General features: G+C 41.0%; 2 protein-coding genes and 1 long non-coding RNA gene across 3 annotated transcripts; 2 read left to right on the forward strand and 1 right to left on the reverse strand.

Annotated features, from left to right (window-relative positions):
* Window positions 1–7,533: 7,533 nt before the first annotated feature.
* LOC124171781 lies at window positions 7,534–12,090 on the reverse strand. The gene is made up of 3 exons (XR_006867957.1): window positions 11,998–12,090; window positions 10,315–10,485; window positions 7,534–7,643 (listed from the first exon to the last, which is right to left on the reverse strand). It is a non-coding gene; the product is annotated as an uncharacterized LOC124171781 (long non-coding RNA).
* A 9,579-nt stretch (window positions 12,091–21,669) lies between these two features.
* On the forward strand, window positions 21,670–41,063 carry LOC124171641. The gene is made up of 2 exons (XM_046550852.1): window positions 21,670–22,182; window positions 40,648–41,063. The coding sequence occupies exons 1-2, from the start codon at window positions 21,892–21,894 to the stop codon at window positions 40,957–40,959; spliced, it is 603 nt and encodes a 200-aa protein (XP_046406808.1). The 5' UTR covers window positions 21,670–21,891; the 3' UTR covers window positions 40,960–41,063.
* Window positions 41,064–89,201: 48,138 nt separating this feature from the next.
* On the forward strand, window positions 89,202–90,524 carry LOC124171820. Its single transcript, XM_046551161.1, has 4 exons — window positions 89,202–89,282; window positions 89,378–89,598; window positions 90,117–90,276; window positions 90,403–90,524. Exons 1-4 carry the CDS (start codon window positions 89,204–89,206, stop codon window positions 90,504–90,506), a joined length of 564 nt encoding a protein of 187 aa, XP_046407117.1. The 5' UTR covers window positions 89,202–89,203; the 3' UTR covers window positions 90,507–90,524.
* The last annotated feature ends 53,655 nt before the right edge of the window (window positions 90,525–144,179 follow it).

Consider the following 144,179-nt stretch of genomic DNA (forward strand, 5'->3'; position numbering starts at 1 on the left):
ATACTAAAACATCAGAATCTGAAATACAGCCAAGCTTATGGAACATGGCCAATGGCACAACACCAAAGGCCATACAAAATCAAGCAAAAATTGCAAATGTCTTAAGGAAAATAAATTTTTTTCAAGCAAATAATTTTGAAAACAACTCATAATTAAGAGCCATTACAGTTTCCTTAAAATGTTTAGTTTGACCAAATGGCTGGAGGTGGCCCAGTTAAAGAATAAGAGAACTGGGAAATTGTAAATTATTTACAAGGAATGTTTTCAACACAAGGGCTAATGGGACAGATTGTCAGAGACAATGGTTCACCATTTACTTCAACAGCAGTTATATTAACCAAATGGAATTTTTCATAAATTCTATCCTCCCATCCACCCACCAACCAACAAGTGGGGCTGCAGAAAATCTAGAGAAGAGATTTAAAATAAAATAATGACCTTATTACATTCAGGAGTTCTATTACATATTGTCTTGTCTCAATACCTGTTAAATTAATTAATAAGATAAGCCCTCACAGTGCCATCGGAGAAGTGCTTAGCAAACTAATAATTGGTTGCTCACTTAGGTCTCCGTCAGCCCTCCTACTTCGGTTACACATATCTTGGTTGAAACCTTCTATGTACTTCTTCATCTTCATATTCTTATACAGGCAATTGAACCTGCACCGCAGCAGTAGCTACGGGTATAGTTTCTATCTTCACCATTATAATCCTTTCATTAAACTACAGGTAGCTTTTAACATGCATCCCAGCACTCTTTCTAAGCATTATCCCTACTCCAGCATTACCATTTAGCTATCCCATGTGTATCCTCTTGTTGCCTCAAAAAAAGGCTACCTGGTGTACTATATAGAGTTTGAATCTGCAGCGGCATATTTTCCACCGTATCCTTAGGTGGGATTTCAAAAGTCATGCATGCTAATGATGAACTCCAGCTGTTTCTGATCAAACTCCGACAGGGGTTAACAAATATAAGCTTTATGAATTTGGTTTGGGGTTACATTGGAAACACTGAAGTTAGCGTTCAACTAATGGTTACTAATTGTATACTTTTGCCAGGGATGCCTAAACATTTTCCCACATAGGAATGTTATACGTATCAAGATTCACTCCTCCTGAATTAAAAAATAATCCTGACCACCATAATTACTCTTGATACAACGAAGGTGAAGATAGAAATACTGTCTTCGTTATTGTTACAGCAGCAATTATTTTCTACTAACAAATCTGCCAACATCTTAAAAGGGCTGGTTGACTGTGATCCAAGGGATGGAATTATTCATTTCATTCATTCATTCTTTTTTTTTAATCAAAGGTCCTGAGTTTATTCCTACGATATGACCTCGATTGCATTTATAGTTCCTCCTTTTGCAGTATGCATTTAAATTCGGGAAATACTAAACAGATAAATACTGTGGTGGTACAGGTTTCCACGTCTAAGAAGGCGATAAGGATCAACCCTTTTAACGGCCAAGGGACATACATGTCCCAAATATTCTAAATTCTTTCAAAATTAAATGTAAGGGTCAATGATTGTAACAATAGGTTCTACTGAAGAATAGGCTATTTGCTCCTAGTTTTAAATTCTGTTTATGATATCCTTTACATATTGTTGTTTCCACATTGCTAACAACTTTCACTTGAAATGCTGTTTACGAAGCGGGAATTTGATATTTTATAACAAATCAATGACAAGGTCAACTATAACAGAACTTTCAGTTTAGACTTTATGTGCACCTAGCCTATGGAGTTAGTACAACATAATTTGCAGCTGTGCTTTAGTTTTGACAAAATTAGTGTTTATATTCCATGGGTCACATATGTCCCTATGGACCATAAGGGAGCGAGAATTGGTATTATTTCACGTAAATTGATTGGTAATTGAATGGCTAATGATAATAGTACCACGTAAACAGTAACTGAGGCTGAATGCAATAGCTACCCAACATGGAGATGGGTTTAAATTTTTGCTTTGTGACTGTTCTGGAAATGGAAGGCTAGAGGTAGTATGTTGCTTGCTGTGTCCCAATTTGGAGGTATTGTTTCCAGTATTCCGGCTGATGCTTGCATGCAGTATTATAACCTGCTCTCGGCGTCATGTTCCCTGGCAGAAGGGAAACTGCCTTTACATTTTGTATGCCATGTGTTATCTCTTGATGTAGATAGATTTACTAGACACTGATCGTAGAGAAAATTTACACATGCTATACTGACTGGACGCCACTGATCCCAACTATCCTCCGTGGTACAACCCTTCTGCAAAACTGCAGCCCTACAAGTATTTCTTTATTATTTTTAAAACACAAAGTGTTCCTAATGATCTCGAAGGGACTTGCATGCCAGGATCAGAGGACCAATAGTCCCTAAAACTCGGCACCACATGATAACTCATCCCAAATTCATCACCAAACATGCTAATCTCTGCGACAGTATTTTGGAAAGAAGGAATGGAAGATGCCCCCATTTGTTTCCTTTTCAGTTCAATTTGTAGAACGATAAGAGTGACCAGTTAATCAAAACTGCATGCTTTTCTACACACATCCCTAAATAAATTTTCTTATTTGAGGGGGATATAGACCCTCGAGGTTGTGGCTGTGGTCTACATCTAGAAGGCAGGCAATGAATGACATGCTTCTTCCTCACTTTTGATGTGCTGTGTCGTAGTTTGGAAAAAATATGTATGACCAAAAATGTAATAGGTTTGGTATGAGGAGCAAGAAAAAGGGGGGCAAGATAGGTACAAAGTAAAAAGGGGCCCTGGGGTCCTCTGAAGAAAAGGCAAAACATATTGCTTTGGCGCTGACGACCACCCCTTCCTTCCATGGTAAGAACTCTCCTTCCACTTGTGTGGGGTGTTCAGGCTCTGCGACTCTTATTCATCCGCTTGTTGTGTTTTGATTCAGTTCTGTGCAGACCGCCACGCAACGCAATTGCCTCTGCTGGTTGAGAGATTCTCCTGTTTTTTCTGTGGTTAAGTACAGAGAGCAGCAAGATGAATGAATTCCCTTTACTTCAAAAGAAGTTCATGCAATTTAGAATTAGTGTTGGTGCTAACACTTCTCAACTGCTTTGTTATAATGGTTAACCAACTGAAAAGAATGCCAATAATAGAACCCTTTTTTGTGTTTATTTGGGGAAGAATTTTGTGATGAGTTATCCACTCATTTCATTTCAAGTTTTAGGGACTATTGGTCTTCTGATCCTGACATGCAAGTGCTGGACATTGCCAATATAATAACTGGATGGCATTTTGAATTCATCAGGAACACTTTGCGTTTTGAAAATAATAAAAAAAATTCTTCCCAGAAGTTTAGTCGATTAAGATCAAGAACCTCATCATTGGTAGGTTGTGGTGGCCATTTCCATGAGGATGTACGCGATTATATCGACACATGGGATAATTTTCTGACATCTTTGGCACTCCATGCTCAGAACTAACCAGGAAAGCAGCAAAAATAATACATCCATGCAGAAATCAACAAGCCCACAGTTTGCTCTTGTCACGATTGCTAACTGAAAACAGGATGATGACTCCGCACATTTTTATACAAAGTAAATTCAGAAGTCTATAACAAACTATCTGTATTTAGGCACATCTTTAACGTAATTTAGCATTAATTTTTGTGACACCTGCCCGCACCCTAGGAAGGCTTATCATTTGGGGCGCAGAGTTTTTTCTCTTTTCAGCACCTCTGCAAAAGAGTATGGCAATAGCTGCTAAACTGTTAAAATACTCGTCTTTGTAAATTTCAGGGCATGAGAGGTAGCTCTGATGATGATACAATTTCTCATCTTTTCATGTCTTTTTGACTATTCCTTTTGTTAGCTGTCTGCTCGTTCGAATATACCACATACCATGGCCTACTTTAATATAAGTATTAAAGAATCAGTGGCACTGACCTCATGACGATGCGGTAGTGTTGTACAGTGAAAATTTTAATTTCATGAATATGATAATGACTATTATTCATATAATATCACATAAGGGAGGTATTGATATTTACCAAGAGAATTGAAAACTCGTAAAATTATAATTATCCTCTTTTTTAATGTGAAATGGAAAGAACCACATAAACAAGATGTATTCGTCACATGGGTTAATAGGTGGATTTAGGGGGACATGTACACGCCCCAACCCAGTAGGCGCTGAAAAATTAGACAAGATTTTTAACACGGCTAAGTCTTGGTTCGTTTTTTTTGCATTGCAGAACCTTTTTATTTTTAACCTTAGCCCCAGTCAAGAAGAGAGTGTTGCCGAATGTTGGTCTTTCGCTAGTCAGCTCTCAAAAAAAATTATCACCCGAGTGGGAAAAGGGCTCGAAAAATATTAATGCCACTATCCATATATGTTATTAAGTTGTATTTTCATATTAAAAATAATGAGAATACTTTGCATAGTAATTTTTATATGTTGTTATTAATATCAAATATGGGATAATGGTTTGCCTTTCGACTCTTGTGCCCCAGAAAAATCTAGGATCTGCCCTTGCCTGAGATCCCCCCCACAGAGCAGAGTCGCCCTTAAGTTGCAACTTATGATATCATTGGGGCAAACATTCCACCAGCATGTGTATAATTTCCATCCTGCCGCGTTAATGGCAGTGAAAATCACATAATAGTCATGAGAAAGTAATCCACTAGACCGGGTATCGAACTAAGGTCCTCAGGCTTTCCTGACCATCGCGCACACTACTACACTATCTACATTCATGAATTAGGTACCAAAGAATTGTACCAAGGCTCAAGGTACCAAGCGGGCGACATTTCCATGTGGATTTGGTCTTTTTGGGGAGTCCTGACCCCTGTCACCACTCCCCACCACTACACATATGATCCAGGAACATTCATTTTTGAATGAGAAATGGATTTTAAAATTAGACTTTGATTACAATAGTTGTATCTGAACTAAGCTTGAAATGTCCTTAAGGTTCTACGACCTTGCATTAAATGAGAATCAGATGTATTAACTATGATATATATCAATGGTACTTCAAATATTACCGAAATTAAAGCATCACATTGTTATGGAAAGTACCTAACTTGGTGGATATTGATACTATGATTGAGTAAATCAGAGAAGATTTATTTTATTTATAGTATTATTTCCATGGTTATTGAAATATATCTAATATTTTGCCTAGCTACACTTCGATAAATCTTGTGAGAGGATATGTTCCCCGTATGAACAGTAGCCATTAGCTATTGATTCTTGGACCAATTGACCGAAATGTTTTATAGATCAAATCCGATCTTTGATGACAGCTTTCTTTTACAAACCCGGTGTCATCCCTGTCTCTTCTCTAAAGCACATACATATGCTTTACCCCCTTATCATATACATGTCTTCTCTTTTTTTGTGCCGGAATATTTTCCTGCAAAGCATTTTCTTCATTCAATTCTACTAATTTACTTTTATATCCTTTCTACGTAGTCTGCTCCACCTATCCACTTTCAATGTACATTTCAGCTAAGCATCAATCACCTATGTAAATGGCTCAAAAGAGAGACTGAAGGAAAAATATTCTGCTATACATGTTGCGATTGAAAAACAATACATTCAGCATCTAACGGGAAACATTCCAAAGATAATAGCAGGAATCGACCGGATAATGAACATGAGCAAGTCAAACTCTACTTCACCTCTTTATTGGATGGGGAACATTGGATATTCACCTAGGGAAAAAATAAATTATCCCAAATTAAGGTCTTTAAGCGAATCAGAAGTATAAATTATCTTAATAAATAGGTAAAGTTACTGAGTACCTCATATTATGTTTACAACATTTCGGTTGGTAACTAAGTCCTTTAAACTTAAAACGTCACAAAATCTCTATTAGATTAGTAGATGTGATGAATTTGTAAGCTATTCAACATAATTGTATCGTTACCGCATTTCTGATGCGAAATGCCCACGCATAAAATAAGTGAAGTGTATCAAGTCATTTCAATCTCAAAGCTGGGAGTCATTTCAAGTGAGGTAAATAGGAGCGACCTAGTTAATACCACACAAAGCAGTATCAACAGCATGTCAGAATGGTGTCATGATAACGCCCTTCAAGTCAACATTGACAAAACAGTTTTTCTTCAGTTCCATGGCAACCGGTCTCCATGTACCTCAAGTATGATCTTAAATATTGGTCCTCACGTGATTTCCCGGGCACATTCAACAAAATTATTAGGTGTTATCCTCACTGACAACCTTGACTGGTCATCACATATTGATTATATAATGAATAAACTATCCACTGGCATATTTATTATAAGAAAGCTGGCTGAAGTAACTACCATTGATACTCTGAAGATGATATATTATGCCAAAATATATCCTCACCTAACTTATGGCATCATCTTTTGGGGTAATGCTAGATGCTGCCACAAAGTTTTCTCTATGCAGAAACGTGCAGTGAAAGCCATGGCCAGAGTTTCTATGCGATCACCTGGCTCACCTCTTTACAATGATCTGAAAATACTAACATTCCCATCACTGTACATACTCAACTGTGCCTCTTTTGTTAAGAATAACCCTGAATACTTTCCAAAAAATAGTTCTCTCCATAATCACGCTACCAGAACCACCAATGACATTCACCTCAAAGACTACCATAGCACTTTCTGCCAAAAAGGACCCCTTTTCTCCCTAACAAAAATATACAACAGTCTACCATATGATATTAAATGTCTTCCGCCTACACCATTCAAGAATGCTTTGAAGAAATATTTAATGGAAAATAACTATTATAGCCTGAAGGATTTTATGTTGGGCTCGGAGTAATCTTTGCCCATCAACCACTAAAATTGTAACTTTTTTTCTTTTATCTGTAAAAATTGTAAATGTTATATCACTTCATTTATTTGTAACTATTACTTTAATTATTTACTTTATTTTGACGACTTCCAATGTCACCAGAACATGTGATCTCTAGGAGCAATAAAAATTATTATTATTGTTATTATTATTATTAAGAGTGTGGGTGACAAATGGGGAACAGGGATTGGGAATGTGCAACCCTCCATCATTTCACCTCTTTCCTTCTGTCAAGTCACTGGACAACTCCAACAGGCTGGAATGTTTGTGCATAAATTATCTGAGAAGGTGAAAGCCTTGTAGCAGGTAGAAAAGAAGGAGAGATTTAGTCAACGTTCAGGGAAGATACTCCTAAAAGCATCAAACACATTAGCTTACATGACACTTTGAGTTGATATTAAATTTAAAAAAAAATGAAATTGTTGCACAAAATTTCCGTAGAAACAGATAATAGCTGAAACATTTAAGTAAAACAAATGGATGGTTTGATTACTGCTTGAGTAGGTAAATATAATGTTTCTACTAAATGACTACTCGACAGTCTAATCCAGTTCCCAGCAGCAAAAGAACATTTACATGACATTGTAATTTATATTAAGTAAAAACAGAACTAAAAAACGATAACATAAGATTCTTTTTTTTAATCGCTCAACCAAGGGTATATCATTCACATATTACCAAATTTTAATCTCAGGGTCAGGATCTAGGAAAAATACATGAAACGCCAATAAAGGAATCAAATCTTTGATTATTTATTGTTCATAGCTGTAGGGTACACCCAATTTACATTTTTATACTCTTCATTTTTACTTCTGCTCTTTCTCCCCTATTCCTGCATCTGCAAAAAAGTTATATTATCAAAAATTAGTGAAATTTTAATTTTAAAAACCAACAAAATTTTCAAGTTCACTACATTTTGCAAAATAATGAGTTTCATTTATTTAAAACTATTAACCAAAACTTTCAGCGATGACAGCAATTGATTCTGAATGCAGCTTTCAATATCGGAGGCAACCTCTGTAATGACTGTCTTGTTTCCATTGAGCAGTCAGAAACTTACAATTTCCCATGATTATTTGTGTTTGAGAATTTTTAATTTTTCACAAATCTATTTCTTCAGCAGTTACACATACATCAAATTTACTTTAATGAATATTACATCTTTCAAGTTTGTTCTCATTGACATTTTCTGACTGTTCATTGCTTTTTTAACACTTGATTTTTCATAATTGGGCATTTATTTTTTCAGAATATCAACTTTTTTAGGATAAATATAAAATTTTAGTTAAATTATTCTGGACCCTAAAGGTTTTTTTAAATGCACCTTTTCAGAACCAAAGAATGTAGCTGATTGGAAGCAAAAAGGATTACATTGAAAAAGTGTCCTTTAGCTGGTGCCACATAAATAAATCTAATGTAGAGAGCGAAATCGAGGTTAAGACCCTAAGCGGTCATCCGATAAATTTGTGTGTGTGAGAAAGGTATAAATTGCCTTATTGGATTCGAAGAGAGAGCTTCTCTGGGGAGTGGAGTGGTCATTTACAGAGGAAACACAATTGGGAAGGGTGTCAATAGGAGGTGATTCTCCTGAGAAGCATCACTCCTGCATGAGAGTTTCTAAAACTAAGTGATAATAATTTTGCAATAATATAATGGTAAAAATCAGTGTTTAAAAATACAATGTTTCTTGGTCCTGTACGTAACATAAAATAGATAAATTTCTCTTTTCTCTAAGTTTCTCGACAGACAACAACCAAAAATATGATTTTCTATACAGGTTTTTTGTCAAACTAAATGATGATAATGTTGTAAAAAAATAATTGTATTTAAACATACCCTTATGTTCAATTTCTTTCTGTCCCATATGTAACGTTACGTACGGGACATTTCACAAAATAATGTACAATACACATAAAATGAATTCACTGGGTCATATCATTACTATATGTTGAAAATATTTCACAATAAAACAGATTATGAAACCATATTTACATTTACGCCAGAAAAGTCTATGGTAATAAAAACTTAAAATTGTGCTCTGGGCAATCTAAGGTTGGGGAGTTTGGCATCAGTTAATAGAAGGGCCATGAATAGAAGTATTATGTTTCATGTCATGAAATTACAAAGTGGCAGAGAAGTAGGGGCTGTGGTTGAAAGTTTGCATTTTAGTAAACAGAAGAACAGGTGAAATTTTAGGTGCATAGAGGATAGAGAGGGTTACAAGAGGTGAATGAAATGGTAAAACATGGTTGTTTAACACCCATATTTTATTTGATTTTGTCACCTCAATAATCTCCAGTTCTTCTAAAAAGGAAGAAGGAACTTTGTTTCTTTTGTCTCAGTGTGTGGTAGACCTCAGATGTGAAATCACTGAGATAGTTGTTCTCGATCAGGTGTTTGGTGATACTAGAATCTACAGTCACCTTTAGCCAGCACGTCATACATGTTTCATTGTGCGAGTGATTATAACACGCTATTTTTGTGACTGATTACTACCAGGGGATCAAGGTCAGAAAATGATCTATGTGGACTACATGAAGTATTTTTATTTAAATAAGATTACATAAGCACCACAGAGTAATGCCTGAAACTTTTAAGATTAGAAATTTAATGCTTTTTCAGAATTTAAATGGTGGTGGAAAAACCTAAGTCAACTGCTGCTGCTATAGTAAAGAAAATGCATGGTACACACAAAGCTAGTGATCATGATGGGTTCTTAAAAAAACAAAGGAAGAGGATAAATTTATTAAGAAAAAAAAGCAGAGAGAAAATATTACTGACAAAGAAAAGGTATGAAAGGGACAAAACGACAATGAAAAACAGGCAATCTCAGGCTGAAAAATTCAGCTCACATCAGTTCCACTTAATGCAATTCTGGAGAACTGACTGAATGTCAAGAGACTAGTGAGGATCAAAATGATATCTGCCAAGGATTTTGCAGTAGTCGCTTCAGAAGTTTGTACAAAGATAAGTCTTGTATTGTTGTACAATATTTGTTTGTTCAAGGTATACTATGCTGGTGAAGATTATATAAATAATACCATCATCAAATTAAAGCCGTGTGACAAAATTCAAGCAGCACCAGATATCCTTAGCATTTGCGTGATATGCAACACGAATTAAAGTTTTTCAGGACAGAAACATACTAAAGAAAACAACTTGAATTTAGACATATTTGTTGAAGTGAAGACAGAATTTATAGGTCAGTGGGTTCTAGTGCAATACAATGGCGATTTATTTCGAGGCAAAATCACAGTAATTGTCTCAGAGAAGCAATGTAAGTCAAAGTCATGGTACCCAGAGGCTAAGCCAGAGGGGGAAGGGTTTGGGGGATAAATCCTCCCCCCCTCCCCCCACAAGAGCTAAGATAAATGTTTAAGTTTAATCTAATTTAAATGATTGGATCAATATTTAATCTAACAATTTATAGCTGTTTCAATGAAATACAAAAAATATAAGGAGCAGAAATAATATTTTAAAGTTGTAAAAATTAGTACAATTGTCCATACTTAACGGGCCTGAGATATATCCCGTATGGGCCGTATATCAATTCGTCGAACTTGGCCATCCTGCGATAAGAGGGTGATCACGACTACGCGGCACCTTTCGGCAACCCGGGTGTTTGTTTCGGTTGGTCCCTCAGACACCTCCATCTCCATCCTTTTCCGTTTTCCTCCCATCTGTTCAAAGAAAAATATTCAATGTAATATAAGATAACTCACAGTATGAAATGCAACATGTGGGTTAAGCGACATCTGCTTGAAGCTAAATTTTTAGTGCCAAAATTATATAAAATGTATTTATAAGCATGTCCTTTTTCAAAAATTTTTCCAGATTTCGCCTGGGGGAGAGGGGTCACCATTCCATCCCCCCAGATGCATATTCCTGGTTACACCACGGGGTAGGTAAGATATTTTTCCCTGTCAATGTCGTGTTTGAAAAAGTGAATCCCAATGCATGCTTATTATTATCTTGCCATTCTAAGGTAGTTCAGGCACGTGACCAGAGGGTTCGGGTGCTTCATTCCCCCTGAAATCTTTCCCCTCGCAATGACTATACATGATACATCTGCTGAGGAGACTTCCAGCCCACGGGCATCTATCCTATGATAGTCCATCTTTCGATTACGGTCGCATTTCATGATTTCTGCCAATTGCAAACTGTGAATTTAGCTTACAGCATTTTGAGTAAGAAATATCTAACTGAACTATTGAAATTTATGGTTTTCCGATGCGTGAGAGTTGGCATCCGAATGCACATGCAACCAACATTCTCCTCAAGCACTCCCTGGAGTAAATTTCAGATCACGTGATTAATGTTGTCGAATTTAATTGAGCTTTCTTTTAATAAGCGCAAAATTCGCATGCTCCTAGATAAACCCATAATGTAGATTACAGCACAGTCTCCTACTAAGTGCGATGGCAAATGCAGGCTTACTTTAGCATAACCTAAAAGCCAGAAATTGCATGCTACTTTAGTCCCCTATTTTCAAGAGCTGATATTACCACATTTTTATTTAGCCCCTTCTTTGCAGGGGGCAGCTAGGAATTAAGGCTGGGGGGGTTTAGGTGCAACTAATACCTTAGTGTGTGGGGGTATGGAATACCCACCAATATAAGCGGTAGGTGCGAGATCAGTAAATTGCGGAATTTTAAGATAAATGGTTCAAAGTGGTGAATTTGACGGCTTTCGGAGGGATATTTTATAAATTCTTACACTCGTCTATAAGTAATATTATTCCAATTAAGTAAAATAGATTATCCTTCAATAAAAAACCTATAAGCATAGGTATTCAATTATAAAATACAAGAATACAGTTTGGTGTTTTGAAAATTCTGAATGAACGCCGATTTCACGACTGCGACGTGGAGACACTAGTCACGCCAACGAGAAATCTTTTACGATTAGGCTTAAGAATATACACCTTTACCTAATGTCTTCAAATAGTACACATCTTCTGAGGACATAAATATCGAATCCGAGAGCACTGTATATCACAAATGAATTCCCTATTTTAACTATAAGTTGACAAAACGGCGACTTTGCCGCTTTTGCTGCGCAAGACAAACGTCCCCGTCCACAACGTTTTCTTAAGGTAAATGTGGGAAATTTAGCGAGCTTATTAGCTTTTAGTAGGTAGGCATATACCTTACAAATAATCTTAAAAGTTGAAATTTATTTAATTTACTCACCTTCTTTGGCTTTTCGTTGATTCAGGAGATATATTTGTTTGGCCTGGTGATTATGTCGACGAACAAAGACGGCACTGGTACTTTCTTGGTTCAGGTTCGCCGATGTATGGATATTCTTATTTTCTCACGTGGTCTCAGGAATGTATAAATACTGATATTCTTTCCGTGAATGGAAGATATTTCCTATTTGTTGAATATAATTCAATATCTTTTCAGCCAGTTATTCTAACGTCAAATATTTTTTACATCAAGAGTTTATTATTTGGCACTATTTTGTCAGCGCGGAACAAGTTCGCGCAAAAATATCTGGTAGGGTTTACATATTTTGGCGCGAACTTTTCCCGCCTTGTTTGTTAAATATTCTTTACACATTTTTTCTGCCAGGTTTTCGGAAGTAAAATATTTTTCTGCATCGAGATTATTTTTTTGGAACGTTTTTTACACGGTACATGTTCACGCCAAAAGATGTTACCCAACAATATATTTTGGCGCGAACTTGTCCCGCGAAGACAAAATAGTACTAAATAATGTACCCTTGACGCAGAAAAATATTCTACCCCGGAAAAACTCCCTAAAAATATGTATGAATTTAATTTATAGAAAAGGAAATATATTTAATTACTTCAAAAACACTCACGGAAAGAATAACATTATTTATGCATTCCCGCCACCGCGTGACGCAATACCCAATTTCATACATCGACTGACAAGAGCCAACATGTCCCTGTCCTTCGGCAACGAAATCAGCTGATTTTCAGACTTAAGGTGAGTAAATTAAAGAAATAACCACTAACAATAATAATTTAAATGTATATGTTAACCTACTGCAAACCAATACTCACGCTAAATTAACCGCAGTTATTCGAGCATAACTTTTGGACGGGCACGTTTGTCTTACGCAGCAATTACAGCTACGTCGCCATTTGGTAAACGTATAGTTACAATAGAGGAGGGTGGCACTGCCTTCAATCTGAAGTCAAGGTAACAACGATTTTGTATGTCCATGCTTTTTATATTCGTTCACACCTATGTACACCGCTATATTTTTGTTATTCTACAATTATAGTTTCGGTAGATTTGTTAACGTTAATTTCTGGAGAAAAGGCTGGGACTGATGATTACCCACTCAAAAGTGTTCTCTTGAGGACCAGTGGTGTCACAAAGGGTTGAGATGTGCGCTAGTAGCCAAAAGGTCACGGGATTTAATCCTAGTGATGCCTTTGTAAACCATCATACAATGTCGCAGGATAAAAGGAATCAGGCAAGGGCCTACCCAGCGAGGGGCAGAGGGGGGCAGCTTCCCCCTCAAGAAGCAAAAATGAAAAAGTCTTCAAGCAAAATCAGTACATACTGAAATGAAACTAAAGCATTCAACAAATTTTCTTTTAACCCACAAATAATGGCATATGTTACTTTAAGATACGTAACATAAATACAACTATTTTTAAGGAAAAAATCTCATTAACTAATAAAGCGCTGTTATAATTTTCTTAAAATGGTACTTTCAGTCACCTTTATCCATGCTAAACTGTCACCACTGGGCTTGCCCCCCCCCCCCCCCCCCCCCCCAGTTATGATCCCTAACGAAATAATTCTTTTTTTTTTCTTTTTCAAAGCAATTTCAAAGCAATCACCCGCTCTTGAATAATGTGCAATATTAGGTAGTACCGTTACGTCGATGATATTTTGTGTTTATGGAGCGGAACCAAGCGCCAAGTGAGAAATTTCGTGAAAATTTTAAATACGCTAAATGAAAGCATTAAGTTTACAGTGGAAGTCCAGGACAGTGACAAAATAAATTTTCTTGATTTAACTATATCCTTTCAGAATGGTAAACACATGTTTGGTATTTATCGCAAACCAACATGCACTGATCATGTGATCCATGCAAATTCAAAACATCCTCCTAGTCAGAAGCTAGCAGCCTTCCGCAATATGGTCCACAGAGCTATTGTCATTCCCCTAACAAATGAGGAATACTATAAGGAGTTAACAATCGTTAAAGCTATAGCTACAGCTAATGGTTTCACGGCTGCTATGATAGACAACATGATAGCGAAAAAGAAAAAAGAAATTTCCCTTAGGCAGATATATTCGTTGGAACCTAGGGAAGCTCAACGCTGGAGAAAAATAAATTATATTGGTAGTGCTTCCCTAAGAGTAGATAAATTTCTTAATCACCTTGGCATCAAACCAGCCTTCCACAATAGAAAAAACCTAAAATATTTGCTTCCCAGTGTAAAAGACCGTGTGGATATCAGGGACCAAAGTGGAATTTATAGGCTAAAGTGTGGGGATTGTATGGCGCCATACATTGGACAGACGCACAGTGGGCTGAAATCGAAAAAAGTTGGACAAAACCTCGAAAATGGTTTTTTTGAGTATGGAAGTTGAAACTTTGCACATTTGTTGCCAACACATTAGTGCATTTTTTTGACGCAAAATGTTTTTCATAGGTTGATTTTTTGCATAAAATACATAGCCTCAAAGTTGAACAAATTTGGCGCAAATTGCCCGCTTTGAATTATTTTCGAAATTCAGCATGTTTAAACTAATGTCACACCTTTAGTAGTAATTCAATAGCAACAAAAATTTATAAAATTGTTAAGCGGTTTGTTAACATTGATTACCATCAACTTTCACGGCTTAGTTGTTGTATTTGTGACCAATAGGATACAAAATGGCGGAACCTGTTTTTCGTCGAAGTTTTGGGTTTATGTAGGATTTTAAAAAAAGGATCACCGAGTTACCTCGAGATATTTACACCACATATTCAACAAAGTATATAGATTACGATAATCGGAAGTGCAGCTGCGACCACCTGCGACGCCGAAATTAAGATCGATTTTTCGAACGTGCGACACCGCCCGGAGCTTGCTGCTGGCCACGGGAATTGCCGTACTCGACGGATGTTGGATAGTGAATCATTTTAAGCAAATTTATTGTATAAAAGCTATGATATATTATTACTACATTTATTTTCCTTTTGTTATAACCTGATTTCTTTACTCTCTTGTAATATTTATAGTCGATGCAGTACAAAATGGCGGACGCTAATTTCAGTAACATTTTTGCCCGTGTGTGGCTATACAAAAAGAAGGACACCGAGTTGCTCTCAGATATTTACATCGTAATTGCATCAAGCCTTTTAGAGTCTCCATCCACAGAAATAATCTGCGACCGTTCGCAGCAAACAAAATAAAAATCGATGTTTCTACCGTGCCGCGCAGTCCGCGGCTGCTCCCTGGGCGGATGGAATGTCGTGACGCAGCGTACATAATAAAGCGCTATGAAGTCTTTTCTGTGGTTATGTTTGATTCCAACATAATTATTACTATTTCATTTCAAGTTGGCTTGTTGTCACTTTAGGTAAATGAATTCGCTCCTCTATCAATTTTTACTGACTAGTGACTATTTACCAAATTCCCGAATGCAAACTAGCTGACTTGAAACTCTGACAATTCCGCACGTGAATTGTACCCCTTGGATGGGTAAAACGGCTTTATTACCTTGCTTCCAACCTCAAAGACGAAATAGATTTTACAACCAGCCGACCAGCCCACAGCCGGTTGGTATTTGCCCGTCCACCTCCTACGGTAGTCGCGAAAATGGTCTTTTTATGACCCCACGTTACTCGTGTGCGGTCCCTTTTACCTTTTTCGGAAATTCCGTTTCCAGAAAGAAATGCATAAGTATATGAATTTAGTTTTGAACATACAGTCAAAGAGATTTGTTGTGATGTGGTGATTTTGGATGCACTCGGATACACGCGCTTTGGATATTGAGAACTCCGGGGAACCTCATCGGTTTTCTGCTTTAACTCCATTGGCGGTGTCAATCACTCATTCGCCAGGCATCTATCACCCAAACGTGTAAGAGATTTTCATTTGTAGTTCTTTATATTTTGCCTCGTGCTATAAGCAATTTCCCTTTTTTTATTTACCATGAACGCCTCTAGGATTGACCCTTTCTTTAGTTTTCATGTATGTTACTTGTTATTGGTAACTCGTAGAGCTGAAATAGAACCAGTGTCGTATTGTCAAATCCGGACGTAAATCCTTTGTTGAGAGATATGAATTTTTAATGAAATATCTGACGAAAAAATTTCACGTGCAAGGTAATATTGAAGCTACGAAGGGCCTTAGTGACTGTCTTAAACGATATTTTTTGATTCGCTACCAAAGGAATGGGAATCATGCAGTAGAAATAATGAAAGATTTTTGAGGAGAAATATTAAGTGGCTGAAAGCACCTATATATGTACCAGAAAACGTTCTAGAATTGCCAAGAGCTTCTAATTCTTCGGGTAAGTATATTCCATAATACATTACAACGACCACTCCAACCAGAGCAAAAATAAACAAAGGAAATAGCCAAGGCAGAAGAGATGCACCTTAAGAAGCAAATAAAAAAATCGAGGCCGATTCATGTGGGAGATTACACCATCGGGTTCTCCATGCTTCTCACAATGGTTAATGGAGAGGTGAGCATAACTGCCATATAACTGAAACGAACTACTCTTTCATTCTTGATAGCATGAATTAATTACTTTAGGTCTGCAATGCATTGACTGAGACGGGAAGCATGACATGCTTTGTTTGGGGTGCAAAAATTTCGGAAATGCATCGAATTCAAGAATTGAAAAGCCAACCTGTAAAAAGGAAAAATCTGAAATTTGGCATTTCCACATTGCACTGCTACATAAGATTTTTTTAATGTCTTCTACATATTTCATACATATTGGATTTTAAGCAGTGGTGGGTAGGTTGTAATTTCACTGAAAGAGAACTTTTTCTTTTACCCTATGAAAATTACTTATCATATCATTCAATATAACGTTCTCAATCAGTCCCGCGGAGACCAAAGCAACTGCTATTAAACCGAAGAGGATTAATACAATATAAGTTTAAAGAAGAAATAGGTTTGATTGTTGATGTGACGAAACAGGGTGCTGAACAACAAACGACGGCTCGCCGTTTCTTTGAAAATCCCACTCTGTCATCTGAAATATTAGGTAAAAACATTTTAATTCATATTATGATGAAAAAGCAGGTCTGACTTTAAAACCTCGATTGGCATTTCTGTCAACAGCTGCCTAATAATTTTAGCTAAATCTCTCGTGCTTAATTTGCAGAAATTGATGAAGAGCTTATCAAAAGATTTTCAACGATTTTGAAGGCTATTTCCAGCGATAAACCCATAAAAGAATATCAATTCAAAGATTATTGTTTGGAAACCGCTGTGCTCTTCGTCACTCAGTACCCATGGTTTTACATTCCTCCGACCGTTCATAAGGTCCTAATACACAGAGCATATATAGCTTCAGAGATGATTCTTCCTTTAGGGCAATTATCTAAAGAAGAAATTGAAGCACGCAATAAAGATACCAGAAAATATCGAGAAAGCTTCAGCAGAAAGCACTCAAGAATATCTACCAACAATGACTTATTTCGCCGGCTCCTCCTGACCTCGGATACAGTAATATCCAACGACGCACCCCTAATTACGAAGATATCCCGAAGAATACCGATAGAAGTGAGGAATTTACTGTTACTAAATGACGATGAGCCAGAAATCCTGTAGCCTGGAAGTGAAACCGACAGTTCTTCAACCGACTCGGAGTGATACTATTGCACGTACATGGGGAAAGTTCAACAGTTATTTAGATATTCATTGATAACCTTTTATCAAAATGAAAGGACTGAGAAAAAAGCCTAAAAGCCTATACTGTTAATAATAACATTAAATACATACTCAACAAAGACTATGCATTCATAGCGTTTTATAATGTACGCTGCGTCACGACATTCCATCCGCCCAGGGAGCAGCCGCGGACTGCGCGGCACGGTAGAAACATCGATTTTAATTTTGTTTGTTGCGAACGGTCGCAGATTATTTCTGTGGATGGAGACTCTAAAAGGCTTGATGCAATTACGATGTAAATATCTGAGAGCAACTCGGTGTCCTTCTTTTTGTATAGCCACACACGGGCAAAAATGTTACTGAAATTAGCGTCCGCCATTTTGTACTGCATCGACTATAAATATTACAAGAGAGTAAAGAAATCAGGTTATAACAAAAGGAAAATAAATGTAGTAATAATATATCATAGCTTTTATACAATAAATTTGCTTAAAATGATTCACTATCCAACATCCGTCGAGTACGGCAATTCCCGTGGCCAGCAGCAAGCTCCGGGCGGTGCCGCACGTTCGAAAAATCGATCTTAATTTCGGCGTCGCAGGTGGTCGCAGCTGCACTTCCGATTATCGTAATCTATATACTTTGTTGAATATGTGGTGTAAATAACTCGAGGTAACTCGGTGATCCTTTTTTTAAAATCCTACATAAACCCAAAACTTCGACGAAAAACAGGTTCCGCCATTTTGTATCCTATTGGTCACAAATACAACAACTAAGCCGTAAAAGATGATGGTAATCACTGTTAACAAACCGCTTAACAATTTTATAAATTTTTGTTGCTATTGAATTACTACTAAAGGTGTGACATTAGTTTAAACATGCTGAATTTCGAAAATAATTCAAAGCGGGCAATTTGCGCCAAATTTGTTTAACTTTGAGGCTATGTATTTTATACAAAAAATCAACCTATGAAAAACATTTTGCGTCAAAAAAATGCACTAATGTGTTGGCAACAAATGTGCAAAGTTTCAACTTCCATACTCAAAAAACCATTTTCGAGGTTTTGTCCGGCTTTTTTCGATTTCAGCCCACTGTGAGACGGGGAGAAGTCTGAAGGTCAGAGCAGAAGAGCATAAGAGGGACTTTGAAAACAGGGAAGGAAAATCCCAGTTCGCGGCTCACCTCCTAGAAGATGGACACCGGGCTGACTTCATCCCAGAAATGCTGCAACGGGTTAATAAAGGGAAAAAAATGGATATTTGGGAACAGTTGTACATCGTTTCTGCCATTAGTAGGAAAGATGTTATTACTAATGACCATGCTTTTCCTTTCCATTCTCCGATCCTTGACCTCCCTCAGCTAATCGGGGAAAAAACCCTCCGAGCACCTGAAAACAGTCACCTTCCCCCCCTCCCCTACCTCACCCCAGACCAACGGTCAGTTTAAAATTCCCGACCCTCCTTTCCACCCCACCTTCCACCCCCATTTCTCAAATGTTGCTAGTGTGCAATTTGTGTTTACATTGGTATGGTTAATTTCTTGGTTTAGCCTTGATAATGCTGAAGTGCAGCGAAACATGCCGACTCTAGTGTAATAAAATTTTTTATGTGGAAAGTGCAAAGTGTTTCACTTCATATCTCATAATGCATCTCCACAAAGTATCCGCCTCATCCATTCAATTCCTTTACATCTACATAATACCCTGCGAGCCACCTCTAGGGTGTTTGGCAGGGGGTGACCAATCACCAGCATGCAGCATGCATTTGGACTCCCACATGCACACCACACCATAGGCGGATCCAGGGGGGGGGGGGCACTGGGGCACGTGCCCCCCCAGACCCTCAAAAATATGCAAGATTTTTAATACGGTCCCATTATCATTGCGTTCGTTTTGTATTACGAGGTATCCTTGTGCCCCACCCAGAACCAAATCCTGGATACGGCCTTGCTTGTGCCCCTCCCAGAAAAAAATCCTGGATCCGCCCCTGCACCACTCCGTCCAAAAAACGTCCCGTATAATAACAAACTATACTACTATATGCTGTTAGAAATAATAATTGAATTAAGAAACATGCATTAAGTTTTACATAGGTTAGTAGGCTACACTACAAGTCATGCAATCTATTTACGAGTTCTATTGCTGCCGTTATAATCTCTTATTGATCGTGGAAAAAATGACATTCGGAATCTGTCTGTTCTACAATCTATCTCTCTTATTTTATTTATATGATCTGATCTTCCGTAGTACGTTGGCGTCCGCAAGATATGGTTAACTTCGTCAGAAAAGACACTGCTCTTGAATTTATCTTAAAGGTTTAGTCTATTTTTCAATCTACGGTCCGACAGAGATTCCCATCCGAGTTTATCTAAGAGGTCAGTTACACTAACAAGACTATCGTAACGACCTTTCACATACCTCTGGCAGATCTTCTTTGCACGCGTTCTAACTCTGTTATTAAGCCTTTTTCATGAGGGTCCCAAACACTGGCAGCGTATTCCAGATGTGATCTAACGAGGGAAAAGTAGCTAATTTCTCTCACTTTGTCGTCGCACTTTCCTAATATTCTTTTAACAAAACCCATTTTACGATTAGCTTGACCGGTTATTTCTCGAATATGTTTATTCCACGATAGATCATTATTGAGTCTAACCCCTAGATATTTCACGGATTCAACTGCCTTTAGGTGGGTGCCCCAAATGATATAGTTACGCTGTAGGGAGTTATTCTTCTTCCAGAAATTCATTACGACGCATTTTTCCAAATTTAATTCTAACTGCCAAGCATCGCACCAAGCTTGGATAGCAGCAAGGTCATTCGTTAGTTCATCTATATCTTTGCTGGAACGGATTTCTCGGTAAACTACAGCGTCGTCTGCAAATAATCGTAACTTACTCTGCACTACTTCGCCAATGTCGTTTATATAAAGAAGGAATAGGAGTGGGCCAATGACACTACCCTGAGGAACGCCAGAAGTGACTCTAACCTCATTGGAGACTGCACCGTCTAATACTACTCTTTGGACGCGGTCACTCAAAAATTCTCTAATCCAGGAAATGACATCTTCGTCTAGACCATAAGATTTCAGTTTTATTATTAACTTTCCGTGGGGTACTTTATCAAATGCCTTTTTGAAATCAAGAAAAATCGCGTCTACTGGAATGTTGTCTTCCCCGGAGACTAAAATATCGTGGGCGAAAAGCGCTAACTGAGTTTCGCACGATCTGCTTTTCCTGAATCCATGTTGAGTTCCCATTAATAAGTTTTGCGCGTTTAGGTGTTTCATTACCGAACTGACTACGATGTGTTCAAGGACTTTGCAAGAGATGGACGTTTAAGATATCGGCCTGTAATTAGATGGCTGTTCCTTGTCTCCACTTTTAAATATTGTCGTTACATTAGCGATTTTCCAGTCATTAGGTACTTCGTGTTGCTTGATGGATTTACTGAATATTAACTGCAAGTAATGGGCAATTTCTGAGGCTAGTTCTTTATATACGCGAGAAGGGATTGATGAAAAACATATTGAAATATAAGGAATACAAGACACCATGAAATTTTGAAAACATGAGAAAAGGTTAACTAATCACAGGTTGAAATCAAAATGAAATAATGAAGGAAACAGAATTACTCACATATTCATCACCAAATGCATTTCATAGCCATGCAGTTTAGCAATAACCAAGATCATTGACACTCGTATCCTTCATCGAGCACATTCCAAAATCGTAAGGGACCTTGTAAGCAATAAAAAAGTCTGCAGTTAACACTAATAACTATCAATAAGCCTCAATATCACCTTTGTTTACAACGAGATTCAATATGGCAGCCCCCAGTTTATTACTGCCCAGCAGACTGCCCGGGAAAACAGGCTACACCAGCGCCTCTATGTTGGGTAGGCCGTTGGACCACTGGGGCTCCAGAAAAATCAAAACAAAAGAGGTTTTCCATAAGATATATCGCAGTTTTGTCACCCCCTTGCCTCAACAGGCCAGCCAGCCCAGCTCGCCAACGGCCACACCTGTCAGACGTGTGTGCGGATCGCTCCGTTGAATTGTAATTCGGCCGAGTTTACCGAAGGCGAGAGTTTTCCTGCCCGGCGTTTGCCTCGGCATTTGCCTGGGCTCGATCTCGGGAGGAACCGATTGTGTTCTGTTTTTTTTTTCTCGCGATCGCGAAGCGCTGAATAACGCTAAGTTTTCGAAGTGAAAAGCATCTGTACGAGCGCGGAAACGCGAACGACAACTTATCACGATGCCGAGGGAAAGAATTAATACTATTAAGATTAACTTTAACGCGACAACGGACATCACCAGTTACGAGGTGATGACGTTCATGTCCGAAGAGCTACAGGTACAGGAGGAAGACGTCATAGGTCTTCAATTTGGCCCATTCAGGAGGACAGCCTTCCTGAAAGTCCGAAGTGAGGAGATTTTGCAGAGGATCCTGATGGACAACCCGGGAGAGCTGCCCTTCCCCTCGAAGAGGCAGAAAAGAGGAGTGGCAACGATGGAGCCTGCAGCCAAGAGTGCAACGTATGTTCGGGTATGTATGCTCCCCTTTGAAGTTACAGAGCGCGAGGTGTGTGAGGTGATGAAGGATTACGGGAAAATCTTATCGTATTTGGAGGCGAAATGGGGGGGGGGGAACATAAGTTTAAATTAAAAAACGGCAATCGAACCGTTAAGATGATAGTGGAAAAGAATATTCCCAGCTACCTCAACATAGCAGGTGAGCGGGCGATTATCCACTACGAAGGGCAGATAATTACCTGTTCCAGGTGCGGGGGTACAGATCACCTTAGGGTTAACTGTCCCAACCTAATTAATCCGATAAAACGGGGATATAGTGAAGCAGTTAAAGCCAGTGGCGCCGACTCCATGGGGCTTGAGGGGGCCCGAGCCCCCTCAATAATTCGTTATGGGTGTGAGGAAAAAAGTGTCAGGCTTGTCGATTTTCCCCGGAGTGTCCAGATATCGAGATTAGAGTTCTCAGTGTTCTAATGTTGATCATATGACTCTTCTAAAATGCTTAAAAAAACTTAAAACTCACTACTTATAAATTTCCCGGGGAAAGATCCCCGGTTTGGGCCCCCCCAATATTTTTGCTAAGTCGGCGTCCCTGGTTAAAGCGATAACAGAACAGGATTTAATGGACATAGAGGGGAGCCACGCGCAGTTAAAGGAATTAGGGGGAAAGGAAGGTGACGACCTAGAGACGAATGACTCTGTAGTGGCTGAAACTGGGTCAAGGGAGGGGAGGACTGATGAACAAAGTGGAAATAAGGGAGGGAGTGAAAGAAAAAAGAAGAATAGACGAGGTGTGCGCGGTGCGAGGGAAGGAAGGGAAAGGTCGTCCACGGGCAACAGTGAATCAGCTGAGAGCTCAGACGATGAACGTGTGCGGGATAGTGAAAAAGCCCAAACTGTGAAAAAATTCAAAGCGGAGAATAAGCAAATAATACTCAAATCGAACAACAGTGAAAAGCAGGTCCCTGTTTAACCGCGTGGCAGATAAACAAAGTGAGGGGGAGGAGTTAGTAGTGTTGAGTGAAGCGGAAGAAAGGCCCAAAAAAATAGACTGGGGGTTAAGTGAGGGAAACAACAAGGGAATGGATGCGGAAGTCCTTGCTGGGCCGCCCGCAGCCGATGACCCGGCGGATAAGCCAAGGACGGTCGATTTCAGTCAAGGAGAGCGACCCGAAAGTATGAGTGAGGAAATAGGGGAGGAAAGTAAAAGCGAGGACGATCGGGGTAAGGCAACGGGAACAAAGAAGAGGGCTAGGCGGAAGGGGAGGGACAATGCTTCTACGTCTTTTACGAAAGAATATTTTAGGAAAGACTACAGCGCAAAAGTCACGGGAGTGAAAAAAAACGTCACTACTAAATAAAAAACTTAAAAATGACATGTAAAATAGCAACTCTAAATGTATGCGGAATAACATCGAAAAGAAAAATCGAACAAGTTTTTCTATGTTTACAACAAAACCATATCGATGTCCTATTGTTACAGGAGGTGATACCATCAGAATATTGGTTGAGAAAGGACATTAAGGTGCTAATAAACTCGCAAGGTAAACGCGGCACAAGCCTAATGTTTATAAAGAATCTGTGTTTAAAAAATGATATTTATAGCCCTGATGGCCGCATTCTAATAGCTGATTTTTACATGTTTAAGATTATAAATGTCTATGCCCCATCTGGGAGTAAGCTGGCGGCAGAAAGGAGAGTATTCTATAATGAAATATTATGTCATTATATGTATCATTTTCAGGAAAAGTGTATATTAGGTGGTGACTTCAATGCTATAGTAGATGTTAAAGATACCCTGAACAACCTGGATAGAGTTATCTACCCAGTGAATACGGACTTGAAAAAAATGTTAAGTGTCTTCGATGCTCTAGATGTAAATGACCTAGTTTTAGAGGAATATAGAGTCAAGTATACACTAATAACTAACAACTACGCGACGAGAATAGATCGATTCTATATAAAAAGCAAAACGGACATCACAATAACAGGTCAGGAGTCATTCCCAGTCTCTTGTAGTGATCACAATATTTTAATATTATCTCTGAACAGTAATAATAGAACGAACACCAGAAAGGGGAAACATAAATCTAGGGTTAATGTAAATCTATTTAGTGATGAGGAAGTACTATGGGGGAAAAAAGTATCCCAACAAAGTTTGTGCCGCCACCATCGCTTCGCAGGAGAATGGGTTCCCTTTCTAACAGTATATAATCCTTGGAAAGAGACGAGGGAAATTCAAATACGGTCTTTTTTTCAGCCACCAAGGTCGTGACGGTGAATTTGCCTGCCTCGAACCGAGTCTCGAACGTATTTCGTACTCCTCTCTACAATGATGGCGCATTTGATATCCCTAGGAATAGTGCCTTACTTTTACCCGCTATCTCACTCTAACCCTCATTTCCTTTCCTTCTTCGCTCCTACTCCGGCACTCGTAATAAAATTCACTGAAAGCCCATCTCCACATCCTCATTTTCTCGTCTCTGAAAATTTACGGGATAAATATTCGCTAGACGTAATCTGCAAGGCAGCAAGGGCGAGGAGCGATTTTGAGCATCAGGAATTACCCTAAATACACTGGTCAACAAAAAACTTTTTTCTAACCTAGAGATGTTGTTGGATGATCCTTGAGGTGCTTTTCGTCCTGTTTCCAAATCTCGGCTCAGATATTTTCTATCATGTCTACTTTCTTTAGGACAACCGAACTAAATAAGGATTCAAGAATATTTAAGCAAATAAATCGTGATTTTAAAAATGTGAAAAATAGGTACTTTCGTAGGATTTTCTTATATATTTAGCATCTGGTAAGTTCCTTTTCAGTGTCAATCAGTAATCTGATAACATGTTGCTGAAATTTCCTTGGTTCTATTTTTCCAAATGTAAAATATCTTGTTCGAAACCCTCTCTTTGTTCATCTCTAAAAGCGCTTAGGTTTGGTGGAAAAAGGCAGGGTTTGAGTCGAGAAAATAGATTTTAAAATTCATATTGCAGCCCATATTTTGGTACGATTTAATTTTATTAACATAGCCACCAGGTCATGATAATTTTCTGCCATGATATTTCCTAAAAAATGTCCCGATACATTTTTAAATGCGTTCCACGCGCTTTTCTCCATTGATCTCACTTGCTATTGAAATTCTGTAACCTTCAATTCCTAATCTGTGGCCCAATACATATTCCTTATTTGATCTCACTTAATTGAACGACTTTTTGTTTCAAGTAAGTAAAACCAGCACCATATTTGTCCATGGCTTCAACAAAATTGAAAAAAGTCCATATTTAATAGGAGGAGGAAAAAGAATATTTTTTTGGATCAGCCAAAGGTTGAAAAAGGACATTTTTGGATCCAGGGACGAGTTCTTTACGTTCCGGACGCATTGTTTTCAAGCAACATTTTTTTCTATCCCTGATATCCCATTCGCAGATGAAGCAAAACATTTCGTAGAGCCAAGCTGTAATCCTAGTAACATTGCAATTACTTTAAGTGGCCACAAATTTTCCATGTATATTTTGGTAGTGATTTTTTTCTAAAAGTAACTGCATATTCTCGTAAGATTCTTTCATTTCAGTTTCATGAGTTAACAGTATTGATGGGAGCTCATTGCCATTAGGTAAGAGATTAGCCTTTAAAATAACTTAGGAGGAATAAATGAGCAAACGCTAATCATCTGTGATTAATTCGAAATTAAGAGTATCCATAACAGAGAGAACATCATTGCAAAAAGCAAATCTGTTTTGGTGAAGAAACCAAATCAAATTCGTCATGGCGAGAGCGGGACATCAAAAGTTTCGAATTTGGATCCAACAATTTTCAACCCTTAAATCGTGATCCTAATATTTTACCATGCTTTCAGGATAAAATTTAAATCGTGAAGTAGATCATTTAAATCCTCTTGCGTCATAAAATGAGGTCCAGCAGATTTACTCTGTCCAAAATTTGGGTCCTTCGAGTTTCCGAATCCTTCATTATCATGTTCTTGATAACTTTCTGAATATTTTCTAGGATTAACATTAGGGATGAGTCGATTCCAAATGTCGATTCTCGATTCCACCGATTCTCGGGCACGGAATCGGAATCGAGAATCGATCGCCTAAAGTCGATTCCGATTCCATCGATTCCAGGAAGATAAATGTTTTGAGCATAGACTATAAGTTTGTCAGTGTCAGCCTTGCCCGCGCGGAGGATACGCCCGGCACGCGGGTGCTGCGACTAACATACCTAAGCGGCCTCGGAAACATGAAAATGTCGGCAAGAGCGACAAACCGACGAACCCTGAAATGGCGCGTGATCATGGGCAACTCTAAGAGAAAAAAAAATTGGAAACCTCGGGATCGGGAAGCAATGCATGCGTTTTCCGTTCTTTTATTAGCCGCTGGTCACGGCAAATCAAAGTATTGCGATTATGAATCACATTCGGAGAATTCATCTCGACCACCAATTTTGAAGTATAATAGATCGAAATATATTTTTTTTATTTTCGAATGATATTTGAAGTCTGATGATAATAAAAACGTGCAGAGAGCGAGTTTTCCTGTGAAAAAAGTTTCTTATAAATACGCGCTGAGAGCGGGTTTTTTTATATACGTAACTTTTTTAGACTAACACGCGTCTGCGTCAATAATAAAAAAAATTAGACACATTCGCGTTTGTATAGCCCAGTTTCATCAATGCAACCCTTGAGGAAGTTGATACTTGCTTGGCATAAGCCGCCGCGGCCTCCGGGCGGACTCGACAGGTTGCGTTCGGCCGCCACCGCGCACCCGCCAGGCTGCTCTAGTGTGTATGGACGCAATGAACGCTACATTCTTGTTTAGCCACCGCGGCCAAACGAGAATGTAGCCACCGCGGCTATTGTTATTTTTAGGGATGGTCGGATCGGATACCTCGGATCCAAATATCCGCGGATATTGCCCTTCATCGGATACATCGGATCCAAAGTCGCGGAAGACATCGGATCTGGATCCGAAATTTTAAATAATAGATTCAGTGAATGCAACGCCCCATCAGGGTGGAAAGAGTTCCGATTCTCTCTTCGAATGCGTCGTCGCATGCGATTCTTGTCCTACTCATGAACCGTTTTGTTTGAAAGCTCTCGCAGAGGTTGCGAGTAGAATTTCAGCCGTGGCCAGGATTTTCAGCCAGAAAATAAAAAAGGCAAAATACGACTGGCACATAGTGTGACTCTTCCCAAGAGATTGAACAATCATAGGAGGAATTTCAGCGCCGTAGGATAATAACCACGTCAAAAGTAACTACGTCGCAGATTTCAGAAAACCACCCTCGGCCGTCCACCAGCCCGTGCCTTTGTTGTTTTTTTTTGTATCCGAAATCACATGGACCAAAAATCATTGTCTTCTAAGGAAAATATCAAATCACATAAAAACAATTGAAGCGTGTTTCATCCCTAACTCGCCTCACCAACTGACCTTTTTTGGCCTACCTGCTTCAATTCTCTGTTTCTAGACTACAAATACTAGGAGAGTGACTTTTTGGGCCCGAAAATATCTTGATAGCTTCGACAATTAGATGATATGCACGGGATTTAAAAAAGAATTAGACCAAACGAGACGCATTCCTGACGATATTTCTGTTTATTTTTCAGCTCTAATTGATTGCCACTCAGTTTTCTATCTACAATTCTAAAATTACACTTTACTGATTGTCCAAACAGCATAATTTTCAAAGAAACAAGCGCAGCATTAACCCCTCAAACAATTAGAGACGGTGTTCGGGCCGGAACAGCCTTATGCCTTCTTTTCTTCCATTTGAATTTCCCTCTTTTCTTCTTTTTCCCGCCTGCCTTGGTTTTTTTGTTTTGTGCCGTACTTTTTTGCCTAAAGAGGGCTTGAGCAGCACCGGAAGAACGGTGCTGGCCTGCGGCACCGGTATTCATTCATTCGCTTGGGTCCGGGCGAAGACGACAGCTTTCGTTCGCCTGAGTTCAAGGCGAAGAGCGTTTATCTCGTCGAAGCTCTGACGAGAATCAAGTGGTGGACGGACGCATGGGGTGGAGAGTTCGGGCGGAAGCCAAGGTAAGGCGGGATTCCCTTCCTTATTTTCTTCCACCCCCGTCATTTCTTCCTTTCACTGTATTTAAATTTTGGTTTCCAGTCCCTCATTTCTCTTTTCTTATTATTTTCGTCGTAAATGTAAGGCTAGTTCCGGCCCTGCATGCATTGCATAATCGGGCGGAGCACAACGGCCCCGTGACGCGACATTTTTTGGTGCCGAAACCCGGGACAGATTTGGAAATCATTAGGCTTTATTTTATTTTAATTTATTTAGTGCGTTTAGTGCAATCATGCCAGAAAGTGAAATAACCACGAGACAGAATTTCGAATCGCGTCTATCCCTTCTGCGATTCAAACGGGACCAGTTCAAAGCCACTCTTTCGGTCGCGTATGATTTGGCACGTCAGTTGAGTGAATACCAGGGGCGAGTCAGGGAGCATCCTAATTTTGGCGTATTTTCTGCCAGGTGTTCTAGTCTAAAGGAAGTTTATCGTGGTTTTTTAGATGAAAATTTGGCAATTTTTGAGCACTGCAATAATTGCAATCGCGCGGACGTGTATAAGATAGATTCCGTTTTGGCAAAGGAGTTCGAGGAGAAGTATTATTTTATTTTGTCTGTTTCTGATGGATTGAGGGCGTCCACGAGCGATGTGGACGGGGAAGCCCCTGTGCAATCTCAAAAATGTAAACTCCCAGCCATTGATGTTCCGAAGTTTTCGGGGTTGTTTTCTGAATGGCCCGCTTTTCGCGATATATTTAAATCGGTGGTGCATTACCGGAATGATATATCCGCCATTGAAAAATTTTCCTATCTTAAATCTTCTCTCCAAGGTAAGGCATTGGCAATAATTGCCTCTGTACCTTTTGGCGAAGCTCATTATCCATCCGCCTGGAGAGAATTAAACGATTTTTATGATAATCCTCGCATTCTTGGATTTTCATTTTTGGACAAAATGTTGTCGTTTCCAGAAATTTCTAATAATCAAGCAGAGTTACAACAATTCGTGACAACATTTGCAGAAATGTATGCGGCCTTAGGGACCCTGAATATTCCAGATTTGGGAGAATTTATTTTATTCCGCTTAGCCGCTCGAGTTTTGAATTCTGAGATATTATCCCAGTTTGAAGGATCGCTGAGTGGAAACATGTTCCCTTCTGTAACAAATCTAATTGATTTTGTAAAGAAAAGAATTAAAATTCTGCAAACATCAAGTGGATCGGTTTCTAAATTTACCTCCACGAATTCTCGAGGTAGATTTAAATTTTCTCTGCCAGTTTCAGCCAACGAAGCCTCTTCAAGGATGTCTAATTATTCAGAGAAACGTGATAATTGCCCATTGTGTTCTTCTTTGCATCCTTTATTTAAATGTCCACGTTTCATTGAAATGAGTTGTAATCAACGTTCAACCTTTGTGCGTTCAAAAGGGCTGTGTCTCAATTGCCTAAGGCCGGGTCATTGGGCTCCCAAGTGTCAAGCAAGAGGTATGCGCTGTCAAAGATGTAAACGCTATCACCACACGTCTTTACATAATTCTGCCGAAGATGGGAACTCAGTCGGCGCGAATGACGCAGGAAAGGTTTCCACCGGATTGCGTGACGATAGTCAAGAGGGTATTTCCTTGTCAAAAACATCTACCACCTCATCCATACCCCCTGCTATCATATCGTCATGCACTCGGAGTGATCGGCAGCATTCGACTATTCTAGGCACAGCGGTTGCCTTGATTCAGGCTAGTAATGGGGCGTGGGAGCGTATCAGAGTTCTAATAGATCCGGGCTCGCAGTTATCCATTATTTCGTCCTCGGCGGTAAGGCGATTATCTTTGCCCATCTCCGCTTACGAGGGCGAGCTATTTGGCTTAGCGCATGTTCCCCTGCAGCAACCCAACGGTCAGGTTTTATGCTCTTTATCTCCAAGGCATACGTCAACCCCCGTACTGACCACGAGGTCAGTTGTAGTATCGGAGGTCTTAAATGAACTTCCAACAACTCCTATCCCGCTCTATCTTTTCAAAAAATTTGCACATTTGCGTCTCGCAGATCCCGAGTTCGATAGACCGGCCCCTGTAGAAATGTTATTGGGCATGGATTTATTTCCTAGGATTCTTCTTGGTGGGCGGAAATCATTGTCTTACGCAAATGTGATAGCTATGAATTCTGTGTTCGGTTGGGTTATAATGGGAAGTTATCCAACCATTGCCCCCCAGAATCCTTCTCAGGTACTTTCGCTGGCTATTGGTAAGAGGGAGACACTTCTTCTTAATCAACTGAAAAGGTTTTGGGAAGTGGAAGAAGTGGAGGTCGAAATTCTACCGAGACCTGAAGACGTGCAATGCGAAGTAGGGTTTCAAAATACGCATCGTCGTATGTCTGACGGTAGATATCAAGTTATGTTGCCATTTAAGGCATGTCCTCCCACTCTGGGAGATTCTCATGGATATGCTATCACGCGCTGGATGAACACGGAGCGCAGATTGTCAAGGAACTCGCGTTTAAAAGGCGAGTACCATAAATTCATGAGCGAGTACGAGTCGCTGGGACATATGTCCAGGTCTACGAGTCCCGGATCGTATTATCTGCCCCATCATGCCGTGTTTAAGGATGCTTCTCAGTGCGGTCAAATACGTGTTGTTTTCGATGCCTCGGCGAAGACATCACTCGGTAATTCACTAAATGACGTCTTAGAAACTGGTCCCAAACTTCAAAAGGACATTTTTGACCTTTTAATTGGATTTAGGACGCATAAGGTCGCGTTTATTACCGACATTGTGAAAATGTATTGACAAATATCGTTACATCCCGACCATCGCACCTATCAACACGTTGTCTTCCGAGAGGATCCATCGTCCTCATTATTGGATTATGAATTGAATACGGTGACCTACGGAGTTGTTTCTTCACCTTTTCTAGCGATCAGAACTCTACATCAGCTCGCCAGTGATGAAGGACAAAATTTCCCGTTAGCCTCAAAGGTGCTTCTTCATGACACATATGTTGATGATATCGTCACGGGAGCGAGCTCGATTGCAGAGGCACTAAATTTGCAAAAGCAATTAATTTCCTTGCTTTTATCAGGAGGCTTTTCTCTTGGAAAATGGGCAAGCAATGCTCCGGAATTGTTAAGTCATATTCCCGAGGAGAAACAGGTATCAATTTTAAATTTTGATTCGAGCGATGTTTGCCTTTTAAAAGTTTTGGGAATGTACTGGTCACCAAAATCCGATACTTTTTCCTATCATGTCAATTTTGATACGGTGGTCAATTCAAAAAGAAAGCTGCTTTCGAACATTGCCAGAATTTTTGACCCGATTGGGGCTTTGTCTCCCGTAACTTTATGGGCTAAAGTTTTGATGCAATCCCTGTGGAATGAAAAATTATCTTGGGATGATTCCCTTCCAGAAGTCATTAAGAATCAATGGGATAATTTTGTCTCGCAGAGTCAGTTGTTGCAGCAGATAAAGTTTCCTCGATATATATTTCCACGGTCTTCTTCTGAGGCGCAACTGATCGGATTCTGTGATGCATCGGAGCGCGGCTACGGTGCGGTGGTGTATATAAGAACGATCGCAGAATCAGAAATTAATGTTCATCTAGTTGCAGCTAAAAGTAAAGTTGCTCCCTTGAAAACTTTATCTATTCCAAGGCTTGAGTTAATGGGAGCGTATTTATTATCTAAGCTTCTATCCCGTTTGTCATCTTTTTTGGACAAAAGACTTCAGATCCTCAAAATATATGCCTGGACCGATTCTCAGATTGTGTTGGCGTGGTTGCGAATGTCACCTCATTTATTAAAGACCTTTGTTGCTAACAGAATCACTAAAATTACGGCTTCAATTCCCAGTTCTTCGTGGAGACATATTGAATCATCCAACAATCCAGCGGATTGTGTTTCGAGGGGAATGATGCCAAATCAGTTGCTGCTATGTGACTTATATTGGTCAGGTCCGGAATTTCTAAGGGAGGATGAATCAAAGTGGCCATCTATACCTTCGGAAAGTAAATATGCAAATGATCTACCGGAGGTTAAGATTCAAGTGCAATGGGCAGGGGCCATCCAAGATGAAAAGGGATGTTCATGTCATTGGATGAAGGCGTACTCCTGCTACTTGAAATTAATACGAACAGTTGTATTTGTGCGTAGATTTATCTCTGGTTGTAAGGGAGTGCAGCGACCATCCAATCTTCTTATTTTGGAATCTGAATGGACCGAATCTCTTAACCTCATCATAAAACTGGTTCAGAAATGTCATTTCAAGAATGTCCTCCATTCTATCTCTAGAAACAAGTGTCTTCATTCTACTTTTGCTCGTTTATCTCCTATTATTGATGATCAAGGAATCCTCAGGGTGGGCGGCAGGCTCATTAATTCCGCATTGCCTCAATCACAAAAACAACCTGTTTTGTTGCCTAAAGAGAGTCATCTCTCTAGATTGATTGTGCGACATTATCACTTTGCATCTCTGCACGGGGGACCTCGAATGGTAGAGGCATTAATCGTCAGAAAATTTTGGATTATATCTGGTAGAGCACTTGTGAGATCGGATATAAGATTTTTTTTTCTCGCTAGTTGCGCGTTAGTTTCGTTTTTAACATTCTTATTCCTTCTAATTCCCTATCCACGGCCTAACCTGAGTCCTGTAGTAAGTCTTCCAGATGGGCCTCTGGAAGTGAAGCTATAGTATCCCAAACCCAACTCTTAGGATAGGACTAAGAACGCAGCTTATTTCAGTTTTCGTTATAAAGAGGTGAATTTTTGCTAAATTCAGGTGGGCGGTATGTTCGGGCCGGAACAGCCTTATGCCTTCTTTTCTTCCATTTGAATTTCCCTCTTTTCTTCTTTTTCCCGCCTGCCTTGGTTTTTTTGTTTTGTGCCGTACTTTTTTGCCTAAAGAGGGCTTGAGCAGCACCGGAAGAACGGTGCTGGCCTGCGGCACCGGTATTCATTCATTCGCTTGGGTCCGGGCGAAGACGACAGCTTTCGTTCGCCTGAGTTCAAGGCGAAGAGCGTTTATCTCGTCGAAGCTCTGACGAGAATCAAGTGGTGGACGGACGCATGGGGTGGAGAGTTCGGGCGGAAGCCAAGGTAAGGCGGGATTCCCTTCCTTATTTTCTTCCACCCCCGTCATTTCTTCCTTTCACTGTATTTAAATTTTGGTTTCCAGTCCCTCATTTCTCTTTTCTTATTATTTTCGTCGTAAATGTAAGGCTAGTTCCGGCCCTGCATGCATTGCATAATCGGGCGGAGCACAACGGCCCCGTGACGCGACAGACGGATTGGAAACGCGAACTACATATATCACGTAGCGCACCCGGCTTCGCTTTGAAGGCAACGACGCGTCGCGACGCCACTGAAGCAAGATCTGATTTCTTCGCCCGACTCCCTCATTTGTAGCCTTGTTGTTTGAAATACGGAGGGAGCGGGCTCCTTCCTCTCCACCTCTCCTTCACGTGCTCCTTCCCAGTGGCGTAGCCATGGGGATGGTCCGGACCTCACCCCCCGAAATATAAAAACACAGTTATTGTCCTTCACAAAAGAAAACAAAATATTGAAAAATCAGGAATTTACAAAATTTTTCTTTAACAAATTAAGTTTTTCGATTATAAAAAGTGTTTAAATTAGTTTAAAACCCATTATTTAGTGCCCGGTTTTTTAAAAAATTTCCCCCCTGGTTTTGAATCCCCCCGAACGAAATTCCTGGCTACGCCACCCCTCCACCTCTCCTTTACGTGCTTCTGCTGCCCACTTCTTCCTCATGCTAAGCGGTTGAGCACCTCGTCACACATGACGTTAATGCCGTTTTAAATACTGTTACTTGTGTTGCTAATTGCACAGTTGCAATTCAATTTAATGATACGCCGATAAAAATGTCTTGCGTGTAAACATTTCCACTGAGATAAGGAGAACCAATGAATGCCATGTGCGTGCACTGTGGCGTAAGTTATCCTGAGGATGTGCTAAATCCACCTCACCATACTGAAGCATTTTCGGATGAAACACAAGTCCGTAAGTGATGAGAAAGTAAAATTCGGGGGAAACGTGCGTGAGGAATATTGGAATTCAGTCGATGGCAGGGGGGTACCCAGGAATTTTGTTAAGGGGGGATCCAAAACCAGGGGGAAAATTTTTAAACAACAGGGTTCCAAGGAGAGGGTTTCAAACTAATTTTAACGCCCTTCATAATAGAAAAACTTCATTTTTCAAAGATTCATTTTTTTCATTTTTGTAAATTCATGATTTTTAAATATTTTGTTTCCTTTTATGAAGGAAAGTAATTGTGTTTTTTATATTTATATTCCTCTCGCTACGCCACTGGTCAGTGGTTCATCCTAAGATTTTTCCTATTTTCATTTCCAAACCCAAGCGTAACAGTTTAGGCCCTGTGTATGTAAAGTTGTTTTTAAAAAACAACTTGAAAGCCCATAAAATAATTTTTAATTTATAAAAATATTAAAATGTGTATGAAAATCTTAAAAGCATTCCATTGATTGTATGTACCCACAATAAAATTGAATAATGACTTTGTGAAATCGCAGGAATTTGAAAATGCATTTGGATTAAAAAATATCCGATTCGAAAGATCTGGCTCCAAAAATCCTGGATCTGTCCATCCCTAGTTATTTTATTCCATTCAATTCTTAAATTTTAATGACAGCAATACCACAGATAAATCAAAATCCCACCTGCTAAAAGAGTAAGAATCGATGGAATCGGAATCGAGAATCGGGAATCGATTTGAAGGAATCGAAATTGGAATCGGAATCGAAAAAAAGTGGAATCGACTCATCCCTAATTAACATACTCCATTGGTTTCGGCACTTGTAAATTTTCGGAGTGAGGGAACGGTAGTATCGCTGGTTCAAAGTTGTCTGGATTTTTTACAGTGTGTTTTGACTTCGTTGTAATTCCTTTCATTTTTTCAACAAAAATAACAGTCTGAACAATGATCTGCCAAATTATGGGGACGGCAAATTCCTTATGACGTTTTCCCTTTGACCAACCAGTAAGAAGCTCTACATTGGTGCCACAAAACACATGGGGATCCCATTCTTTATCTTGGCCACCCAACAGGCAGTCAAAATAAAGTTTATAGCCCTGTCTGAAAAAGGGAGTAATTTTCCACCTTTGAGCCTTAAAAGTAATTTCACCGTATACGTAATAAAAGTCATTAGGATGGTTCACACACTATCTATGCCTAAATTCTGATTAAAGCTAAGCCACTTCTCAGCGATTACGTTGTAAGAAGCTGTAATTTCTTGCGAGCAACAAAAGTCTATCTTCTACTATCTTCAGAGAAATCAAACATCTTCTCACTCCTACAGCTGGTCACATGCTGATTTGGAGCTGCAGCTGAGGCAGCATTGCTTTGAACAAAACGATAAGATAGTACAATTTTAAACATAGCTTGACAGAATAGGAACGCATGGCATCGTAGGACAACATGTTTTGGCAGGAAAGTTTTATTTACACTATCTCATACACACTCACTTTCTCACGATGCATAAATGAATTAAATTACTACTTTCGTAAAAGCAAAAATATACATTAAGCTGTCCTAAAGAAACTAAATGTGATAGAAAGAATCTAAGCACAGATTCGGAATCAGCGCGAAAAATACGCCTTAGACAATTATCACTTTAAAAGGTTTTAGTGTGTCAATTGCGATTGAAAATTTCCTCAATGATATGCACATGATTGCTACAAATTTAATAGACACACAATTTTTCGAGTTGAATTCCATAAATCGCAAAACAAAATTAACATATTTTTTCCTAGCCAGTGGCAAAAAAACTTTATTTTCTGCAATTTGATACCTCACTTTCTTTTTAATGTATTGGGAAACCAATTTTGTAAAATTAAAACTGCATGCTATTTTGGTGTCAAATTACTTTTGACAATAGATAAGGGTCAAATAAAATATCTAAATTAATGTGGACGAAAAATATACTCCAATGAATTCACACTTCACTTGGGACAATGTCTCTCCTTTTATTAAATTCGAAATCTCAGCAGCAGTTTGATGTATTATTGTCAGCATCAACATCTCCGGTTGTAAACCTAGGAACTAGCCGGTCTTTTCGCAGGTGGAGGTCTTCTCCGACGCGTTCTGGCAATGTGCACGGCAGTCCTTCCGGAAAAGCTAAAACTTCTTCAAAACCAACTGCATTCAAATGCGTGGCCCATCGAATATTCTCGTTGACTGCCTTGTTTACGTTAAGGGAAAGCTTGCTATGGCCCATAGTGATTTTTGTCGTTTCGATGAGATATGCGAAGGAAAATTCAGAGGAGCGTTTCCAATGCGCGCACATGATGCCGTCGAATGCACCTCAAATTCTACGGAGTTCATCGCCAGTCATGCTCTGGGTTGCGGGAGACTCGGTAGTCGGTCGCGTATTTGGACGACGAAGATAAGAAATGGTTTGCCTTGTTTGAATTTCCCTCACTGACCAAAGAATGACATCCCACTGGAAAGGAACCCATTATCCCGCGGAGCGATAGTGGCGGCACAAACTTTGTCGGGATACTTTTTCCCCCATAGTAGGTCTTGAATTAAAAAAAAATGGACCGAATGGAGAAATAGATTTAAAAACTTCAATCCTGAAAAAAAATGGGAAGTAATGAAAATTAAGGCAAAAGAATATTTTATAGCTAAGGAAAAAAAGATATTAAGGGAATTAAATAAAAAAATAAAATTCTATAGGGAGGTTTTAAGGGACTGTCTGATGTCTTCCACTGACCTTGGTGAAATCTACGAAATAAAAAAAATCCATAATTTAGAAAAGGAGAAAACAGAGTTTAAGACTTTAAAAAATTGTAACGATTATGTGGAAGGGGAAATAACATCGCTTTACCATTTGGTGAATGGAAAAAAAAAGCAAAGGAAACCAGAATAAACTGCATCGAAAGCGAAGACGGAACACGGGTGATGACAGAAGGAAATGAAATAAAACAATTTATTTACAAATATTTTAAAGACAATCTGGAACCGGCACAGACAGTCAAACACGGGGACTTTAGAACTAAACTGCAGCTAACAGAGGAAGGGAAAGAAAAACTAAGTGAAAACTTTGGGATTGAGGAAATAAGTAGGGCAATTAGGGAATTAAAAAAAGGAAAGGCTGCAGGAAATGACGAACTGGGTTCAGAATTCTATTTAGGCTTCAGTGATTCGATTTGCACGGATTTGTTTGACTGTTTTTTGTTTTGTGTGGCACAGGGAAAGCTATCAAGATCGCAAAGGGAAGGAAAGATCATACTTATTCCAAAAATTGAAGTGCCAAAAAAAAATAACTGACTACCGTCCAATTACTATACTAAACACAGATTACAAAATTTTCGCGAAAATGATTAAGAATAAAATAATGAACGTAGTACATGAGATAATACACCCATTGCAATACGCAATAAGTAAAAAAGGAGAGAATATAAACACGGCAACTAGAGTAATAAGGGACATAATAATTGCAAAGGACAGTTTAGGTGTGCCAAATCTACAACTCCTGGCAGTAGATTTTGAGAAGGCGTTTGACAAAGTCAACCTTTTGTTTTTAAATACAGTAATGAGGAAAATAGGTTTCCCAAAAGGGATAATAGACACAATAAACACCCTATATTATGACCCATATATCACAATAGAAGTGAGTAAATGAGCACACGGAATGGATCCCAATGGGAAAGTCCTTAAGACAGGGATGTTCCCTCTCGATGATCCTTTTCTGTCTACAATTGAACCCCCTTCTAGACCTGTTAGAGGACAGAAATATTGGACTAACAATTGATTCCTTTAAGATCCCATGCGTAGCATACGCGGATGATGTAACGATAATTCTCAAAGACGCAAAAGAACATAAATTGGTCCACAGTATACTGACATGTTATTCCAACATTAGTGGCATGTCTATAAAAAGTAAAAAAACCTGCTATCTAAATTTAATCAGTGAGGAAAGTTTTAAAACGGACTTGTGGGAAAGCAAGGAAACTGTAAAAGGGGATACATTGGGAAAAAAATATAGTTAGAACTGTGGAATATAATTGGGAGAAAATAAAAAACAGGATGGTGGGAGCTTGTATCAAATCGCATGAGCGACAGCTAAACTTAATCCAAAGAGTGCTCATTTTAAATAACAGTTTTTTAAGTAAAATGTGGTATGTGTGCCACGTCCTGCCACCGCCAAATCACATAGCTGCTAAAATTGTTAAGTCCTCAAACATTTTCGTATTCAAACTAGCTAGTCATCAAACTGTACTTAAATGGGGAGAAGGCGGTATTGGCCAAACTGACTTTTACAGCAAGGCAGCAGCTCTGTTTTATAATGGCATGTTTAAATCTTTAGAATTTGCAAGTTCATGGGAAAAAGCCCTATCAAAAATGGCAATTAACATCCTAGGGAACACACCTATTTTTAAGAAATATATTAAAGATGCCATGAAATTTCTCGAAAAGGTAGACATGGAAAAACTAAAAAATGTAAAATCAATATATACCAACTTACTGGAAGGGATTGTTAATACACAATCATTGAGCCTCCATCCCACCAAAGGTACACTCAACTGTAAGAGAGTGTGGAAAAACATCAAAAAGGTACATGTCAGTGTGAAAAATAAATTATTAATTTTTAACGTGGTGAATAATTTCAGTATAACAAAAGAAAAACTCAAAAAAATTGGTATGGTCACTTCAGAATTATGTGAATATTTAAGGTCACAGAAGATTTACAGCACAATTTTTTTACATGTATAAAAGTGAGAAAGAAATAGTGTGGTGTAAAAGCTATGTTTAGAAAGCTGAATGTCTTTGGAGAAAAATATACTAGCGATTTAAAAATTTTATGTCTTGACTATACCCTTTTTCCCAGCCACAAGATGGACGCTATGGGTTTAATAACGGCATCCTATATTCAACAGATTGTTAAAAACGAGGGTACCTTTGTTAAAAATTTTGAAAACATGGATTTAAATTTGTTAGGTCAAGAGGCAAGAAATATTCTCAAAGAGTATTCAAATCTCTAAAGTGTATTTTAGACATTAATGTCTTCTCTGTAACCTAACACTAAAAGCAAGAAAGAAAAATATATATTTTAACTATGTGACCTAAATGTTTAATACAATTGTAAAAAGTATTTGATGCATATCTACAGGTAATATAATCAATATGTGTGTGTGGAAGTGGTTGGTATATGTATACTTCAGTTTTGTTGGTTGTTATCGGGATGTAAGTGCGAAGAAAGTTTCGCTAATGAAAAGAAAGATGAAATGGACAAAGAGACCTTTGTAACGAGTGGATTCAAGTGCTAAACATAACGACCGCGGTGGCCTGGTGGATAGGCGCCCGTCCAGTGAGAAGGAGAGTAGTGTGGTAGGTGCCCACCTACTCTTCTGCTCGGGCCCTGGTCGTGGACGCATGGCTAGTGGGACATGACCAATTTAGAAAAATTGACTGCTGGTATTTAGTTGGTAATGTTTCCTATGGGATCATTAATTATCTTCATTGTTTTCTGTAATACTTCTGATTTTGAATACTCTACTTGGAATAGATATTGAACGAAAATACTCGTAAATTATTTTTGGCATTTTTTTTCTTGTGAGCTGATTTCTTGTTTGTGGAGTCTTTTCCCTGATCCAGCTTGTGACCGACGTTGGAGTTTTCCCTATTTCTGGGCTCACCTGAACAATCAACCAGATTTAACGACGTAATGCCACAATTTGCCCAGGGCCCGAGCGTAACGTAATGCCCAGGGCCCGAGCAGTAGGTGGGCTGTCGCCCACCTGATTAACATAGGCGATCAAAACAGGTTATATAGCGTACCTTCATTTTTTACGATTTTTAATTGCTTTTTTCTCGGAATTTTACGAGAAGTGCGTCGTCTCGCTTCGGCATATTACATTTGTATCCATAAACTACCGAATCGCAAAATTTGAGCTCGATCGTCGACGCGAAGGTCGTGTATTCCCCTTGTTTGATGCTGATAATTAACTTATGATTCTATTGTCAATATTCATTTTATTTTAGCATTAACTATTTTCTTTAAATTAACTCATATTACAAGAAATTCATCAAAAAATATAATAGAAAAGTGAAACCACATATAATAAAGATTTCCAAAATTTTTTCAATATATACCTTCACTTGTTTTTGAGACCTAATTCTTTTTTCTAACCTACTGCAAAATCAGCAAAAATGCCTCGGCAGTTATGGCATAGTGCCTAGAAAATCGGTTGGCACTCAAAGGGTTAAGGAAACAAATTGACCCTGGTGCAATTTCAGTGTTAACATAATTTCACAGCATTCTCATGTACTGCCCTGATAATTAAACAGCTCTTGGTGGGTTAACATGAAGGTCAATTTTTGGATCCTGTCATATAGGGCAAAAAATATTTTATTACTTGAAGATTCATTTGTTGAAATATCCATGAGTGATCAATATCTCTATAGGATTAGCTGGCTAAGATTTCATTCTCACTGCCTTTCAGATGTCCGATAGGAATCACCCCCCACGCAGGACTTTGAGAGCACCACCACCATCGAGGGTTGAAACAGAACAGAGTCGTAGGGTGAGAGAAGAAAGGGCAGACGCTGCCGCTATCCAACTGGCGCTTCAGCGTCAGCAGCGGCAAAATATCTCCAACCCGCCAACACCAGGCCCGCACGGTGATGCCGCTGCCACTCCTGGAGGAGGAGATGCCCCTGGGGGAAACAGGGCCCAAATTCCTCAACAAGGGGCCAACCAAGGCATGCCCCACCACCATCACACAGTCAGCCGAAGAGGCGATGTGCCTCCTTGAATTCTTAAATTTAAAGATCTTACTCATTGTAAAATGTTAGATTTTAAATGCCCAGCTTTAGAAAATGTATGTTTGATTACATTAAAGGACATGAATGCGATATAGGTACAATGGTTTTGCTAAAAAAACTCCAAATCTTTCATCAATCTCCAGACATGGTCTTACATCGATATTTTAAGATTTCATCCACCCAAGAACCACTTACTTTCTACATGGAACACAGAAATAACCAATGGCCTGAGTTGATTCTGGAACAGAGAATTATTTTTTCCCCAAAAACAAATCGACCTGCAAAATAGGCATGCCGGCATCAACTGACCTTTCCATGCACGGAGAAAGATATCCTACCTTTAAATCTCCCACCATTCCCCCCATCCTAACCTCCCCCGACACCCTCATGACAACACCAGTCTTCTGCTGTACCAACTGAAACTTTCACTGCACAACACTAGTTTATCAGCTTGAACTTGTTGAACATTAGAAAAATTTATTTTGTTGTTACATATCTATTATTTTCTTATCCCTGGGTACTTCCTAGGGCTGCAAGGAATGGCAATGGGAAAGACCACATAACAGATATTACTCATAAAATAACATACATCATTAGAGTCCCAATTCCCGAGTGCCTTCCACATAAAAGATCCACTTCTTGCTTATCTTGCGTCGACCTTGTGGTACCCTGTTGGCAATGTAACCTGAGGTGCCAGGTATTTTTCCATGATGGCAATTTTAAGGATTGGAAATCTGCAACATGTGATAGTGAAATTTATATGTAACTGAGGTGGGGTTGGTGCCAGTAAATCACCTGCAGTGATATTAGAAATTGTATCATTGTGCCAATGACAATCTTCAGTAGTGTATTACTCTATCTCTTTGGTGAGGGAGTTTTCTATCCCCATTGGTATTCATTTCATTGCATGAATTTAGCTCATAGGATTTTAGATCAATTACAATTATACACCCCAATAAAGCCATACCGTCTCCACAAGGAGGTCATCTTTGGCTTTAAAAAGAGGCAGATTTTCTGAATATATTCTTCTATCATCCTACCCTACTCAATAAGCATTATTTATTTCCCTTGCTACTTCATCATTTTGAGTATTTCCCTAAAATTCTTCCTTCCTAACCATATAATTGGCGATGTATGTACCTTCTGATAGGCTGAACCATTTCAAGTATTTGAGGATCATCTTCAACTGCAATATTTATCGGTGAACACATGACTACAATATCTAAATCCATCCCCAGGACATATTAAAAATGGAGGGAGAATCGTAGAAATTTGAAATTTTAATGACCCAATGCATGTTACAAACACTGTGCAATGCATGTGGTCACAAAGCAAAGAAACACTTGCCAGTTACTTGATTTGAACTATTTTATGACTAATATGTCATCATATTTGAAAGCAGATGGTTTTCGTTTTTGAATTAGCGAATACAAAGATGAGGAAAATGGACTAATTTTTGAGAAACCACATAAAATACAAGTACATCGTAATACATTGTGTGATTTCTCAAAGTAAGCCTGATTCTCCATCTACCGTACACCCATCCATCATTACTGGCATGGGCAGTTTGTAATCACTTTGGACATTGATATTGAACTCAAAGATGAATTCACAAGTTCACTCAATTGAATGAATGGACCCCATGATTTCCAGTTTCCTCTTATCCTTTGGTCAGTGACAGCAGAACTTATCGTAATAACTTGGCGGAATTATATGGGTGGGGATAATCTCATTCACCCAACTTGTGCTCCTTGAAGTTTGTGTTTCTAGGAGACACGTAAAAAGTAATTAATACTTTCAGATAACAATTAGTAATAGTTACATTTTTTCAAAACCACAAAAGGAAAAAAAAGAGGAATGATGCAGCAATAGGGATTTGGTGGTACCGAAGTACCGTCAAAAATATAAAATTTGCATTTTCAAACAGATTCTGGAATGTACTACAGTGAAATAATACATGGGCTCCAATAGCATATTTTTTCATTGCTAGGAAAATGGGGTGGTTCACTCAGAGGTGAAATCCTCAAATGGGTGGGGAAGGAAAGTAATGACAAAAAACTTCCTCATTTCCTCCTTTTTTCATGAATTTAAAAGTAAAAAACGGTAATGCTGCCCATCATAAGAGTCCCAGTTCATATACATATTCAGCGATAACTGCAAAAGCAGAAAGGAATTTCTCACATGGGCTGATTGAGGTAAATTATTGTTTGGGGGCCTGGTACTGGGTTCATCACATTCCACAGTGCCTTAGCCCCTCAAGATTGTTTGCACCCATGCTTTCCGAAATTAGGAATCATGGACTCGTCAATTGATGCATGCCTCTCATTTGGAGCGTTTACAATGAATGATTCATTCAACTTATTTTGGAAAGGTCTCACTTTCTCCATTCTGTTGCCTGGAGTTATAACACCATTTGTGCATAAATGTAAGAATCTTAAAATCCCCTCAAATCAGTTTCTTCTCATTTAATTCACAAGTAATGAATTCCATGCATCATCTGCACTCTCCCAATGCATGCGTGGGTGGGGAAGTGGTACATAACTATTCAAATATAATACACCAATGAAACAGTACATCTCATGAGTCAGTTGAAAATTCGGAAAATTCTATGTAACGTATTTTCAATGGTTAATTTCAACAAACTCAGTTCTTAGTTCCTCGCTAATAAATACTTTCCAAAATGAATTGGGAATGAAAATAACGGTGTGTGTGTGTGTGTGTGCCTCGTGCAGGAGGTGACGGCGTACTCTCTTGTGTCCTCTGCCCCATGCACCCTTAGTGAAGACAAGTGTGGGGGGAGGGAGGTCCCTGTCTGAGATTATGGGCCCAGTAAGGGTTCGTGGTACCCACCAGGTTTCCTGAGTGGCCATGGCATCGTTGGACGATGTGTCTCAGCCCAACACGTGTCATATCGTGGGCGTACTCAGCAAGGGGCAGGAGGGGGCAGCTGCCCCCCCTGGAAGCAAAAATCGCCAATGTCTTTAAGGAAAATAAAATTTTTTCAAACAAATAATTTTAAAAACCAATTAAGAACCGTTACAGTTTCCTTAAAATGTTGATTTCATTCACCTTTTCCATGCTTAAATCTTACCTAAAGCTTGAACAACCATGGCTTGCCCCCCTAGTTTTGATCCTGGGTACGCCTTTGTTTCATAGTCAATTGTCTTTCAGGCATGATATAGGTTAATCTTAAAAAGAATAATGAAATACAAATGCCACAAGCCTAAAATGTGTAATAATGGCCAAATACTCAATGAAAGTTCTGAATTGGGCATTTAAACCAAAACGTCTGCATGTGAAATACAGCCAGGCTAGGGGAACTTGGGTGCCCAATGCAACCCATGCACGATTAAACCCATATATTTTCATTCCCACTCTACTTATATAAATAAAGCTTATCATTTTCTTTCTTTGAACTTATACTAGGTAACAATGACCAAGGGAAAAATATTTCATGGATTACAATATTTAAAAATTAATTTTTCAAGGAGAGGCACGGTTGCATCACTACGAGGCTTATTAAAAAAATGCTGTTATGCGCTTACATTTGTAAATTAGTTGAATAATATAAGATTATTGTTTGAATAAACCAATAAAAATATTTTAACGCTAAATCTGAAAATGTTTTACGAGTTAAAATTTTTTTCAAACTGGGTCGCTAACGACCCATTAGGCATTAATGGGTTTGTATTTGCAAACCACCTCGTCTTTATGTGTTTGAGGTCTGATATGCACAGGCAAGTGGCTTCTAAATATGTATCATCATCACTGGTAAACAATCCTAGGATTGGTTTGACGCAGCTCTCAACTCAATTCTCCTATCAGCTAATCTTTTCACACCTACGTATTTCTTGTATTTCACATCTTTCTTTACTTGTTCAATACATATTGTTCGAGGTCTTCCTTTTCCATTCTTGCCTTCCACTTGTCCTTCGACGATTGTCTTCATCATACCATCATGTCTCAAGATGTGGCCTATAAGGTTGTTCCGTCTTCTTATTAAGGTTTTCATGAGGCTTCTCTTCTCTCCTACTCTACTTAGGACTTCCTCGTTACTAACTCGGTCGATCCATTTGATCAATTATATAACAGCCACACAGAAGAATGTCGCCAATGAAACTGGACAAGAGGTGATAGTAAACCTCTCTAAGACCCAACTGGACGAAGGGACATCTGCAGTACTTAGGAAGGGGCTGAACTTCGCAGTAACACCAAAAGTTATCCCAGAAGAAACTATTAGCCACGTAGAAGCAGCCATTAGCCACTTACCGAGAGTAGCAGCAGAGGAAATTAGGCAGGACTCAGCGAGGGTCCTACGCACGGTGAAAAAACAGCCGCCTCGACCCAACATAACAAAAGAAGAAAGAAGAGCCTTGGAAGCACTCAGGCAGAATATGAGCATTGTCATCCTACCCGCAGACAAAGGTAAAGCTACAGTTGTCATGGACACGGAAGCCTACGAAAGCAAAATGAAAGAATTGCTGGATGGTGGTCCGTGTAAGAAGCTAGAGAAGAATCCCACGGGAGGCATTAAGCGGAGGACGACTGAGTTAATCAAGAAGTGCATCACTGATCCACAAATTAGAAAATCCATCACGCCTCAAGACCCGAAGACTCCATACATCTACGGTTTACCCAAAATACATAAGGAGGGCGTTCCCCTTAGACCAATCATCAGCTCCATAGACTCTCCCACGTACGAAATACGTCGCATCTACGCTACAACCGGAAGTCGAAAAGGCCAAATCATATGTTAGGAACTCCCGGCACTTCTTCGATCTAATACGCGAGGTAAAATTGGAAACCGGCGATATCTTAGTTAGCTTTGATATAGTATCTTTGTTCACCAAAATACCCACGGAGAAAGCCATCGGCGTCATCAGGGAGAAATTCGACGCCAACATCACTACCTTAGCCGAGATATGTTTACAGAATACGTTTTTCAAGTGGAAGGGAGAGTTCTACAAACAGATAGAAGGATCTCCGATGGGATCTCCCATCTCTCCCGCAGTTGCTAATATATAAATGGACCATTTTGAGAAGACTGCGTTAGAAAATGCAACACACAAACCATCCATGTGGCTTAGATACGTGGACGACACGTTTTTGATATGGAAACATGGTAGGGACAAGTTAATAGAATTCCACAAATACTTGAATTCCATAGATGATGCCATCCAATTTACGAGAGAAGAAGAATGCGGCGGGAAGTTACCCTTCCTCGACGTCCTCGTCATCAGAAGAGAAGACAGATCCCTGGGGCATGCGGTATACAGGAAACCGACGAATACAAACAGATACCTCCTATCCAGCTCACACCACCACCCATCACAAATAAAAGGGGTAATGGCAACAATGATTCACCGATCTATTCAGTTGACCGATAAAGACCATAGGAAAGAGGAACTTAATCAGTTAAACGATATATTAGTTAACAATGGATACGAGAGAAGAGAAGTAGAAAGGACCATCAACAAAAAACTAAATTCCACTCCTCGGCCCGTAAACGCAGACGAAAATGACAACGGAAAAAGAGCATACCTGCCTTATATCAAGGGGGCTACAGATAGGATAGCCAGGATTTTAGAAACATATGACATTAAAACAATATTCCAACCACGTAGGCGAATTAAAGATATCATCCGGAATGTCAAAGAAAAAGACCTGTTAGAAACCGAAGGTGTATATAAAATCAACTGCCAGACATGCGGTAAAGTGTATGTGGGCGAGACGGGCAGAACCATACGGACAAGAATGAAGGAGCATGCCGCCGCCATTCGACTGCGCCACACCGAAAAATCAGCCGTCGCAGAACACGCCGCAACAGGACATAACATAGAGGCTACCAACGTAGAAGTCTTGGCGAAAGAAAGACACTTTAAAACCAGAATAATAAGGGAGGCCCTTGAGATAAGAAAACACCGGGATAATTTCAACAGAGACCAAGGACAACACATCAGCACATCCTGGCTTCCAATAATCGCCAAATCATTCTCGAAAGCCCCAAACCTACCCCCCACCCTTCCCCCACCCCAACCTTCCTGAGAATATATATTCACGCGCACGAAGAAAAAGTGTCATCGCCCTGATGAAGTCTCCAGCAGCGGGGACGAAACTGTTGGAATTTTAATTTGTGACACGGGTAAACCAAAAAAAATAAGGATCTTAAGATCCATATGATTTTCATCATTCTTCTGTAGCACCACATTTCGAAAGCCTCTATCCCCGCTTTCTCCGCTGCAGTCATTGTCCATGCCTCACTTCCGTATAGTAGCATACTCCAAATGTGGGTTCTTTTGAATTGATTCTTTACTTCCATATTTAAGTTTCCCGCTATGGTGGAATGGTCTCTTCGCCTGGGCTATTCTGCTGATTATTTTTCTTACTTCTCCGGTCACTAGTTAGCTTGCTTCCCAAATAACCGAGTTCATCCACCTCTATCAGTTTTTGCTTCCCTGTTTTAATATTAGTTATGACTTCTTCTCTTCTGCTGAATACTAAGATCTTGGTTTTCTTCGTATTTATTTTCAGTTGATATTTACCCATTACCCTACCATGTTAACCAGAATAATTTTCAAATCCACCTCTGTTTCTGCAATAACGGCTATGTCATCGGCAAATCTTTGATTTCATTAATGGCTATCTCAATTTAAACGTTGAAAATTACGGGTGACAATGTACAGCCTTGTCGCACTCCTTTTCTAATTCTTGCTTCTTCACAGCTGGGCCCTGATTTTATCACCGCTACTTGGTTTTTGTATAAACTGTCGATGATTCTTCTGTCATTATAAAAAACACCAATTTCCTTTAAGATTCCAATTATTGTGCTCCAATCCACGTTGTCAAATTGTCAGACCAGACGGCGGCTGTATGTACCTTAGGATATGAAGCGTCAGGCATTGATGATATTCCCGCAGAGCTAATTAAAAATGCAGGAGAGAAGACGTTGAACCACATGTACAAAATCATTACTGAAATGTATTCAGCAGGTGAGATACCAAAGGACTTCGAGAGGAACATTAAAATCCCTATTCCTAAGAAGAAAAGAGCGGAGAACTGCGAATATTTTAGGACCATAAGCCTCACTACACATGTATCGAAGATACTGACAAGGATCATCTATAGAAGAATAGAACGAAAAGCAGAAGAGTACTTGGATGAGGACCAATTAGGATTCAGAAAGAACAAAGGCACAAGGGAAGCAATATTGGCCCTTAGACTGCTCATAGAGAAGAGAATGGAAAAGAACAAGCCAACATTCGTTGCGTTTGTGGACTTAGAGAATTTTTCGGCTTGGATGTTGTTCGCAGTCTCTATTAGAAGGGTAACATCTCTTAGTTTTTTGACCGAATTTGACTCTCCTGTAATTATCGTTTGCATAGCTTTTTTTTTTAAAAAAAAGGGAGACACCTTTTTCAGAGTTTCACCTTCTCTGGCGCATTTCATAGACAAAAACCACTTCGAGCTTTCAAAACACTTTTCTCCTCCGCCCGTGTCCGGGCGGGATCTTTTTGGCGGAGGAGGAGTAATGGTCTCCATGAAACTAAGAACTTTTCCATCCCCTGGGCTCCCTACCCACCACGGAGCCACATATTTGGGATGCCACCCGCAAGCCGGAATGGACATCAGGGCTACCCAAGGGATATAGTAACCTTCGATAGGGGGTCCCTTTTTGGTTAGAACCTCCAGCGCGAGGGCCCTCCGAACCCACACGCCTTCGGCCGCCCTACGGAGACCCCCGTATATCCAGCACTAACCCGTCCTGGCGTACGCTCGAAAGGAGCCTTTTATTTCACATGTAAAAAGTTTACATGTGAAATAAAAATTATTCGGTTTACCTTCATGGTAAAGTTATTAGGTATTGCGAAAAATTATGCATTTTTTGATGAATAGTTAAAAATATTTACAGCTTGAAAGAATAAAGTTAGAATGAGATACTCACTTACAGGAGTTAAATCTGAAAAAGTTCCCTACCAGCCCAGTGTTGCTTTGAAGCAACATTTTCTAAAATATACATACCTGTGAGAGGGAAATTTGAAAACAAATGCAATAATGTATTTGAATGATTATATTTACGCGAATTAACAATAAAAAAACATAAAATTCACGGCAAAACATATTGGGTTCTTAAGGGTTAACATATCCCTGAAATCTCTTTCGTCCGTCAGTTGGCTGTTTTGTCGGAAATGAGCCATTCAACCATAGTGACTTACAAGCTGTAAAAAATGCTATTTAGAGTGAGTGCGATATTCCAGTGACCTTATTACGCTAGTTATCTGAAAGTTATAACCGGGCGTTACTGTATGTGATTGCTGCTCCCTCCCTTGCCAAGTGAGAAGAACTACACTACTATGAGCAACTGCTCCGTGTGTAAAAAAAACCACGCGAAACACCGTCTACCTTGCTTGTGACAAGTGCAAAAAATGTTTCCATGGCAACTGCTTGAAACAATCCATGTCAAAGGAGGACATCGAGGGCATTAAGGCAAGTGGGCAGACGTGGAAGTGTAGTGAGTGCCAAAGTGTTCACCGGCAAAGTCTGCGTGATTCGGTGTCCAGTGATCGCTGTGAGGGCAGCACATCACTAGAAGATGTGTACGCCTTAATTAAAGAGATGAAAAATGAGTTGAAAGTCACAGAAAGTAATCTGGGAGATTCCATAAATAAGTTATATGAGAGGTTAGATGATAGTGTGAAAATTATTGAAAAGCAGGGGAAAAGGTTAGATCGGTGCTACGAGCAAATTTCTGCTCCTCAGAATGAAAATGTGCAGCAAAAGAAACGTGTGAACGACGCTCTAAGCCGTTGTGATGATTTAGAACAACGTGCTCTAGGAAATAGCGTGGAAATACATGGTGTCCCATTTAGTGCACATGAAAACCTTACCCAAGTCGTGTGTAAAATTGGAGCTGAGCTAGGAGTGGAGATAAAAGACGAAGCCATTGATTTTTGCTATAGGTATAAGTCTATGTCTAATGACAAACCAGGAGGAATCCACGTGAATTTTGTTTCTCAACGCACTAAAGAGGACATACTTCTAAAGCGGAGAGTCAAGAGGAACTTCTCCACCAGGCATTTAACTCTGGAAGGAACTCCACCGACAGACATCAATGAGTCACTTTGCCCCGGCCGGAGAAGACTCTTAAGTGCAGCGAGGGAGGCAAAGAAAACAAAAAATTACGACTTCTTGTGGATACGTGGAGGTAAAGTATATCTGAGAAAGGTAGAAAAACATCCTGCGAAACTGGTTTTATGCATGGACGACATCAGTAAGCTATAATTTTCCTTCTATCTTAATGAATACAAAGGATATCCTGGTGTACCTATACTTATTTTCATGGCGCTGAGCGAGGAATCTTTTTCAATGTTCAATGATGTGGTGAAGGTAATGACTTGGTCATAATGAATCAGAATATTCGAAGCTTGAGAGAAAACTTCAGTGCCCTTGAAGTTTTTTTAGGTTCCCTAAAAAAATTACCTCTAGTAATAGTATTAACAGAAATCTAGGTGAAAGATTGTGAAACTTGTTTTTATAATATTAAAGGGTATAACCAATTTGTTAAGTGCAATGAGGACTACAGAGCAGGCGGTGTAGCGATTTACGTATCCCAAATTTACAATGCTAGTAAGAGTACAGTAGATATGCAAACTGCTGATGCTATCAAGGTAACCATTGATCTTGGGAGTATGTCTCTTTCTGTTGTTGCAGTCTACCGCCTGCACTCAAACAGTGTACATAACTTTTTAGAAGAACTGAATCTTGTCCTTTCTGCTTGTTCCGAAAAAAATTTGATTGTCACTGGTGACATGAATTTATGTATTTTAAAACAAACACCTAACGTAGACAAGTATAATACGATTATGTCAAGTTACGGATTGGAAAAATTAATAAGCAGTCCAACTAGAACTTTTGGAAATAGTCAAACATGTATTGACCACATATATCTAAGATGTAAAAGTAATGTTAAATTTAAATCGAGTGTTATTTCCTCAGGTCGAAGTGACCATGATCTAACCACATGCGCACTTACTATTTTTCACTCTGAGAAAGCGCAAAAAAAAGATCCGCGAAAAAATCAAGAAACTAAGAGAATAGATCACCCCAAATTGAAATTGTCATTAAGTTGTGTCGGCTGGCCTACTGTACATGACCAACTAGATGTTACTATAGCTTTCAACATCTTTTTAAAGAAATTAACACAAAATATAGAAAATTGTACTTCTGTGACAACTCGTAGAGTTAAATATAGACCAATCCAACCTTGGGTGACCACTGGTCTATGTAAACGGCTGTCACAGAGAAAAATTTTATATAAGAAACTTAAAAAAAAGCCAGATGACAAAAAACTGCATAGATATTTCAGCGCTGTATCTACTAAAATTAGACATGAGATTATTGTCAGAAAAGAAAGCTACTACTTAAATTAAATAAAAATAAAAATTATTTAAAAAAGCAATGGCAAGTGATCAACAGTGTCCTTAGTGTGAGTGGTACTAAGGCTGAAACTGAAAAAATATGTGTACCTGATAGGCCAGGTATATTTTTGACAAACCCCCTAGATATTTCAAACGAATTCAATAGCTTCTTTGTTGGCGTTTTGAAAGAAATTGAGAAATACAAGGGAGACTATAGATAGTATCTCACAATACAGTCGTTCATTTCCAATTAAGCACGTTCAGGACTCCTTTTTCGTGTACCCAACCACTGCCTTTGAGGTAAATAATGTCATAAAAAAACTTAAAACAAATAAAACTCCCGGATTTGATGGAGTTCAGCCTTCACTCTAAAATATGTTAGTGAAATATTAGCTCCTGTAATATCCTTTATAATAAATCTGAGTTTCAGTTCGGGTGAGTTCCCCGAGGGTATGAAAATTGCTGTTGTAATACCAATTCCCAAAAAGGGCAGTCGAACTGATATAAATAATTACAGACATATTTCTTTGCTGTCGGTTTTTTCAAAAATCATAGAAAAGGTTGTCAAAAAACGGTCACTAAGTTTCTTTTCCAGAAATAGCTATTTGTCAAAAAAACCAATTTGGTTTTGTGGAAGGAAAATCTAATGAAGACTCTCTGCTTAAATTTTGCTCTGAATTATTTAATGGTCTAAATAAAGGAGCATGCGTTTCAGGCATATTTGTTGACATCAAAAAGGCCTTCCGTTCACTGGATCATGATATTTGCTATGTAGGCTAAGGGAAGCAGGAGTATGAGGCGTAGCTCTAAATTGGTTTTGTAGCTACTTGAGTGGAAGGACGCAGTTGGTAAAATTTTAAGATTGCTACAGTTTACCTGAAACTATTCTGTATGGTGTGCCACAAGGTTCAGTACTCGGACCTATTCTATTCCTAGTATACGTCAACAATTTATGTACTGGACTATTCAATGGGGAACTTACCTGTTTTGCTGATGACACAGCCTTGTCTTACTCTGCAAAAGATCTGCCAACTGTTAAAGAACTGTTGGGTATATGTGGTACATTTATATTGCGCAGAACTGTTGCTGCGCATGCGCACGTTGGTGAGCGCATGTACCGCATGTACATATGATAGTTGGCGGGAGAGCCAGTCTCTCGCAGTCACTCTGAGCGAGTAAGTTGGTATGTGAGCCTGTGTGTTACCATGGGCCCAGGGGGCCATGGTGTGAAGTGCCGTAATGTATTTCTTTGTTGGCAATAAAGCCTAATTATTAAATCTATTAAGTTTTTACTCAATTGTTAACCTAAGAAACCTGAACATGGTAGCAGAAGTCCGTGGTTAACGTGGTGGTTTCTTGGTTATTGTACGAGTGACGGAAAAATGGCGAAGTACAGTGATTTGGTTATACCGGTGTTTGACGGAGAAGAATACGGCATGGGGAAGAAACGTGTGACATTACTTTTGAAACTTAAAAAGTGTGACAATGTCATAATGAGAGGAAAAGTTTCTTCGGACAAAGAGGATTGGGATGAAAATGATTTAAAGGCGATGAACTATATATACGGCGCTTTTCAAATAAGCAATTGGAATTTGTATGTGATAAAACGACGGCGTACGATATAATTAAGAAGTTCGACAGTTTATATCTGAAAGAGTCAACAGCACTGCAAATTGTGTGTAGAAATAAATTGGAAAGATTGAGACTTAGAGATTACAGTGACTCGGCGAAATTTTTCAGTGACTTTGAAAAATTGGTAAATGAGTTGAAAGCCGCTGGCGCGAGTGTTTCAGAGAAGGAAAAATTAAATTATATGTTGAACACGTTGCCTGACTCGTACAGTTACATTGGTGATTTAATTGACACGTTAAAAGAAGAGGATCAAACTGCTGACTATGTGAGGAATAAAATTCAAATGGCTGAGTTGAAAAATCAAAAATACGAGACTTCGGCTAGGAAAAGCAACGCATTCGCGGCGGATAGAAATAGGCAAGAGCGAACATGCTTCCAATGTGGTGAAGTGGGACATATACGAAGAGATTGCAGAAGTAGTGGACAAATGACAAGTAGCAGAGGCACATGGCGTTCATCACGATGCAGGCAAGGACCCGGAAGTAGAGGCTTCGTAAGGGGGCGTGGCAGCTTTCATTGCGGGCAGCGCGGAGTATGGCACGGAGCATGCGCAGACCAAGGACAGAAGAATGAAGAATACAGCGCATAGCTTACAACGGTTGCTCATCGTGCGGTGCATAACACTGAGATAAGTAATGTAGATCGTAATGCGATAAAGTGGCTTCTTGATAGTGGCTGTACAGACCACATCATTAATGATGATAGATATTTTGATAAATGTATTGTTCTGAAGCAACCCATAAATGTTCATTTGGGTAATAATGAAATTCTAAAAGCCACAAAAATCGGAAATGTGTTAAGTTCTATTGATGCATTTGGCAAGAAGAATTTAGTTAATATGAAGAATGTATTGTATGTTAAAGATATGCAATCAAACCTGATTAGCTACAGCAAAATAACTGTGGGTAATACAATTGTTTCTAAAGGTAAAATGACCAAAATTATTGATTTTAAAGGTAATGTTACAGCAGTAGCTTTGGAAGTGAATGGTTTATACATTATGAAAAGCAAAGTAAAATCAGGAACTTTGGTAAATGTTGCGAATAAAAGTGTTGATTCTATGACTCTAAAGGAAAAATGGCATCGTTTATTGGGACATGTAAATTTTAAATATTTAAATACTTTGGTGAAAAATCAGTTGCTGGACGCGTCCGCGGTATTCCGAGTGAACTTGAATCAGACTTTTTGAAATGTAAATTATGTATTGAAAACAAAATGAGTAATGTTCCATTTGAGAATAATAGGAACAGAGCAAAAGATATTTTAGAAATTGTTCATACTGATATTTGTGGACCTTTCCAAACCACGGGTCTTAAAGGTGAAAAATATTTTGTTTCTTTCATTGATGATTATAGTAAAATTGCTAAAGTTTATACGATAAACTGAAGTTTTTGATTGTCTTGTTGAATTTGTGAATGAATGTGAAAATCTTACGGGTAAAAGGGTAAAATTTTTGAGATGTGATAACGGGAAGGAGTATTTGAATGGTGACATTTATAATTTTACCAGAGAGAGAGGTATTGTAATTAACAATTGTCCATCATATGTACATGAACTGAATGGAACAGCGGAACGGTTTAACAGGACCATAATGAATATGGCACGTTGTTTGTTAGCAGAAGCAAATGTGCACAAAAGGTATTGGCCAGAAATTATATTTACTGCAACGTATTTGAAAAATCGTACATTAGCCAATACTATTGAAAGAAAAACTCCCTATGAGATATTTTTCGGTAAGAAACCAGATGTTTCTAATTAACGTTTGTACGGAAGTACTGTTTTTGTTAGAGTTCCAGAACAGAAAAGATCTTCAAAATGGGATAAAAAGGCAGGTATGGGTATTTTAATTGGTTATAGTAATGTTGGATACAGGGTACTAATAAATGGTACAGTCATAGTAGCGCGGCATGTAGATATTGTAGAAGAAAATGTTGTATGTATTGGATTAAATGAGAATGAATCTGATCATGAGGACAATGAAGACAGTGATTTGAAAGATGAAATTAACGATAGTTCTGAAAATGAATCATTAGAGTCAGAAACTAAGAGGGAAGCTGAAATTCGTAGATCTCAACGAGACAGGAATCCTCCTGAGAAACTTGATGATTATTATGTGTACAATAGCGGTATATTTGTAAATATGTGCAGAACGGATGTACCAAATACATTTGAGGAGGCGATTGAGTCCAACGAGAGTAAATTATGGAAAAAGGCAATGAATAAAGAGATTGATTGTTTAATTAAAAATAACACTTGGAAATTGGTCAAAAATATTAAAATAGTTTTAGATGTTAAATGGGTGTATACAAAAAAAACCGATGATACTTATAAGGCCAGATTAGTTGTGAGAGGTTTCCAGCAAACCGATGAAATTGATGATATTTATTCTCCCGTAGCAAAAATGCAGACTTTAAAAATTCTTTTGTCATATTGTTGTCAGATGGGTTTAGAAGTTGACCAAATGGATGTGGAAACTGCTTTTTTAAATGGCAAGGTCATTTCTGAAGTTTATGTTAAACAACCAAAAGGCTATGAAGATGGTACAAAAAGAGTATGTAAATTGTTCAAAGCTTTATATGGTTTAAGAGAAAGTCCAAGAGCTTGGTATGAAAGCCTTGATGATATTTTTGCTAATTTAGGTTTTAAAAGAAGTAATATTGATTCCTGCTTATATTCTCTTAGAAATGGAAAAGATTCTATTTATTTATTAATTTTTGTTGATGATTTATTAATTTGTGGTGGACATGAGAAAGAAATACAGAAAGTTAAAGTCTTACTTACTATCTGAAAAATTTAAAATGAAAGATCTTGGGAAAGTTAAAGTGTATCTTGGGATTACCACTGAATATGAGTCCCACAAGCATGAATTGAAATTAAATCAAACCAAGTATATTGAATCATTGGTTAAGAAATATAATTTAGAAAATAGTAAATTGTACAATACACCAATGGAAGTAAGCTTAAAAATTGAGAAGGCGGATATCTGTGACAAAAACATTAAATTCAGAAATGTAATTGGTACCTTATTACTCAGGGAAAAATTTCTGCTGTGTAAGTCATTTGGAACTGTCATCTATCTGCTTTGTACCACTGATTTGTATGTGCTTTTTAACTACTGTGGAATTGAAACACGGTACACAGCAGTTCATGACGTCATAGCGTCCTACCATGTCATCAACTCATTTGTAACATATTTTGAGCTGCCTTGGATTTCCATTGGAAACTGCTATGGTACTCATTTGGATTTAAATTTGGAACTCGTTTGTACCACTCGTTCATCCGTTTTGAAACTGATTTGTACCAGTTGGACACCCATTTGGAACTCATTTGTACACCATCCCACCTGCTTTGTAGCAGTTCAAGATGGCGTACTCAATTTTCTTGAAGTTTATTTTAATCTGTCTCGGATATTTAGGCAAGATGAATATTACGAATTGAAGTGCGGCAGTGCCGCCATTTCGCAATAGCTCCATTGTTTTGCAAAGCATTAGTCATAAACGAAAGACCTTCAAGCTCGACAATTTTAACACAAGTTTCATATTTTCAAATTGCGGAGTGAGGGGTAAGTCACTTTGGTGGTCAAGAAAGTCCTTATTGAGAGCTTAATTCCGATCTTACGTGGTTGATGTGGATCATTCAGTGTCCATTTTTGAGTGAAATGCCTTCGTTTCTGGATATTTTTTCTTGAAAACCGTCATGTTAAATATCTGAAAATGCAATGGGAAATGCGAAAAAAGGCATTGCCGGGTAATCGAACTTGTCAACCTCGACATTGAAATATATTTTCGAAGGAGGGATTCATGGCGAAAAAATTCAGCCCTTAAATACGGATCCAAATATGGACATAAACCATTTCCAAGGGATCGCGAAGACAATACATCGGTATGTTTTATCATAGAGTAAGTATATTATATACTTACTCTATGGTTTTATGTATATTAATCTATGCAAAATACTACTTTTCCAGTAATATCAAAGAACGAAAGCAATGAAAGAAAAGGTTGCAAATATGCCGTAAAATTCGCAATATTTATAATTGCGAAGTATACTTTGAAAGTATAGACATTGAATTTTTACGATAATAATATACTTGGAAACGCAAAAAAACGCGAGCGCTATGAATTTGTTATTGAATACCTTTATTATACGCAACCAAAATTCTCGGTACGTAGTGAATATAATCTTGTCGCATTTCTAATCGGACCCAAAAATACGATTTTAGCCACAAGGAAAATAGAATAATTTTTAAACTAATTCGAGTGATTATTTGGGAGTTCCGTTTCTATTAACTGACCTGCGATTATTTCTTATTAAACCACTAATGCATTTTTATTGCATATATTAAAGAATTTTCGTTTTCTCGACCAAACGTATCAGACTGAACCTGGCCATGGTATGTTGGCGCGTAGAAGACAGTTCCAAAACAAATGATGACGTATATAAATCGCATGGATTTGGTCACAAAGAATTACAAACGTATGGAAAGCCGTTATACATGAATCTTCTCAGTACACAACAGTTACAATACGAATGATGACGCCCGGAAATCCTGTCATCTCGTTCAAAGGGAGTTCCAAATGAATTTTCTCCGTACACAGCAGTTACAATACGAATGATGACGTCTGGAAATCCTGCCGAATCGTTCAAAAGTAGTTCCAAATTAGTAGAAAGCAGTTCCAAACGAACACACACTGTACAAAGGAGTTCCAAAGGGGATCACAAATGAGTTACAAACGTCTTCATATTTCTAATTTTTTGTACAAATGAGTGAAAATGAGTTTCACACCAGTTCCAATGCAGATTTTGGTGTTCCAAAGCAGTTTCAAAAGGGTTCCAAAGCAGTTGCAAAGCAAAAATTTTTCCCTGAGATATATATAAGTTCAGCTACAAGGCCTGACATAAGTTTCAGCGTCAATTACTTAAGTAGATATCAAAATTGTTATAATGAAACGCATTTTAAGTATGCTTTAAGAATTTTGAAATATTTAATTTTAACAAAGGATTGAAATTAAGTTACAAAATGAATGATTGTGTAAATATTATTGATTGTTATGTTGATGCTGATTGGGCAGGTGATTATTTGGATAGGAAATCCACAACAGGTTATGTTATAAGATTATTTGGGAATGTTATGTATTGGAAATCGAAAAAGCAAAAGTCTGTGACGAAAGCTTCAACTTTTGCAGAGCATGTGGCTTTGTCAGAAGCAGTAAGTGAATTTAAATTTATAAAAGAATTATTGAGTACATTTGATTAACAATTAATAAAGCCAATGAAGGTTTATGAAGATAATTCAGGTGCAATTGATATTGCAAAGTATGGTAATTTTACTAAAAATTCAAAGCATATTGAGGTACACTACCATTAAGTGCATGAATGCGTTAGGGAAGGTATGATTGATATTGTCAAGGTAAATTCAGAGGATAATGTTGCTGATGTATTAACTAAGTCCTTGTGTCGTCAAAAGTTTGAAAGTTTTCGAAATGTGTTGGGTTTGAATTAGTGTAAGTGCAATATAAATGTAAGGAGGTGTGTTGGGTATATGTGGTACATTTATATTGCGCAGAACTGTTGCTGCGCATGCGCACGTTGGTGAGCGCATGTACCGCATGTACATATGATAGTTGGCGGGAGAGCCAGTCTCTCGCAGTCACTCTGAGCGAGTAAGTTGGTATGTGAGCCTGTGTGTTACCATGGGCCCAGGGGGCCATGGTGTGAAGTGCCGTAATGTATTTCTTTGTTGGCAATAAAGCCTAATTATTAAATCTATTAAGTTTTTACTCAATTGTTAACCTAAGAAACCTGAACAAGAACATATGCAAAGCGACTAAGGCAAGCTAAAGTATTGGTTTTCTGTTAATAAACTTACGCTGAGTGAAAAACTAAATTTATTCGATTCAGCTTAAGAGATAGAAAAGATTCTATTGGTTGTTTGTATTATAAGTGTGCCAGTTGCCTTCCATTTAAAGATTACATGTGTAGAAACTGCGTTCAAATTGATCAGGTTAGTAATATAAAGTATTTGGGTCTTGTTAGTGATGAGAATTTAAATTGGAAAAATCATTTACAAATTTTAAAAAATTACATGAATACAGCACTTAGGAAATTCTATTACTTAAGACAGATTTGTAATTTACCTGTACTAAAAAGGTATACTACTCACTAATTAAATTCCAAACTGCAGTATGGTCTTTGTTGTTGGGGAGGAACATATATCTCGAATCTAAATCCAGTTTTAGTGTCACAAAAGAAAATAATAAGAATGATAATGGGGGAAAAAGAGACGACGCTTCTTACCCATTACTTAAATTACTGGGTATTTTACCCCTTATATATTTATATGTTTATAGAGTCCTACGCATGTTTTATATCAGAGGAGGAAATGTCACTGGCTATGTAAATATTCCCTATCATGGCTTGAGGTCACGGAAAAGAGTACCTATTCCACAACCGAATAATGAAGCTTTCAGAAGATTTTATTTATATTGTGCTTCTAAGATGTTTAACCTCCTACCATTTCGTATCACATCAATAAAGTCCTTCACGCTGTTTTTACGTGAATTAAAAATATGGTTGTTCTCTATAGACAATATTGAAGTGTACTTGTAAATACTATCTTTGCACATTATTTTTTAAATTGTATGTTATTAGTCTGATTTCTGTACAGTATATGAAATATTTCTATGTATCATGGTAATTAATGTATTTCTTTTCATTTATTTTTATGTTTCAATTTTTCATAATTTTCTCAAAGGAACAGACGTTAAAGAAAAGCGTACGTTGACTCATTACTTGCGGTATATTCTTTTGTTTTTGGCCGCACCAGCCAGCTGTATGTATAATTTATGAGATGGCAACCCCAACACTGGTTCTTACCACAGGGGTGCCTATATTCCACCTTTGTAAAAACTAATGCTTGAGTAACCTATTAAAATTTCATGTACCATAATGTGGAATAAATATATATTATTATATCTTTCCCTGACTCATGACTTTTCCTTAGGATTTGTTATATTTCTCTGTATTTGATTTGAAAGAAGGTTTCCACCAAGTTAAATCAGATGAAGAGTCATCCCTCAAATGTAGCTTCTCTAGCCGCTTTGGTACCTTTAAATACTTGAGAATGCCCTATGGCATAGCTTGTGCCCCTGAGATATTTCAAAGAATGGTGGAGCAGAATTTTAGAGATACCCCCGGCACAATTATCAATTTTGACGGACACCATTACAAATATGATCATTTTACCAACAACACTTTCGGGGCCAAGCGGAAATAAGAATCATTCAGGGGTACCAACTCGCTGACTGTGAAAGGGGCACCACCCTAAGAGTACACTACTACACTAACAATCTAGGCAGGGACACGTAGGTATCTCAAATATTGGCACAAGAGCCTGAACGCATTTATAAAGTAATTAATTCATGGGCGTAACCAGCGAGGGGCAGGAGGGGGCAGCTGCCCCCCCCCTGGAAGCAAAAATCGTCAATGTCTCTAAGGAAAATAATATTTTTTCAAGCATATCATTTTAAAAACTAAAAAAGAGCTGTTATAGTTTCCTTAAAATGTTGATTTCATTCACCTTATCCATGCTTAAATCTTGTTCAGGCCCAACACTCCTTTCACACTACTTTTCTTCTCAGCAGCAGCTTTTGCTTGTTTCAGCATAGTTCCACCATCTCTCAAAGGTGCACCGCCTCCCAAGTAATTGCAAACAATTACATGACCTTTCTGAGTCGCCACTCTCTCTCTCGGATGCTCACAAAAACAGCAGCCATAATACCCATTGCAAGCCACTAAGTGTTGGGGTAGGCACAGGAGTGTAGAGGAACCCATCCCGTTCCCTCTTTCCTTCCCTCTCTTGGGTTTTTCCCTTCCTTCCCTGGGAAGTTTTCCTCCCTCTCTTCTCATTCCAGGTATCCAACGACCGAGCGTATAGAAGGCGGACGCCAGCCGGACGCGGGAGGAGAGGCATATTAAGCAGATCATTATTCATCATAGGGATACTGCTTTCACATATATAACTTTCAGAGAAATCGGTGATGGTCACCTGACATGATATTGCTCTATCTGCCTGATTTGAGATGAAATAGCCCTGTACTTCTTTCTAGCGTCGAAATATGTTATTTTCTCTGTTGTCTTTATTTCCATTATTTTACGCTCTTCTATCATTGTTGTACATTTGCGGGAGTAAGCGGGGTGTGCACCCTAGCAGATCACACATTGCGGACCCTTGGAACAGCTGGAGTCACCGTGTGCATGAGGGCGGATCGGAAAAATCTATTTTTTTCAAATCCATCTGGCCCAACGAAAAAAAGTTGTGGGACCGATCAAAAATAAGGCCTGAAAATTTTGAGACCTCTAGGTGAACCCCTGACCCTCGCTCAAATACAATTTAGGGGGGGATGGTCGAAATTCGAAAAATATGGTATTTTGCCGAGTTACTGTCCTTTAGGACAAAAATTTCGTGCATTTTGATGTATCTGCCACCGTTTAGCCACAAAATGCCTAATTTGAGTCCGCGTCCGCGAAGAAAATATTCCAACGCCCACGCAGCGTCGCGGATACAAGAGCCGCAGGCCCATCCCGTCCCCTCCCCGCTCGCTTCTACCCCTCCCACGCCTCCAATACAGCAAAATTCATCCCGCGTATGCTGCTAGGAGGTCGTTTATCTTTGATAATATAAATCGGAAGATGGTAGAAGGTAATAAAGGAAGCTTAGTGAAACGACTTGTCCCTTATTAGGCGCCCCGTCGGGGTTAAACAAATCGATGTTACCAACTTTTAGAGAAGTGATGAAATAGTTTTAGATCCGAGAACGCAGGAAAGGAGCCTACGGTCCATGAAAAGGCCTCTCACGTGGCTATAAAGGTGTGCGAACTTCGGATATGCGCTCCAATTTCGGCATTGTCCGACAAATGTGATTATATGGATTTTGTGCGAAAGCCGCTCGCGTGCCCTCCCAGCAAGCCTCTCCCAAGCGCCAAATGCACCAAAATTTACTCCAAGTGTGCCTTTATTCGTTAGTCTAACTAATATTTAATATTTCAGCATCGCCTGTGGAGGAACAATCACGAAAGAATTACTCAATTATCTGCTTTCCAATCTGTATTTCTTATGTCGGTGTCATTTTTGCCCTGAAGGGCAGTAACTGGGCAAAATCTATAGGAAATGACCATAAAATACCATATTTTTCGAATTTCGACCATCCCCCCCTAAATTGCATTTGAGAGAGGGTCAGGGGTTCACCTAGAGGTCTCAAAATTTTCAGGCCTTATTTTTAATCGGTCCCACAACTTTTTTTCATTGGGCCAGATGGATTTGAAAAAAATCGATTTTTCCGATCCGCCCTAGTGTGCATCCTGGCCGCAGCGTGGGCAGGTGCCCTTGCCCTCACATCGCGTTGCGATGTGACCGAAGCGTTGGCACTGGAAGCAGCGCATCGGGGCTGGTATGACTGGTCGCACGGGAACTAATTCATATCCTATGAACACCTTGTCGGGGAGCCGGTTGCACGAAAACGTAAGCACCACGGATGTGGTATTTGTAATTTCTCCGTTCCGTTTTGTGGTCAGTCGACGAACATCGCTCACTCCCTGAGATGCCATCTCATGCTTTATTTCGTCGACTTCCACATATAGTAGATCGTAGTGACTAATTACGCCCCGACAAGTGTTCAGGGGTCGGTGGACCTCCACTGTCACTGGGATATCATTCAACAGCTTCATTTTAAGGATCTTCTCGCTTTGCGCCTTGTTCGATGTTTCAATTAATAGGGTCCCGTCCGTAACTTCTTTGCAGACTTTATGTCTCCCGGTACTGCTGCAGATAACACCTTACGGATTAAGAAGGGGTACACTTTTTTCAGCGTTTCCCCTTCCTTCTGGCATTTCATTATCCAGAATTTGTTGTTCTTCATTTCTCCCCCGCCCGTTTCCGGACGGGATCTTTTTGGAAAAGGAGATAAATTGTGATCCATAGACTAACCCTTTATTCATCCCCTGGGCTCCCCACCCACCATGGAGCCACACATTTGGGACGCCACCCGCAAGCCGGAATGGACGTCAGGGCTACCCAAGGGATATAGGAACCTTCGATAGCGGGTCTCTTTCGGGTTAGAACCTCCAGCGCGGTGGCCCTCCGAACCCAAACGCCTTCAGCCGCCCTACGGAGACCCCCATATCTCCAGCACTAACCCGTCCTGGCGTACGCTCGAGAGGAGTCGCCAAGCTCCCCAGCCGCCAGGAGCCGATTGACCGAGTTGGGCTCTTCTCGGCCGCCCGTTTTGCGGGGAATCCAGGGGTATTGAACTCCAGTCCATACCGGGTTTCCGACGCCCAGCTGGGTGCCGGAGAACTCACCCACCAGGATCCCTTTCTCCCCCATGTACGGGTCTCCACGGACGGCAAACACGTGGGTGAATCTGGACGCCAGATGTTACGGCTACTCAGAGTAGTAGAGTCACATGCTGTCTGGACACTATCCGAGCGAGCGACGGGGTTTATTAACGAGGTAGCCTCCTCGGTGGGCTCGGGTCCGTGGGGGCGCGGCTCCCCAAAGGAAGAGGTCACCCTCTTCCCCCCGTGCGGGGATGAGGGCAAAGTTTAATAAAAGACTATAAGGAGAAGACAAGATGATAGACGCCTTCATTGCACAGCTGTATCGTCTGGTGCAGTATTGTGAATTTGGTACTTTGGAAGAAGAATTAATTAGAGATCGCATCGTAGCGAGAGTAAGCTTCGAACAGCTATCGCAGACATTACAGATGGATCCCGAATTATCACTAGGAAAAGCAATGAGAAAAGCGTGGACTGTGGAGGAAATACGCCAACAACAGCAGACGGTTCGGAGAGGGACGAACGGCAGGAGTCCACAAGAATTGTCCCGATTTGAGGCGAAGGCGGTGCATCAACATAAGCAATCCATGAATAAGAAAATGCGTCAAGGAAATAAGCAAGCACCAAAACCGTGTGACAGATGCAGTAGAGTGCCTCAACATGAAGTTTTGGCGTGTCCAGCGAAAAATTCTGAGTGCAACGTCTGCCATAATACAATAAAAAGGGTCACTGGGAAAGGGCATGTCACCAAAAGAGAAGGGTAGAAACAGTGAAAGAGGAAGAAGACGACACATACTTCATGGTTAGAGTTGAATCAGGAACAGAGACATGGTGGATTACGATTAACATGGATGGAAAAGAAGTGTGATACAAATTAGACACGGGAGCCGATGTAACATTATGGGATCGGAAATGGTGAATAAACTTAGGCCCAATAGGAAGTTAAAACCCACAGCTAAGCGGCTATCAGGTGTAGGGCAAAAACCATTCCCAGTAAAAGGTTTCTGGTAGGCGAACATGTCGTGGAACGGCAGACAAAGCGTAGAAGAAGTAGTAGTAGTATTTAAATTTAGGGTGCATCGACGGCTAGGTCATTTCGCACCACTACTGCTTCATTTATTTCCAAAACTTATGTAGAAAGAGAGCCACTGCATACGGTGTCTTGGTACAAAGAGCAAGCATAATTAGATTTTATTAAAAATGTTTATTTCATTGATGAACTGAAGTGTATAGTTTAAGTTGGTAGGGTGGTCTCCTAAAAGGGCTTCTAGGTCTCCCCCTAGATGAATCCATCTTCGCGCGTCGTGGTACTTAACACAATCTATCAGGATATGTTTAATATTTAACAGGCACCTACAATCATCACATTGGGGAGGTTATTTCTCTTCAGTAAAGAGATACGCATGGATGAAAGGGCACGTGTGAGTACTACCTCCTCTCTCCGATTACTACAAGAAGAGGAGGGCCACGCTGCTATTACGTCCTTGATGACACGGAGCTTGTTATTGTTCAGAGTCCTCCACGACTCCCTCCATTGTTCCAATACCACATTTCTTAGTGATGCTCTTAGGTCATCGTAGGGAACCAGTGTTGAGGCAAACTATTCGTCACTCAGTGCATCCTTGGCCATAGCATCTGCTTTCTCATTCCCGGCTATCCCCTCATGTCCCGGTATCCACAGAAAACTGATATTAAAACCCTTTCTCGTGAGGGTCAGCAGCAGGGAGTGTATTTCTTGTACGATCGGGTGCACGGGTGAGAAGCCAGAGATGGCTTGTAGCGAGCTCAGGGAGTCAGTGCATATGACGAAGGAGACATCGTCGTCACCTAGGGCTTCTAGAGCTGTCCTTATAGCATAATGCTCCACCGTGTAAACACTACACATCGGGTGTAGCTTCGCTCTGATGTTCCCGTGGAGAGGGGGGAACACTGCACATGCACAAGCAGAGTTATGTATTGAACCATCAGTGTAAACCGGGGTAAGGTTGGGGTGATTATTCCATCGGAACATATCAAACAGACACTGGTACTCCGAGGGAGTTGTGGAAGACTTCGGTCGAGATCGTAAAAGAATATTTACCACCGGAGTCAGAGTGATCTAAGGGGGGTGTTCCGAGAAGGAAACAGCATACACTTCGGGCAGCGTGAAATCGCACCTGTGAATAAAATCGTTAAAACTAATACTTACTGGTCCTTCGGTTAAAAACATTTATAAAATGGGGTTTAAAAAGTAAACTATAACATGGATGACACGTAATGGCTAAAATTTTAGAAATATAGCTACAAAGCAGATAGGTCCTACGGTAGCATAGAGGCAGCTCACCTGCATCAGAATAGATACTAGGGATCGGGCTGGTCCTAAACGCCCCAGTGCATAGTCGCAGTGCTGCGTTGTGCACTGAATTTAGTTCTTTCAAATATGTCTCATGAGCGGACGCATACACAAATGAGCCGTAGTCTAATTTCGACCGCACCAGTGTGCGGTAAAGTAAAATTAAGTTGGTGCGATCTGCTACCCAAGATGCATGGCTTAAAAACTTTAAAACGTTCAAAGACTTCTAACAGTTCACCTTAAAATAATTAATAAGCTCCTTCCAGTTCAGTTTGTGGTCAAGGGTCATCCCTAGGAAACGGACTGATTCCACAAATGGGAGGTTTCTTCCGCCAAGATGTAACGTGGGATTTACATGGATGCCCCGAGTGCGAGAAAAGTGAACGCACTTGGTTTTCTCCGACGAGAAAATAAAGCCGTTATTTTGGGTCCACTTGTGAAGTTTATCAATAGTGAGCTGCGCCATCCGCGATGCGTTCACGACCCTGGAATACCTACAGAAGATCGCAAGATCATCCACAAACAGTGACCCTATCACTGGCTCCTGGATGCAGTTACCTATGGCGTTGATCGCAATAGCGAGCAGCGTCACGCTCAAGACGGAGCCTTGGGGAACCCCGTTGTCAAGAGGGTAAAAATTTGATAAAATCTGTCCCGTCCTCACTTTAAAAACACTGTTAGTTAAAATTTTTTGTATAATAATGGGCAAATTGCCTCTAATACCCCACTCGCGTAATACGCGTAAAATCTTACGTCGCCAGACCCGGTCGTAAGCCTTCTCCATGTCAAGAAGACACCGACTACGTGTTGGCGGAGCAGGAAGGCTTCTTGGATGAAATTTTCAAGTCTAACCAAGTGGTCCATGGTGGAACGGCTCCGTCTGAATCCGCATTGTATGCAGCAGATAAGTTTTCGGCGATCCAGCCACCAAATGAGACGTTGATTCAACATTCTCTTCATTAACTTGCACAGACAGCTGGTGAAAGAAATCGGCCGGTAAGAATTCGGGTCAGCTCGGTCTTTTCCATGTTTTGGAATGGAAACAATGACGGACTCCAGCCAGGACAAAGGAAAATCAACATCGGACCAGAGCTGATTATAAGTATCAAGGACTTCCAGCAACGCCGTTACAGATAGATTTCGGAGGAATGCATTGTGGATCTCGTCGGGTCCTGGGGACGTGTCGTGGGAGTCATGAATGGGTGATTTCAGCTCCCAAATTGTAAATGGGATGTTGTGATCTACCGTCGGGTTAGGCTCGTTAAAAGAAATGGGAACGCTCTCGAGCCGTTTCTTGAGGATAGTAAAAGAAGCTTCATAGCATTCGTCGCCGCTCAATTTGACGAGTAATTGGCCGAATACGTTCCCTATCGCAGATGGAGAAGTGATTTCTTTTCCATTGACTTCTAGGAAGGATATACAGAGATGCTGGCTGCTACCCGATATGCTCCTCACCTTCTAAAGTTCTAAGGTTGACGTCGGATATAAAATTCATCCAAGAAGTCCCCTTTACGTCCTTATCGCCTGACGCGCTTTCGCTCTGTCGCCGAAAACCGGAGATATTATTTGCTGTTGGATACTTGTCGAAAATTCGCAGAGCTTTCTTACGTTTTTTAATGGCTTCTGAGCAGGTTTCATTCCACCATGGCACCGCATTTCTTGGAAGGATGCTTCGAGATCGTGGTATGCTAATTTCGGCGGCTTGAATTATGCTGGGCGTCAAAAGACTTACGTTTGTAACACAGTGGTTTTTTTATCTCACACGTTGTTAACATTTGAGTTAAAACAATGCCAACCGGCTTTCCGGACAGTCCAACGGCCTGGTCTAATTAAATCGGGGTTAAAAGTTTGCTACCTTTTGATTAAAAGGGGAACGTGATCGCTCCTACTAAGGTCCTTATGCAAAGAGAGTGTGAGTTTATTGACCAAACTAGTCGATAAAATGCACAAGTCAATGGAGGAGAAATCGCCGCAAAAAGAGTTAAAACGGGTTTTCTCGCCATTATTGAGTAACAATAGGTTAAAATCACATATAAAACTTGATAAAATGCGTCCCCTTCGGTTGCACTGTCCCGGGGTGCTTCACCATAGACGATCGTGAGCATTAAAATCTCCATGTAAAATAAAAGGCTGAGGCAGCTGGTGAACAAGGGATTCTAGATTAAAACGGGTGACGGGTGCACCCTCCGACAGATAAACGTTGCACACCGTAATGGCCTCGGGACCACCGTCAGCGACACCGTCAAAGGACCACCGTCACCGCTACAGCTTGAAACGGTGTGTTAAGATTTATTCGGGAGGTGTAAAGTGCCTCCCGAACCAAAAGCGCCACTCCACCATGGGCTCGTTGGCCACTAGTATCGTCCATTCTAAAAGCGTTAAAATGCTTTAAATATCCCTTGTCCGTGTCCTTAAAACGCGTTTCCTGCAAACATATACAGAACGGGTTAAAATCTCTGATTAAAATTTCGAGCTCCTCCTTATGCCGATAAAAACCCTTACAGTTCCACTGTATGAAACAGCCATTTAAAAATAATAAAAAGTTTAAATAAATAGATATATAGATTTAAGACTGCCAGAGTCAACGCTTAATGCGTCTTCTCTACTTGGCTTTCGCCCGAATAATTTCTGACTCGGAAATATATTCGTCTTCTTCCATAGAATCTGGTTGGCTACGTGTAGGCGAACCAGATGGACCCGGGGACAGAGACTTTCCACGTCTGCTCTGCGTGGCCCCGGAGGTGGTTGGGGTTGGGTTCATCTTTGAAAACCCCTGAATAGCGTCGTTTTTTTCCTTCGGTGTGGTCGTATTAGTTGCCGGCTTAGTAGCCTTATCCGGCTTGGCTTGTTTGACATTCTTAGGTGTCAATTCTTCCTTCTATTTCTCTTTCGCTTTTGAATCATTTTTCTTCTCATTATCTACAACGGCAGCAACCGAGTGCGAGAATGTAGGCGCGATAAGTGTTCTGTATTTTTTCCGAGCTTCATTATACGGCAGCTTTTCAACGGTCTTTGGCTCTGAGGTGCACGCGTCACCGTCGTGCTTTTCTTTGCCACAGCGCTGGCAGGTGGCCTTGCCCTCACATCTAGTAGCGATGTGGCCGAAACGCTGGCATTGAAAGCTCCGCGTGGGACTGGGAATGAATGGGCGGACGGAAACCGATTCATACCCCGCGAAGACCTTGTCGGGGAGATTATCTCGAGAGAAAGTAAGGATTACGGACGTGCTGTTAACCAGCTCACCGTTCCTCTTCGTCTTTAATCGGCGACAGTCAATTACGCCCTGGGACGCCATCTCTCTATTTATCTTGTCTTCAGAGACGTAGAGAAGGTAATGGGTTATTACTCCCCGGCAGGTATTTAGGGTGCGGTGCACCTAGATCTTGATAGGGATTTCATTTATTTTTTCCATTTTTAATAACTTTTCACTTTGCTGATCATTTGCTGTTTTTAATAATAGTGTGCCATATCTTAATCCTTCGCCGCTTCCAATTCGCCGGTAACTGCTGCAGATAACACACGTCTTATTAAGAAAGGAGACGCCTGGGTTAGGGTGTCGCCATCATTTGCTCATTTCATTAACAAATATTTCCGACAAGCGGATGATTTAACTTCTCCTCCGCCCGTTTCCGGACGGGATCTTTTCGGTGGAGGAAAGAAATTGTCTTCCACGTCTCCTGGAGAGACGAAATATTTTCAGTCCGCCACATCCAAGCCGGCGCCCCATAAGGCTCAGTCCTCGCACACCACATCTGCTCCCTTTACACCGCCGACTTTCCACGCAGCCCGGACTAAAACTCAGCCGTCAGTCTATATGCAGAAGATACGGGCATCATTTGCAGATCCTTCTCCGAAAACAGTGCAGCACAACGCCTCTAATCATTTCTCAACTCTACAGCTGACTGGTGCGCCATGTGGCGCACAGCCCGCATGCCACAGAAACCCCCACCTTTTGGGACATCTACCGTCGACCAATCTCAGCTACGGGATTGGCCGATCACCAAATAGCCGGCTAAAAGCGCCGACGAGTGCAGGAAGTCGCGCACATCACTGCCACATCCACTTAGAGCCCAAATAGGCGAGAAGTAGAGCCCGTTCCCTAGGAGGAAAGGAAAGCTATCCTTGGCAGATGGTTCTCAGTTCTCTCTAGGAATGTTTTCTCCCACTTTAGTGGGAACCATGCCACCAGATATCGGCAAAATAATGATAAATATGCCGTTGCGGCTTTTGAGACGGAATTTGGGGTTTCCTCATTCAAATGTGGGCTAGTTAATAGTAGATGCTCACCCTGGTTTGCTTCCTCACCTGATGCAATAGAGTTAGGTGATGAAGGATACTTCGTTGGGGTAAAGTGCCCACTGGATGGGAAGGAGGTCTCCGCTGAGGAACTTTCCAAGCATGTAAGTTATTTGGACATAGATGAAAATTGTGTTTCTTTGCAAAAGAAACATAAGTATTTTGGGAAATTCAATTTTGACTTGTTTTGTCAAATTTGCAAAAGTGCAAGCTTTTGATATATTCCAAGGCAAGTGACAGCAATGTATGCGATAATGTGTTAAGCCGGTGTCCCACGGTCAAATTTGCATCAAAATATTTGGACCAAAATTTATGATGCAAAAATTTGTATGCAACGGGACGGGGTGTCCAACGATGCATCTCATTTGGACCAAAATCAAACGAAAGACTATATTCATGTAAACAAATTTGGAAGCTTGTGAAAGTGAAGGATATTGTCTTTTTTAGCAGTCGAACTTGTCTGAACAAGCCTCTTTAACATTAAAGAGGCGAAAAAATAAAACAGAAGGAATGCTGAACTTGGCCTTGGCTGGAAAGGGGGTATGAAAGCGTAAGAGTAAGCGTTTTGAACATGTTGGAGATGGAGTTGGTCGCCGATGTTCCCTCATATTATCGATATTAATTGACGATAAGTGAGGATGTTTTCATGCCCCATATCAGCAAGGTTGAGGGCAGAATAAAACGCCAGGATACAAACGTGAGGCAGTTTATTCCCGCGAGGAAAATGTTATTAATAAATGATGGACATTGTAGTTGAAAAGATGTTACGAATAGTGCTGTAAACGTGCATTGCAATCCCATTTTTTATCCTAATCTAGCAGTTGCTAAAATAAGGTCCTTATCATATGATAATAGTGATCTAAACAGGCAGCTGTAGTGTTTCATACGTAAAATCGTTATTTCATATTAGTCATTTCTCCAGCTGCTCGCTCGCTCGGATTGAATGCCCTCCACAAAGTTGTCCTGAACAATTCGGCCTCGATACCTCAAGTAAATCTTTTATTCTTTCCAAAACATCCCTCCTTGTATTGCGATTCTAAACGTCGCTTCCTTCTTATTAAACCCACAATACAGTTTATATCACATTCAACATCATCGTGGAACATGCCATAAACATTCCTCGGGAACAACATCCAACGAAGATCACACCTAGCAGAATGAATACAAAAAACACTGAAAAGAAAGTAACTCTTAAACAGGATTCTCAGAGTGGATGCCAATATAATCTAAAGAGAAATAAACATACTGATAGAAAAAGAATGCCCTCAATTATGAAGAAGTCATTTCAAATCCACAATACACTTCATCTTAGACTTCAAGTAGATATTAAGTCACCCTCCAGTCACTGACCCCCATCAAAAAGATGAAAACCAGTAACACTTCATTCAACTTCGTCGTGGAACATGCCGTACATATTCATCCGGTACAACATCGAACGCCGCATCACACCGAGCAGAATGAATACAAAACATTTCTGAAAATAAAAGTAACGTTAAAACAGTAATCTCAGAATAGCTGCGAATAATATCACATTAATAATTAAACCTACCAAGAGTCAAACAATGGTCAAAGTGTCAGCTCACTTGAGAGTCCATCGACAAAAAAATTGATGCATAAGGGGAGGCAGACTGAGCACCAATTAAGTAAGGGGGCACTAAACACTGAATACAATGGTCAAAGTATCAGCTCCATTAAGAGTCCATCGACAAAATAATTGATGCACAGGGGAGGCAGACTGAGCACCAACTAAACCATGGTCAAAGTGTTGGCACACTGAAGAGTCCATCGACATAAAAAATTAATGCACGGAGGAGGCCGACTGAGTGTCAATTTAGTAAGGAGTCACAAAACACTGTGTACATTGGTCCAAGAATTTTACTGCCCCTTAAACTGTATTAGCTTTGTCAGGACTTGCCTCACTTTGTTTCTGTAGCTGTGCACTAATGAACTTGCCATTGTAGAACAGCTGAATTTTTATGTAGCTCATCGACACTGCCCTTATTAGGTGTAGTTGATGGTTTTCATCAGGAGTCAGATTAAAAGAATGCTCCAATAGCTGTGGAAAATATTGTTATCACGCAATGCCTTCAGTGAAATGCCAACCATGTTTAACATGTTTGGGACAGTTGTTCTCACAGTGAGCCTTACAATTTTGTCGCACACCTTGCAAATCTTAATGACATCTTCGGAGGGTTTTGTGAGGCTACCTTTATATTTTATTGATATGAGTTGACTTCCAAATCTCTCATTAACCAGAGCCCCTTTGCTAGTGGAGCACTAAATTTTTTGTTGCAATTTGCGAGCCACAAATCCAGATACGTAGCCAACAATGTCTGCCGTCATTTCCGTTAGCTCCAATGGATTAGGCATAAGGAAGTAAGAATGACCTAAAGGTGTAGGGTCATTGATATCCAGATCTACCTCACCTGTTGTACTATTTATTGCCTCAACAGAAGCAAAATTCATACCACTGCTGACTGACACTTAGGATGGGTATGTCATGCTGTGGCTCACAGTTGCCTCTCTCACTGATCACTACTTGGCAATGAATAGAATTTTTTTGAATGCATCCTGCAACTGCCTAGCTGTGGGATTATGGGTGAATCCCCCTTGCGACCTTACGGTTGAGAAGAACAACTCAAGAGGTCCTGACTCAGCCTGTAGGTAGGCAGAAATTGAATGCCGTTGGTGGCCTGCCTCGACAGAAAATCACTCAGGCTGGTAACACTGGATATACAGGCAAGGAAACCAATGCATCCGGTTCTTCGGGAAGAAGAAACCAAAGGGTTTCCATCAGAATCTTTTAGATTGAATATGTATATTGTCGCCTCTTTTAGGAAACCCTTCACCTCCTCCAAATTGCTTGGGTGAATAGGCTTCTTCCATCCCTTTTGAAGAATTTGGCTTGAATAGAGAACATCGAACAGACCTTTAAACATTTTGAGAAAGATGCACAAAGTGTCGGAGCCTTGAAATTCTGCCAACTTCAGGCGTGAGCAAACAGACAATACATCAGCCACTGAATCACTCAACACCTGAGCTGCCAACTTCAACTTCATCTTCTGCCGCCTCCATTCCATGTGGGCATCCCTCAACTTGTTCGCCAGGTGATGTCCCTCCATCTGCTGCAGCTCATTCAAAGCCTCCAGAGACCCCCCAATAAATTACATCGCCCTCTCCATCTTTTAAAACCCATATGCCCCCATACTATTTCGGACCAACTTCAGCATGTGCGAAGGGTCCAGAAACACATGGACAGGGTCACCGGTGATTGGATGTGGAAAGTGAGAGGTAATGCTCGGAGGGGAGAGGTTATATCCTAAAATGTTAGCAATTGACATATTTGATGCTGCCCCATCAAAAGTCAATGAATAAACAAGTATTCTAGTTCCATGAATAACCTGAAGAACTTGGGTGATGATGTAGGCCCGCTACTCCCCAGACACACCGCTGGCAAAGTAGTATGCCAATGAAAGCTTCCATGTGTCATTGATGCCTACAGCCAAGACAACAAACATCCTTAGCGCATGGCACTCCATTTCCAGCCTAAATTCAACATAGCCGTGGGATTTCCTGTCATCTTATTCAACATGCTGCCTTATTGCCATTTCGTCGATCACCAAGTTGCAATAAATGGCATGCTTGGTATTATTCACCCTGAATTTCAAGGCATTCGTTGCCTCTTAACTAATGCCGAGCTTTTCATCTACGGTATTGCACCATTTGCATATGGTCCTTGGGTGTGGCAAGCAGGTATTGAAATGCTCTCGAACAAAGCGATAAGCTTTTGGCGAATAAAAATGGAGCGTCAAAGCAAATGCCCTTCATTCTGGCTCATATCTCTTGGGGAGTGCCTCATTCTGCCCTTGAGATATGACCCTTTTCATGAAGAACCTTGGATGCTTTTCGAAATGCCAAGGCCACCTTCATCCAAGAATTTCTTCTTCTCCAACTGTCCAATCACATTCCGTAGCCTCTTTTTGGCCTTCCTTTGCCTCCTTTTTGTCTGGAGGAGAAACATAATTTTCCACCTGGCAGCCTGCTAGTCTCGTCATTCTACTCAACTCGGCTCTCAGTTAATCAGCTGCAGTGCAGCTTTTCATACCATTGCAGACAACGACTGACTTGGCTGGATTTCCAATAGGCTCTGGCTTCATGGTAGGCCCTTGCTGTACATTATGGCGGATCGGAAAAATCGTTTTATTTCAAATCCATCTGGCCCAGGGAAAAAGCTGTGGGACCGATCAAAAATAAGGCCTGAAAATTTTGAGACCTCTAGGTGAACCCCTGACCGTCGCTCAAATGCAATTTAGGAGGGAGGGTCAGAATTCGAAAAATATAATATTTTATGGTAATTCCCTATAGAATTTCCGAGTTACTGTCCTTTTAGAACAAAAATCGTGCATTTTCACGCATCTGCCACCGTTTAGCCACAAAATGCCTAATTCGAGTCCGCGCCCGCGAAGAAAATATTCCAACGCCCACGCAGCGTCGCGGATACAAGGGCAGTAGGCCGATTCCGTCCCCCTCCTCGCTCGCTTCTCCCCCTCCCACGCCTCGAGTGCAGCAAAATTCATCCCGCGTGTGCTGCTAGGAGGGCTTTGATAATATAAATCGGAAGATAGCAGAAGGTAAAAAAAGGATGCATAGTGAAACGACTTGTCCCTTATTTGGCGCCTCGTCGGCGTTAAACAAGTCGATGTTACCAACTTTTAGAGAAGAGATCAAATATTTTTAGATCAGAGTACGTAGGAAAGGAGCCTGCGCGTAAAAATTTTGCATGCATCTGTTTCACTTCACAGTTTGTTAAAAACGTTGATTTCCTTTAAAAAGGCAATTGCTCGTGACAAACATTCAGGAGAATCACCGAGTGTACGATTTAGGGTACTGCTCACGTTAAGCATGTCTCGAGGGGATCGAGATTTATCACTCTCAGTCAGAATGTGCTTCACACTCAAATGTGAATCGCATTCTTCACACCAAGGTGGGTTCTTCTCTTCAGTGAAGAGGAATGAGTGTGTGAGGGCAGTGTGCCCTATCCTCAGGCGTGTGATTACTTCTTCTCTCCGGTTACTCCTGACGGAAAAGGGCCATGCTGATACTGCCGCTTTTATAGCTCGGATCTTATTGCTATTAGTCTCATTCCACGAATTTTGCCACTTGGTGACTATGACCCTTCGAAACATTGCCGTAAGGTGCTCTGCAAGTACCATGTCCCATTTTATTTCGGCTAAATCTAGTTCGTCTTTCGCTGTCTTATCTGCGCACTCGTTGCCAGGTATACCCGTATGTCCAGGTACCGACACAAAAGAGGTTAATTTGCTTGCTGTTGAGGGAAAGAAGAGTACCTTAAATATCCTGGATGAGTGAGTGGATTGGGTCATACGCTGAAAAGGATTTCAGAGCGCTCAGAGAGTCACTACACATAAGAAAAGAACCGGAATTGCATTTTAGATTCCTACGAGCCGTCCAAATGGCCATCAATTCTGCATTGAATATACTGCACAGTAGATTAAGCCTCGTCTTGAAAATATTGTGATGTTCCGAGGATACGGCGCAAGCACATGCGAAGTCGGATTTTGATCCATCCGTATACACGGGTGTGAAGTCCTTGTGGTTGTCCAGAAATTCCAAAAACCTGCACGGGTATTCCTGCGGTGTAGATATGGATTTCTGACGGTTGTGGAGGAAAAAATGTCATTCTGGTCGTGATACACGCCATGGTGGGTATATTGAAAACCCTGAAGGATATACCTACGGCAGCGAAATGTCAAGTCCTTTAATAAAACGCTGGAAACGAACACTTAGGGGCTTAGTAGCCCTCGCTCTTCTGTTAAAAATTTCTAAAAACATAGGTTTAAAAATAACATTAAAACATGGGTGTCCCTTAGTTGATAAAATTTTGGAGGCATAATTGCCAGCCACAATAAGCCTACGGATAGTCAGAGGCTACTCCCCTGCGTCCACATATAGGCTGTGGATTGGAGAGGTTCTAAAGCGCCGTTGGCTAGGCGTAATCCTTCGTTATGGACCGATGTCAACGGTCGCAGGTAAGACTCCCGTCCGGACGAGTAAACGAAGCACCCGTAGTCCATTTTAGACCGAATCAGAGATCGATAGAGTAAAATCAAGGTGGTGCGGTCAGCACCCCATGTCGTGCTACTTAAAACTCTTGACCCTTTAAAGACCGGACTACCTTACCAACTGATTTTTATTATTTTTTGCATATTCTATTTATTTTACAGCTATTTAAGGGATGTAATGAAATAAAACTCGAACAAAAAATTTTAAATGCGTTTTCAAGCATGTTCCCAAATGGGAACATTGGACAATCCAGTGAATAAAATTTGAAGGTTTTACTTTTTTTTGAGCATATATATTTTTAGAAAATATCATAAATGTGGTCAAAAATATATGTAATAATGATTTCATTCTCATTATACAGTGTATAAATTGCATTTATGGATTACTCATGATACATTGAAAAGCAGTGAAGATGCATTTTTTTCACGTTCAGTGCATTGGAGGTGTGTTTTTTTTGCAGACTACGCATCTTCTCTGTGAAGATTAATTTAGAATATGCCCCCCAGCTTTTCTTCGTTTCGCTGAAGAGTGCGTCATAGGTCCAGGATGAGAGATTATTTTTGGGCGTAGTCGCATGAGACTTGTCGCTACGCCGCGGAGAAACTCCAAGTGTGTTTTCGACCCTTTTCCATGGATTTCCCTGTGCAAAAGCCATGCACTGACGACACTCATATTCAAAGCATTTGAAAACAGATTCCACCACCATTTCTTGCTTTTGAAGTTTTGGCCTGTAGCTACTCAGAAGTTTGTCCAATACATCAACTCCCCCCATTCCCAAATTATATTTTTTTATCAATTGCGGTTGTGTAATTTCTATCCTTTTTCCTTCCCTCCTAGAAAATCTCTTAACAGAACCCAATGGCTCATTAGTGTAACAGTTGGACCCTAATGTAACCATTGAATTATCATTCCATCAACAGAAAAATACCACTCCATCAGATAGGAAATCAAAATCCCCTCGGTGAGATTTTGTCATCACTTTTGATGGTTTTAGCGGGCATTTGGCTATTCTTCCTTCGCGAATTGTACCTGTTGCCTTCATGCTTCTATCTGCCAGATCTACTAGCAGTGAGCGGGACGAAAAGAAATTATCGAAGTATAACTCAATTTGCTTAGGGTGCTCTACAACAGCCAAAAGATCGCATACTACCCACGTAGGACACTGCCTCCAAAAGGCGCCTTTAGAGCGCCTTTCAGGTGCCTATATCAGGCGTTTGTGCCTTCTGCCTTTTTCGAGGCGCCTTTAGGGTGCCTTTCATGTGCCTATAGCAGGCGCTTTTGCCTTATGCTTTCTTCAAGGCGCCTATTATGCCCATTTTAAAGTCGTGTATCAAATTGGGTGATTGGAAGAGGCTCTTAAGCTTTAAATTAAAAATATCTACATTTATTTTGATGAAACTGAATGAAATATAACCTTCTTCTGATCTCTTGTTACATTATGTACGAACTTTTCATTTCACATATCATGAAGCCTTATGGGTAATTATTCATTCTCTGAAATAATATAACCCAGGTAAATAGCCTTCTTCTTAAAATATATTCTTCGGCATTGCAACTGAATTCCTGAATGAATGGCAAAACTGTTAAAATTATCACATCTTGTGTTAGAAAATTCTGCAATCTCCATTATGAATTCATAAATTAATTTTGAATCACGCATTTTTCAATGTCATTTACTCATCACTTTTACATTATACTTTCTAGTGAGTCAAGTTTCGATATTTTGGTGCATACTTAATTTAAGGACTGTTTTCTTCTGTGAGGATGCGGTCATCATATCATCATTTAGTATTCTTTGCTTCCTCCTTGCATGTCATAAATTTCTCATAGTCATTGCTTGTTTCTACTCTTAGGATTTTTGAAATGAGAGCTTCATTACAAAATGTGTGGGACGGCTTTTGAAGATTTGTAACCTCTACTCTCTTTTAAATTTGGCGGCAACGAGAGTGCCTCTAGTGAGAAAAAGATCAACGATAACTACCCATAATTCACGTTGGTGATAATTTTCGGCGTTATTCCTCCATCACCGCCATTACAGCATCCAGCATCGTCTCGATTACTACCACGTGCGCGTATATCCAGCGAGTTTGTTCAGCGATTTTCGTCCTGTTATCTATATTGTTGGACTGGGCAGAGAATTGATCGACCACCTCATCATGGATTCTCCTCAAAAAGTAAGTTTAAGTTGAATATTTGTGCTTACTGGCTTTGTGAAATGTTGCAGGAAGTTCGAGAAAATTACATTATTTGAGTTAGCATTATGACCTTCCCTTGTTAAAGTCCTGATCCCTACTATCCTTCCATTTAATTTCGCTCAAAGTTTTCTTTGATAATCGGAAGTCCATCAGTGAACACGGATGGAATTCTGTAATTTGGAGCGCCAGATAGAAGCGCTTCGTGGAGCTCTTTTCTCTTTCCGGTATTTTTTATCATAAGATTCGTTTTATCATATAATTTAAAATTGAGCGAGCTCCTTTACATGAGATGGCTTTTCCTGGGAGAAAAACTTTCTCCGGCGCCCCGAGTTAAGGCCGTTTTACACGGTACGCGGAATTGCGCAGGTTAGAGCTGCATTAATTTCTAAAATGGCGTGGAATTGCATGAACGAAATTAGAACAGGGGCTATTTTGCCGTCTCGCATCCACGCATTCTCGCATCTGTTCTAGCAATTCACCGCTTTACACGACGCAATTTTGACTGCGCCTTCACACATACGTCAGACTGCGCAATTCCGTGTACCGTGTAAAACGGCCTTTACAGTGTTCCACCGCAGATTAGATTGGTAGGTTTAGAGCTTTGGATCTGAGTCCAGGGGCATGTGTCATAAACCAAACTTACCGAATGAGAAATCTTTAAAACATCATAAATTGTGCTCTTGAATTTCGCAATGAGTGTGGTGGGGATCATTATTACTCATTAACTTACTATTACATGTAAAATCTATCTATAGGTGACTATAGATAACGTACAACTTATCATTAAAGGCGTGTTTACATGGTGACTATGTTCGCGCGGGTTGACGCTCAGACAGATTCGCGAGCGAAGGCTCAGAATTAAGGCGGGCCAATTTTCGAGTGTTGATGTGGTTATACGGTGATTTTTTTATTATGAGCGCGTTCGTGCATCAACCCGCGCTTATACATTCATCGTGTAAACAGGCATTAAGAATTCATGGTGAAACAAAACACAGTATTATTCCACAAACTTTTAATTTTAGTTGCCAACTAGTTTCGACGTTTACACCGTCATTATCAAGACTGACTGAATAATAGCGTACAACGTCCAGCCTTACTTATCCAACAATAGTGTGAGGGAAGGAGGAGGGGGGAGAACTAAATGAGGAGCAGCATTGTTGGTTGGGCATTGTTGGTTGGATTGGAGGGTCAAAACACAAAGTATAAAAGTTTGGGGGAGGGGGCAGGCAGATAGAAAGTCAGGTGGTAACGAGGTTAATGGGAAGGGGAGGAGGAAGGATTGTCAAGGAAGAAGTCAGATTTTAAAACAGTTGATAAAAAATTAGAACATTTGAATACAGTCATATCATTAAAAATTTTGATGTTACGTGCAAGAGTGCATTTGGTGATTTCTGAAATTTCTAAAATATCCAGTTTTACACTTTTGTCCTGTACAGGCAAGTTTAAAACTCGTGTTGATGAACACAAAAGAAGTGCTCGTTTGAAAGACTCCATTTCCCATTTTTCTAAACACCTGTCCGAATCCAGCCACAACAGTGATTTTCATATTAAAATTTTACATGTACAGGACAAAAGTGTAAAACTGGATATTTTAGAAATCACCAAATGCACTCTTGCACGTAACATCGAAATTTTTAATGATATGACTGTATTCAAATGTTCTAATTTTTTATCTACTGTTTTAAAATCTGACTTCTTCCTTGACAATCCTTCCTCCTCCCCTTCCCATTAACCTCGTTACCACCAGACTTTCTATCTGCCTGCCCCACCACCCCCCCCCCCCCAAGCTTGTATACTATGTGTTTTGACCCTCCAATCCAACCAACAATGCTCCTCCTCATTTAGTTCTCCCCTCCTCCTCCTTCCCTCACACTATTGTTGGATAAATAAGGCTGGACGTTGTACGCTATTGCTCAGTCAGTCTTGATAATGACGGTGTAAACGTCGAAACTAGTTGGCAGCTAAAATTAAAAGTTTGTGGAATAGTACTATGTTTTGTTTCACCATGAATATTTCACGGTTCCACCAAGTAACGCCCAAATCAGTTGATTTTATTAGGCATTAAGAAATGTATTTGGAGTCGGCTAACGGTTAACCATGGGAATAATATTCTGAGGGCAATCATTTTTCACTTACATTGTCAATATGCATATACTTATGTGCAAAAAAAGATCACTTAATGGCTTGGGTCGTCGCAATCATATTTTAAGGACTATCAGCTAGTTTTAGGATAGGAGTATGTAAACCACATATGGGTTGTATGTCGGACATTTAGTAGTAAAATCATTAATACCATTAACGTACATTGCTATTCAACTGCAAAATGTAGCATCATACTCACTCAACGTTTCAGGATGAAGTTTCACTGCCACGAAGAATCAATTTCTTGCCTTTACATGCACGGCGCAAGGCTTCTATGGCAGCCCATGCTTTTCTTAGTGGTACCTTTGAAACTTCGAGTAATCCTTCGTGTACCAGTGATGAAGATACAGATATTGATGTACCTGGGATGTTAGAAAATGTGTGTTCCGGCAATGAGCTAAATCCACTGCAGTGTAATCAACATTTTGTCGAAAAAGATGGCGAGGTGGAAACTGATTGTGATGACTTTTTGGGCGAAGAAAGGTGTGCATTCATTAGTGAAGATGAACTAGATGTAGGTTCAGAAGGGAGTGAGATGCATTTCGATGATTCCATTAGCTCTGATGGAAGTGGAGAAGAGAAATTGTCTGATAAGCTTAGAGACTGGAGTTTAAGGTACAATGTCAGTCATAGTGCACTGACAAGTTTCCTGCATATTTTACACCCTCTTGACACTACACTTCCCTTATGTTCGACTACCCTCCTGTGTACACCCCGTACTACTAAGGTTAAAGTTCTAACCAATGGTCATTATTCACACCTGGGCCTCACAAAGGGATTGCTGAAGAAAATGAAAAGTGGGCTCAAGAGCAATGAGAAAGCCATAGGATTGTATATAAACATCGATGGCTTCAAAGTGTTCAAAAGCTGTAGGGAAGTGTGTTGGCCCCTTTTGTGCAAAATTAGAAATGCTGTTGATACTTCTCCCTTTGCTGTTGGAGTTTTTTATGGTAAAGGCAAACCTTCACCACTGCAAGACTACTTGCATTATTTCATCATTGAAGTGTAGGAGTTGTCTGAAAAGGGGTTGATTTTCAATGGTGTTCATTACAAGTTCTATGTACACTGTTATGTTTGTGATGCACCGGCAAGGGCATACCTAAAGTACATTAAAGGCCACACTTCAGTGCATGGGTGTGAGAGGTGTGACCAAGAAGGTAGGCATAATGGTAGGTTAGTTGTTTTCAGTGAGAAAGTGGGTAACATTCGCACTGATGATTCCTTCAATTCAAGAAGTGATCCGGAGCACCACAAAGGGGATAGTCCACTGGAGCGCATTTGTAAGAGGCCTGTTACGCAGTTTGTCCTAGACTTCATGCATCTTGGGGACCTAGGCGTGACAAAGAGATTCTTCACCTTCTTCCTTGGAAGAGGCCCCCCCAAGCACGTCTTGATTCTCGTGCAATAAATTTGTTGTCACATGCTTTGGTTGAGTCCTCAAAGTGGATTCCATTTGAGTTCAGCAGAAGATTACGGTCTCTTGACTCCGTTGCTCTGTGGAAGGCCACTGAATAGTAGTAGTAGTGTTTATTTTATAGGGTGCGTCGGCGGCTAAGGCCATTTTGCACCACTCACTGACTGGTATTGATAAAGGGGATTAGGCCCGTTCTGAAATTAACGTGTCAATAATTTACAAGAGGTATCATTTATATTTTATTGAAAAGTCGAGTTGAGTGTAGGAATGCTATCAGTCGGGAAATGTTTTCGGGAGTGTCTCCTAGTACCTCAGCTAGGTTGACTCCGAGGTTGTGATTCACCCGTGCATTACGATATCTTGCACAGTCCGTCAGGATATGTCGCACTGTTAGTGGACAATCGCAATTTAAGCATTGGGGCTGTATTCTCTCTTCGGTGAAGAGGTATGAATGGGTTAATAAGCAGTGACCAATTCTTAAGCGTGTTAAAACCACTTCCTCCCTGCGGACATTTCTTATAGAGGTCTGCCACGCAGTTATTACGGGCTTTATTTCCCGAAGTTTGTTATTTTGGATTTCGAGCCATTGCGTCTTCCAATTTTGTCTAATCATACCCCTCATGGCATTCCCTAAATCTTCCGCTGGCATTAACTGAAAATCTGTATCCGGAGACCTGAGCGCATCTTTGGCTGCAGAGTCTGCTTTCTCATTCCCTGGTATGCCCACATGTCCAGGGACCCAAGCGAAGCTTATAGTGGTCCCTTTTTTACTCAGGGATAACAGAGTGCTTTGTATGTCCTGAACAATGGGGTGACAAGGAGAATAAAGAGATATGGATTGGAGAGCACTGTAAGAATCTGTACAGATCATAAATGACGCAACACTGTTTTTAATGGATCGGAGAGCAATCCTAATGGCAGTGAGCTCAGCCGTAAAAATGGAACAGTACGGATGCAATTTTGCCTTAAGGACTCCATGATATGGGGATACCACAGCGCACCCACAGGCGGTATCCGATTTCGAACCGTCAGTGTATACGAACGTAGATTCGGAGTTTTCGGCGCGGAATTCCTTGAAAAGTTGTTGGTATTCTCCCGGCATAGTAGTAGATTTAGAGCAGCGAGTAAGATCAAGTCTCAAAGCTGGCCGGGGAATTAACCACGGCGGCACGTTGCTGTACCCAGTGGGGTACGTGGCGGGCAAGGTAAAATTGCGTTCTGCGATTAGGTTTCTGAAGCGAACACTTAGAGGTTTAGTGGATCTTGTCTTTCGGTTAAAAAGGTCTAAAAGCAGTGGGTGAGAAATAATGTTAAAACAGGGGTGGTTCGGCGCGGATAAAATTTTTGTGGCATAATTGCACATCAACGTCTCTCTGCGATTGACTAGGGGAGGCTCTCCTGTATCGGCGTAAATGCTCAAGACAGGGGAGGTCCTGAAGGCACCGGTTGCTAAACGCAGTCCCGTATTATGAACCGTCGAGAGCGGTTTCATGTAGGTCTCACGGGCGGATGAGTACACAATCGATCCGTAGTCTAGCCTTGAACGTACTAATGCTCGATACAGCATAAGCATTGAGGTACGATCCGCGCCCCATGTCGAATGTGACAGAAACCGTAAAATGTTCAGAACTTTGAAGCAATTGTCTCTTAGAGTTCGGAAATGTTCGCGCCAATTCAGGCGCCGGTCCAATGTCATACCCAGAAATCGGGCGTTCTCAACGTAAGGAAGCTCATTACCATTGAGATATAGGGACGGTGGGGCTTGTACACCCCGTCCTCGGTAAAAGTGAATGCATTTCGTTTTCTCAGTAGAGAAACGGAATCCATTCCTCTGAGACCAAACGGAGAGCTTATTCAGAGTCAGCTGGATCAGCCTAGAGGCATTCGTTAATTTTGATGACCTGCAGAAAATAGCGAGGTCATCAACAAACAAGGAGCCCATAACTGGGGAGCGGATACACTCGGTCACATCGTTTATCGCAATGGCAAATAGGGTCACGCTCAGTACGGACCCCTGGGGTACTCCATTTTCTTGTGGATATAAGGTAGATAGATATTCACCTATTCTAACTTTAAAAACTCGGGCATACAGAAAATTTTTAATGAAAATAGGTAGATTTCCTTTAAACCCCCATTTATCAAGTGTCTTCAGAATTTTGTACCGCCAAACACGGTCATACGCTTTCTCTAAGTCGAAGAACACGCCAATTACGTTTTGCCGCAAGAGAAATGCTTCCTGAATGAAACTGTCAGTCCTGACGAGATGGTCGGAGGTTGACCTACCCCGTCGAAAGCCGCACTGGATATCCGAAAGAAGGTTCCGCCGCTCCAACCACCAAACGAGACGACGGTTGACCATTCTTTCCATCACCTTGCATACGCAGCTGGTGAGAGATATCGGTCTATAGTTGTTTGGGTCCGATCCATCTTTTCCTTGTTTAAGGATGGGTACGACTATGGACTCCCTCCAAGGGTCTGGAAAACTACCCTCTGACCAAATTTGGTTAAGGGATCGCAGCATATGGGGGAGTGCTTCTTTGGGAAGATTTCTTAGAAAAGCGTTATGCACCTTATCTATTCCTGGTGAGCCGTCACGGGATTCGAGGATGGCGGAGGTCAACTCCCACAGAGAAAAGGGGTCGTTGTAAACCTCGGCAGAGTCTCTCGGGTTAAAGGTAAGAGGTATCGTCTCATTCTGCTCTTTCAGTGTTCTAAATGGTTCGTCGTAGCTGCCGTTACGACTCGTCTCCGCAAGTCGACGTCCAAAGCACTCGCTTATTTCGGGAGGTGTCGTCAGAACTCGGTCAGTCTCCTTCAGGGATGAAATTGCAGGGTTGTGGTTAGAGCCAGAGATGCTTTTAATCTTCCTCCAGATGTTGGATATGGGAGTCCTGTGGTTTATAGAACACACAAACTCCTCCCACGAAGCTTTCTTGGCCTCCTTAACCATTGCCGAGCTTTCGCTCTGAGGCGCCGGAAGGCGGTGAGATTTGTCGCCGTAGGATATTTGCTAAAGATTCGGAGTGCCCTCTTTCGCACCTGTATAGCTTTTGCGCACTCCTCGTTCCACCAAGGAACTGTGGGCCTGTGAGATTTGCATTTAGAACGGGGTACGGTGGAATTTGCGGCTTCTAGAATGTTATCTGTGAGTACTTTTATGTTCCCCACACCATTCACATTGTCGTCGTGGTTAAAATAAAAATTTCTTTTAAAAAGAGACCAATTGGCCTTGCGGACAACCCAATTGCTTGGTTGAGTCGGACGGTGGATAAAACCGCCACCTTTAGTTATTAAAATAGGGTAGTGGTCGCTACCGCATAAATCTTTATGTACGGACCACTCAAGCCTAGGCATTAGGCCACCTGTCGTAATACTTAAGTCGATACACGAGAAGGTACCGTTGAAGCTGTTGAATCGAGTTTTTTCACCGGTGTTTAGTAAAAACAAATTAAGGTCATTGATAAAATTTGTGACTATGTGTCCCCTTTGATTGCACTGAGTTCTTGAGCTACCCCATAGGGTGTCGTGTGCGTTGAAGTCACCCATTAAAACATAGGGCCGAGGTAACTGACGAACGAGGGATTCTAAATTAACTCGACTCACAGGTGCACCTTCCGGCAGATATACGTTGCAGAGAGTAATTGCCTCGGGTGCGTGTACTGTCACTGCAATTGCCTGCAGCGGAGTGTCCAATTGCACTCGTGAGGTGTATAGGGCCTCCCGAATAGCAATTGCCACTCCACCCTGGGCTCGCTGACCACTGGTGTCGTCAAGTCTAAAAAATTTAAAACCTTTTAAAACGGTCTTGTCTGTCAGCTTAAAATGCGTCTCTTGCAGGCATATGCAGACGGGGTTATAGTCTCTAATTAAAACAACCAGCTCCTCCTTGTGCCTATAAAAACCATTCATATTCCATTGTAGAATAAAATTCATGGTTTAAATTGTTAAAATAAATAAATAAATAGGTTAAAATCTGGAAATGTACGTATGTACACAGTGAGCGGAGGATCAACGTTTTAACCGCTGTTTCCTCTGCTTTATCCTGGCCTGGAACACTTCTGTGTCCGAGACACAGAGGTCTTCCTCCATGGCATCATATTGTGCATCTTTATAGGATGTGGGTGGGGGTGTTTTATCCCGCTTATTCCCAGCATCCTCAGAAGTAGATTTTGGGTTTTTCTTAGGGGAAACCGCCTTAGAATGACTTTTCCTGTCTGTGACTTTATTAATTTGCTTTTCTGTTTTTTTTTGTTCTCGTGTGGGCATCTTCGTGCTCTCAATGCGAAAATCATTATAAGTCTGAGTAGAGATGGTACATGTAGTTTTTTTAGTGGTGGTTGCGACTATTTGCGAATACGATTTTGAAAATGTTGGGGCCATCTGTGACCGGTATTTCATTCGTGCCTCGGAGTAGGGGATTCTTTCCAGGGTCTTTATTTCCATTATCCTCCTTTCATCTTTCATGACGGGACAATCTCGGGAGTACGATGGATGCGTGCCCTCGCAGTTGACGCAGAAAGGCTCCGATGAACATTTCTCACCGTCATGCTTGTCCTTGCCACAGCGCGGGCAGGTGTTCTTGCCCTCACATCGCGGTGCGATGTGGCCGAATTTTTGGCATTGAAAGCAACGCATCGGGTTGGGAAAGAAAGGTCTCACAGGTACCGATTCATAGCCTAGGTAGACTTTGCTCGGGATTTTATCCAAACCGAACGTGAGGATTACCGAGGTAGTATTAATCACTTCACCGTTACGCTTCGTTGTAAGTCGTCGACAATCAATGACACCCTGGGAAGCCATCTCCTTCTTAATTTCGTCTGGTTCGACATATAGTAGGTCGTAGTGGCTTATCACACCCCTAGATGTATTTAGAGTACGGTGGATCTCGACATTGATTGGTATATCGTGCAACTTTTCTACTTTTAACAATTTTTCGGCTTGTACGTTATTGGCTGTTTCGATTAATAGGGAACCATCTCTAAGTTTCTTTACTGAGTTTGGCTCTCCTGGAATAATGGCTTGAAGTGCTTTTTTAATGAAGAAGGGAGAAACCTTTTTCAAATTTTCGCCGTCCTTGGAGCATTTCAATGACAGAAACCGTTTTGCTCTTTCGAATAACTGTTCTCCTCCGCCCGTGTCCGGGCGGGATCTCTTTGGTGGAGGAAGAATTTCAGACTCCATGCTACGTTATATTTCATCCCCTGGGCTCCCCACCCACCACGGAGCCACACATTCGGGACGCCACACCGAGATTCGGTGTGGTCGCCAGGGCTACCCAAGGGACATAGGAACCTTCGAAAGGGGGTCTCTTTCGGGTTAGAACCTCCAGCGCGGGGGCCCTCCGAACCCACACGCCTTCAGCCGCCCTACGGAGACCCCCATATCTCCAGCACTAACCCGTCCTGGCGTACGCTCGGAAGGAGCCGCCAAGCTCCCCAGCCGCCAGGAGCCGATTGACCGAGCTGGGCTCTTCTCGGCCGCCCGTTTTGCGGGGAATCCAGGGCCGAAGTGGGGTGTTGAACTCCGGCCCATACCGGGTATCCGACGCCCAGCTGGGTGCCGGAGAGCTCACCCACCAGGATCCCCTTCTCCCCCACGTACGGGTCTCCACGCACGGCAAACACGTGGGTGATTCTGGACGCCAGATCTTACGGCTACTCAGAGCAGCAGAGTCACATGCTGTCTGGACACTATCCAAGCGAGCGACGGGGTTTTTTAACGAGCTTTTCTCCTCGGTGGGCTCGGGTCCGTGGGGGCGCGGCTCCCCAAAGGAAGAGATAACTCTCCTCCCCCCGTGCGGGGGGCCACTGAATGGCGACAGATGCTGTTGTATGTGGGGCCTGTGTTGTTGAAGGATGTTCTTCCCTCCCAAGTATACGACTTATTTCTTCTTTTACATGTTGCCGTAACTATGCTATCAAATGAGAGACTTATTGAAAAGCACCTAGGAAATGCACAGCACTTGATTGAGAGTTTTGTGCAATATAGCCGGAAGGTCTTTGGAGAGGACTTCCTCTCTTACAATGTGCATAGTCTTCTCCATGTGTGCAAGGATGTGGAGCAATTTGGACCTCTCATTGATTTCAGTGCCTATCCTTTTGAAAACCACCTTCGTGTCATTAAGGCAGCAGTAAGGTCATCGAAAGATCCTCTGCAGCAAATCTGCAGAAGAATAGCGGAAAGGGACAATCTGAGGGGACAGGATATATTTGACAATGGGAAGGGATTACTCTGTAATCATGATGATGGTCCAGTTCCTGTGGAGTGCAGTGCTAATGCGGAGCAATATAAAAAGTTTAAGTTTGAAAAACAGACTTGGAGTGTAGATGCTCCTAATAATTGCCTACTTTTAAATAGTGGGAAATTTGTCATTTTTGCAAACTTTTTGAAGTGTCCTCCCAACATTCATGTGGTGGCAAAGTTATTCTCCCATCAAAGAAGTTGGTACCATTATCCAATTGACTCAAGGGAGATTCATGTATGTGAGGTGGGTGAACTTTCAGAGTCACTTACGATGCTTCACCTGGATGATATTATGTGCAAGTGCATAATGCTACCCACTAATAGGGGTTCATTTGTTGCATTTCCCCTTCTGCATTCATATTAGGTGAGAGCGAATGAACAAGTGATAACATTTTGTGAGGCGTTTTCAAGAGTTATCTAATAAAAGTTCTTGTTTTACAGGTTTTTAAGTACAGTGTTGTCCATTTTATTGAGGAAAACTCTGTGGAGGCTGTTCCCACCAAGTGGTTGCAGGGCCAAGAAAAGGGTGTGAAAAGGCCAAGCCTGTTTTTGGCCAAGAAAAGGGTGTCCTAGGAGGATCATCAACGACTACGTTGATCCTCCTTCGGACGAAGACTCAACTTGGAATAAACTTGAAGCGAGTGTGTTAAGGACATTTGGTTAGTGTATTTGATATGCTGAAGATATTTTATGTCTAGCCATTACATATTGTACATTTTTGGTCATCATTAAATATTTATCATTTCAGATTCAAAGGAAAAAGCATCTTCCTTTTTGGAACATTTTACTGTCCACTCAAATTTGGAGACAGAAAATGAGTGGGACAGTAAAGAGGAACGGAGGAGAAAGGCTAGGAAGCGTTGGCCGAGCGATAGCAGTGAGGACAGTGACCTGCAGGGTCAAGTATGGCAGAAAAAGACTCTACCAAAGAAAAAAAATGATGGCCCAATGATCCCTGAGAGACCTAGAGTCTTCCTCAAGCATGGAAGTCATTCTATGACAGAAGACTTCTCTTGTTGATGAATTGCCTGGGAAAAGCACATCCTCGTGCAGTAAGTGCTAATTTATTTTTATTCATAATTTTTTTCTGATTTTTTCCCAAGTCTTCTCAATAACTAGCATAATTTTTACATTTTCAGGTAGTGGTATGAGTCGATCCGTTTCCAGTTTACCACAGAAGGGGAATTGTGACCGTTCAGCATTGGACTCAAGAACTCCCTCCCAAGGTATAAGACAAATTATGTTCTTTTTTTTCACCAAATGACTTTATTATAATGTAAATACCGGCTTGGCATTCATTGATGGATAATTTAACTTACAGGTACGAATAAGATTCTGGGAGAAATTTTGCGAAACCAGAGAGTAATTTTGGCCACACTGGCGGAGCATGGAGAAATTCTGCACAATCTCCAGATATCATATAAGGATGCTGAGAAGAATGCTCAGCCAGAAGGATGGCCAGCAAGAATGCCTCTTTCTTGTCTGCAAGAATTGGATGAGTGGGAGTCATTCTTAAAGCATGAGGACAACCATTCTTTTGCGGTCAGTTAATGCTTTCAATTGGCAACTTTTAGTTGGCATAAAAAGTTGCATGTATAAACTATCACTTTGAGACATCTGTCCACTTGGCAGGTGCAGCCTCCTGTATTCTTCTCCGAAATTGACCGTTGCTTTTGCATTCAATGTGTTCTGAGATACAATTTGACTTGATCGGTTTGTGCAAATTAAATCTAACATTTATCTAAGAGAAGCAGCATTCACTCGGTGAAAATGATATATACCTATTGCCTTTCATCACAGGAGAGAAATATATAGTAAATTTCCAAAAATTCATTTCCACATGCATGGTTTTAAGGTTTCCGCACATTATGACATCGCCCTAATCAGCATGGTGATGACGGCATACAATATGACATGCCAAATCTATCTTTGTCTATCTTCTATCTAAATCTATGTTTATCTGCAGATTTCTCTAATGTGCTTAAACATGCCCAGTTATTTCACTGTGCCCCCTATTCCTGTTCATCAGTATATAATGTTAGAATGTATTTCCCATGCAGGTGAACTACTTCAGCCGATTTGGGGGTGACAGCTGCAGTGAGATGTGCCGGCGCATCTTAAGGAAGCTGTTCTCGGTTGGCCTTTCAGGCAAATTAAATATACTAGGTAGCGAGAAGAAAAAGGGGTTGCGGTCAACAGCCACTTTGAAGGTCATTCAAGGTAAGTCTTTCTGTTTATAATTTGGGTTAGTTCTTTAATTTTCATATTTATCATTACATCTTCATGTCTGCTATGAAATGAAGATTCAAACTTCTTATGTGGCTATTTGATTTTTTTATCCCTTAGGTGCATGCTGCAAATATTTTCCAGATATAGCCCATGCCAATGTTGACAAAGAAACGGTGTATGCCATAGGGAAATGGCTGAGAAATCAATGCCCAAAAAAATAAAGTGTGAAATAAATTGAATGAGTCGTATTTAATTCATATCTGTACCTCTCAACTTCTTTTTACAAAATTTGTCTGTTTTACCTTATATAGTCTGATCGGGATTTAAGGTTTTTGCATTTAATGTTTATTTTTTGGGGTCCCGATTCATTCCCTATGCGAGCAATGTAAAAATTATCCTCATTAAGTGTTTCCTCATTCTGCATTTTTTCATATTTAAGGTAGTAAAAAAAAGTCCCGAACAAGATAGTTTTGCCCAATTTAATGTTTTTTCACTATGGTTTATTCAAATGATTATCGGCTTCTTTGAATTTCTGCTCAACAACTAGAATTTCTTGACATTTTAGCAAGAGTCAATTCAACCTACCTGGGAATGCTTCTTCATCAGCATTCTCTCACAAACGTGGCACTGGGACCTTCAACTTGCAAGCCGGGTTATTTGTCTTCATGTTTCACTCCCCTTCTTATCCAAACACTTTTTATTTCAAATTCGATGTAATGGATTCATCCCTTAATAATCTGTAACGACCTTATCTTTCACTTCTTGAACTTGACTTTGATGATAACGTGACGACTAATGACAAATTAAATATCCAAGGGAGCGAGAAGAAAAGGGGGTTGCGGTCAACAGCCACTTTGAAGGTCATTCAAGTGTTGATGAGGTATTCTCTGAGGGTGCTACTATGATGGTTTTCTGGGAATGTTTTTCATCAATGGGCACGCACCTTTGAACTTTCATCTCTGATCTCTTCCGGAAGTCCATTGTCATATCAATATTTATCCAGTCTACTGCTTTCCCTTCGAAAGAGGGGGCCCAATATTATTTGTGCAGTTTATCCGAAGATTCTTTCTATAATCCATTCCAAGGTCAGTTTCTATGGATGAGAAAGTGTTTTCCCTGACATGATGGTGGGTGAGAGCATTCTTTCTCTGTGGAAAAACATAATATTACATGGTATTTAGATATCCCGGAGTCCATTCGCGACATGCAGATGGCTGTAATAAATGTTGATTCAAAGATCTACTACTAATTATATGTCAAAAGAGAATGGCAATCAGAGTTTTGATGACTGTATCACAGTCCATGACTAAATAAATCGCTCACCCTGGAAAAAACACTGCATAGTTGTAAAATTGATGAGCATGGAAAAATACGAAGATCCAGCTGGAATTACTTGGGGTTGACTTCGACATTGTAATTCTGCCAAACTCCAGAGGCAGTGACTATTTTTCATATTAGATCAAGTTCTGTTGAAGATGAAATCTTTTCACTGTGCAGAATTAGCTAATTGTTACTCAAGGTTCAACCGTGTTTTATTAATAACTGGTGAGAAACAAGGTGAGTCAGAGTCAAGGTGATCAGTACGCTGAATAAGCAACTTCTCCTGACTCCACAAGAGACAACAAAATGCATTAACTTGGCAAAATTCCAGATAACCTTCTGTTAAATAGATATTCCGTTATGAGGATAGAATTTCAGATTAAGGATCTTCTACTGTCTCATTATTTCACTCGTCCATAATGATGCAATGATGAGGATTTTTTTGGGGAATTATGCATATTATATTATTTTTGACCTGCCATAGCAACATGTCACTCTTATACATGGAATAAGTTTTTTTTAATTCATCAAAGCCACTGAAAAATTAGTAAAAATGGCATCAAGTTCATAGTAATATTTTGCTTCTTCTTCTTTGCATCTTTGCTTAAAGAAAACAAAATGTTGAAAGTCCATATATTTTCAAAAGATTTCTTTGAAAATGTTTCCATTATACAAAGTGTTAAAATTAGTTTAAAAGACTACTTTCTAACTTTTTTTAATTTTCCCTATTTTTTAGTGTTTTAAATTTTGTCCCTCCTGAAAGACATTAAATCCGGTGTCTACTGTATTTTTTCTATGGCAATTTTATTTTATGAGTGTATACTCTAACAATTTATTCAATGCGGTACACATTTCTCTCTGGACTAAAATAATGTTTGGGACCTCTGCTTACTCTTCTAAATTACGTTGATGTATATTGTTTTCACTTCATGGTCATGTATTTTTTCATTTATTGATTTAAGTCTGTAGTAATATCCTGTGAGTAAATTTAAATTACATCATCAGCAGGTAAGATTATTTTTTTATGAGTTACACCTGAGAACCTTGCATTTCTATAAATTGGAGGAATTGTAATTGGTGCAGCAGGTGCAATATGTACTGGAAATGGGTTCATCAATGCAATTTCATTGTACAACCTTTAAAGGCACTGTAAAAGTAAATTTTTTACATGTGCCTTCAAGTAGCCTTTTTTGAGGCGCCTTTTTAAGGCGCCTAAAAGGCGCATTTCAGATAGAAGATGATAGGCACCTTACAGACGCCTTGTGTGTGCCTTTTGAAGGCAGTGCCTTGCCTTACAAAAGGCACCTTTAAGGCGCCTTTTGGAGGCAGTGTCCTACGTGGGTACCCTACTTCCCAGCGGTCCAGTAGAATTTTTTTCTTTCCCTGCATGTATTTGCATCGCATAGGGATTTCCTGATGATGAACATAGCATCAAGATTTTGTGCCCAAAACGAATTGGTTTTCTTTTGATAAACATTTGGCTCGAGTGATGGCCGTAGTATGGAACCATAGATTCGTCAAGGCTCATTTCCTCATGGAAGATTCCAAATTGCACGACGTTTTTTTCCCAACTCTCTATAAAAAGGAGAAATGTTTCCTAATTTGTCACCCTTTTGCAACATGTTGTTATCGGACAAGTGAAAGTATCTTTTCATGTCTTTGAAAAGATTCCTGGGCATCACTGATGGAATAATTGGAATCGACATATCCTCTGCAGAACACAAATACAAATTTTCTTGGGGGATCGTGTGGTATCCACTAAACAAAAGTATTCCGAAGAACTGACCAATATCTTCCCACGTAACATAAAGAGATGAGCCTTTTTGTTTAGCACGAAGAGAGGACATGTTTGCAACATGACTTAAGTACTGCTGTGGTAAATAACTTGAAGAAGAGTTCAATCGGTATATATTTCATGTCATCAATCAGTATCCTACAGATTTAACATCCTCCCTATTATTTATGACTTAACACTATCCCTTCTTAATCCTTAAACCTTTTGCAACCCGTCGATTACACCTGGACATAACATTCCTTCACCGTCTACTGCATGGAGACATTGACTCTATTCATCTGGTAGAAATGATCCCTTTCCATGTCCCCATTTTAAACACTAGGCAAACATTCATGTTTTCACTCCCTCATTCTAATAGAAATTACACCTTCCACTCACCCTTAACCAGAACTATGCGGAGCATTAACTACAAATGTAGTAACATTGACCTTTGTAATTTGAATCCAAAGAATTTAAAGAGAAAACTACCTTTGTTTGTGCATTGACTTAAATAATTTGTTCTTGTGTATAATGATAATGTCTATTTCCACTGTTTGAGAGATATGTGACTGTTCAATCTATTATTCTTAACTACTGTGTTTATTTTTTCTATTGTTGGTTTTTACAGCAAGTTTATACGATTATTCCTGTATTTTTAAGAGCTTAAAAATATTTCAATCTTACAGGCGCGCCGACTTACAAAAAATATTGGGGGGGCCCTAACCGGAGATCTTGCCCTGGGAAATTTTATAAGTAGTGAGTTTTAAGTTTTTTAAGCATTTTTGAAGAGTCATATGATCATAATTAGAACACGATAACTCGAATCTCGATATCTGAACACTCCGGGGAAAATCTACAAGCCTGACACATTATTTCCTCACACCCATAACGAATTTTTGAGGGGGCTCGGGCCCCTTCAGGCTCCATGGAGTCGGCGCCACTGCATGATAATATCACTTAATTAATTTCTTGAATTATTGGGGGGGCTCCGCCCCCCCAAAAGAATTATTGAGGGGGCTCGAGCCCCCTCAGGCCCCATGGAGTCGGCGCCTATGCAATCTTATGATAATTGTACATTTTTGTAATTGGGTAATTTTCCCGTCAATAAACTATTATTATTATTATTAATCGGCTCCAAGGCAGCCAGTTCCTCCAGATGATTATCTAGCCCCTGCATTGGTTTTGACGGAATTTTTTTTTCAAATTGATTCAGCTTCTTCCAAATATTGCCTGTGAATGATACAATCATTCAATTTTCTCATCATAACCGTGTCTCTTTCTCTGTTTTTCCAGAGAGTTTTTTCGGGGTTGGTATGCTTTCGTCACACTTGTCCCCTATGTATTTTCACTAGCTTCCTGCTAGGTGCTCTTTATTTTCCACGAGTTCAGCATTCACTGCCTCCTGTTTGACGTCAGTGATGTCCTTGTGCCCAACGAGCTAATTTTTGTGATTTTTGTTTCATGGGCCGCCGCATGACGTCAGCACTGTCCTTGTAGCGCGAGGGAACGAATTTCCTCGTGCTCGCTCGTTGCTATCGCTTTGTTGTAATGTGCGATTTGATTTTCGATTACGCCAGTTATTGGTTGCAGACCACTAATTCTATAGATTTCTTCAGTTTTTTCATAATTTCTTATTTGGAAAATAGGGCGAAGACATTTTCTTTCATTCACCTCCAGTTTTTTGAGTGACTCTTTTCTCAGACGGCCAAACCATGCTGCAGCCGCATACAAAATAATTGGTCTTATGTATGTCGTATACATTTGTGCCTTTATCTCTTTTGGCGTCTCCGGGCTAGTTATTATGCCAGAGAGATTGGCCCACGTTATGAAACTTTTCATGACGACGTGGCTGACATGATCACTCATGTTTAGTTTTTCGTCGATCTTAACTCCAACATATTTAGCACAACTTTGTCATTTAATGGGCTGTTGGCACGGCGAGTTGACTGAGGGTGAGAGGGGGAGAAATTCGCGGCGAAGGGGGGTTGAGCTTTAACCGCGTCTACCCCGGCCACCGTGGCGTGGCAATAGCGTGACGTCAGGATAACAGCCAATCAGCAGCGACTAGCAGACATCAACAAACCGTTTGTAATCGTTTGAATGTAAACAAACATGCCTTCGTCTCAACGTTGTCATGCTTATGGATGCGGGGAGCGAAAAACTACGGAAAACCCAATCAAATTGCATAAATTTCCTATGCATGAGTATCTGTAAGTACAAAATGAAAGAATTTTGTAGTATAAGTCGTCCATAAATCCAGTGAAAGCGAGCAGGTTAGTAGCGCGGTTCCGCTGCATGTGCCTTGTGCTTCCAATTCTCTTTCAAACCAGATGAAACGATCGGTTGGATGTGACATACCATAAATAGCACATAATATTCTTATTCTTAGATTATCTGTGTTTTTTCATTAGTGTTATGTTGTATACGTGTTGTAAATGGTGTTTTAATGGGGTTAATGCAAGTGCAAAGGACTTTGATACTATTAGGTCGTTACTTTCTTGCGTGCGAATGACAGTCATTTACAGTAAATGAGACATTTTCACGGGAGTTCTGTGATTTTTTCTGCGCATTTTGGAATGAATGTCATCAATTCTTGGATGTGGTATTTGAAATTTAAACTTAATTTGGTTGATATCACTTATCACAAATATTTGATCACTCTTATTCGTTCTAATGTTTTTATCATTATCGAATTTTCATGTGGGGTTTGTTATGATTTAAACTTACACTTAAGGAGGGCTACTCAGAATCTTTAGCGATGCAGTTATTGTGCACAAATTTACATGCATTTTTTCTTTAATATAGGTGTGCGGAGTGGGTTAAAAGAGCGAACAACCCATCGTTGATGGGAAAACCATTGAGAAAAGTGAGCAATTATGCTTACCTGTGTGAGCGTCACTTTTCAGCTGACCAATATCAGTATCCAGAGAAGAAAAAACTTCATGATTATGCCATTCCCTCCATATTTCCTGGCTCTGAGACTTCGCCTATCCTACCAGTTACTTCTTCACCTACAGTTGCTCCTCATCCTACAGTTGCTTCTTTACTATCTCCTTCTTCTTCTCCACAAAGCAATCCTATTCCCATCGAGTCAACTCTTTCAAGTGTCTCATCTTCTTCGACCCTGTCTTCTAATCTTTATAATCCTCTCATATGCAATACTTCTTCCTCTGTTGCTGATCCTCTCCGTTCTGATGATGAGATTTCTCCTGAGTTTAGCCAAACCAAAAAATCCATGACTCAATCTCTGCCTTCTATTTCACACACTCCCCCTTCACCTTCAAATACGACACATACAGTAATAAAGGAATTAAGCCTGAAGAAAGTAGGAACTCTATCGCCGAGAAAGAAATTTCTTTATGACAAATGTGTTAAACTAACCAAACAATTAACCAATTTTAGGAAGAGGCAGCAGACAAGGGTGAAAACCATCCTAGAAAGAGAATCGGATGATGTTTGCCGAATGCTATTGGGCAAAGCTGGTCTCAATTCCAGTATTATTATGACAGCTCTGCTGCGGAATTGCAACAAAAAAAAGAATGCTAGGCGATGGACGCTGAAGGAGAAGCTGATGTTCCTATCACTATAGAATAGAAGCCCCCGAAATTATCTGTACCTTTCCACTCTTCTTAGTATGCCATCTGCTTTTACTCTTAAATCTATCCTTCGTTCCATCCCTTTCTCTCCCGGTATCAACTCTTTCATTATAAAACATTTAAGATTACAAGTTTCCAAGATGTCTGAAAAAGAAAAATTTTGTGCATTAATCTTTGATGAAATGTCAATCAAGCCTTGTCTGATTTACAATCAGACTACTGATGTTATTGAAGGCTTTGAATATCATGGTTCTGGAAGAAGAGGCAATGGCATTGCATCTGAAGCCATTGTTTTCATGGTGCGAGGGCTCAGCACCAATTGGAAAATGCCTATTGCATTCTTCTTTAATTGTAAAAGCACACCTGGCCCTGTGCTGGCCAACATATTGAAGGATGTCCTTAGTGCCACAAGCACTGCCGGCTTAAGGGTAGTGGCGACAGTGTGTGATATGGGGAGCAACAACTGCTCTGCACTGTCCTTGTTGGGCTCCACAAAGATTCTGTAATGTATTGTCTGCTAGTGTACGCATGTTATTATTATGTATGTCATTTGTTTTATCTTGGCGCCAATAAACGCGTCGGGACGCTACGGCACTCACGCTGGAACCTACACGTCGTGCAGTCATTACATGGCGACGAGGATGCCTCAATTTATGGAAAAATTTGTGCTGGGGGTCGACGATTGGCAGTCCTACGAGGAAAGACTGGAAGAATATTTCATTGTGTTGGACTTGGGGAGTGAGGAAGCACAACTAAGTAAAAAGCGTGCCATCCTGCTGTCCTCAATAGGCAAGGACGCGTATAATGTGGTGAGGAACTTGTGTGCCCCGAAAAAACCGGCTGAGTGCACCTATTCAGAAATAACGGGAAAACTGACAAAGTACTTTAACCCAGACCGGTCAGTAATTGCCGAAAGGCACAGGTTTAATCAGAGAGTCCAGTTAGCCGGCGAAAATGTGCATCAGTTCGCGGCGGGCCTCAGGGAGTCCTCCCGCTATTGTAAGTTCGGCGGTTTTTTTAGATGAGGCCCTCCGCGACCAATTTGTTCTGGGTCTCTCTGATAAGGCGATTGTGCGTGCACTGTACTTAGAGGATGAGACCCTGGCCTTCGAGAAGGCCATTGAACTGGCTTATGCCAGAGAGAAGGCGACGGAGAACGTGTCGGCGAGCGCAGCCGGCAACAGTGGGCAGGGCGTCCATTTTGTGCAGCGAGATGCGGCCATCGACGGCGATTTCCAGGAGGACGGGGAGGAGGCTGACGTCCACCGGGTGAAGGGTCAGGATATGAGACAAGCGAGGAGGACGCGGACAAGTGCGACGCCGTCGCGGGGATCCAGCCAAGGGGAAAGGTGTTATTGTTGCGGCCGGAGAGCTGCGTGCAGGTTTCGCGCATTCAGATGCGACATCTGTAGGAAAGTAGGGCACCTAAAGACAATGTGCAAAGAAGGTAATGTAAAATTTTGTGATGTGTTGGATTCAAACGAGGGGAAAATGCCGGTTTATGAACTTCCTTGTGTCAGGGATGTGAGGGCCGTTGTCAGGGAGATAAGAGAGAACCAAGAGGCAATGTTAAGGTGATTAAGAATTATGTAATTAAGAAAGATTGGGATTTGCCACTATACAACGTAATATCCTCGACGGAGGAAGTAAATGGGGGTCCGTGGTTTGCTAGAGTAGTGGTCGATGCTCGGGTGGTAAAAATGGAAATTGATACAGGATCGGCTATATCGGCCATCTCAGAGGAATATTATAGAGCAAACTATTCATACCTCAAATTGAAGGCCACGTCAGTGAGGTTGCGGTCTTACTCAAACACCCTGATTCAACCATTGGGAACTATAGATGTTTCCGCAACATATAAGGGGCACACTGCCAGGCTAAGTTTGTTTGTTGTGACCAATGGGGGACCTCCACTTCTTGGAAGGGACTGGTTCCGGGATTTGAAATTTCCCTCACCAGTGCACAAGATTAATATGGAAGGTGGGATAAACATTCAGGGAATATGGGATAGTTTCAGGGAGTTATGGGATGGCACTTTAGGGTCATTCAAGGGTAGTGAAGCCACACTCCATCTCAAGCCAGGGACAAAACCTGTATTTTGCTCCCCCAGAGCATTAGCATTTGCCTTGCGGGATAAGGTTGATAGAGAGTTGGATCGTTTTCTGGAATTAGGGATACTGTATCCAGTTGATTTCAGTGACTGGGCAACACCCATTGTTCCAATTGTGAAGGGGGATGGAAATATTCGTATATGTGGAGATTTCAAAATAACTGTAAACCCTCAATTATTGGTTGAAAGATATCCACTCCCTCGAGTGGAAGAACTCTTCTCAAAGCAGCAAGGGGGCCAAATGTTTTCCACAGTTGATTTGTCACAGGCATTCCAGCAAATGGTTTTAACAAAAGAGGCACAGAGAATTTGCACAATAAACACACACAGAGGGCTTTTCAGGTATGCTCGTTTGCCATTTGGAGTCTCCTCAGCTCCAGCAATTTTTCAGAGAACGATGGAACAGGTGTTACAAGGATTGACAGGGGTTGCATGTTTCCAAGACGATATCATTGTAACAGGGATAAATGAGGGGGAGCATGTTAAGAATTTACAGGGGGGTTTACTCAAGGAGCTGCATGCGGGTCACATGGGCATAGTAAAAATGAAGTCCCTTTCCAGGTCCTATATCTGGTGGCCAAACCTAGATAGAGATTTAGAGGAATTAGCCCGTGCATGTGAAGCATGCCTAAAAAACAAGTCATCGCCATGCATAGCTCCATTGAAGTGTTGGAAATGGCCAGACAGGCCATGGGAAAGACTACACATTGACTTGGCTGGTCCTTTTTTGCAAAAAATGTTTTTAATAGTAATTGACAGTTCAACCAAATGGCCAGAAGTGAAGGAAATACGTAATAGTTCATCAGACGAGGTCATTATGCACCTAAGAGATATTTTTGCCACATTTGGTCTCCCAGAGAAAATTGTTTCTGACAATGGTTCTGCCTTCACTTCATCCTTGTTCAGGGAATTCTGTAAGGAAAATGGAATTCAACACATCTTTTCCCCCCCATATCATCCAGCTTCAAATGGTGCTGCAGAGAACATGGCCCGAGTGTTTAAAAACAAATTGAAAACTTTAATCAGTGACGGAACGCCCTTGCATGTTGCCTTGCCACGTTTTTTATTTAATTATAGAATAACTCCGCACATGACCACCGGAGAGCCTCCTAGTGTGTTAATGTTTGGAAGGGCTCTTCGCTCCCGGTTGGCAATGACTAAACCCAGTATAGGGCAACAAGTGCATAAAAAACAGAATGCCCAAATGCAGGCTCATAGTGACTCACGTTTGAGAGTTTTAAGTGAAGGGCAAAGAGTGATGACAAAAATGTACCCTCAGGGGAAATTGGTGTGGATGTCAGGGGTGGTGAAGGAAGTGTTGGGGTCTAGACTGTATACAGTTTTAACCGGTGAAGGTGTTGTCATTCACAGGCACATTGATCAACTAAGGCAAAGGGGCGACCAGTGTGAAGGAAAGGACATGGGCAAACAAGATGGGTTGGTTGGACCTGAAAAAGCATTTGAGCCTGAGGGAACTGGATGTGAGGAGTTAGTGCCACAGGTTGCTGAATGTGAGGAGGATGAGGCACCTAGTACTGGGAACCTTTAGCTCACCGAGAGCAAGTCCCAGAAGTGGAACCACCAAGGGTAGAAGTCAGCAGAAGATACCCTCAGAGAATGCGTAAAAGTAGGACAATATTGGACTTGTGATGTGATTAGCAAACTGTGACAGTATATGTGTATTGTGTAATGTGTAATCTGCTGGGGATGTGATAAAAATGTATTATGGGGTGGGGGGGAGTACTGACCACATATATGTTGGGGAGGGATGTAATGTATTGTCTGCTAGTGTACGCATGTTATTATTATGTATGTCATTTGTTTTATCTTGGCGCCAATAAACGCGTCGGGACGCTACGGCACTCACGCTGGAACCTACACGTCGTGCAGTCATTACAGATTCACCCTTATATTAGGTAAGCTGATGTGATGAGTAATCCCTATGAATATCAAGTCCTTTCTATTCCCTCAAGGTACACTTTGGCTAATGAAATATTATCTTCTTCCAGATTCGAAGATTAAAAAATATATACCATCTATGACCCTCCACATCTTCTGAAGTGTTCACGGAACATGTTTATGAAACACAATATTAAAGGAGAAGTATGAACACAAGCAAATGGTTTGAAATTAACAATATTCTCTAAATAGCCGGCACTAACTTTAATTTTGTTGTAGGTTACAGTTGGTGGTGTGGATATAATGAGGGTTGGGAAATGGACCCACATTGAGGAAACTGTAAATCTAAGCAGAAGGCTCAGTGGGAGCATTTTCCCCTTTCCGAAGATAACCCCCTCTGCCCTCAATCCCAAGTGGCGAGAAAAAATGAGGGTGAGCCATGCTGCTCATGTGTTCAGTAGAGCACTGGCATCTCAAATGGACATTTTCGTTGGGTTAGGTTAGTATGATTTCATATATATTTAAGAAACTTTAAAGAGGTCAATTTTGGCCAGGAGACATCTATGTTATTTTTATTGTCTATTACAGGGTTGATTAATCAAGGCGCAAGTATCACTGCAGAATTCCTAGAATTCATGAAGCAGTTGTTTTGCAGCTTTAATGAAAGTGTCCAGAAGGACTTAGATGGAGATTTTTTAGGCCCCTTAAGCGATAAAAGTCAGCATTTGGCATTTTGGGCAGACGCTGTTAAAAAAGTTAACAAATTTAAATTTCTTAAGTTGTCTCCTTCTGGGCAACTTATAATTACACGGCCAAAATCTCAAAATGGTTGGCTTATTTCCATTAAAGCTACAAAACTATTGTGGAATGCATTGAGGAGCGAAGGATACACCAGCCTGGAAATGAGGCGACTCAATCAGGACCCAATAGAGAATTTTTTTGGGAATATTAGGTTACACTGTGGGTCCAACTCAAAGCCTACAATCCAGCAGTTCACCTCTGGACTTAAAGCTTCAATTGTGAATGGGCTGTGTAAGAATAACCCGAAAGGTAATTGTGAGGCTGACTCAGATGAATTCATCACTGACTTGGAGGAGATTCTTCAGAGCATGCCACACCAACCTGTGAATCCTCTTCTCAGCACCTCAGGCATTGACAACACTAAAGATGGTGATGTATCAATTACTTCCACGGAAGGAGATTTAAGTCTATTTTCTGCGTCTAATGCTATCTTGAAGAACATTCTTGGCCAAGTTTGCTGCTTAGACTGTAGAAAATTGCTTTCCTCAGAGCAGTCTCTAATTGGAGAACATTTCCAATCCATTAAGGACATATGCTGTCCTGAAGGGAGGCCATTGTACCCTTCAGCATTAATGATGCAATCAGTGAAGGAGGCTGTTAATCATATGAATGAACATATCCCCTCAGTTGCAGCCAAAGTGGGTGTTAGGAAATTATTAGTTGACAGCTTGGGCTCTGAGGCATTTTCTTGGCTTCACTGTAACACTGTTACTGAAAAAGTTGTAGGGTCAGTAGCTGTATTTGTGATTCGCCAATACTGTGCAGAATCTAAATAGAGGTTTTTTTTAATGTTATGTTTAATATTTATTACAGTTGGGATCACCTTCCCATCAATTTCCATTGAAAGTACTTAATTTGCTTTATTTTTGAAGGATCGACTTGGATATTATTCATTGATATGAATTCACTTTGCATTATGAATGGATGACTGCAGCTGGAAAATTTTCCAACAGGTTTCTGTAGGCTATGTTTATGTTTACCTATGTTTATTTGTATGAAATTTTTCACCTTGTTAGTTTAGACTGAGGTGGTACGTACGAGTAGTACCTTGGGCGTAACGTTCCAATTTTACTGTTAGTGCGTTTTTAATTTCTACTTAATTGTGTGTTCATTATAACCTGTTTATTTGTATGAAAATTTTCACCTTGTTAGTTCAGACTGGTGGAACGTACGAGTAGTACCTTGGGCGTAACGTTCCAATTTTACTGTTAGGGCGTTTTTAATTTCTACTTTAATGTGTGTTCATTATAACCTGTTTATTTGTATGAAAATTTTCACCTTGTTAGTTCAGACTGGTGGAACGTACGAGTAGTACCTTGGGCGTAATGTTCCAATTTTTTCTTAAAAATATTCTGTCGTAAACCACTCATGTACTGACACCAACATGCAATAAAGGCTTTTGAAGCGTAATCGGATTTTTTTACTTATTTGAAGCAGTAATACCTCTATCCTTACAAGATCCCCACAAAATCCTGTCCCTAAATTCGCGCTGGTTAAAGGAAATAAGAAAAAATATATTAATATACTATGTAAGAAAAAATATATAAATATATAATATAAGAAAAAATATATAAATATATTATGTAAAAAATATATAAATATATTATTTAAGAAAAATATATAAATATATTATATAAGAAAAAATATATAAATAAGATTTAAGAAAAAATACGTAAATATAGCAATATATGCAGACGACATAGGCAGTCAATTCCGATTGGCTCTTATCCTCACGTCACGCGATTGCCACGCCACCGTGGCCGGGGTAGCGGCTCGCCCCCCCTTCGCCGCGAATTTCTCCCCCTCTCACCCTCAGTCTACTCACCGTGCTGTTGGCCAATTCTTAAGCCCCTGCCTGTGTCAATTTTTGTCCCTTGCCTGTGGAAGGCAACTACTTGTGTCTTCGACTGGTTTAGCTCAAGCCTCTATTTTCTATACCACTTTGTGGCTTCATGGAGTGAGTCTTGGGCATACTCTTTTTCTAGCTTCCAGTTCTTGCTTCTGGCCAGAAGACATACATCGTCGGCATATAATGCACCATTTGTCATCCAATTCCCGTCTACTGGGAAATCTGCCATATTTAGATTGAATAGAGTGGGGCCTAAAACGGATCATTGTGGGACTCCTGCTGCTATGTCCTTTTCCTCGACTAGGTTACCATTCCAGTTTACTTGAAATGTTCTGTTCTTAAGGTATGAGTCTACAAAGAGTAGTCCCCACCTGGGGAAACTCGTCATTTCTAGTTTGTGTAGTAGCCCATCGTGCCATACTTTATCAAAATCTTTGCTTACATCCAGGAAGATTCCTATTGTCACCATTTTCCTCTTAAAAGATTCTTCAATGTTTTGGAGGACCCTTTGGACTTGATGTGTGGTGGATCTTCCTCTTCTAAGTCCAAACTGGTCTTTTGGAAGTAGGTTTATGTCTTCTATGGCCTTGGTTATATGTGTTGCTACACATCTTTCAAACAGTTTACCCAGATTCGAAATCAAAGAGATAGGGCGAAAGTCGCTGGCTTTTATTTTCTTTCCTCCCTTCTTTAGGATGCACTTAATTATAGACTTTTTCCAGATTTTTGGAAAGTAACCAATTTTTAGTGATCGGTTAACTATCTCCAGGAATAGTTCTTTAGCCTTTTCTGGCATCCGTTTAATGATTTCGTTGGGGAGGTCGTCTTCACCAGTTGCCTTCCTAGTTGGCAAGTTTTTTAGGATCTCTGTCAGGGTATCCATCGTCACGATCGGGATATCTTCTTAGGCCATTTGATGCCGCCATGCGTCTTTGTCAAGCGTAAAATTTGGTGTTTTTAGTCCGACCTTTCCAGGTGTGAAAGTGTTGGCTAGGACTTCACTCATGTACCTGGCTTTTTCCGTTGGCATCACTATCTCTTCATCACTTTTTTCGATGATTGGGTCCTCTTTTGGTCTTTTCCTAAGCTTGTTGACGAGTTTAAATATTGATCCATCTTTATTGTTGAGGTTTTCGAATTGTGTTTTCCATTTTTGTAATCGTAAATCCTTAACTTCTCTTTTTACTTCTTTGTTTAGGCGTTTGAGTTGTAATTTTAGGCTCCTCGTGCCTATTTCATGGTATTTTTCCTCGTGTGATTTCGCTTTTTGATCAGCTCCTTGACTTCATTTGTTAGCCTTAGGTATTCCGCCGGTCGTTTCTTTTTCTTAGGTATTGCCTTGTCTGTTCCGACTTTGATTGCCTTCTCAAGAACATCGACTAATTTGTCGATGTTTTTAGCAGTGACGTCACGTTCCACGTCGTTAGCCTTGATGAAATCTGTTGTGGCTTTGTTAAACAATTGCCAGTTTGCTAGGCCATAGCAATGTCTAGGTCTGTTGTCAAGCTGTAGGACAGGTATAGTGCCAATATATGTCACGACCGGGAAGTGGTCGCTCGTCAATTCGTTGACAATAACAGCCCTTCTGCGTCGGAAAATGTTACGTGTTATCATTAAGTCAATCACGCTATCTCCCCTAAGCCTAGTAGGTTCCTTTGGGGCAGCTATGTCACAATTATTTTCGCAAGTCCATTTAAACAATTTTCTGCCATTGGCATTGGTCTTTGGACAATTCCAGTAAGGATGTTTCGAGTTCAAATCACCTCCAAGTATGGTAGGTTCGTCCGTAAGAATAAAATAATCAAACTCTTTATCCTCAAACTATTTCTTTGGCGGTAGGTAACAAGAGAAAATGTTTATGACCCCGGCGTCAGTACTGACTTTGGCTCCAATTATTTCGAGGGCATCTAGGTCGTCATTGCAAGGAATGACATGGGCCGTAATGTCTTCCTTTATTGCGATGGCTACGCCGCCTGCAGCCACATTGCCCCGTCTGTCTTTTCTAAAAGTATTGTAACCTGGGATCGTCCAGTTCTTCCCTTCTGTGAGGTGCGTTTCTGAGATTAGACATACCTTAACATGAAATTTGTTTAGGAACTCGCAGAGTTCCTCCATTTTATCACTTATGTTTCCCAGTGCGTTCAGGGAAATGACCAATTGGCATCGCATATGTTTATGAGCCATACTGTGTTATTTTGGTAAACATATCCGTCATTATTTGCATCATTTGTTGCATGAATGTCATTTGCTGCATAAGCATATTAGTCATGTTCGTTACTGCTTCGAGTAACGCTTTCATATCGCCGTTCCCGTTGTCTTTTAGTTCGTCGGTTTGTTTGGGTATTGGTTTCCCCTCGTCCTCAATAACTGCCTCCACCCTCTCCGGCCCCGTTTTACTCGAGTCCTTTCTTGGGCGGTTTCTTCGCTCGAGTTCAAAGCTTTGTTCGCGTCGCTGCCACTTCTGCACTTTCCTGCACCTTTCTGCCACTTTCGCGTTCGCGTCGCGGAAGTTGCAAGTGACAAACGCTGTTCGCGTCGCAGGTACAGGTTCAAAAGGTGCAACTTTTATCTGCACCTTTTGCACCAGCCTCGGAGGTGGAGCAAAAAGTGCAACTTCAGGAATCATGGGAAGTAGCAGACGAGAACCGGCGAAAAACAAAGGCCCTTTTGGATGGAGTATCATTTTTACGTGACTTTATCGGAAATATAACATATGACGGGGTTAAATGTTAGTAATAATAAACTTTTTGAGTGGTTAAATGTTGTAAACCGCGAAATGTTAGTAATAATAAACTTTTTGAAGTGGTTAAATGTTTTAAACCGCACAATGAATGGCAAGAGCTTCAAAATGCGATAGGACCATATTAAAACGTATTTCTCGATAAAATATTTTAATTTTTCACACCTGTGCAATTTTGCTATTGTTAACTAGAAAGGTCCATTTCATTTAACAGTTTATTTTATATATATTTCATAGTTCGCAATCGCTTACTGTAAGGAAACTAAATTTGAGCTGGGAAGCAGCGAAAATTTAACTTCTGACGATAACAAAAGCACATAGGCGTTAACAACTAAAGCAATTAACTGTAAAATACCTCAGTTTTAACATGGTATACCCATGAATAAACAATTTTCTACCCCAAGAGTAATTTACCAGCTAAATAACTCGCGACTGATGCCAATCCCATACCAATTCTAAAAATCGTACCGTAGATTCTTTTTTCTTGAATAAAACAATATCGTTTGAGCGTATCAAAGTGGATATTAAGCACTAGCAAAGATACATCCGAGTCATAAAAATGACAGCCATCCCAATTGTAGACGAGCAGAGTCAATTGCTCGTTGATGAGGATGGAATGGTATCATTCCTTTTGGAAGGTAATATTTTGATTCATAAAATTATTTTTTTAACAGTCGACACTTACCATTAATGGTTCGAGTAACCTATAACGAACCTTTCAATGCACCAACTTCTCAATTCATGATTTCGCTTTAGATTAATTGATGAATATTAATTAATCTTTTCCCTGTATTGGATGACTCTTTAATTATTTTCTACTGTATACTTCCATGAAATAGATGGGTCTTCGATAGTAAAGATACCCTCGGACAATATCGATAGGAGCAAAGAGTTCCTCTTATGTACTATAGGGAATGAAGAGGTGAAACTACTTTTAAATAAAAACCCTGAGGTCACCGTACCAACCCAGGAGCAGTTTATATGGAGTGAGCCGGCCACTAAACTTTTTTTTCCTCATATTTTGCTAACAAGAAAAAAAGTGGAAAATGTTTTATCCACAAAAGAGTAGTAGTAGTAGTGTTTATTTTATAGGGTGCGTCGGCGGCTAAGGCCATTTTGCACCACTCACTGACTGGTATTGATAAAGGGGATTAGGCCCGTTCTGAAATTAACGTGTCAATAATTTACAATAGGTATCATTTATATTTTATTGAAAAGTCGAGTTGAGTGTAGGAATGCTATCAGTCGGGAAATGTTTTCGGGAGTGTCTCCTAGTACCTCAGCTAGGTTGACTCCGAGGTTGTGATTCACCCGTGCAGTACGATATCTTGCACAGTCCGTCAGGATATGTCGCACTGTTAGTGGACAATCGCAATTTAAGCATTGGGGCTGTATTCTCTCTTCGGTGAAGAGGTATGAATGGGTTAATAAGCAGTGACCAATTCTTAAGCGTGTTAAAACCACTTCCTCCCTGCGGACATTTCTTATAGAGGTCTGCCACGCAGTTATTACGGGCTTAATTTCCCGAAGTTTGTTATTTTGGATTTCGAGCCATTGCGTCTTCCAATTTTGTCTAATCATACCCCTCATGGCATTCCCTAAATCTTCCGCTGGCATTAACTGAAAATCTGTATCCGGAGACCTGAGCGCATCTTTGGCTGCAGAGTCTGCTTTCTCATTCCCTGGTATGCCCACATGTCCAGGGACCCAAGCGAAGCTTATAGTGGTCCCTTTTTTACTCAGGGATAACAGAGTGCTTTGTATGTCCTGAACAATGGGGTGACAAGGAGAATAAAGAGATATGGATTGGAGAGCACTGTAAGAATCTGTACAGATCATAAATGACGCAACACTGTTTTTAATGGATCGGAGAGCAATCCTAATGGCAGTGAGCTCAGCCGTAAAAATGGAACAGTACGGATGCAATTTTGCCTTGAGGACTCCATGATATGGGGATACCACAGCGCACCCACAGGCGGTATCCGATTTCGAACCGTCAGTGTATACGAACGTAGATTCGGAGTTTTCGGCGCGGAATTTCTTGAAAAGTTGTTGGTATTCTCCCGGCATAGTAGTAGATTTAGAGCAGCGAGTAAGATCAAGTCTCAAAGCTGGCCGGGGAATTAACCACGGCGGCACGTTGCTGTACCCAGTGGGGTACGTGGCGGGCAAGGTAAAATTGCGTTCTGCGATTAGGTTTTTGAAGCGAACACTTAGAGGTTTAGTGGATCTTGTCTTTCGGTTAAAAAGGTCTAAAAGCAGTGGGTGAGAAATAATGTTAAAACAGGGGTGGTTCGGCGCGGATAAAATTTTTGTGGCATAATTGCACATCAACGTCTCTCTGCGATTGACTAGGGGAGGCTCTCCTGTATCGGCGTAAATGCTCAAGACAGGGGAGGTCCTGAAGGCACCGGTTGCTAAACGCAGTCCCGTATTATGAACCGTCGAGAGCGGTTTCATGTAGGTCTCACGGGCGGATGAGTACACAATCGATCCGTAGTCTAGCCTTGAACGTACTAATGCTCGATACAGCATAAGCATTGAGGTACGATCCGCGCCCCATGTCGAATGTGACAGAAACCGTAAAATGTTCAGAACTTTGAAGCATTTGTCTCTTAGAGCTCGGAAATGTTCGCGCCAATTCAGGCGCCGGTCCAATGTCATACCCAGAAATCGGGCGTTCTCAACGTAAGGAAGCTCATTACCATTGAGATATAGGGACGGTGGGGCTTGTACACCCCGTCCTCGGTAAAAGTGAATGCATTTCGTTTTCTCAGTAGAGAAACGGAATCCATTCCTCTGAGACCAAACGGAGAGCTTATTCAGAGTCAGCTGGATCAGCCTAGAGGCATTCGTTAATTTTGATGACCTGCAGAAAATAGCGAGGTCATCAACAAACAAGGAGCCCATAACTGGGGAGCGGATACACTCGGTCACATCGTTTATCGCAATGGCAAATAGGGTCACGCTCAGTACGGACCCCTGGGGTACTCCATTTTCTTGTGGATATAAGGTAGATAGATATTCACCTATTCTAACTTTAAAAACTCGGGCATACAGAAAGTTTTTAATGAAAATAGGTAGATTTCCTTTAAACCCCCATTTATCAAGTGTCTTCAGAATTTTGTACCGCCAAACACGGTCATACGCTTTCTCTAAGTCGAAGAACACGCCAATTACGTTTTGCCGCAAGAGAAATGCTTCCTGAATGAAACTGTCAGTCCTGACGAGATGGTCGGAGGTTGACCTACCCCGTCGAAAGCCGCACTGGATATCCGAAAGAAGGTTCCGCCGCTCCAACCACCAAACGAGACGACGGTTGACCATTCTTTCCATCACCTTGCATACGCAGCTGGTGAGAGATATCGGTCTATAGTTGTTTGGGTCCGATCCATCTTTTCCTTGTTTAAGGATGGGTACGACTATGGACTCCCTCCAAGGGTCTGGAAAACTACCCTCTGACCAAATTTGGTTAAGGGATCGCAGCATATGGGGGAGTGCTTCTTTGGGAAGATTTCTTAGAAAAGCGTTATGCACCTTATCTATTCCTGGTGAGCCGTCACGGGATTCGAGGATGGCGGAGGTCAACTCCCACAGAGAGAAGGGGTCGTTGTAAACCTCGCCAGAGTCTCTCGGGTTAAAGGTAAGAGGTATAGTCTCATTCTGCTCTTTCAGTGTTCTAAATGGTTCGTCGTAGCTGCCGTTACGACTTGTCTCCGCAAGTCGACGTCCAAAGCACTCGCTTATTTCGGGAGGTGTCGTCAGAACTCGGTCAGTCTCCTTCAGGGATGAAATTGCAGGGTTGTGGTTAGAGCCAGAGATGCTTTTAATCTTCCTCCAGATGTTGGATATGGGAGTCCTGTGGTTTATAGAACACACAAACTCCTCCCATGAAGCTTTCTTGGCCTCCTTAACCACTTGCCGAGCTTTCGCTCTGAGGCGCCGGAAGGCGGTGAGATTTGTCGCCGTAGGATATTTGCTAAAGATTCGGAGTGCCCTCTTTCGCACCTGTATAGCTTTTGCGCACTCCTCGTTCCACCAAGGAACTGTGGGCCTGTGAGATTTGCATTTAGAACGGGGTACGGTGGAATTTGCGGCTTCTAGAATGTTATCTGTGAGTACTTTTATGTTCCCCACACCATTCACATTGTCGTCGTGGTTAAAATAAAAATTTCTTTTAAAAAGAGACCAATTGGCCTTGCGGACAACCCAATTGCTTGGTTGAGTCGGACGGTGGATAAAACCGCCACCTTTAGTAATTAAAATAGGGTAGTGGTCGCTACCGCATAAATCTTTATGTACGGACCACTCAAGCCTACGCATTAGGCCACCTGTCGAAATACTTAAGTCGATACACGAGAAGGTACCGTTGAAGCTGTTGAATCGAGTTTTTTCACCGGTGTTTAGTAAAAACAAGTTAAGGTCATTGATAAAATTTGTGACTATGTGTCCCCTTTGATTGCACTGAGTTCTTGTGCTACCCCATAGGGTGTCGTGTGCGTTGAAGTCACCCATTAAAACATAGGGCCGAGGTAATTGACGAACGAGGGATTCTAAATTAACTCGACTCACAGGTGCACCTTCCGGCAGATATACGTTGCAGAGAGTAATTGCCTCGGGTGCGTGTACTGTCACTGCAATTGCCTGCAGCGGAGTGTCCAATTGCACTCGTGAGGTGTATAGGGCCTCCCGAATAGCAATTGCCACTCCACCCTGGGCTCGCTGACCACTGGTGTCGTCAAGTCTAAAAAATTTAAAACCTTTTAAAACGGTCTTGTCTGTCAGCTTAAAATGCGTCTCTTGCAGGCATATGCAGACGGGGTTATAGTCTCTAATTAAAACAACCAGCTCCTCCTTGTGCCTATAAAAACCATTCATATTCCATTGTAGAATAAAATACATGGTTTAAATTGTTAAAATAAATAAATAAATAGGTTAAAAACTGGAAATGTACATATGTACACAGTGAGCGGAGGATCAACGTTTTAACCGCTGTTTCCTCTGCTTTATCCTGGCCTGGAACACTTCTGTGTCCGAGACACAGAGGTCTTCTTCCATGGCATCATATTGTGCATCTTTAGAGGATGTGGGTGGGGGTGTTTTATCCCGCTTATTCCCAGCATCCTCAGAAGTAGATTTTGGGTTTTTCTTAGGGGAAACCGCCTTAGAATGACTTTTCCTGTCTGTGACTTTATTAATTTGCTTTTCTGTTTTTTTTGTTCTCGTATGGGCATCTTCGTGCTCTCAATGCGAAAATCATTATAAGTCTGAGTAGAGATGGTACATGTAGTTTTTTTAGTGGTGGTTGCGACTATTTGCGAATACGATTTTGAAAATGTTGGGGCCATCTGTGACCGGTATTTCATTCGTGCCTCGGAATAGGGGATTCTTTCCAGGGTCTTTATTTCCATTATCCTCCTTTCATCTTTCATGACGGGACAATCTCGGGAGTACGATGGATGCGTGCCCTCGCAGTTGACGCAGAAAGGCTCCGATGAACATTTCTCACCGTCATGCTTGTCCTTGCCACAGCGCGGGCAGGTGTTCTTGCCCTCACATCGCGGTGCGATGTGGCCGAATTTTTGGCATTGAAAGCAACGCATCGGGTTGGGAAAGAAAGGTCTCACAGGTACCGATTCATAGCCTAGGTAGACTTTGCTCGGGATTTTATCCAAACCGAACGTGAGGATTACCGAGGTAGTATTAATCACTTCACCGTTACGCTTCGTTGTAAGTCGTCGACAATCAATGACACCCTGGGAAGCCATCTCCTTCTTAATTTCGTCTGGTTCGACATATAGTAGGTCGTAGTGGCTGATCACACCCCTAGATGTATTTAGAGTACGGTGGATCTCGACATTGATTGGTATATCGTGCAACTTTTCTACTTTTAACAATTTTTCGGCTTGTACGTTATTGGCTGTTTCGATTAATAGGGAACCATCTCTAAGTTTCTTTACTGAGTTTGGCTCTCCTGGAATGATGGCTTGAAGTGCTTTTTTAATGAATAAGGGAGAAACCTTTTTCAAATTTTCGCCGTCCTTGGAGCATTTCAATGACAGAAACCGTTTTGCTCTTTCGAATAACTGTTCTCCTCCGCCCGTGTCCGGGCGGGATCTCTTTGGTGGAGGAAGAATTTCAGACTCCATACTACGTTATATTTCATCCCCTGGGCTCCCCACCCACCACGGAGCCACACATTCGGGACGCCACACCGAATTTCGGTGTGGTCGCCAGGGCTACCCAAGGGACATAGGAACCTTCGAAAGGGGGTCTCTTTCGGGTTAGAACCTCCAGCGCGGGGGCCCTCCGAACCCACACGCCTTCAGCCGCCCTACGGAGACCCCCATATCTCCAGCACTAACCCGTCCTGGCGTACGCTCGGAAGGAGCCGCCAAGCTCCCCAGCCGCCAGGAGCCGATTGACCGAGCTGGGCTCTTCTCGGCCGCCCGTTTTGCGGGGAATCCAGGGCCGAAGTGGGGTGTTGAACTCCGGCCCATACCGGGTATCCGACGCCCAGCTGGGTGCCGGAGAGCTCACCCACCAGGATCCCCTTCTCCCCCACGTACGGGTCTCCACGCACGGCAAACACGTGGGTGATTCTGGACGCCAGATCTTACGGCTACTCAGAGCAGCAGAGTCACATGCTGTCTGGACACTATCCGAGCGAGCGACGGGGTTTTTTTACGAGCTTGTCTCCTCGGTGGGCTCGGGTCCGTGGGGGCGCGACTCCCCAAAGGAAGAGATAACTCTCCTCCCCCCGTGCGGGGAGTCCACAAAAGATTGTTTGAGGCAATAGCCTCAGACATGAATGAGCATGGTTATGCAACCACTACCCTGCAAGTCAGCAACAAATATAAATCGCTTGAAAGGGCATTCAAAACCCATGTGGCCACAAATAAGACTGGGAGGGGACGAAGGGTCTTAAATTATGAAACGTAAGTTAATTTTAGTTTCTCTGTGATCATTCCATTATCCTCATGTATATTTGTGTATATTATATAATATATAAAACCATACAATACTTCCTGCCACAGAGAAATCACCGAAATGTTCGGGAAAAAACACAACATTTTCCCCTAGGTAGTGTCAGGTCGGCATGGATTAATCGCCATGGCCTCTCCATCACCGTGAGTATTTGTAACAAATATCAATATTTTACTTGCTACTAACTAATAAGGGATGGGTGAACATTGATAACCCTTGCCTAAGTGAAAATAACAGCTGAGCAAAAATCTATATCTAGAGCTACAATTGCTGGAGGTGTGAACCAAGATGCATCCACTTCACAAGCAGGGGCACAAACTGTTATAGAGCCGGACCCAGAGGTATCCAATGAAGGGATGCCATTTGCTCAGCCAGCTCCAGTGAAAAAAAAAAGAGAGGGCAAGATGGCAATGGCACTGGATGCTCTAAGAAAAGAGATGGCGAGGCAGGCAGAGGCTCAGAAAGTGAGGGATGATGCCCTGATTGAGGAGGTGAAAAAAATAATGCCCTAAAAGCAGAGGGTAATGCTCAAAGAGCTGAGAGAAACATTTTAATAAGAGAACAGATAAGCTTACTGAAGGAGCTCTTAAATAAATGGTGATCATATTCTTACTCCCTTTTAAGCCAGCATTTTATTTAACATATAGCCCTCCCCATTGCCAACTGACGACATACTTCGTCCCTTAAAATTTTCCCTCCCTCAGCATCCACTGGATCTCCCAAATTGTTGACCATCCATCAGCACCATTCCTTTCCTGAAGGGCTTCTGCATCCCTATCAGGATGATCCTCAGCTAGGGGTTCCGCTAATCCATCTAAATCATCTAAATCTGCTAAGTTATGTAAGACACAGCAGGCATGGATTGTCTTAACAATGTCTTCCATGTTCCTCGTTTTTAGGTGGTATAATTGACGGAACCTCTGTTTCAACCAGCCAAAGGCATGTTCCACAGTAATGCGGCAACTACTGTGAACAAAGTTGAAATTCCTTTGGGCTCTAGTTAGATGTCCATTGTCCCTGAATGGAGTAAGTATAAACTGGGAGCAAGGATACGCGCTATCCCCCAATAAATATCCCTGACCTGGAAGTATGAGGAAGATCTCATTGGAGTTTGATTTGGAATTCTTGCAAAGAAATATGTATTATACAATGAAATATACCACGTAGTAAAACCTATGCTGAAGGCAAAATTAAGTGTTGAAGGAAAAATTAACAAGGAAACAAACCTTGGCATAAATTAGGAAGTTCTGCATAAATGGGGCTGTTCCTAAACACCCTTGCATCATGCACAGACCCAGGAAACCCAACAAATACATCAATAAATTTTCCCTTTTCATTTACAATTCCCTGGGCTTGTACAGAGAAGTATTTCTTACGGTTGATGTATGATTCCGGATCTTCTACTGGCTTATCGATGCGGATATGTGTCCCATCTATCAAACCTGGGAATTGAGTGGATGTGTAAATATTGTTTTAAACAATGAAAGGCAAATGAGTATTTTCAAATTAAAATCAAGTACCAATAACGTCTGGAAATCTTTTTCTCACTAAGAAGTGAGTTTTTGTGGCATTTTTATCATCATTAGTTGGGTCCTTAATGATGGATGGAGCCATCCCCAAAATAAAATTGTTCATCCGTGTCACTATAGAATGGAGTGAACTCAGGCTGACAGTAAATCTGTCCGCAACATCTCTATAACTAGCAGCCTCGGGACCCAGAAACCACAAATAAGCCATAACATGTTTTTCGGGACTTATTGCTTCAAATCCTCCATGACCTGTTATGAAAACTCGGAACATTTTTACACTAATAACACACAGGTGGAATAAATGGAACAGGTAAGTTGTTTAAGTACCTTGCAAACGAATGAATTCCGGAGATTCTTGAAATTTTGCGATTAAATCGCGGACTGTGCCTCTTTTCAGGCGAAAATGCATTACAAATTCTCTTTCACTATAGAGAGGAATAATTTCCTCAACATACCCCGGTATGGCATTCCTCTCCAGACGCTCAACAGCATTTATCACGCCGTTTATTACCTGTAGATTGCCTAGGGTACAAACCATAGGATAATTATGATTTTCAGTCATGTACACCTTATGCTGCATTCAGAGTGGCAACAAAAGCAATGCGGCTTTCCCAATCATGTAGACTACAAAATAGATAATTAGGAACGTGAGGAATGCCAGAGTCAAAAATATTGGTACAATGCCTTCCTAATGTCAAAACAGCCGTCAATCATCACCATCTTAAGAATTTTAGTGTTGCCAGAAAATGCCGAAGATATTAGCTAAATAGTTAGTGCCAATTGGTCACAAATACTTTTAATAAACTTACTGAAAGTAAACTCGTAAAACTCTTGGCCTTACAAGTGGACGTTATCAAGTAGATAAATGAATGCGTAAAAAAGAAAATAGCCTTTTAAAAGAACAACAAGCATAACTTAACAGCATAAACATGAAGTGAGAAGGAACGGAAGGGCTAAAGGCAATGTTTACATCGAAATGGAGAGAAAAAGCACGCTGACACAAATCTCACGCCAAATAATAAACTTAGGTCTAGGATATCGATATTCTTCTCATTAATTCGCCATAATTACAAAAGTTGTAAACTTTGTTTTTAATAAGGAAACTCAAAACAAAGATGTCAAGGCATTCGCAAAGTGATACACCCAAATACGGGTTCAGCACTACTTCAAACAGCATCTTAAATAACCCGAGTAAATCGCAACAATTACTGGAATAACGAATTATCTCATCACCTCTTTCCCGTGGCTGTATCACAGCCGGGAAAATATCATTATCGTCATCGGAAGAGTCCTCTTCGAGAAGGTTTCCCAAAATTATATTCCGCGCCATATTCCTCGCACAGGCGTTCGCGTCGCACGACTTGAACCTTTCTGCCCCCGCCTGATTCTCCTTGCTCCTTCCGGTGCAGGAAAGAGCAGAAGTGGCAGCGACGCGAACAAAGCTAAAGTTTCCTTCCCTCCCATACATTTTCCGAGGGGAATTTGTCGATCTTTTTTGTGAGTCTCTGTCCGCTACCATCGACCGTCGGAGTTGCGGATCGACCGTCACTTGTTTTTCTCAGTGTTCTCTATCGTGATCGCGATATTCTTCATGAGCTTCTTCTCTAGCAGATATCTTTCTTTGCTTTTGCTCCCGTTTTTTCTCGATTGTTTCATTTTATCGCCTTGAGTTCTTTCTGGTAGACTTCGCATTCAGTTGAGAATGCTTCGTGGGGTTTACCGCAGTTGCAGCATTTTGTCGGGCTCTCTCCAGGGCAATCTTTGCCTTCGTGGTCTAAGGCGCATTTTAGCGCCTAGGGGTCAGAGTACAAAAACGGGAGCTGTGTCGGTATCTGTTGCACCTGAAGCATCTTTTCAGCGTCTTGTATTTGAAGGAAACAATCGATATCGAGAGGCTACAAATCGATATCACTTTTTCCAACATTTTTGGGTTGAAGCCGTTACCCTTCTGGACTGTGATGGAATATATGTCTGAGTTTTTCCTGCCAATTGGTCTGACGTGCAAGCACGGAATGTCATTAAGGTTTAGATCCTCTTTAATGAAGTCCAAGTCCATATCTGCGTCTAGGCCGTGTATCACATATTTAACTACTCCTGCCCCTTTCTGGGCCCATGAGTATTTCTGGGCACCAGATTTCTCCAGGAAGTCATTTACCTTTTCATAGTCTTCACGTAGCTTGAGTTGTAATCGCGATCCATCTTGCAACTTTTTTATCAAGAAGGTTTTGTCTTTAACCATTTCCCTAAATTTCTTTACAACTTCCGTCGGGTTAAGAATTTTCTGAACTACTATCGGTGGTGGCCATTTGCTTCTGGCAGGTGCCTTAGCTTGGTAATGCACCGTTCGTGGCTCTGTTTTTCTTCCATCTGGGAAGGTTTTCAAGAGCCTCAAATCTATTTGTCGTGATGTAGTTGTTTTCTGTGGCCGCCTCTCCCCGGCTCCCGTGCCTTCTTCTTTTTCGTCTCGAAGCTGCTACTGTTTCGAAAAGGGGGGCACTATCTTCTTCCATGTTTTCGTTATCTGTGATTTCGTCATTAAACGAAATATACTCTACGGTCTCATAACGCTGAAGATCAGAGTAGTGATCCACTGCCGCGTCAGAATACGTTCTTCTTCTGATGACATCGTCCGTCTTTTGTTTTTGGGCATTCATTAATGCCTCTTCGTCGTTCTTTCCTTTTCGACTTGCTTTCCTATCTTTATCTTCAGCCTTCTTGGAGGTGGCGTTTTCAGGTGCGATCCGGGTCCCTTCTACTTGCCGCTTTTCTCCTCTCTTTGAATTTGTCGTCTCTGGAAAGAGAACCGTTTTAATGTTGTCCGGAATAGGCACCGTCTTCTCTTTTGTCCTGATGATTCGCGGGTCACGCGTGACATATGATCGGTTACCGACCGAGTTATTTACTGGAGACCTTGGCAGAGGCATTGTTGAGGACTCCCTACTCATTACACGTAACAGGAAGGGGGGAAAAAGACTGTGGAGGATCCTCGCGGGAGCCCCTTTTTTCAATTTTCAATTCAATTTTCTGACTTCATGACTTAGGAATATATAAATTGAAAAAAATGAAAGCTTTTGAAATCTTAAAAGATGCTGAATTGTAATTTTAAAAAGAACATAACTCCGCCACGAAGTAAGAGGAAATTTATTTTACTGACCTTTTCCCATAGTACTGCTTTTCTGTTGCTACTTATCGGGATCTTATGGCGCACTTTGGGGGTGAGGGTAGTCGAACCCATCCCACTTTGGAGGGGTGGTAACCCAACCCATCCCACCCTGAAGGTGAGGTAGGCTAACCCAACCCGGGCTTGTCCAGACTTGGTACTCTTATGGCGCACTTTGGGGGTGGGGGTAACCCAACCCATCCCACCCTGGAGGGGAGGTAGGTTAACCCAACCCAGGCTTGTCCAGACTTGGTACTCTTATGGCGCACTTTGGAGGGGTGGTAACCCAACTCAGGAGATCCGGTGACTCTTCGAATATTATGGCGCATTTTTGAGGCGGGTGGGGGAGGCGGGTAATGTTGGTCAGTTGGGATTACCTGAGGGCGCGGGAGTGAGGTAGTTGAGCCGTGTGCACACCAGGGGCATTTTTGTCCTCTAGGGTGACGCATCAGGCGTTGACGTTAATTTTAGATGCATTTTAAAACGCATCTCTGGAAATACAATGGTTGAGCGAATAGATACGAAGTAACCACATTACTTAAATTTTAAATTTTGCGTGAGCCGCTAGAATGAATATTATTCATATTATCCATCAGCGTAATATATCGCAAGTCGGAATAAACTGTGATAGTGAATTAAAAATGAAAGCATTATGTTTAACTAACTTTGACAACTGGAAACACTTCTCTGGGAACAAGTATATACAGGAAATTTTCTATTAAATAAATTTATCAGTATTTATAGTTTTATATGTTATCTCTATGCAATGGATTTGATTACAACGAGATTTTAAGAAATTTTAAATTTTACGTGAACCTCTAGAATGAATATTATTAATATCATCCATTAGCGTGATATATCGTAAAGCGGCATTAAACATGATAGCGAATTAAAAATGCAAACAATGTGTTTAGCCAATAGGGACTAAAAACGGACAAACAGGCACAGTTCTCTGAGAACAATTAATTACATTTTATTTGAAATAAATTTGTCACTTTTTACGGTATTATAAATTATCTCTATGGAATGGATTTGATTATAACGAGATATTAAGATAAATTTCAAATTTTTACGTGAAACATTAGAATGAATTTTATTCATCTTATCCATCAGCGTACTATAGCACAAATCAGCATAAACTATGATTGAGAATTAAAAATGAAAGCATTATGTCTAGCTAGAAGAGACTAAAAACTTTGACAAACCGAAATGCTTCTCCGAAAACAACTACTGGCATTTTGATTTTAAATGAGTTTGTCACTTTTACGACTTTATACAGTATCTCTATTCAATGGATTTGATTAGAACGAGATTTTAAGAGAAATTTTAAATTTTATAAACATAAAAATGAATGCCATTCACATTATCCATCAGCGTAACACTCCACAAATCGGAGTTAACTATGATCGTGAATTAAAAATGAAACCAATATGCATGTATGCTAAAAGGGACTAAAAATCTGAAAAATCGAAACACTTCTCTAGGAACAAGTAAAGGCATTTTTATTTTAAATAAATTTGTCACTTTATACGGGTTTACACATAATCTTTATTCAATAGCTTTTAAAAGTTCTTCGCAAATTTCTACAATGCATTCCTCACACTGACACATATCATTTATCACACAGTCCAACGACGAATCACTCCCCAAACACTCCACAACACTTTCCTCACTAATGACCGAGAAGTTTATGTTAAATACTCGAGGGGATAATCCATTTCCGGAGTGAATCAGGGAGCTGTCATTATTTACTGAATTAAAACACGATGGAGCATGGTCTGTTTTACTAGCAGAAATAATTACTGTTTCAGCCGAAAAGTACGTCTTCATCGCAATTTGTTGATTCACTTTCAACACAAACGGTTCTAATGTTTTCGAACACTATTTGCACTTCATCATCCGAATCCACTGTTTCATTTTTTACACGCGGTGACCAGAATGACTCTGGAAAGCTCTTGTCCATTCTCGGTGGTGTGAAGTTCGGTGGAATTGGTTTCCTCTTCGGTGTGGATGTAATTGGCTGCTGCTCGTTTTCACTAAATTCGGAGCTGTTTTCCATTTCCATCAGAGCTCTTTCCCTGAGGGCTCGGTACTGCACAACCAATGGGGGCTGTTCCTCGATATCGGAATCTGATTCCAAGTCCGACAGATGAGTTCTCTGTGAAAGAAATAAAACACAAATAAAATTAACATGATAAACATGGTATGTTTAAATTCTTCCTTGATTATTTTACTAAATTAGATAAATAAGATACATACCGAAAAATTTTCTGAGGCTTCCTCTTAAGAAAACAGCTTCCTCTTGGCGTTCCTCATGTCGATTAAAATGATTGGTTCTGCTGGTCAAGGCAGGTGAGCTGCTCGTGGTTGGATTGTTAGGCCACTGCAGTTGATGATTTCCTGGTCTCTTAGGATCCAGGTCAGCTTTCCACCCCTTTCGGGCTCACAGCTGTTGTTGCGTCTCTTGCATGACTTCCCACGCTGGTGATCTATGGATCTTAATGAGGCTGGTGCTCGGCCAAACCCGTGGAGGCGATTGGCCTTTTGTAGGTGTCCCACCACATGGGGACGTCGGTAGCGAAGGATTTGATGGTTGGGTTCCCGCTTTCTTCTGCCTTTTCGAAGAATTTTCTCGCCGATTCTGTCAGCCTTCTTCGCACTGTTGGTTCATTGGCGATCTCGTAGACGATCTCCTTGGGGACCCATCTTGGAGTCTTGTTGATGAGGCGTAGTATTTTTCGAATGCCGATTTCCACCTGCTCGATGTCTGTATTGGAGATGGAGCCGGACCAAACTGGGGATGCGTAAAGGATTTTAGGGACAATGACTGCCCTTAGAATCTTTAGACTATCAGTAACCTTGATATCTGAGGATCGTAGGAGTGGACATAGGAGGCCGAATGTTGTTTTCAGTTTCCTCAGCGTGCTTTGGATATGGCGCTTGTATAGAAGTTTTACGTCCAGCTGGATTCCAAGGTATGTTGCATTGTTTGACCAGGGGATGTTTCTCCTCATGAGGCGTAGATTCGGTGGCATAGACATTTTCTTACGTCCGCGGAAGAGTACTGCTTGTGTCTTCTCGGGATTAAGCGCTGTCCGCCATGATGCACACCATGTCGCTGCGGTGTTGAGGGCCGTTTGGAGCTGTTTTACGGCGCCTTTTTCAGTCCAAGACCTGCATAGTATAGCAGTGTCATCTGCGTAGAGACTCACTTTCGTGTTCCAATCGAATGTCCTCGGGAAGTCCGCGGTGTAGATGGAATATAGATGTGGAGCGATCACGGAACCTTGGGGGACTCCAGCATCTATTCGGTGATTGGTGGATAGCTCTCCTCTCCAAGAGACTTGGAAACTCCTTGAATCGAGGAAGCTCCGAATGATATCAGTTTGCCATTTTGGGAAGCCAAGATGGTGTAATTTCCAGATAAGGCCGCTGTGCCACACGCGATCGAACGCTTTCGAGACGTCCTGGAAGGCCGCTGCGCAGTATTTTTTGGTGTTAAATGCTGACGAGATGAAGCCGGTGACTTGCAGGATGGCGTGTTGAGTGCTGTGCTCCTTACGGAATCCGAATTGGAATGGTGGGAGTATTTCTTTTTCCGTTAGGTAGCGTAGGATGTGCGGTAGCAGCAGGCGTTCAAGTAGTTTTCCCAGCGTGTCTAGTAATGATATGGGGCGGTAGCTTTCTACTTTAGATGGTGCTTTTCTGGGCTTTGGCAAGCAGATGATTTTTGCCTTCTTCCACATGGCAGGGAAGTATCCTATCCGGATGCATGTTGTGAAGATTAGCGCTAGGAAGGCCGCGGCTCCGACAGGAAGTTGTTTTAGATGCTCATTTCGGACGCCATCAGGTCCTGGTGACTTCCGTAGTGGCAGCGACTTGATTCCGGTGGCGATGTCTGCAGTGGTGATCGTTGGTGGTTCTTCGGCTGCTGGTGGTGGATGCGGAGACAGTTCGGTGAGATGTTGGAGGTTTTCTGTCTCCGGAGTTTCTGGATTTGGCTTAAACGATTCCTCCAAGTAGGTAGCTGCGTATTCCCCTTTCTCAGCATCGCTGCAGGCTAACCCTCTCGGAGTCTTTAGAGGTGGAGTTCTAGTGTATGGCAATCGAAGAGTCCGCGCCATCTTCCATATGGTGCCGTCTTCTTGGTTGAGGGATGCCAGCTTGTTGCTCCAAGTGCTGCGTCTGAATTCCTTCACCGTAGTCGCCACTTCTCGCTTCAGCTGTTCGTGGTTGCGCTGGTAGCGTCGCCGGGCTGCGTTCTTCCTGTGAATTAGTGATACAATGGATTTTGGCAGGGTGAGGTAGTCTGGGACTTGATGGCGGGTAAGAGGAATGCAGATGGATGATGCAGTGTTGATGGCTGTGACGAGGCGATTGATGGCAGAGTCTATGTTGGCAGCAGAGTCCAGCGATGGTGGTGTGGCGGGCAGAGAAGCGGCAATGTGTCTGCGGTATGTGGTCCAATCCGCTTTGTTAAAGTTTCTGTGCATTGGTGGAGGCAGTCGCAATGATCGAAGTCCTATGTGCAGTAAGACTGGTAGGTGGTCACTTTCCAAGGCTGCAACCGTTTTACATGAGTGGGACTTATGTATGTCGGACGTCAGAAATATGTCTAGTACATCTGAGGAGCCAGCATGATAATGGTGCGTTGGCTGTCGCCTCTGCGGTTTGGTATTATGGAGATCCAAGAACAATGCTTCGCGTTGAAGTCTCCGCCTATAAGCGTTGGATGTCCTGTTGAGAATAGAGCTGAATAACTCGCGTCCGGGAAGTCTGAGCCAGGGCGGTGATAAACTGCTGCAACCTGAAATGGACCAGAATGAGTGTCCAGAATGACTGCGGTCACCTCGAGAGGAGAGGTACCATCCAGGATGACTTCATGTCCTTTGAGGTGGTTTCGTAGAAGGACGGCGGTCCCACCAGCACCGTTTTTATTCGGTTGTTGAGGTTTGCGATCATTTCGGATGATCTGGTAGCCTGGAATGCTCCATTTCTTAGTCGGCAGCAGTTTCGTTTCTGTCAGCAGAAGAATGTCAACTGAAGATTGTTTCAAAAACTCTAGTAGTTCTGCGGATTTCCAATGCAATCCTCCGTTAGAATTCCACAGTGCCACTGTGAGGCGGGGCAGCAATGTTCGCCGTTTAGGGAACTGGAGTTGCCGCCATCTTCTCAAACATCTTTGTTAGGATGTTGGTCTGGAGCTGGATCTGTGTCTGCATCTGCAGAGAAATGACAAGTAGTTGTTTGAGCATAGAGGTGAGGTCGAGAGAGTCTATATTTATGTCGGTAGCAGTGACGATCGGTGGTGATGGTGTGGCGCTGGTTGCTGGCGGAGTCAGTTGGCGTTGGTGCGGATGCTGATCTATTTCTGGTCTCAACCAAGGCGCAGATCTTGGCTTTGACGATGGAGCAGGTAATCCGGTCTCCCAGGGATTCTGGCGCCCTAGGCTTGGATAGTTTTCTCCGGAGATTGTTGGTGGCTGTGTGGTTTGTGTTTCTGTGCTGTTGTCGCCTTCTTTCTTGGTCCTTGCTGTTGTCGAAGTCGTTCCAGATGTTTCTGGTAGATCGGGCACTTTCTAGACATGGCTGGGTGTGCACCTCGACAATTGCAACAAGTTGCTGGTTTATCGCGAGGTAGAGTGCATTTCGTCCCGTAGTGGTCACCAGCGCATTTCCAGCAACGAGGTGAGGCCGTGCAATATGTGCTGGAGTGCCCGAAGCGATTACAGTTAAAGCACATTTGAGGACGATCATGTTTATATGGCTTTAAGGTGAAATTTACTGCTCCGATCTTTTTGAGCTTGCTGATTCTTTTTGCTGTTCACTCCTCAGTTGGTTGGACTTTCAGCACGTGGAGGTCTTTCGGGTTCCCATCCCTGTCACGACTGGTCCGTATTTCTGTTGCAGGGACACCTTCTGCGTCGAAAAGTTCTTTAAGGTACTCCAGGTCGAAGTCCGCCTCTATTCCCCTGATGAGGAATGAAGTCAGTTTGTCCTCTTTCTGGGGCCAGCTGCTCGCTTCCGCTTTTTCCTTGGCGAGTAGTGAGGTGACCGCGGCATGGTCTTTAGCGGTGTCGACCTGCAGTCTGGTGTAGTATCTCCTTATGTCCACGGTGAATTCTCCTTTCACAGCGGATTTGATGAGTGCCAGAGACTTCCTGTAGTCCGAGATGCTGTAAATAAGTATGAATGGCGGGCGTCGTCGGACGGGAGGGCGTTGGGTAGGTGGTTTCGGATCCGTTTCTGGGATGAGTGGTGCAGATTTTTACTCTACGTGGGGCTGAATGGGGGTAAATCTATTGGAAATAGTTACCTGATGCTTGCTTGGTACTGTTGGTGGCGAATTTGCTGTCCTTTTGCGACCCTTGGCGCGTATAAACGCACCCGATGGTTCCGGCGAGGCATTGAGGTGGGCTGATGAGGTCCCGAAGGGGGCGTCGGCCATCTCGACGGAGTTCTCAGATGTCGGGTCCGGTGAGGCAAGTGTTGAGGAGAGTTTACAGGAGCATTGTCCCAAAATGAGGAAGATGGCGTGAAGTAGCCATCTGAGTGGCAGCAAGCCATCTCTCCTACATTTCGTTGTTCTGTGGGCGATCCTTGGGCGGAAAGCTCGTCTGTCTGTGAAGACATGACTACGCTCGCGGATCATGTCATCGTCGAAATGGCGAATAACTCTAATCGCTAATGTGCTAATAGCTCAATAACTGTAAGTTCGCGAAACTCGTAAGCAATCACAAGTGAAGGAAAACTCAACCCGAGAGCCACTTGAGCACTACAGAGAGCAAGCTATTGACTCATTCTTAGGCCAGAGGCTCGCGCGAACCCTTTTATTGGCGAAGCTGCCTAGGCCCACCCCCGCCTCTCGATGGCACCGACGCGCGTAAGTGGTAAGCTATTGGGTGAGGGGTGGAAGGGGTTGGGTCTAGAAGTGAAAGGCTGTTAATATCTATGGACTTTCCAAAGATATGTTAATGTCATATTGACTCCGGGTGCTGACGAGGTGTGTCAACGGATTCGTGGCATTGTGTTCTCGACTCGTTTCGACTTGAAGGCGTACCCTGTGTTTTTGCTGAGAAAGGGTTCTCCCGATTTCTTGGCTGCGATTGCTTTGGTGGCGTGATTTGGACGGAGAAACGCTGGGCTTCCAACCAGGGGCTGTATTCTGTATTTCGTGGGTACCGCACCGGTCGGTTTCCCTTCCCAGCCCACCGACAGCACATCATCCCGTACCGACGACGGTTTCCATACCGACGACGGCAAATTCAGCGATTCAGTATGGTCGTCGGTATCAAACGAGTCGGTACGGTTCCCCCTCCTTCCCAAACAGGGAAAAGCCGAATACACCCGAAGTTAGAAGTTATTTGACGTGTCTCCACCAATGAAAGGTAAGTGTGGAAACAAGTGAAGACTGAAAATGTTGAATTCCCGCTAAAACAACAAAAAATGGAAGGAGTCGGTACGTACTTTGTTGTCATTATATTAATCTTTTTATTTGTGGAAGGTGTTACTTAGATGAAGATAATTTATATTGTATAACTTGTTATCATATCTTGTGTAATATGTGGTATTAGTGCTCAGCCTACAAAAGCGAAGGAAACAATATTACAACATCGGGTATAGTTCGCATATGATGGAGATTGTTGTTGTTGGAATGAATTAATTCAAATTGTCATGTATACATATTGGTACCGGATACTGCAATACCATAATACCTATGTAATGTAGTTAAAGAAGAAAAGGAATTTCTCAAATGGCCGTATAATTCTCCCTGCTCGTCCACCTTGCAAGTCGAAAAAATTTTGCTGCGTTGGTGTGCGGGAAGGGGGAGAAATTCCCCGCAGGGACCAAACACCAGCCTCTCAACCGGAAGGCCCAAACAACACACACACTCACACAATCACTCACTCAAACATACACAACAAGATCCTTTGTGGGGCTGTAGGGACCTCCGCTAAGGATTCTTGCTCCACAGAAAACCGGGAATCTTCACAGGATGGGCCTGTTAAAGACAGCCAGTGATCCGTGGAAACACATTCACTCGATAAGCAGTCACTCACCTGTGGATGGCTTCAATGTTCCGGGAGAAAAGGTTTGCTCCAAAAGAGCGTCGTCGGGGGAGTTCGGCAAGGGGACGAGGAAAACACACGTATACGTATTTCGGCTACAAAGTAGCCCTCTTCAGCGTGCTGAAGGAAGAACCAAAGTCACTTACAACTCAAGGTTGAAAGTGAAGGGGACGGGAGGACAACCAAAATATATAACTAAGAAAAAGAAGGGGTGAAGATAGAGGGGCTAGGGGGAGGATGAAAACAGTAATGGGTGTTAAACGGAAGATGGGAACCTATGGCCAAAAGGGGTCCGAGGGGAACGGGGGAGGGGAGTGAAGTGATTGGCTAGTGGCGTACTGGGGAAAGGAAGGGGGGGAGGGGTTAAAGTGAAGGAGAGAGTAGGGAGGAGGGGGGAGGGAGGACTATGGGAAGGGGGGGAGTGAGGAGCTTGAGGGAAATTTTTAACGGTCGTTGAGAATTGGCAAATATTCAAATATGAAAAATTTTGGAAAAAGTTTTAAATTTTAACTGTTGAAAATGTCATGTTTGGAGATGGAAAAAAGGGAGCTGTGAGGGATAGGTCCATGGTCGCTGTTAACGATTTTATTCTTGTTTTTGTATATAAATAGACTTTCATAGGCGTCTAGTAAGTGGTTGGGTGTTTGTTTTAGTAATTTAAGATGGTTTTCTGATGTTACATGTCCAGTATCAATTAAATGTTGAGCCATGCTAGATTTTTCTGGCCTGTTGTATCTGAAGTGGGCCATGTGTTCTTTGAATCTGGTCATAATATTTCTACGTGTCTGACCAATGTAGAGGCTTTCACAAGAAGAACAAGAAATTTGATAAATTCCAGATTTTTTATTTGTGTCAATTTTGTCCTTGGTATTCCCCAGTAAATGTTTCAGTTTGTTGTTGTTGTTACTAAATGCGATTTTTGTGTTTACCGTTTTAAAAATTTTCTCTAGGCCTATTTGTAATGTTTCAATAATGTTGTCTTATTGTAGATGTTTAGTAATGTAGTTGTCATTAAGAAAGTTCCTTCCGAATTATATCAATGAACGCAAGAACGGATTCAGAATTTTTTCTGGAGGGGCACAAGGGTCTGACAGACAAACGGTCTCCTCATATTGGAGATTAAAAAAACATGCAGCAATTGCTGCGAAAATTATTACCTGTATTTTAATTTGAAAGTTATTTGTGAGGAATTAAATATTTAATTGAGGCTCCGTCCCAGACAGCACAACATTTTGTGTTACATCAATAATACACGAAAAATACATGACCAAAAACATATGTATAAGATGGAATACGATCGTATTGCGTCTGTTTATTTAATGTAAAAGTGCTTCAAAATTCCCTCAGGATGTATGTATACGCGCATATCACAAATTAGAAATCTGAATACCCATGCATGAAATATACATTTATATCTACAGGCCCTCATACATGAATTACACATATTGATTTTCTGGACCACGAATCCACTTAATATACTATTCATAATGCATAGTTGTGGTTTCCTTAAATTTATTCATCCTTTATTAATGCTATTAAGTATCTAATTTCTATAAATGTTCATAGAGCTTACTTTCCTCAGCACTTTTGAACAGAATAAAATTCGGTGGCGGCGGGGTAACGTCTTCGCCTGCCAAACAAGAGGTCGCGGGTTCGAGTCCCGCCTGGGTATGTTTCTTCATTCCAGGGCATGGCTGTTTGTGCTCGTTTACTTGTTACATTCGTTGAACACCCCGGTGTAAAATGGCCAATAAGAGCTGTATCCGGTGGATTGAGAATAAAATTTTTAAAAATAAATAATAAGGTGCACCTATGCAAAATGTAAAAGTTACACAAGTTATTTTTTTAAATTCAGAGGGAATTTTATTCTGTTCAAAAGTGCTGAGAAAAGTAAGCTCAATGAACATTTATAGAAATTAGATACTTAATAGCATTAATAAAGGATGAATAAATTTAAGGACCACATAATATACATAGCAATATGTTTATTCAAAGAGACAAAATAAAATAATTCACACAAAGAACAAGTGTGGCCATGAAAATTGCTTACATGCATTAAGGGCCAGCAAACAGGAGATGAGAATATAGCACAAAGATACATCAAGTACAAACAATTGTATGAGTTGGGAATTAGCAAAAATGTTAACATGGAACAAGCGTTGCAACCCAGTGTACAAGATGAAACCTGAATTCAGGAAACCAAGTCTACATCATCAGCCACTTCCTGACAGGAGAAAAGAAGAGTTCAAATTTAAAAGTCATGCAAAAATATATCCTTTTGTAAGAGCTGAATAGAGCTCCAAGCCTTTCAATTTGAACATATAGGTAGTCAGTCTTCTGTGAAATCTGTAGTTTTAATGCAAATTCTAGTAATACAAATGAACGTAGTGGACAGAAGGGCAAAAGGACAATTCCTTTCATAGCCATTCTACTCCAGCCTACTCTACTTTCATACATATCCTATTCGTAGAACATAGATTTGGAATTATATTGTACTCAGGGGCTTTGTGAGGATTGGTGATTCCTTTAAGGTTAACACAAACTCCTTATTTCTAAGTTTCTACCCATTCAATTTCTTCCACTTGATGAGTTTTTCAGGTGCTAAGAAGATCTCCTATAACCAAAGGGAGTTGATGCTTCAGTTTATGCTGGCGCATACTGACCTGGCTCGTGGCCGAATTAGTGGGCCGCAGGCAGGATTGAGGAGGTCTGAGTTGTGGAGGGAGCTTGCAGATCTCCTCAATTCCTGCCCCACTGGAGGGAGCAAAACCCCAGAGAAGTGGTCAAGGGCAAACTTCAACACTGCGTTAATCGAATTGTGGTTCTATCATCACGTAAAGGTATTTAAATAGTATTTCCTGTTTTATCATAGTCATGGATGGACTGGAGGTCCGACACAAAACAGAAGGCCATGAAGATCAGGAGGTCGGCCCAGCAGACAGGGGGAGGGCCATCTTCTGTCGTGCCACTGACTGTCCTAGAAGAAAAGCTAATCGCTTTTATTGGGGAAACGGCAGTTATTGGCATTCCGGGGATTCCCCTTGAGGTGAGGCACCCTGTCATTTATCGTAGCAGTGAAGGTAATATCCAATTGATAAATTATGGTGTAAGTTTGCTTACTTTATCGCATTTCAGATAGTGACAGTTATGCACGATGGGAGCTTGCCCTTTTTGTTCGAGGAGGGAGATGCTTCATCCTCAGGAGAAGCTTCCACCGTAGGAGATGGTTCCACCCCTTCCACCTCGGGAATGCCTGCTCCTGCAAAAAAGAGGATTTGTGGTGAGTGATGGTTCAATCATCAGTATAAAGACTTCTAAAAATTATGTCATGTATCATTTTATTGATACCCATTGATTAGATTCAATATTTGGGCAAATTACCTGACAGCAGCTTCAGTGATAAAGATGCTCATGTGAGAATTTTATTTTCCTTCTCTTTAGATGCTGATCTCGATGAAAAGGAGGATAGGGCCTTGGCTTCAAGCGAGGCTATGGCAGATGCTATTCAAAGAATAGCATCTGCTGTAGAGGTTGTAGCAAGGAACTCGGAGGAGACGAGGAAAACATTAGAGAGCCTCACAGCTTCAGTAAAGGAGATGAAGGAAATGTAAGTAGAGCAGTTAGACTGCTAAACAACCTTTCATAGAAACAAAACTTACCTAATGTTGAAGACGTCTGATAATGTCTCCCCTAACCGCTCTTGCTTCTAGAGGCCGGGCCCTAGCCCCTTGTTCCACTGGCGGTGGTCTATCAATTTCATCCTCCATGTGGAATTCATCATCTCCATATGGAACTCCACCCAGCATACACATGTTGTGCAGGACGCTGCAGGCATTGACAAATTGGCATACTTTTCTAGGGTCATACTCCATTTTCCTGGCTTGGAGAACGCATCTAAACCTTACCTTCAACAATCCAATGCATCGTTCCACTGCTGAACGTGCCTTCACATGAATGCGAGTGAAACGTGCCTCGGGTGTGCCCTCTGCTGCATCCAAAATTGGGGTATGGAGCCATGGCTCATGTGGATAACAAGAATCACCTATGGAATTATTTTACACAGAAATTAGAGATTCATTTTTGAAGAAATTTTCATGACAAACTTAATTTAAGAAATACTAACCTAGCAACCAACATCTCTCACCCGTAGCCCAAAATTCTGTCAGCTTCTGGCGAATGGCGGAATTAGCCCACACAAAAGAGTCATGGCTGCTACCCGGGTATCTCGCCAAAATATTATAAATTTTGAGATCTGAGTTGCTATCCTGAAAGTGGAGGATGTTCCACATATGACATAAGTCAGCCAACCATGCACGATAACATGTTCATTTGTCTATTGCAAAATGATGTAACTTACTATTTGCACATTAATTGAATGGAATAGCTTTCTGTTCACATATAAGTGCTCTTCCTCCCTTGGAGCTTTTATGGCTATATGGGTGCCATCAACATACCCCAAAACACCAGGCATCCTTGCATTTTGGTAGTTCCTGGAAATGTGGAAACCCTTTTTATGAATGCTCTTTTATCTTTTCAGGATAAAACAACATCTTAGGAAGTAGGTTTTTTAAACGTATCATTTGCTAAAGTAAGCACACATTATTTATTTTAACGTATCATTTGCTGAGGTTAGCAAGCATTATTTATTTTAACTTATTATTTGCTAAAGTAAGCTAGTCATTCTTTGTTTTAAAGTAATATATGCCAAAGTAAGCTACTCGTTCTTTGTTTTAAAGTAATAAATGCCAATGTAAGCTACTCATTCTTTGTTTTAAAGTAATACTTTCTAAAATAAGCTAGTGAAATGAAATCAAGGAGAAGACTTTGGGTGTCAATATCCTGGAAAAAATCAGTGTGGTGCTATTTGCTGATGGCATAGCACTCATAGACGAGACTGAGAAGGATTTGAAGAAGACTGACAAATATGGAAAGGACAATGACCAGATATCAGCTGAAAATCAAAACAAAAATTAGACTAAGGTATTCGGAGGACTAAGGAGTTCGATACTATGACAAATACAACTTTAGGGAATGAGAACTCCGCCCGGAATATGCCATCCGGTATTGAAAGAGGCATTGTCACTCTGAATACTCAGGGGACCGGGGGGATGAATAATTCTGGTCTTCATCAATCAGAGACTGATTTTCCCATGTCATTCGAGGGAGTGGTTTTCCCTGAGGAGAATATAGACGTTGATTCGCAGGCTGTTGAGGGGCTGGCTAATTCGTTATTCCAATCAGACTACGAATTCCCCGTGATAGATGGAAAAGTATTTTCCCGAGATCCCCTGACTGATAAGATAATCAGTACAGGGGTTGCAAACGGAGATTCTCTGTTGATCGGGAATATCGAGTCGAGTACAAGCCAACCGTTAATTGTGTTTAGCCAGACCCCACCTGACGTACCCCATGTAGCGTCGGGAGGAACAGTAAAACCTGCAGTCATGAGTAGGGAGGAAACACCACTTTCCCGAGAAAAAAATGTAACTGAGGGTATCCTGTGTGAGGGAATCCCCTCTTTTGTACGAGCACCGTACGATAATACGGATGACAACGGGTTGACACTACTCGATGCATCTTTTGCGGAGGACTCTCTCATCGATCCATTGGTCAAAAGTCCAACCGTAGATCAGATGGGTGGGGGTAATCCCTATTTTAAAATAGTTTCCGAAAATGGCAGCTATTAAAAAAATTTTCGCTTGTGGGGGAAGCAAATGTCCATCACATTCCTTCCGATTCCATCGGATGAAAATCCTCTCGTGTGGTTTCAAGCAGCCATTGATAGTTTATTAACACTACTTAACCCCTCAAGCGTGACTTTAAATGCCCGTGGTCGTTCTCTCAGCGTGTGCGACACAGCGTTTGTGTCGTCCGATTGCCATGCCTCAAGCGTGTGCGACGCACCCTATGCGTCCGAATGTTTCATTAGGCATTCCTATCTCTTAAGCTTCCATATATGTACTTTTAGTGAGTATATATGTGAGACACATCTGCCTGCTATCGTTCTGTGCCCCTGTGTGGTCTGTGTTTGCGTTCTCGTATTTTTTAGAATATTTTTTTCTAGCTGGTGTCAGGAAAGAAACGCTTCCTCTAGGGTCAGCGTCTGGTTGATGCTAATGAAAGATATCCTTCCACTAAAGCTCTGGTTATGTGCTTTCTTAGCGATTGTATGTGACGTGTGGGGATGCTGAATGCTTTCGTCTCGGGTTCGTTATCATCTGCTTCTCTGCCTCATCGTTTCCTTTCTCTTTCATCGAGGCAATGATAGTGAAGGCATGGTCCGTCCAGGCATTGTCACTCAACGCCTCACGGAGCCTCGAAGACCGGCCAGCATCCCCGCATCTTGGTATCTTATTTACGACGTTGAGGCTAAGGGTTGGGGTGTTTTCATCCCTACGCTTGCTTTGGTGATTTTTTTTATTTTTTTTTCGGCCTTGAATCCACTCCATATCTGTACCCCTCTTTAGTTGACCATGGCTTCTAGCTCGCGTGAGTTGTGCGATGAGCAAGTGCTTGACGCTTTGGAAGAAGAGAGCGCAGGATGCTCAGATACTACTTCGGAAATTTCAATTGGATACTCTCTGGATTCCAGTTCCGAAGAGAGCGAAGGACCTTCTCATTTTTCTGTGAATCTTCAAGAAAATAATTGGCAAGAGATCGACAGTGCTGACCCTCCTCAACCTTTTGCGTGTGAATTAGTGGGAAAACAAATATTGCCTGTTCCGTGTATAGATGATCCCTTGGCATATTTGTTAGTTATTTGGAGTTATTTTTTGATGATGAAATAATTTCAATTATAGTGACTGAGACAAACCGCTACGCAGCACAGTTTCTTGCTCGTGAGAAAGAGAAAATTACGAAGCAAAAAAAATCGCGCTTCCAAAAGTGGGTCCCCGCAACTCTGGGGGAAATAAGGGTGTATTTAGGTTTACTGATGTTGATGGGAATAATTCAGAAACCAAGCCTCAGAATGTATTTTAGCAGAAAGCATTTATTAGAGACTCCATTTTTTCCCAATGTAATGAGTGAGCAAAGATTTTCATTGCTCACCAAATTTCTCCATTTTGTAGATAATACCGATGAGGAATTGGTAAAAAAGGATCCAAAACTGTATAAAATTTTACCAATTAGTGAATATTTGACAAATAAATTCCAAAAAGTGTATATACCCGGTAAGGAAATCAGTGTAGATGAGTCTTTGTTGTTGTGGAAAGGTAGACTGTCGTGGAAACAGTATATTCCCATGAAAGCTTCCCGGTTTGGGATAAAATTGTTTGAACTTTGTGACTCCGCAGGGTATTTATGGAATTTTATTATTTACTGTGGCTCAGGGACAAAATTGGGCTGTGAAATCACAAAGGACACAGATCTTTTTTCAACTAAAGTTGTTCTAAGTTTGTGTGAGAAACTATTAGACTCTGGTAGATGTGTTTATATGGACAATTTTTACAGTAGTCCCGATCTTTTCCATAGGTTAGTTCAGAGGACAACAGATGCTGTTGGAACCGTGAAAATCACGCGTAAAGGTATGCCAGTAAACCTCAAAAAGAAACTAAAGAGAGGAGAAGTTGTTAGTGCAAAGTGTGGGAAATTGGTTGCTTTGAAGTGGAAGGATAAACGCGATGTTGCATTGCTGACTACAAAGCATTCAGACCAAATGCAACCCGTAAGTCGAAAGGGCGGGCTAGAATGTGTAAACAAGCCTATGCGTGTAACAGAATATAATAAATATATGGGCGGTGTAGATTTAAAAGATCAACTTTTAGAATCGTTCCTGCTGGAAAGAAAAAGGACAAAAGTGTGGTACAAGAAATTATTCAATCACTTAGTTAATACGGCTGTGTTGAACGCGTACATTTTATACCGTAAGGCTGGTAATAGCAAAGATCACCTATAATTCAGAATGAGCTTAGTGAACAAAATAATTGCTAAGTATCATGGGCAGAATTTAGAACAGCGCAAAGGACGGCCCTCGGATATCGATACGGAATGTATGCGATTGACCGGGTAGCATTTTGTTCAACAAAACCCGAAAACTGAGACATTTAAGGTTGGAAGAAGAAAGTGTGTTGTGTGCACAAAAAACGGAAAGAGACAAGATTTAGATGCAAAAACTGCCCAGGAACACCCTCACTCTGCTTAGAACCCTGTTTTGAGCAGTATCACACGCAGGTCAACTATTAACCACCGGATAAGAGGAGCAGGAAAAAGTTAATGGGTCTAAAAATTGTAAGTACGTGTTCATTATGATAAAATTTAAACAATTTTTTATATAATATATTTTTTTGGATTTTTTTTGCATTGTGATAAGATTGAAAAAAATATTTTACTTCATGTCTGCACAAAATCTGAAGTGCCTCTAAATTAAAGCACCCTGGGTGGTTTAAATGCCTACGATTAAAGCACCGTATAGGGACGGAATAGCGAGGACGCATATGCTGTGTCGCACACGCTTGAGGGGTTAAAACAGGGATATCACCATCAGCAAGGGCTGGAATGACTCTCAGTCCTAAAAATAATCCTGAAAAGTCCATACACATCACCTATAGGAGGCTAGATCAGTTTGCAACTGAGGTGATCCTACAGCGGATTGAAATAGTAATTCAGTCTAACGATCAATGTTTGCTTGAGGGGGAAATGAACCTGTCTTTTACATACATTGAAGAGCCAGAGGGAGGCCGAAATGTGAAAGACAATATTTCATCATTTCACCACTTCTGTAAAGGAAAACGGTCTATAATCGTGATAAAAAACGATGACAATATGTGATTAGCCAGAGCCCTCTGTGTGGCTATGTCGCGACATGAAGATCCAGAGGGGGTTTATAAAGACATGAGAATGGGCAGAAAATTTCAAGCCATTAGAGCCAAAGCCCTTTGCATGAATGCAGGGGTAAACCTGGAAAACGGAGGTGGTATGGAACATGTAGCGGAGTTCCATAAATATCTTGAAGCCTTTACCATCACGGTTTTTGGCGATCGAAGGGGCAATGACATTCTTTATGAGGGCCCGACAAACCCAGCTCCAAACGGCAGCAGTCGGAAACACATTGATATGATGTATGGAGAAAGTCACTTTAATGCTATCACTACGCTTACGGGTGCCTTTTCCTGTGGGTATTATTGTCGATCGTGCAGGACTGCCTTCAACGCAATTCACGATCACAAATGTAACAAGCAATGCCCTCGATGTCTCTCATCGCCACCCTGCGAACCATGCGGTGACGTTATTACATGTCCGCGTTGCATGCGTAGGTTTCTAGGGGAAGGATGCTATCAGAAGCACATGGAGAAAAAGAGATCTGCTAGAACCCCTGTGATGTCATAAAATATTGCAACCGGTGCTGTAAAGTTTACAGCATCGCTAAAATAAAAAAGGAACATGTGTGCGGAGAAATATACTGCACTACTTGCAAGTGCCGACACATGGCAGGGTAAAAAATGTTACATGAGACCATTAAAGAGAAAGCAACAATCCGGAAAGTACATATTTGTTTTTTACGACATTGAATGTCGTCAGGACGACGAGCTGCCTAACAAGAGAGGAAATTTCCTCCACACACCGAATTTGCTGGTCTCTCAAAAATGCTGTGCAGAGTGCATTCACGACGAGACCCTGAGTGATTGTGAAAAATGCGGTAAAAGACAAAACATCTTCAGAGGCAATGATCACGTAACCGATTTTCTAAAAAGCCTCCAAGAGTTGCGAAACATTGGGTTCGCGAACTTCATCTGTGTTGCTCACAACCAGCCCCCGGCTTCTCCCTACCTCTCCCCTGCTGGCTCATGCGACCCTTACTGTCCGATTAGTTCGTCATTTTCGCCGCTGGCGCTATTTGTGCACCCGTCCGACGTCAGCCTTGTGATTGCATGGGAAGTAATGCGTCTTGGTGATTCACTGCGATAAACCACGTTTTTTTACAGTCTTTTCCTGCAACAGAGGCCAGTTATACTTATGGTATATCGTTGATCGAGTGTTTAGATCGGTTTAAATTCGATTCCGGTTTAAAAGGATAATGGTGGGCAAAAGATGTATGGGGCCAGGTTGTACCTCTGGGTATGACTCTAACTTAGAAAAGGTGCATATCTTTTTGGTGCCAAGGGAAGAAAGACTACGAGCTGAGTGGCAGAGTGGATTCCTCGTGATAATTTTATCGTCAAGTATCCGCAAGTTGTTTGTGAAAAACACTTTATTGAATCCGATATTATTCGTGAGAAGATTGTCACGTACAGCGAGGGAAACGTCGTTGGCGTGGTAAGTTTTATTTTATTTTGGAATTATTTTTGTATCTCCCATGAACTTTGTCTTATGGTTACTTTATTCAGTGTTTGATCATATTAATAATTTCATTTTAACTTTGAATTAGAATCCTTTGACCCTTAATTACTTCCTATCAATTACTTAGTACTAGCTGATGCTAAATAAAATTTGGAATTCATACATTTGTACTCTAAGTGATGACATTTCTATTCTTCTGCTTTGCCTATACAAATCAAATTCAACTTTCAGGGAAGGTTTGAAAGACCTAAACTGAAATGGGGGGCTGTGCCACGATTGTTTCCTCAGTGCCCTAAGTACCTGAGCAAGCCCCTGAAGAGGATGAAATCGCCAACGATTAGGACTCCAATTCCTGCGAAACGAGTTATTCACCAATATCCGCGAATCACCAATTTCAGTGAAAAGGAGAACTTGGAAGAAATTCACACAGGTGTATGTGATGTTGGCTTGTTTGACAGAATTTATTGTGACATGAAATCTATTTCTTACCCCCCTTCCTGGGTAAGAGCAAATATCGCTGCATCTGGAGAGACGGAGAGGTTAATTCTGTTTGTGGAATTTTCCAGTGTGAGACAGAAAGATAATAATAATAATAATTTGTCTTTATTATACAAGCGAATTTAGGACAGCGTTGTCCTCTCTTACAATTAACTTGTTAGACATTCACAAACATCCATGCCCTGGATGGTAGTCAAGCCACCCAGGCGGGATTCGAACCCGCGACCTCTAGGTTGGCAGTCGGGGACTTTACCCCGGCGCCACCGAGGCCGGCATAGATAGGGCCATGCCAGTCTCTGTGAAACAGGTTACCATTGATGAGTCAATGGTAGTAACTTGCTTCATTCATAACAAAATTGTAGATTTGCAGGATTTTGGCATTGCTGTTCAACAAGCTACTGATGCTGGCCAAGTGGAGCAAGTAGTTGAGCTGGTACATAAATTGTATCCATGCCAAGGGTGTATTACACCTGCTGACGTTGATGAACTTGAGTCTAATTCAAGTTATGTTGACCATTTTGGGCGTCTTCGCCATGAAGATTGCACATTATTGGTGACAAGATTTGGGCAGTGCATTTTCTGTAGCCGAGCTGCTCAAACGGTTAATCGGGAAAGGCTTCGCCTACAGAGGCACAGCACGAAATCCAGAATCCACATGAGATTCATTCCTAGGCAGCAGAAAAAAATGGAACTCCTTCGGAAGAGGATTAAATCTGTTGTAAGGGGCAAGGCTGCTGCACGAAGGAGGTTAGCTTCTTGCTTGGAGAAGCTTGGAGCACTACAAAAACAATTTGATGAGGTCTCTGAAAGAAGCCTTCAAGAACGGTTGCAGGAGTTGAAGCTGGGGAAAAATCAGAGCACAGCTCTGCATGAAATTTTAAAGTCTGCCAAATTATCCTCACCTAAAGGGCGAAGATGTGCAGAAGACTGGGTACTTCTATGCATTGTGATGTATATGAGGTCATCCAGTGGATATGAATTCTTGAGGAGGAATGATATTCTTCCTTTGCCTTGTGTTAGGACAATCAGAAGGTAAGATTTGTGAACGTTTTCAGACTTATATAATTTTTCATGTCCTTATGGCCATTGCTCATCACTAATTTCTTCCCTATTCAGTAAATGTCACTTAAAAGTGTCATTCCTTTCAGGTACTTAGCACTTATAGATACCACATGTGGCTTCGACCATAAATTTTTTAAGCTTATGGAGACACAATTGAGAAGCAAGCCAAAAATGCAACGCCATGGTCTACTGCTTTTAGATGAGATGAGTGTACGTGAGACAGTAGCAGTAAATTCAAGATATTTGACTTACACAGGATTAATGGACATGGGAGTAGATGGAGACCATGGACATTCCTTTGAAGAAAATGCAAACCATGGCCTAGTGTTTATGTTTCAGCCTCTGGCTGACTCATACACACAAGCAATTGGTGTCTTTGCCTCGAGGGGACCAACCAAGGGTATTGTTCTTGCCCTGCTACTCGTTAAGGCCATCATCATGATGGAAAAGGCTGGAGCTTATATGCATGGAGTTGTTGCTGATGGAGTCTCAACTAATTTGAAACTGTGGGCTGATATGGGTGTAAGTGGTGTTTTAGGAAAGGAGAAGACCAGGTTTGAGCACCCACTCAATTGTAAACGGAAGGTCTTTATGTTTTCTGATACACCCCACCTGCTGAAGAACATTCGAAACAGGCTTTTCAACAACAGGATTCTTAAGGTACTCTATTTTGGATTTGATGACTTTTTCTTATATATTTTTTTCACCACTACAGTGTTAGTTATTTACAAAATGCCACTTCTAATCTGCATCCTTGGTGATCACTAAATTCTTAATAAATTGGGTTTCAGGTGCGTGCTGATGAACCAGCTGTAAAATGGAATTACTTTGAAGTAGTTCATGAGCAGGAGAAGAACATGCTGGGAGACCTGCGGGTGCAGTGGCGGCGCGTGCGTATACGCATGTTAGCAAGTGCACACCCAAAGATGAATGAACTTTAAAAGAAAACTATTCCTTTGTAACGAGAAGGATAAAAATCCTGTCTACATATGTAAGAAACATGAACCTCCGAACGCTACAGCTATCTCCTTTTCGAATTCACCGCTCTACAAGTGTGAGATCACGTGGCATCGTGCCGGGCGCATATTCGGTTTATGCGATCGCTTATGGGTGCTCTGGCGGGACGAAGTATGCGGGGGGGTATGTGCTATTCAAATGGGCGATGGGAGCAGACTCAAAACCATGCGAATGCGCAGGCGCATATTTTTGGTGACTGACACGCAGGTAGTGTAGTGGTGTAGCCGTCACCTACACTACCTGCGCCCAGGATCTAGTTCCGTGTGTAACAGAGTCATCTGTATGGCCGTTTTCTACACTACTTCCTCATAGGGTGTATATATTATCCGGAGGACTCTCGTTTGCAAACCTGCAAATGCTTCCAGTGCCAATTAGCGGAATTGATTTGAACTTCATGCTAAAAACGCTTTCCTTCGTTAGCTTACATTGTAGCATTGTGTATTGTATTGTAGTAGCTACTTACAATTAGTGGTGTGCTTTCTATACGGCATTGTGATTAGTGTCAATATTTATAAATTTTACGTGTAATAGGTGAAAGTCTTTCGTTTCGTATATTTACACTCGCTGATAGTTATAATTCGTGCTAGTGTCGGTACATTTTTTAATATGAATCCAGTTACGGTCCAGGAATTGAAAAATACGAACTTTTCTCAACTAACGATTGAAGAAAAGTTGCGAATAAAGCAGCATGGAAGACCTTTGCCGACATTAGAATTAATCCAGACTACAAAGTGCAAAGGAAAGGATGTGACTAGGAAGTTTAATGAAAATGCATTTGCAAAATACGAATGGCTGTGTGGATGTAATGTGACAAATCGCCTCTTCTGTTTTCCATACCTTATGTTTGCTCTTGACAAATCCACCACTTGGACGCATGGTGGATTTTGCGATCTATGTCATTTAAAACAGAAGGCTGATAAGCATGCAAGTTCTAAGAGTCATATGAATGCTGAATTAGAATTTAGTATGTTAGGTAGATACAACATTAGACAACAACTCGACAGTGCCTTCAGATGGAATGTTGAAAAACAAAATACAGAAGTTGCCAAAAATCGTTATGTCTTGTCTCAGATCATAAATTGTGTACGATTGTGTGGTGCATTTGAACTGGCATTGAGAGGACATGATGAAACTGCGGAATCCGCCAATCCGGGCATTTTTCGAGGTCTGATCAACTTCACGGCAGAATTAGATTCAGTTCTGAAGGATCATTTGCTCCAAGCTACTGTCTTTAAAGGGACATCTAAAGACATCCAGAATGACCTGTTGCAATGCATGCTTCAAGTTTGTCAGGAAGAAATAAAAAGTGAAATTAATAAAGCTGATTATGTATCGGTTATAGCTGATGAAACCACAGATTTATCCTCGCTATATCAAATTGTAGTTGTATTTCGATATGTTCTTCCAAATGGGAAACCAGTTGAACGATTCTTGTCATTTTTAAATCCCAGTGACTGCAGTGCTTTGGCTTTGTCCGCGAATATCAAGGAAGTGTTGACTGAAGTGGTTCCGGACAAAAGAAAACTTGTTTCGCAAAGTTATGATGGAGCCAGCGTAATGAGTGGCCGTCACTGTGGAGTTCAAGCCTTGGTGAAAGAGGACTATCATTTCGCACATTATGTGCATTGCTACGCACATAAATTAAATTTGATTATGGCTCAAGCTACAAGTCAGAACACCCCGGTGAGAATATTTTTCGCTGATATAAATGAAATTCCTACCTTTTTTTCAAATTCCCCGCAGAGGGTGAAAGTATTAGATGAAGTGGTTGGAAAGCGATTTCCTGGCGTGTCAAATGTGAGGTGGAATTTTAAGTCGAGGTTAGTTGAAACCGTTTATGCCCACAAAGAGTCATTATCAGAATGTCTTGAGAAGATTGAAAATAGCAGTAGACAAAGTAGTGCTATTTCTCAAGCAAGAGGATTACACCTTAAAATTGAACAGCCAGTTTTTATGTTTTGGCTAGAAGTTTTCCATAGAGTAATGCCACACGTGAGTATACTGTACGATCAGCTACAGAGGAAATTAATAGACACAGTGTCAGCAAATGCAGCCATTAAGGATTTCGAATCCGCAGTAATGAGTGTCAGGGAGAGCATTGACAATCTTTGTAATAACTCAGAGACAAGATATGAAAAAAGAAGACGTGAGGACACTTTCATCTCCAGAAACCTAGCTGCAAAAGAGGTTTGTGATGTAATACTCAGTCAGGCTAAGGAACGATTCTCTTTTACATCTTATGGCATCGGTCCTTTTCTCTTCCGAAAATTTCCCAAATTTCAACCAGGAATTCCCAGAAAAGTATTTGCATAGTGTACATGAGTCATATCGATTCATAGAACAAGTTCGTCTTCGGACTGAGCTTGAAATAATTTACATGCGCGAGGACTTCCGGAAAGTCTCTAGTGTCGTTGCTCTACTAGGATTCATTGTTGACAATAACATTCAAAACACATTCAGTGAAACAAGTAAACTACTGAAAATTCTGGTGACAATTCCGATGACAACCAGTGAAGCAGAGAGGTGTTTTTCAACACTTAAGCGTGTTAAAACATTTTTACGTAGCACGATGGACGAGGACAGGCTCACTGCTTTGGCGATGTTGTCAATTGAAAAAAAGTTCCTGGATGATATCGAAGGTTTCAACGACAAGGTGATAGACAAGTTCGCTCAGAAGAAGGAAAGGAGAATGAATTTCATCTACCATCACTTGTAAAGGTGTGTTTAGAATAATTATTTTCATTATCATGCTAATATTATTTCTATTCATGCAATTCTAAGGGTAGAATGTACCAGTGAAATGTTTTGCTTGCTATGTATTCTATTACGACGAAATATGATGCTCATGGATTAGCATTAACTTAATGTAATTAAATCATCCCATATCTGCTCTGATGCACACCCTATATAAATTACCACCAGCCGCCACTGTGCGGGTGTGCCCAAAAACTAGTATGGGTCACATATACCTTAGTAACGCTTCGAAGATGAGAGTTCGTCTTGCTGTCCAGGTAATTTTGCTAAACTTTGCTCTGCATGAGAACTATTTAACATTACCAGTCAATTAATGGTAACTGTCTCAAGAAATATAATTCCTTCCTTTGCTTTTCATATTTAATTTATATGCTTCATTTTTTATCCAGGTTCTCAGTCTATCCATGGCAACTGCTCTCAGATTTTATCGTAGTTACCTGCCTGAATTGGCTGACAGCGAATCTACTGCAGCATTTTGTGAGCGCTTCAACTCTGTTTTTGATGCTCTAAACAGGAAATTAGTGGGTTTGGGAGTTACTCTCCACAGTGAAGATTACAAGGTAACATATTTTAATTTCATTTGTTTTTGCTTGATAGCCTTGTTGTAAATCTTAACTTTCATAGGTGGAGCATGTTGTGAATGTATTATGAACTTCACGTACTTTCGTTATTCTTTTGTATAGTGGTGTGGGCGTGTTACCGCCAAACATGTGCTTTCAGTCTGTCTCGTGATCTTGAATAAAACCCATCATGGAACAAGAAAAGTTTTCTCTGCTGCCCATTATTTAACAGGTTATGGGCCCAGTCTATTCAAGATAACGCTAAAATTGTGTTTATAAAATATGGCGACATCAGGAATTTTGCAGTTTCCGCAATTGTCAGACGACAATTTTTCCAATTGGAAATTTAGAGTGGAAGTGCTGCTCGAAGAAAAAGGGGTCCAGGACGTATTAATTGATAGTGGTAAAAGCTATGAAGACCTATCGGAGACAGAGAAGAAAAGTCTTCAGACTAAAGACGCGAAGGCTAGGTCGACAATAATTCAGTGCTTGGCAGATCGTCATCTAGAATACGTGAAAGATTCGAAGTCGGCCAGAGAAATGATGACGTCTTTAAAAGGTATCTTTGAGAGGAAAAGTATATTTTCTAGACTATATGTTAGAAGGAAATTGTTATCGTTAAAGTGCGGCAGTGAAAACTTGCAAGAACATTTTATGAAGTTTGATAGTTTGATACGTGAACTAGAGTCAACAGGAACTATCATGGAAGACAGCGACAAAGTGTGTCATTTGTTACTTACAATGCCAGGGAAATATGAGGCTGTTATAACAGCATTAGAGACAATTTCATCGTCAATTTCACTTGAGTTCGTCAAAGGAAGACTATTGGACGCAGAATTAAAATTTAAAAACTGTCAGTTGGAACCGGAAAACAGAAGTGACTGCTCTTTTGGTGCATTCTCGTATCAAAACAGAGGATGTTTCGAGTGTGGAGATCCGCATCATCACAAATCCCGGTGTCCCAATTTGAGAAGCCAACAATCCAACTTCCGAAGAAGAAGACGCGGAGGTAGGCGGTACGTCGGCAGAAACTCAGGAGGCTACTACCGCGGAGCTCATGGTTATAATCATCCTGCGAGTGCTAATGTGACCACACAAGATGACGAAACAACATTCGTCGCCCATACTGTGGGTCTGTTAGCTGGTGAACATGACAATGATCTTAAGTTTGTTTTGGATTCAGGAGCGACAGAGCACCTTGTACGAGAGACATTGCTCCCACTTATGGCAAATATTGAAAATTTATCACGTCCCGTGCGAATTCAAATTGCAAACGGTGACAAACTTACAGCAGAAAAGCGAGGTAAACTACGTGTGAGGACCAGTGAGGGTTTTAAAGTAAATTTAACAGCCTTAATAGTTAAAAACCTTTCTCTAAATATTCTATCAGTGAGAAAAATCAGTAACACAGGAAAGGATGTTGTTTTTAAAAAGGACAGAGCAGTGATACATGATAAAACAGGGTTCAATATGGAATGTAATCTAATAGAAAATTTGTATCTGGCCAATTTCATCCAGTGCAAAGAGGAAAACTGTGAAATGTCAATTAAAGTGAAAGACTTATGGCACAAAAGACTAGGCCATATTAATAGAAGAGGCCTTAAAATGATGAATCTACCATACAGTGAGGAAGTATGCAGTCCGTGTATGAGAGGAAAAGCAACTAGACTACCATTTAAGCCAGTACAGCATCCAAGATCTAGCAGAATTGGTGAACTGCTTCACAGCGATGTAGGAGGACCTGTGAATCCACCAACAGCCAATGGTGAGAGATTCTACCAGACAGTTATGGATGACTTTTCTCATTTTTGTGTAGTGTTTCTACTAAAATCCAAGTCAGAAGCTTCTCAAAATTTAATGAACTTTATACGGCAGCTGGAGACTGTACGAG

Source organism: Ischnura elegans, chromosome X, assembly GCF_921293095.1.
Source record: "Ischnura elegans chromosome X, ioIscEleg1.1, whole genome shotgun sequence".
NCBI classification, from domain to species: domain Eukaryota; kingdom Metazoa; phylum Arthropoda; class Insecta; order Odonata; family Coenagrionidae; genus Ischnura; species Ischnura elegans.

What these genes read in the sequence shown, in the direction of transcription:
- LOC124171641 (XM_046550852.1), top strand. Translation starts at nt 21,892, where the DNA reads ATGCCGAGGGAAAGAATTAATACTATTAAGATTAACTTTAACGCGACA. An exon ending in AGAGTGCAACGTATGTTCGG is followed by an intron (nt 22,183 to 40,647) that starts GTATGTATGCTC and finishes ACTGCCTTTCAG; the next exon opens with ATGTCCGATAGGAATCACCC.
- LOC124171820 (XM_046551161.1), top strand. Translation starts at nt 89,204, where the DNA reads ATGAGTCGATCCGTTTCCAGTTTACCACAGAAGGGGAATTGTGACCGT. An exon ending in AGGACAACCATTCTTTTGCG is followed by an intron (nt 89,599 to 90,116) that starts GTCAGTTAATGC and finishes TTTCCCATGCAG; the next exon opens with GTGAACTACTTCAGCCGATT. An exon ending in CACTTTGAAGGTCATTCAAG is followed by an intron (nt 90,277 to 90,402) that starts GTAAGTCTTTCT and finishes TTTATCCCTTAG; the next exon opens with GTGCATGCTGCAAATATTTT.